We start from the raw sequence: 144,179 nt of genomic DNA on the forward strand, positions 1-144,179 counted from the left end.
GTTGATAGCATCTCTTACTTGTATGAGCACTTAGCATAATTAGATATGTACTTTTAATTTTTTAATGCAAATGTTGTACCAAATCTACCTAATTGAGTTGGAGGCAAAATTAGGTAACAGCTACTAAGGAATTTTTTGATTGCAGAAGGTTGTTTAAGGAGCCTAATTCTACTTTTATTGTGCTTGTCCCTAAGTCTCTGGGGGCTAATTATTTTAATAAGTTTAGACCGATCAGCCTTCGTAACTCTATCAATTAAATCTTTTTTAAAATGTTGTCTTTAAAATTGCAACTTGTCCTTCCAAGGATTATTTCTCCTTAGCAAAATGGTTTTGTGTCTGGGAGATGAACTTTGGATTCTATTGCTATTGTTCATGAGAACATCCATTTCCTCGAGTGTAACAAGAAAGCAGGCTTCCTTCTCAATTTAAATCTTATGAAGGTATATGATCAGGTGATTTGGGGTTTCCTTCTTAAAGTTCTTAAAGACTTTTGGTTTGGGGCCATTTGGCAATTTGTCTCTTTTCCTACCTTCTCAGTGATCATTAATGGTTCCCCCTCTAGTTTCTTTGAGAATTCTAGGGGCATTAGATAGGGGAATCTTTTATCCTCTTTTCTCTTTATAATAATGGTTGAATCTTTGAGTCATTACATCCAAAAAGCGAAGGCTAATGGTTTGTTGTCGGGTTTATCTTTGTCCTCTTCCAACTTGGTTTGCTCCCATCAGCAATTTATTAATGATACCCTAATTTGGGAAGATTCTTCAATTAGAGAAGTGAGAACTTCAAAGTTTATTTTGTTTAGGTATGAAGCTACTTTGGGTTGGAAAGTTATCTTTGTGAAGAGATTTGTGCTCTTCTTCAATACTCCTCTTCCTAGACAAAGAAGAATTGCAAATATCTTGGATTGTAAAATTGAGGATCTCCCTGCTATGTATCTAGGTCTCCCTCTTTGTGGGAATGTGGTTCTTAATTCCTTTTGGAATGGATTTATTGATGTTTAGTGTGAAACTTGTTGGATGGAAAGGTACGATTCTCAATCAAGTTGGTAAACTTTAGTTGATAAAGGCTTCCCTTCAAAATATTCCAATTTATGCTATGAGCCTTTTTAAAATCCCCATAAAATGCATGAAAAGGATTGAAAATATTCAAAAACATTTTCTTTGGTTTGGCATGGAAGATAAGAAACACATCTATTTGGCTCCTTAGGGATCATGTTTGTAAGCCCAATAAATGTGGTAGTTTAGGGATGAAAGGACTTAAGGGATTCAATATTTCATTATTAGCCAAGAAATTATTGAGACTCTTCTCTACTGATTTAGATTGGAGTAAGTTTATGTTGAGTAAATATGCCCTTGATTTTCCATTTTTGGAATCTATTTTGGAGTCTCCTTCTCACCCTGTGGGTTTGGTGTTATGGAATAATATGATCAAGGCTAAACTTGTATTTTTTAAAGACATTAGGTGGATTTTGAGGGATGGTGGGGTCATTCAATTTTGGGATGATTGGTCGATTGGGGGCTCCCCTCTTTCTGATGGTCGTTCTTTCTAGCCATATAGGGAGTTATGTTTGGTTCATTTTGGTGACAAGGTGAAAAATTATATCCTTGATGGTAAGTGGAGGGATCTTTATGTTTTGGATTGGGGTCTGAGTGATCTCTAATCTATATTGTGTTTCCAACACATCTCTTCGATGCCTTTGCTAGATCAGGTTGTTTGGGGGCCATCACCCTTTGGTTTGTTTTCTGCTACTTCAGCTTTTTCATTTCTCTTATAACCCACTTTGCCTCTTCCTCTATGGGCTTCAATTTTGAATTCAAAATTAATCCTGAAGATTAACATTTTTTGGCTTCTGGTTCAAAAGAAGATCCTAACTTTGGATAACCTTTGTAAGAAAGGGTTATCTCTCATTAACAGATGCCCTCTCTGTTGTGGGAAATTGGAAAGTGTTTGTCATCTTTTCCTAGATCATTATTTTTCCAACGAATTATGGTCTCTGATCTTGTCAAAATGGAATCTAAATTGAGTTTTTCCTTCCTTTGTTTGGGACATGTGGTCCTTGTGGTCTCCTCCTTTTTCACAATTCAGCATTGGTCTTTCTTTGGTCCCTAATTATGCCTCATGTGACCTTGGGGATCTAGAAGGAGAGAAACAACCACATATTTAGAGATTCTCTTCTTCCTCCTAAGGTGTTTTTTTATAATATTTTCGTAGGGCTATTGAGGAAAATTTCTAGATTGGTGTTATGAAGGTAAATCATTTCTCTCATGTGTGAGTTATTGATTCTAAACAACAAGTTGCTAATAAAATTTGGGGGTTACATTATAATATTTCTTGACCTATGGGAATTGTTAAATTCTACAGCTAATGTCAAATGCTCTACTCCCACTTCGAGATGGATTAAGGTTAACTTTGATGGGGAGACTAAGGGGAATCCTGTGTGACTAGTTGTGGGGGGTGTTGAGAGATTATTATGGCAGGCTCCTTTCGGTGGTGACACTCCCTTTGGGAATCCAGACTAACCACCTTGCCAAAGCCATTGCTACTTTTTATGCCACTAAATTGGCTTATATTCTTGGTTTCTAGAAAGTTTGGATTGAGGGGTGATTGGCTCACCATTATAAATTGTTTGAAGCTCTGATTAAGGACTCCTTAAACCTTATCAAAGACTTTGATAATGTCTTTATTTGTCATATTTTTAGGGAAGGTAATTCTCTCGTGGATTTCTTTGCCAATATTGATGCCTTGTGGAGGGAGGTATATCATTGGAATGGGACAGACACACTTCCCCCTAATATCAAAGATATCATTAAACTTGATCGACCCCATGGTGCATGACTTGACTTTGTGGTTGGCATTTTCCATAGGCCTCTATTTTCTTGGTAGATCGAGGTGTTCTTATGATGACAACTAGATAGACATTTTCCTTATGGCATGCATGTTAATTATTGCCACATAGCTTGCAGTTGATTATGGGTCCCAATTTTGGTTTCTTGGACTTCAAATAGTTATTTACTATAGAGTGGTTTTGGTGACTTGGGTTTGCAACTATGCAGGAGTGGAGTTGGTTATCGGCTAGACATTTCTCTCCTATTTTATGTGTGGGTTCCACCATGGGCAGCGATAGGAATAGGTTGAAACCTATTTCTTATGATGATGCTCATAAGAAAAAGGAAATTTGGTTGATTCTAGTTAGGGGTAGGGTCTCTTATTAATACAAGGTAGAAAGATCTTTAGGGACTAAAAATCTTGTGAGACTACAATGAATATTTTTCTTAAATTCAAAGAGGGGAAAATGTTGGTTAAGAAATTGAATTGTGGATACCAGGTAAAGTCCTTGAAACCCCTCTAGGCAAGAGTGGTTAAAGTCTTGATGTAATACTTTACTTTGGAGGGGTGGTTTACCACTACTTATAGATATCATTTTTCTTTGCTTAATCATTTTAGACATAAGCAATTTGTATCCTTTCCTTTATATCTCTTTTCCTCATTGGAAGCTAGTATTAAAGAGAATTACAAGAATGATTAAAACCCTTATTCTTCATGAGGGTTTGACCCTTCTTATTATGTCCAACAATTCAAAGTCCTCCTATCTTCCCCTAAGAGTAAAGGACGTGATAATCACCCTTTGCATTTAGAGAACATGGCATCTAAGGATGAGACAAATACGTATATAGGGGATGGGGAAGAGAATTCCTCATATGAGGATTGGGGAATTGAGGATAGTGCTTCTTCTTAACAAGGAAAAGGTAGTATGTTTTGGACAAAAAAAGGTAATTTCCCCCTAACGGATGAAAAAGTTAGATTTATCAAAAGGAAGAGTGTTGGTCAAGATTATCCTAGTCAAGCGGATGGAAATTTAGGGGTCGAGGAGGTAACAGACAACCAGAATTTAGGAATGGAGAATGAGGTGGATGTGGGGTAAGGCTCCATGGGATCAGCCTCTTCACCTCCCTCTTCAAATTGAGTTGAGGAGGATAAAACTAGTTGCCCTCCCTTCCCTAAGGACCTGCAAAAAGACTTCTCATTTCTTGGGGGTGATCCAGAGAACCCCTCTAATCTTTTGGGCATTGCCAGAGATTTTGCGTTTGACCAATTCTAAATTTCAAGATGGTTATTCCTAGAAATGAATTAGATGAACATCAATATCCAGTCCCTCAAAAACAAAATGGTTTTGTTGGAGAAGGGTGATGGTCAGTCTGGTTCAGGGGTTGGGGATGGCAATATGATTACAGATGAAAAGAAGACAAGAACGCTTTTCATTCTTGAGAATGTTGCTAAAGATGTAGCTTGGTTGAAATTAGATTATGAAGGAAAGATGGGTGTTTTAGAAGTGAAAATGAAGAGAATTGAAGACAATCTCACAAAACCGGTCCATATGAGCTATCGAGCTATTCATAGAAACACAGAAGGGATTAAAATCCTTGTGAATCAGTACCAGAATATATCGGCTCTGAAATCAGGGGATAACATTGTTATTAATCTTAACTTGGTAGAGAAGAATAAACAGGGTAATGATGAGAGTGGTCCATTGACATGGACCAATGGGAATCTCAAAAAGACCAAGAAGTAGGCTAAGCTTGAATTGCAAGATCAGAGGAACCTATCTCAAAATCTAGAGTAGATGGAAGTTGAAGATGAGGAAGTCTTGAAGAAATTGTGTTAATTGTTTGTTTGTTTTATTTCTTTGACTTGTTGTGTTAGAGTTCTCTCTCTCTTTTTCTTTTTTCTTTTTTGTTGTTGAGTTGTGGGTTGAATGTGTTTTCTAATGGCAACTCTTTGTATCTAGGATTTTTGGGTCCCTTCAAAACTATTTTTTCCTTAATCAAAAATAGTTTCACCAGCTAAATTATTTTTTTTATATTAGTTGATAATTTTCCAAATAATTTTTGGTATTTTTCTGTATCATTCTACAATCCATAAGGTAAAACAAAATTAATTAGTGATGTGTAGAAATTCACCACAAAGACTAGTTTTTTCTCTATAAGTACCTCAATTTACCATGAAAAGTAATGCCAATAAGGTCCTTCACTCACTTCATAACATGATTAGGGTTTCCACCCAATTTAAAATATGGATACAATTTGTTTCTTCTATTAGATTGGGAATTTTTTTAAATAAAGTAGGTTATCACCCAATTTGATAGCTAAAGATAAAATAGTTCTATTTGTCTAGAACCAAAATATAGATAAAATCCCAATATCTTACTTTGATGGTTTGCATAAGATCTTTCCCTTGATGTACAAAAGAATGATTGTCACTAAAAATAAACTATTGGATTATCCATCATGAAATTTTGGAAACATGTTGCAATTTTGTAGTTCAAGATCTTTCTCTTTCTAAAGAATGAAAATTCATCCAAGCATAATAATTTTTAAAGTGTGGAAGGCTATTATGCTATCATAGATTAAAAAAATGCCTCAAACATAAAGAATCTTTAGAACAAGATGAAGCATGTGGATTAACTAAACTTATCTATCCTTGAGTTACACTCTCTCAAATTAGAGAATCTCAAAGAAGCATATGAAGTAGGATAATCAAATACATGCAAGCTACAAATGTAGATGGAAAGGCGACATTTACAAAATTCTCTAAAGAATATCATATCATTATAAAATGAATGTCATAATATATCTCATAGTACCTCTCTAAAAATGAATGGTTGAAATCCACCCTCGTTTATAGCAAATTGGAAACAACTTGTATGAGTGGCATTTGAATGAATAAATAATAAATGATAATAACTAATCCTAATGAATAGAGAAATAATGATATCTAGATAAGTATGAGTTCAAAAGGTTTTAATCCATAAACAAAGATGGTTCGCATTAACATATTCTACTCTATTTCCTAACCACTCCATGATAGATATAAGAAATTCATAAGGTATTCAAGTTGGAGAACATAGTCCTTATTATTTTTTAATTTTTTAAAAGATAAACTTGCAAGTTTTATGGAAGCTATCATCTTTGAGGATAATCACAACATAACTATACACAATGGATTGAGATGGTCAATTAAACACTTGAAGAAATATTTGAGAACAAATATGGTTACATTAAAAAAGAGCATAAGTATGATGGTTTAATGTCAATATTCTAAATAATAATGATCATAAAACATTCACATTAGCCTTTAACTCCATCAAAAACCAAGAAAAGTAGCAAATAACAAAAGCCCATACAAAATCAAAAAGATATAACAATCTAATAAGCACACATGTTTCACCTTGCCTACTAAAATCTTCTTCCCAATTGTCAATCTCAACTACTATGCATGCATTAATAAGTGTGGGATATTCATATTCCTTCTCATAACTATCCATACAAATACATTTGTAGAATAGCCCCATTTCTCATGATGACCCTTATCTTCTAGTATCATTTAGAGGAATGAAATAATGAGTTATATTACAATTGAGTTCTTTTCTATATTAATTTATACAAGCTTTGTTTTAATATATAGACTAGTTTCTCTATATGCTTTTCTCCAAGAATATTTGATAGGAGGAAAATTCCATTAGATAATTTTGATGTCTTCTTCTTTTAATGTTCTTCAACTCCATGTTTTCGTAAATTTGTCTCCTAAATTTCTTCTCTCTAATTGCCATATAGATCTTATAATCGATTTTCAAATTTATCAAGTCACTTTTCAAAACCACGCATTCTTATAGACCATGTATCCCTCATGTCCTTTCTTTCCGCATAAGAAATAATTAATGGTTTGATTGATTTGTGTAAAGAAACCAAACATATTTATATTTTCAAATGTGATGCCTTGTATCCTTATCCATGCAAAAGCACAAATCAACAAGAACCATATTATTACATACTAGAAAGATTTTTTAGAACTATTTTGCATATAATTATTGTTTCATGAATTTGAATAGCTTATCTTCGTCTACTAGAAAAATTGTTGTCATTTGTGCAATCAACCATGCATCACTTCTCATAAAATTGTCACCTCTCAATAGCAATCATCACAATTTTGTCCATTGATTTTTAGAAGAAAATTTCTTGTTTTGAGCTTCATATTTACACTAGAAATTATCCAAGGTCGTAGAAATTTCTCTCTCTACATAGGGGTTTATTTCAATATTTTCAATGTAAAAACAATTTGGAAAACAAACTTTGTGTCTCCAACAAACATCCCCTATTGAATCATATTTGGTAAAAAAGTGTACTTAATTAAAAAACCATTAGTTTACAAATGTTGAAGAAAAAGGAGATAGCTTTTATACAATCTCAAGATTGTAGTGATTTTCCTTGTTGAACCCAAGGTAGGACTAGGTAGGGGCAGGTGGGTAGGGGGGTAATCAATCCAAATCAAAATTAATGCAGTAACTCACAACACTTAATCAATTAAGCAACAACACATCAACACCAAAATTTTGTATGTGGAAAACCCAAACAGGGAGAAAACCACAGTGAGCACCTGCTCACAAAATATATCCACTATGTAAATCAGATTACAATGAAAGAGATCTCTACTTTGGATTTGCTAGCCAAGGCTAGCTTCTCTTAGGGAAAGATAAGAAAATGAATTGCAAACATAATGCTAAGTACAACAGGGCAAGATACAACAAATTGATTTGAAAAGAAGGATCTCTTGATCATGAAGTTGTCCTTGAACTCTGCACCAAGCGACCAACATCAGCACACACAATTCAGACCTCATCTGTCAACACACTATCTCATATTTTTGCCACAGTCTGAAACAACATGCATATCATTCAAACACAACTCTTAATCTTTGTTCTTCACTAAATTTCGCTATCTATTTCCACATCACACACTACGCCATTCTCACAACTCAATCACACAAATTCTTTATATACAAGATAGATCATCAAGGCTTGAACCAAGTCAACCAAAAGAAAAATAAACCTTCCAAACCAAAAACACACGCGTTGATCCACTCCAGGAGAAAGAGAGGACCAAGACACATCTTCCTAAGTCCAATCCATCAATCTGCAAACACCAAAACATTACCCACAGCATAACATGTCCATATAGACAATTCAATGTGTCAAAGCTTATTCTCCAATACAAATTACTCTTATCCGGATCTTCGCACTCTACGGTGCCACCCATAACACATCGAATTAGCTTCCATAAATCACATTTGGGCCAAAAAGTAGGATTAACACAAAATATCACATCCAGCTATGAAATATACCACAACATCTGGAGAACACAAAGATATTTCCAAACCACAAAATTCACATATCCATAATGCCAAAACATAGCCAATGAAGATAACAACACCAAAAGACATCAATAACAATTTCTAGACCTGAACAATTCTGGAACAACAAATAGAATAATTGCAACACCAATACAGAAATCTATCTCTACACCCATAGACTTTTGGATCAACATCTATCTAGAACAACACTTTTGACATCAATGACAACCATAGCAAAACATACTACTCTATTGGAAACTGCTTTCACTTTTTGTCCAAAGTAATTTTCTCTTTCTCTCCCCCTTTGCCATCAAAGACAAAGACCACAACACCATCACACACTTCACTGCTCCCCTGAGAGCAGCCACAACATTAATCCAGGAAAAGAAATAGTCATGAAAGCTCCCCCTGGAAATATGCACCTTCATAATGCACATAGTTAGAAGGAGGGGCAATAACCCCAAGCATCTTCCAAAGAAGTTCAAATGTATCATTTTCCAATGCCTTAGTGAAAATATCTGCAACCTGTTCTTTTGGAGAAATATGTTCCAACTGAACTTCCTTCTCAGCAACCTTCTCCCTTAAGAAGTGATATCTGATTGAAGTATATTTTGTTCTTGAATGTATAACCAATTTTTTTGAAATATTTATTGCACTTGTATTGTCACACATAATAGGAATTGCTTCTTCATATGTTACCTTGATATCTTTAAGTGTCTATCTCATCCACATTATCTGAGTACAACAAGATAGTGCAATGTATTCTACTTCAGCAGTAAATAGAGAAACTGAATCTTATTTCTTATTGAACCAGGAGACCAATATATCTCTTAAAAAGAAGTCACCACCACTAGTGCTCTTCTAGTCATTAACACTTCTAGCCCAATATGGATCACTATAAGCCTTCAACATGAAATCTCCACCCTTTTTGTACCAAAGTCCAAAATTTACAATCCCTTTCAAATATCTGAAAATTATTTTCATAGCCTGCTCATGTATCACCTTTGGATTAGCATGAAACCTAGCCACCAAACAAACAACCTACATGATATTAGGTCTAGACGCAATCAAATACATCAATCCACCAACCATTGATCTATACTTCTTTTGATCAACCTCTAGAGACTCATCATCTTTGCTCAGCTTGCATCCAATAGTCAAAGGAGTTGTAATAGATTTAGAACCATCCAACTCAAATTTCTTCAACATTTATTTCACATATTTGCTTTGTGAGATAAGAATTATATTTTAAGATTGAATAACCTGTAATCAAATAAAGAAAGATAACTCACCAATCATTGACATTTCAAATTCTTTCTACATCTCTTTAGCAAATTCCTTCCATAAGTTATCATTTCCTTTGAATATAATATCATCAACATAAACTATAACATTTAGTAACTTATCTCCGTCAATCTTGAAATAAAGATTACTATCTATTGTATATATCCTAAAATTTTGTCGTAGCAAATACCTATCTAATCTTGCATACCAAGCCCTAGGTGCCTATTTGAGCCCACACAATGCTTTCTTTAGTCTTCACACCATATTTGAATCTTCTGATAGTCTGAACCCATTTCATTCCTCAATGTATACTTCTTTTTCTAGGTCTCCATTCAAAAATGTTGACTTGGCATCCATCTGATAAACTTTAAATTTCTTGTAGGCAAAAGGTGCAAGAAACATATATATAGCTTCCATCCTTGCGATCAGAGCAAAAGTTTTGAAGAAACTCACTGCCTTCCACTTGTGAATATCCTTTAGATACCAGTCTTTCTTTATTTCTTATGATTTGTTCTCGCTCATTTAGTTCGTTTCTGAATACCCATTTAGTTCTTATCACATTCTTGTCCACCGGTCTGGGTACCAGCTCCCAAGTCTTGTTCTTTTGTATCTAGTTTAGTTTTTCTTCCATTGCTTTTACCTAGCTCTCGTCTTTACTTGCTTCCTCATAAGTATTCGGCTTACTCATCAATAGAAACCAGTAGTTGGCTTGTTCTTGTGCTTCTGTAATTTTTCTTCTTGTCTGAACACCTTTTTCCTTATCTCCAATTATCTTATTTTTTGAATGATGCTTCCAGACATACTTAGCAGGAGTTTTTGCAATGTCTTCCTCTTCTTCTTCTTCATTTGTTTCCTTCTCCTTGATCTCTTTCAGATCACTTGTCCTCTCTGTAATTGTTGGAAGAATCTCAACCTCAGTTTCAGTGTTAGGTTCAATCTGATTCCATTCTTTGCATACTTTCACATTTGTCATTTCTACTATTATGTTCATCCTTTTATTGAAACACCGGTAAGCCATACTATTTGTAGCATATCTCAAACAGAACCCTTCATCTACTCTAGTGTCAAACTTCCCAAGGTTACCCTCATCTCTTCTAATATAACATTTGCTTCCAAAAATTTTGAAGTATTTCATAGTAGACAGTCTTCCATTCCACAACTCATAAGGTGTCTTAGTATGATTTACCCTGATCTGCACCCTGCTAAGAAGATATATAGTAGTATGTACTACCTCTTTCCAATACACATTAATCAAGTTAACATCCTTTAACAAAGTATTCTCCATCTCTATAACAGTTCTATTCTTTCTTTCTACAGCACCATTCTGCTGAGGGGTCCTCAAAGCAGAAAAGTGCCTTCTAATCTCATGTATTTCACCAAAATTATCAAACTCCCATGAGGTGAATTCTCCTCCTCTATCTAAGCTTAAGCACCTAATCTTCGCATCTACTTGATTTTCAACCATGGATTTGAAAATTTTGAATCTATCAAAAGCCTCAAATTTATCTTTTAGAAATGTAACCCAAGTCATTCTAAAATAATCATCAACAAGTAACATGAAATACCTCTCTCCATTTAACCCTTTTGTCCTTGTAGGTCCACACAAATCTATATGAATCACTTAGAGTGGTTTCGTAGTGGAATACTTCTTATTCTTGAATCTTCTCTTTATCTGCTTCCCCAATTAACATTCTATACACATTGTATCAGTAGGCTTCGCAAGTTCAGATAAGTATCTAATTGCTTCAAATCTACAAATCTTAATCATATCATCAAAATTGACATGCCCCATCCTTTTGTGCCATAACCAACATTCATTATTCTATGTTAGAAAACATTTTCTTTCTCTTTTATCCTCAATGTAGTATATATTTCCATTTGTTCTAACCCCTTCTTCAAACCTTTTACTAGTCTTTTCTTTTTTGATCCCACATTTGGTACTACTGAACAAAAATTCATACCCTTTTCTACAAATCTAACTAACACTCAACAGACTATGTCTTAATTCTTCAATATAATAAGCATCATCAATTTTATGCTTACCATCAATAGAAACACTTCCAATACCTCGAATAGTTGCACCATCGTCTCCAGCAAACTCCACAGATCCTCCATCATATTTCTTCACATTAATAAACTTGTCTTTATCACTGGTCAAATGATTTGAACATCCAGAATCTATAATCCATGTATTTGGTTATATCTTAGCATGCAATATAGCCTTAATTGTTTTCTCTTCTTCCAATTTCTCTGATGCATTCTTTTTTTCTTCAATTGCCAAAAACAAGGATTTTTCATTTGAGCCATCATAAAGTTCATTTTTAGATAAGTGTTCCTCTATTGAACATAAGCCCTTTTTCTCTCTTATGTTAAAGTTGTGTCTTCTAGGTTTATTTTTCTTCTCATCATCATTCGGTCTTTATAGACCTCTTTGTAAGTGCAATGAGAAGCATAATGTCCAATTCTACCACAAGAAAAACATTTATGAAGTAACTTGTCTTTGTATCTTCTAGTGCCTCACTCCAATCTTCTCACAAAGTTTGTCTCAACTTTATTCATGTTTCTACTACAATTCTGAACTATCATGTCTTGAAACATAAAATGTTGCCTCTTTCTTTTCACTTATCTCTTCTTCCATTTTTTAAATCTCAAAACCTAACAAGGTACGGATAAGTTGATCAATGGTATACTTTCTTAAATTATTGCTTTCCTGTATAGCGCACCTTGTTACTTTGTAGGATTTTGGTAGGCTCAACAAGATCTTTTAAACATCACCTTCTTCCAAATGTCCATCGGCAACTCTAATACCATCATCAAGTTCAGTCACTCTGTATATAGTTCTCAACACCTTCATCTTCAAGCATTCTCAAATATTCATACTTATGCTTTAGATTCATCAACCTAGCCTATTTTGTCTTTGGATCTCCTTCAAATGCCAAACATAGTTTGTTCCATACAACTTTGGCTTATTTTAATCCACTTACTTTTCCAAACATTGAATCACTTAAACAACTGAAAATTATTAGGTCTAGGTTTTGCATTAGTCTCATGTAACTTTATCTCGCTTGGAGTCTGAGGACCACCATATGGAGGTGTATATCCAATTCGGATGATATCCCATATTCCATTTTGTAATGTTTCCAAATATGCTTCTATTCTCTCCTTTGAGTACAGAAAGTTTGTGTCATCGAATACCAGAGCTTTGAAATGCAAGTCCTGCACCATATCGGATCTACCTCAAGCAGTTAAGCTTACTTGAGAGGAACCTTGCTCTCATACCAATTGTTGAACCCAAGGCAGGACTAAGAGGGGGGGAGAATCGGTTCAAATAAAAATTAATGTAATAACTCACAACACTCAATTAATTAAATAGCAACACATAATCAACACATCAACACCAAAATCTTGTACGTGGAAAACCCAAATAGGGAAAAACCATGGAGAGCGCCTGCTCACAAAATATATCCACTATGTAAATCAGATTACAATGAAAGAGCTCATTGCTTCGGACTTGCTAACCAAGGCTAACTTTTCTTGAGGCAAGATACAAAAATGACTTGCAAACCTGATGCCATCTACAATAGGGAAAAATACAACAAAGTGATTTGAAAAGGATCTCCTGATCATGAAATTGTCCTTGAACTTTGCATCAAGCGACTAACATCAACATACACAATTCAAACCTCATCTGTCAACACATTGTCTCATATTTCTACCACAATCTCAAACAACTTGCATATCATTCAAACACAACTTTTCCTCTTTGTTCTTCACTAAATTCATAGTCTATTTCCACATCACACACTCTATCATTCTCACAACTCAATCACACACATTCTTTATAAACAATATAGATCATCAAGGCTTGAACCAAATCAGCCAAAAGCAAAATAAACCTTCTGAACCAAAAACACACACATTGATCCACTCGAAGAGAAAGAGGGGACCAAGACACATTTTCCTAAGTCCAATACATCGATCCACAAACACCAGAACATTACCCATAGCGTAACACGTCCATATAGACAATTCAACGGGCCAAAACATATTCTCCAATGCAAATTAGTCTTATTCGGATCTCCACATGCTACGGTGAGACCCATAACACATAAAATTACATTCCACAAATCATATCCAAACCAAAAAGTAGGATTAACACAGAATATCACATCGGGCTATGAAATATACCACAACATCTAGAGAACACAAAAATATTTTCAGACCACAAAACTCACATATTGATAATGTCAAAACATAGCCAATGAAGATAACAATTTCTAGACTCGAACACTTCTGGAACAACAAATAGAATAACTGCAACACCAATACAACAAGATATCTTGGCGCCATAGACTTTTGGATTAACATCTATCTAGAACAAGTTTGACATCAATGACAACTACAACAACACATACTTCCAACATTCCCACCTTAGCACACTAGTAATTACACAAGTGCCATAAGCAATTATTAAAATGCCATGATTAATCATGAAATAAGAGATGTTTGCGCAAGTATACTAATGGTCACAAAAGTGTAAAAGATGTTCTTACCTTACAAAGAATTGACACTCCCCAAATTTTATGATGCAAACACAAATAAAAACGAAATAATGTCTTTTCAAACTCCTTGAGTTCAGTTCTCATTCAATTCATGAAAGTGCACTCACAACACATATATGAGGAGGGAAGTAATCAATGAATTCAATTCTTTGTAAACAAAGCATAAAAGGTATGAAGGATAAAGGAAGTGTAAATATGTAGTTGTTAAAACACTATTTGTGTCTTGATTAATTTTTCAAAGTTGGAGGAGTGGATTTCATACTACCAAGTTGTTTTTATCCAAAGATACAAGTGTGGGAAGTGTGCCCATAATGAGTTCATTTTTTTGTAATTCAAAGCAAATATGAGAGAAATTGAAGAAAATTAGTCATTGCATACTCCACTTTTGCCATTTATAATTTACCCAAGTTGAGGGATGAGAGGTGGCTATCATTTGATACTACCAAGCCAATGTCCCACATCAAGGTTTTTTAAGGCCATGTTATGTTAGTCTTATTTGAAATGTATTACTAGTGTTTATGTTCTATTTCTAACCCAAAAAAGCACATTGATTCTAGCATAACATACATTTTATTCACTTTCATTTGAAGTTTTATTTCAAGTAGTAGCAATTTTTTTAATTTAGAGTTTAGAGGTAAGGTTACCTAGAATTGCCACTCAATTTTATATACCTATTTATTCAATTTACAATGCATAATTTTGTCCATATGGCTAAATATATGAGTATGGCCTTCACAAGCTATTAGATGCACAACTTCATTATGGTGATCCACCTCTAGAGTTAAAAGGTTACCATTGATAAGCATACTACGATGTTTCAAGATATGCCCAAGGTTTTCCCTTCAATGGAAGAACAAGATCATGTTATAGGACATGTTAGGAACTCAACCACCTAATTAGAGCTAACTATTTTTTATCTATAAAAGAAGCAGATTATAAAATTGTAGGTAACATTAGAAGAAATCACCATTAGGCTAAGTTAGAAAGGCTAATCTTCCTAAAGGTTGTCATTCACCAAAAAGACCATTTTGAGGATGTATCTAGATTATTAGAAGTTAATAAAATGAATCTCAAAAATAAGTTGTGTATTCTTTTTATTAATCACATGTTGATTGAATTGAATTGGATGAAGATATGCTTTCATTAAGTTGGAACTTTGATTAGATTATTATTAAATAAAAATTTAAGATCATGACATCTTTTTCCATTATGAGAAACATTATGCCCTATGTAATACTCCATCTACATTAAGGGGTTAGGGTTCACCTTGGAAAAAATTAGATCATGGCATAATATCTTACTCAAAAAGCATTTGGTATTTTACAAGATTTCTTGGGTATTTTTTGGTATTATCACATATTTATGACAACTAATGATAGGACCCACAAACTTTCTTAGAAAGGATTCATCCATAAGATCAATGGAAGACAATTGTATATTTTCAAATTGAGTGAGGCAATTAGTATTACTATTATTTTGGACAACCAAATTTTATTGAACCCTTTGTGTTGGAATGCCATGCTTGAGGATATGGTAGTAGTTCAATTTAAAAGCAACAAGGCATACCATTAACTCCTAAGTATTTCCAATTATATTGGAAGAATGTTGTCAATTAAATGAATGAAAAGGAAATGACGATACTTGTCTAAGCGCCAATCAAGAAGTGACAACATTATTTGATGGAGAATCACTTTTAATTAAAAATAGATCATATACCTTAATTACTTCTTTGACAATAACACTACAAATGAATAATAATGATGGATTTGTCCTGTGATAGAATAAATGGCATTGATCATATAATATATATGCAAAAGGATAAATATGGTGGTAGTTATAATGCCAAGAATAGAAGATGCCCAACCACCCACTTGCATCATGTCCATTATACTGCAAGACTTGATCAAAGTGGTCGAAGTGGAATGGTGAAGACCAAATTACCCTAAAAAATATCAAAAAACTAGTCCAAAATAAAAACATGAAAACTTGAGAGAAAATACATTCTGATATAAGGAAAAAAAAATTGAGAAAAAATAATAATTTCAAAGAACATTAGACCTTATGCATCTCCATTTATTTTCTTGATATTCCCTAGGACTTGACCACAAAATAAAAAACAAAAATTAAAAGGTTTTGGAACATGTGTCTCAAGTTATTTTAGTTTTCCTAAATATGTGGAAGTTGGCCTTCAGGTCTTAGAGTTACATCAACCATTGACCATACATATTCAATGATGAGAAGTGTATGAATTTCATCACAAGATAACCAAAGTGGACATGAATTTCATAATGGTAGTTGTTCATATGCTGACTATGTATATGCACTTACAATAAGATAAAAGCAAAGAGTTGTGTAAAATGCCCAATAAATCCATGGGAACCAAAATAATTGTCAATTATAGGGTTATGATAAATCACAAAACTTCTAAACATGCAATTTTAGATTATAAAATAATCAACTTGCATATATTTACTCTTTTTATCTTAATCGACTAACAAAAATATGTGGTTATCAAGTTCTCTTTGCCCTACAAAGAACTTCTAAAGCAATGGAAAGGGAACAAGTTGGCACTAAAATTCTAGAAGCCCTATATATTGCTTTGAGAAACATGAATGTGACCAACAAGCTGAAGCTTCCTTCATCATAGGTACACAATACTTCATGTTTCTTATTTGAAGAGGTTGTTGGTAATAAGATTCCAATGTACATTGCAATGTTACAATTTAAAATGGAGGGGAAAGTGATACCAAAGATAGACATTAGGGAATTTTTGGAGCATTGGTGAAGTAATTGCATTATAGAAAAATTACGTAGTATCTTATCAAGTGGGAAAACTTCCCATTGGAGGACGTTACATCGAAATATAAATACTTTCTGCAAGAGCGCCATCATTTAGCAAGCATTGAGGACAATGCTTTGCTAAAGAGTGGTCATGTTACAACAACGATGACTATTCTCCATACAAAATGGCACCTGATCAAGAACACAAATTTGCAAATTGTTTTTCAGCGGATTTTTTGCATCTTCACAGCATTCAGAAGGCAGATTAAGAGGATCGAACCAATAGAAATCGCGTAAAAATCCATTGTGATTTGAAGATTTTGTATTTTTTATCAAGTGCTATTTTGTATGGAAAATTGACAGCTCTTGTTACAACCCCTAGCTCTTTGCCATTTGCATGTTACTAGGTTAAGGAGTAGTTGACTTAACCATCTGGCACCATATGTTAATTTTTAAATTTTATAATTTCTAGGCAGTCCACCCTAAGTTGTGGGATTGCTATAGCGTAATGTCAATTTATATTATCTAATAAAAGGAAGATGTTTCTTAGGATCATTTCGTGTTTTGCTCTTAATTAAGTGCATTGGGAGATCAGCTCCTTTAAGTGTCACTACTTCATTTTAGTGCTTCACCATCAATCGTCTACTTACACCTATTATAGAGCTTAGATCACTTCAAAATTCATATATGAAATTTTGTTGTCATTTCTACTGTATCTTGCTGATATTGTTCAAATTTGTGAAAAGAGAATAAGTACAATATTTAACAGCCATTAGTATTAAAGACAACCAGAAGCATTATTGATACATTTAAATTTTAAATGGGCCGTGGAAATATTATAACACACAAAGTACATATATAAAGTGATTAAACAAGGCAGAAGAGGTCTCATAAATGACGAGTCCTTTACCCATGTGATTCATATACTGGAAACCAGCTTGATCAGCTATTGTGCACAGATTGCAGCCTTTTGAGATGTCAAGTGAGTTTGCATAAAGTTGCCTAGATCATTTTATACAAAAGTACGATAATAAATCAAAATTCATATTCATGTTTTTTGCATTATCAGTGATAAAATGATAATAAGCTTCCACAAAACAGTGATAAATGGTAATACTGTGCACTCAGAGTTTTTAAAGTAACACAGTTTTCTTTCAATGCGTTGATTGTATTATGTTTCAAAATACGCTTTTCATATTAGTATGAATGTTTTCATGATAAAAGATTAACTGCATGTGAAATGGCATCTAAATTGTTGCATCCGATACCACCCAGAGCAATCAACAGTTGTTGATCAACACCCTAAATGCGTAGTTGAACATATCCACACAAGGCATCATAATTATACATGTTTAATGGGTAGAAAATAACCATATTTTCCCATGTGTAGCTAACATGGGAAACCAATCAGTATGGACAATGATTCACCAAAACTCTGAAAGGAAGATGCATCACACTGTTAGCCATTAAATTATTCATCCTATCGTAACTCTAGAATATAGAATGTGTATCCCACATAGCACTTGGGAAACAAACTAACAAATAATATCTGTAGGCTAAGCACATCAAAATTATCCGGACTCCCTATCACCCCCAAATCCAGAGTTTAGAACACCCACTCCGTTCAAGTGTGTTTTGTCTCCCCAGGAATGCACAAACCAAGCGCCATTCTCATGTTTACGGATGACATTAATTGATGCATTGGAAATTATTCCAGGAGTAGATTTTCCTGCTGCAAAATTCAATAACATTCGGATGACACCTCCATGAGTAACAACCACCACTCTTTCACCTGCCATGGAGATTTCCCCATAACCATTGGACCATTAATAGGGAAAAAGAGAATCAATGAAATAAATAATGCTCACAAACTTGCAAATTTCAGTTTAGTTTCAAGCAATAATTAATTTCTGAAAATGAGAAGATTTAACAAGGCTAAATCAGATGTGTCAACAACTCAAGTTTGTGCGCTTTGTGCTAGGCCTTCATGTGGTAGGAAACATAGATTGAACATTAGATAGTCATTTTCATGTGAGATATGACTAGTTTATCTCATAATGTTCACCCATGCCTTGTGGCCCCAGTGGAATTTGACCTCTTGCTCTTGTCCTCACCTAATAAGCAGCTGCATGTCGCTAAACATTTGTCAACTAGCAGTGTTTTGGGCATTTATGCAACAACATCGAGACATAATCGAGATCAAAGACACATGACCAACAGGCTGTTGCGAATGTTTTCTATATAGCCATGTCCAAAGCCAAATCCTTGGTCAACACAATCATTACATTTATAATCTATTTGCCATATATTGGGTGATTTCCAAATCCTATATTCCTTATTTCTATTACCATGCTATCACTAGCCATTTATCAATTTATATTATCAAAGTCAAAGGACCTTGCAATAAGAATATTGCAAATCCTGTTAGAGATGAGCATCCTATTAGTCTTTTGTTCTTTAGTCATTAATGATATTTCAAATCTAGGAATCACTTTGATTTGTTCACACCAACCATGCACTGGGGTAATATTATTCTATTAGGCTTTTATTTGTTCCCTCTTAAATGCCACACCCCCTCTAAAAATATCTAAACTCCACTCCTAAAATCATCTCTTCTCTAGTCACCTGATATCTCAAATCTAGGAATCCACTTGCTGTGTAACAGTCAGGAAATGTTATTCTACTAGGTTTTCATTTAGTCCTTATTTCCGATATCCTCTTCAGAAATATCTATGCTCCACTCCTCACATCCCATCACCACAGCCCTTTCGCACCAACAGCCACTTTCTTGCTGCATATGTGAATTTACTTATTTAATTTTGCCAATGAACAAACTAACCATTGCAAAAAATGCAAATCAATCACAGCTTACAGATGAATGCTCACAAGGACACAAGCTGCAAAGAGAAGTTAGAATGAAGGGTAGTCAAGGTGCTTGTTACCAACAATGGCTTCACACCATAGTCATTTGCTATGTCAGATAATTAATAGATTTCTATTGGATTCATTCTACCAATCTCAGCACCAAAATGATGAATTATGTATGCCACATTTGGGCTGAGTAGATCTATATGTTGAACATTTTGTCATTGATGTCATTGGTTTACTCTGAGCAATAGAGTTTTTGGTTGAGCTGACTAGTTGTCTGTTTGAGGTGCTTGAGGTAGCTGCCTGTCTGCTTCACCTGCTTCTGTGTCAGCTTGAGCTGTGTGTGAGTTTGCTTCACATAGTTGGCTGTCTACTTGTGCTGGCTGCCTGTCTTAGTCAGCTCTTTGCTTGTCTATTGTCATGGTGACACATCATCATATGTTGTTTTTTGGATTCAATTCAAAAGTATCGCTTCTCTTAATAGAGAGACTTTGGCGATAATTAAGTTTATCTCTTTTTTTAAGGATTCGATTTGGAGTTACTATCATTTGTAATCTATGTTGGGCAACACGCTTCGTTGCTGCATGGGATCTCATTATTCCATTTGTCAGAATTTCTCTATGAACCAATTGTCAGAATTTCTCTATGAACCAAATTCTTCATATCTGACCATCTTGAGAGTGTTCAGCATAATGTTTCTCTAAATTTTGGAGAATCATGCCAAAAATAAGAAAGGGCGGCTTGTAGTGGAGCAACTCTTCATTGAAACATCACCAAGTCACATAATTATTTTCTAAGCAGAGATCTTTATGAAGACACGAAAAAACAAATTGAGATGTTATATTGAAAACAATTTTATAAAAATAGGGGGAAATGAGTTCGTGTCACTTCTTTTATAATGGGATACGATTATTTTATTATGTTGTTCTTTTCTTCCTATTTTTGGAGTGCGTGGATACTGTGTCAGGTTACGTGGATAGTTTTCAGAATCATGCTGCAGATGTGTATGGCGTAAATAGTGGAGCAGTTTCAGTTTTTTTTTTTAAGAATTGAAGAGAAGACAACTTTAAAAAGGGAAAGGCATATACAAACAACGTATTGGTGGGTGTCAGAGCTCAATATACAAAAAAAAAAAGGCACGTTTTAGAGACATGTTTTCTATTGACCAATGAATGTGGCTGGAATTTATTTCGGCTGTAAATACTGTAGAGATAGTGTATGGAGATATGACATTTTTTTAAGTGGGATGAAAATCTGATGAAAGTTTTTTATGCATATGAACTTGCTGTGTATTTAAAAATAAATAAAAAATAGGAGTTTGTTGTGCTTGAAGGATGGGGTCGGGTATACTACTCTAGTGTTGTGTGACTTTGTTTAGGTGAAGTTGATTTCCAGTTATGATTCAATCACTGTCATTTTTGAGAGTGCTGCTTGAAAATTCAATAGAGTTACACTTCACTTACTTCAGTGATTTCAAAGTTGGTGTTTTGAAGGGAGTTAGTGCTCTCTTTTGTAAAGGGGTTGGAGCCTCTGCTGTTTACAGTTGCTGCTGTGAGGAGAGTGTTGACGTGTTTTTTATGACAATGCCTAACACAGAATAAAGTTGCCCAATGGTCACTTTACTCTCTCTTGATCAATTGTATGCTAAGATTGCAGTAAGTTCAAGCGATTGACTCCAAGATTCTGATTATGCTACGGACATGACTCAATTGGCAGATGTAATATGTTGGTAATCCAAAGGGACTTACATTTGAATCATTCTTTCACCTCTTTGATGTGGCTGGAACTTCATCATCGGATATAGCAATTTTGTGATGCTTCTGCTTCGAATGAACGGAAATTAAAGGGGAAAAGGGTTAGAAGGATCTAGATCTACTCCTAAGGGCAGTGATATCAATGGATAGTGCTCTAGTGGACAAATTCCAAATAAACCAAGCTTTGCTTCACCAAGTTTAACTACAACTCCGCAAGAACCGATGCAATCTTCTAAGGACGTTGAAGGATTTTCACATTGAGAAAGTGCATTTGAATACCCAACACGACGCAATCCAAACAACTATTCACAATTGAACTTAACACAATTTGGGGATTCAGACTAACTTTACACTACAACTTATAATCAACAAGATGTGAAAAATATGAACCATGGAAATTCATCAAACACCATTACATTCTCCATTGAAATCGAAGCACTACTCTGCTTCTACTCTAAGTGAGGAAGGTGAAACCAAGCGAGCTTTGAAAAATAACTTAAGTGGACACCATCAAAGAACAATGTTTCACTGTTATTATCTCAAAACTTATCGCAACAATTTCATACAAATCTCCCTGCTTTACAAATGAGGGGGTCACCCCTTTATATTGGCTTCAAGCCTTTGCTACATGCAAAACCCTAATTAGGGTTCTCCCCTAAAAGATTCCCCACACATGATGCAACAAGGTGGGAATCAACAATAAATGCCCATTATGCCCATATACAATTAATTGCAACCCATTATAATTGGTATCGAAAATGCATTAAATGCACCATTCTTTACTAAATTTGCTCGATGTGCACTAAATATTCCTCCATGCACAAATCACCCCCTCATGCCATAAATGCACCATCATCTCCACACGCGACGGTTGCGTGCAAAAGGAATCTGTCATAATGCCTTAAATGTGATGGCTGCATGCGAAAGATGCTCCATTAATTCTTCATGCGTTGAGCCTGTTGCCACTTGCCGAGAAACCCTTGGAGAGAGAAAATCCCTGGAGAGAGAAAACTTTATCTAGGAAGAATTTTCTTGATATTTTGAATTTTCCTTCCCTTGGAGAAGATTTTTCATCAATTTTGCACATTTCCTATTTTTTAGGAAAATTTTCAAATTCGGGTTGCAGGGTCCTCCTAGAGAAATTTCTCTCATGAATCCAAATCTATCATCATTTTGAAATTCAGATGACTTTTGATGACTGAAAATAGATTTTTCAAAATTTATCCCGAGGGGAAATTTCTTGTTTAGTTCATCCTTGATTCCCTCCTTGCCTTCGAAATTTTATCTTCAATTCATCCTTGGGTGTGATTTCTTCCTTTCTTGGAATTCTGTCTTGAAGGAAAGAATTTCCAACACTTAGTCAACTTTTCACCTTTCCTGGAATTCTGTCCTAAAGGAAGGAATTTCCATCACTTAGCCAAATTTTCACCTTTCCTGGAATTTTGTCCTGAGGGAAGGAATTTCCAACACTTCGTCAATTTTTCATCTTTCCTATTTTGTAGGAATTTTTTTCCATTTTTAGCTTCGGGATTCAAGTTAGAGAAAACTTCTCTCACTTGGCCAATTTTTCTTCTCATCTTGAAATTTCTTTATTCTTTGGCGAATTTCCATGCCTAGGAGGGGAATTTTGAATTCTTCTTTCAGGGGATTTTTCTTCTCTCAATTTCTTCCTTGCTCTTCAGTTTTCTTTGCCTTGGAAAATTTCTTCAATCTTTGACTTGGGCGTGGAATCCATACTCTGAAGGAAATTTCACCTTTTCATGTTTTTCTTGATACCTTCATTAAGAGCTCTACAACTGTCTTGGGCGCTGATTCCATGTAAGGGAGGAACTTTTTCATTTTCACACTTTTCCATGGCGCCTTGGAATTGGCACCCTTCCTTGACCCTAGATGTTGATTCACCTCTATGGAGGAATTTTGAGTTTTGCTATCTTTCCCTGCCTCCTTGATTTTGGTGCTCTTCTCCTGACTAGGGTGCCATTTTGCCTTACGGAATTTTGGAATTTTCAAATTTTCCACAGTGCCTTGGTTTTGGGGCCCCTTAAGCAAACTGGGCGCTAAATTGCTATGTAGGAGGAATTTTGCTTTTTAAACATTTTACATGGCAACCTCAATTTTGCGCCCTCAACCTGACTTGGGTGCCAAAATGCCATGATGACGGAATTTTCAACATTTTGGATTTTCCATGACACATTGATTTTGGTGCCCAACACCTTGACTTGGGCACCATTTTGTTATGAGCAAGGAATTTTGGAGTTTCACCTTTTCCTTGGCCACCTTAATCCAACGCCTTGACCTGATCTTGGGCGCTAATTTGCCTACATGGAGGAATTTGACCTACTTTTGTCCAAACTTAGTCAATTTTGACCATTTGGGGAGTTGAAGTGATTTCCATGTGCCTAACTTAGAAGATTTTTCTTGTTTTCCACTTTTGGAAGGGGCACCCATACTTAGCCAAATTTTTTTCCATTTAGCCTGCTTTTTTACTTTTTTGGATTTAGGATTGTTCAAGAATGCTCGATCTTAGTGTTTGCCTACGGAGAACCTACTACAAATAGACTTTCCAAAAATAGAAAGTGTTTCACGATGTCAGAGTTAGGGCAAAACAGGACGCATAGACACTAAAAATAGTAAGTTTGATTTTTGGCAAAATTAGACCAATCTAGGAGGCAGTGAAATCCCTAAAAAATAGGAACTTTCTAAAAATAGAAAGTTGCTAAGAATTCGCTCAAATTTCACGTGCAGGATCCTTAGAGGGTCTTGATTCCAATGCAACACTCAATTTTTGCAAAACCCTGAAGGAAAGGCCTCAAATTCAAGTCTGACGGTGAAAACCCTAAAACAAACAAAATAGGCTCCAGACTTGGTCAAATTTGCTCAAACAAGCTACAGATTTGATCAAACTGACCCCCAAACACTTGCAAACTGAGGAGACTGACGAGACTATCGCAAAGAGACCCAACAAACAAAAACCAAAAGACCGAGAGCGCCAAAAAAAGTAGGGGGTCCCTATTTGCAATGGGGCGATGTGTGAAAAAGTCACAACAGAGAGTTGGAGCTCTCTTTTGATTATTGCTTTGTAATCAAGGTTGGTGCCCATCTAAGTTAATGGAAATCTTTTGATGTTGTGGTTTTTTACCCAAAAGGCTTTTCCACGATATATCTGGTGTACTTGTCTTTGCGGTTATTCTTGTTGTGTTTCTATGTGATTTCTTTTTTAAAAAGTAAAATTTCTGCAATACTAATTCACCCCCCCTCTCAGTATTGCTTGTGTGCTTCTCAATCGGTATCAGTGCAGGTGCCTTTTGTTAAAGCTTAAAAGCTTGAGGTTTGATCTTGTTTGCACACTACGATGAATGCTCTGGAAGGTCTTGCAATGAATAGAGCTTCTTTGTTTGATGGCTCAAACTACACCTCTTAGTGTGTCAGAATGCAAGCAAACTTGATGTCACTTGGTTTTGATATCTAGAATTGTGTTGCGACAAGCTATACAGTTCCTCAAAATCCTCCATCCACTGCTGATGAAAAGAAAGCTTTTGAAAGCAACGCAAAGGCTATGAATGTAATACTATGTGGATTGTGCACTGTGATACTGTTGTGAGGTATTCACACATCACCCCATCGCAAATGGGGATCCCCACTTTTTTTCTTTTTTCTTCTGCTTTCTAGGTAGTGTTTGAGTCTTTAGTTATTAACCTTTGCATTAGAGAGGTATAGGCGCTCAAAAGGCTAGGAGTCAGGTGTATAGTCTTGCATGAGTATGAAGTAAGTAAGTTTGCAAAGTCTAGATATCATGAGTTCAATCATGAGTGAAGAAGAATTGCTAATTTGAAGGTCACTTCAAGTGCTCCTCTTAAAGGAACGAACTTCACTTCATGAACACTCTTTGTGTAGCGAATTTCTTGCACTTCTCCCACAGAGCGAAAATTCACTCTAAGATATCATCTTGAGCAAGGTATCATGTATTGAAGTTGAGAAAGTAAGTTAAAGTGAGCAAGGGAGAGTTTAGTTTTGATTTGGAATCCGCTTCATAAGCTCAACCTCAGGAGAGACTTCACCCTCAAGATAAGGAGAGTGAACTTCATGTTTGAAGGATATTGAGCGAACTTCATGAATAAGGAGATTGGAGCGAACTTCACCTTCAAGCCTTCATGAGTGAAGTTGGGAATAAAGGAATGAAGCAAATTTGAGAACACTTACCTTATGATCAAACATTCAAGAGCGAACTTCATGACTTCACAATTTGAAGCGAACTTCATGAACTGGCAAATTGGAGCAAACTTCATGAACTGGCAATTTGGAGTGAACTTCGTGAACTGGCAAATTTGGAGCGAACTTCACCTTCAAGCGTACCTGAACGAAATTGAGACTAGAGGAATGAAGGATGATTAATAGCATTTAGCCTTGAATTGATTCAATTTGAAAACAAATTTCATGAACTCAACATTTAGAGCGACTTCATGAGTTAAGAATTTGGGGCAAACTTCATGTTTGAAAGATTTGGAGCGACTTCATGAGTTGACAATTTGGAGCGAACTTCATGACTTGCACATTTGGAGCAAACTTCATGTTTGGGAAAATGGAGCAAATTTCATACAAGTGTACTTCATGAGTTGAGAAAGACAAGCGAATAAGTAAGGTGAAAGAAGAAAACTTCATATGCACACCCCTTAGAGCGACTTTCATATCTAAGCTTGCATGAACGACTTTCAACATCACAAATTTCCTACGAAGGTGAACTTCATGAGTCAAAGAAATGGAGCGAATTTCATGCAAAGGCGAACTTCATGAGTTGAGAAATTGAAGCGAACTTCATGAACTGGGAAATTGGAGCGAACTTCATGAGTCAAGGAAATGGAGCAAATTTCATACAAAGTGAACTTCATGAGTTTGAAAATTGGAGTGAACTTAATAAGCAAGGTGAAACAAAAGAACTTCATGTGCACACCACTTAGAGTAATCTTCATGCTCAAGCCCACATGAGCGAATATCAACTTCAGGAATCAAGCTACATGAGCGAATTTTAACTTCATGTTTGAGATAAGCAAACTTCATGTAGGGGGCTTCAAGGGCGAATTCCAGCTTTACAAACCAAGGGATACGAATGAACTTCAAGAGTTAAGACATGAGCCAACTTCATGATTTGACCTACATGAGCAAACTTCATGATTTGAAGGATATGAGCAAATTCTACAAATTGAGCTTCAAGAACAAATTTCAAATGAGTGAACTCTACTCCATGTATTCTTAATAGAAGGCGAAGTAGCAAGATTTGGAAGAGCCATTTTGAGTTGAGGGAAAATGAAGGAGAGCAAGTTCAAAAGACAAGGGCAACTTAATGAGCATCAAGGGTGGAGTAAACTTCAAGAGGTCCTCTTTAATAGCGGAAAAAAAAAACTTCAAGCATCCCTTCATGAAGACTAATTCTGTATATGCTCTTATTAAATCTATATGTGAAGTGTATTTGATACTTGCTTGTTTGTTTTGCAGGAGATGAAGAAAGAAATAAGGAGATCACACAAAGAAGCATTCTCTTACACAAAGACGTGATTTACAACATCAACAACATGAAGGAAGTCATCAGAGAAGGAATTCCAAAGGAGAAAGGCAATGAGGACATCAAGAATTCATTCCAAGGCATCATCAATACTTCAAAACTAAGATCTATACCTTGCACTTTCATGATCAAGGCGTTCAAGAGGACAGTTTCAGAAGAGTTAATCAAAGTTAGAAGACAATCATCATCATCGCTGAAGTTGGATAATGTTGCGTATCAAAAAATATTCCTTCATGATGATCTATCAGGTCTACAAATTGCAAGTTGAAGTGGCATCCTAGTCATCATCCCAATCACTATCTTTACCAATCGAATAAGTTCCACATCGCATGTCTAGATGCAACGTACCTGGCCCACCAGTGACGGTACAAACTCTGAGGCACCTACCCTTGTTATCTATTGGTCATTGCCAAAGTGTTGTAATTATTTCATTAGCCAAATTGAGTTTGTTATAACAAACCCTAATTAGGGTTTTCATTGTAAATTCTTCGCCATTGATCTCAAATTGATCTGAGTCATTGAATTGTATCAAGAGCACTATAAAAAGCTCAAGCTCTTCATTTGTAAAGGTTAATAGTGAGTAGAATAGTGAATAGCTAATAGTTAGTAGCAGTAGAAGAATAGAATAGCAATTAGAATAGAAGTTAGAGTAGGAGAAGGCAAAGATTGTTGCCAAACCTTGTTGTAAAGAACAATTGATTTCATTGAAGTTATGGTGAATTTGATTTGTTGCTTTAACAACTTGCATGGTCTTTACTTCTCAAATTTACTTTCACGTTGATTAGATTGAATGGAAGGATTTGTTGAATGCATTTGTGTGGAATCCGTTTAGTCCATACCACTAGCCTCTTGCCGATTGTAAGTGTGCCTTGCGTAGTCAACTAGAGTGATATGAGCTTAAATTCAAATTGTTATGCTTCCATTGTTTATGCATTAACTTGAATGGTGAGCAATGTTTGAGGGTAATGATTTGAGCATCTTTGAAATGTCCTTGGAAGATTGCACTGAGCTTGTGTCAAATTGTTCAGTTTGATGGTGAGACCTCGCTCAGTAAGATTCCATTTGATCATTCATCCATCTTCTTACATTCTAGGCTGTAGAATAGACTTTTTCAACCCTTCACCTTTTGCCATTTTTTTCAAACCCAAGTTAATTTAGGATCAAAAAGCATCACCATATTGCAACATCAAATGATCAAGTTCCAGCAAATCAAGCATTCAGGCATTCAAACGTAAGTCCCCTTCTGATTGCAACATAATCACGTCAACTAACAAAGCTTATCCACACGTAGTGACCCTACATTCATGAACCTAGGAGTCTTCTCAAGTGATCCTTAAGCTAATCTTCAACATTTGAGAGATTTTGTTCAAGAGAGGATAAGATACTTTTGGGTGTTTTAATCTGTGTTCGCATGTGCGTAAAAAAACACATCAACAGATACTACTCGAGCCATGAGGGATTAACTTAAGAATGCCTATGAAGGAGATGAAAAGGTGAAGAAAGCCAAGCTTTAGACTCACAGGATGCAATTTGAAAGTCTGAAAATGAAAGAAGATGAAAATGTTGCAGCCTATTTTCTAAGAGTAGATGAAGAAGTAAATTCTCTTAAGGGTCTTGGTGAGAAGGTTGATGATAGTTTGGTTATTCAAAAAATCTTAGTCTTTAGATTTGATGCCAAGATCTAAGCCATAGAGAAGATGGTTGACCTTGATAAATTGTCCATTGACAAGGTCCATGGTATATTGACCGCACAAGAGATGAGGACAAACAAAGAATTTTCAAATAGAGTGACCACTTTCAAAGCTTCAAAGAAAGGAAAACAAAAGGAGCGAGTTTCAAGTGACACTTCGTTTGATGATTCAGACTCAAAAGAAGCTTTGTTCATGAAAAGTTTGAAGAAGGAATTCAGCAAACAAAAGAAGAAGATGCCTCTTAAATGTTTTAACTGTGGAGAGGCTGGACATTTTGTAGCCAAATGTCCGTATGAGAATAATGAAGACAATAGTTATGAAAATAAGCCTAAGTTTAACAAAAAGAAGTTCAAAGGAAAAGATAAGACATGGAAATCCAAAAAGAGTCTATATTCAAAGGCGGAAAGTGATTCATCTAAAGGAAGTGATGAAAAATCTCAGAGTGATGAAATTTTGTTTATGGCTCTAGAAGAAACTCATGAAGATGTTTTTGATGAAGAAGATGGAGAAGTGGATCTTAAACAAGAATTGTTCAGTGCTCTTAGTGAGATTAAAATTCTTAAGAAGAAAAATCTAAATTTGAAGTTGTTGCTCAAAGAAGAAAGTGAAGAAAAAATCAAGAAAACACAAGCTCTTGATGATGCTAACAAGCTCATAGATGACCTAAAAATCCATATTGAAGAAGCTAAGAAGGTATAAGAAGATCTGAAAAATCAAATTAAGTTGAAGGAAGAAAGCTGCGATAGATTGGAGGCTCAAATTGTCTCTCTCAGGAAGTTAGATAAATCATCAACACTGCTGAACCAAGAAAAGATAAGTCAAAAAAGTTCACTATCTTTGGATGATCTTCTACCATCTAAAAAACAGTCTTCAAATAAATGCGGAGTTAGCCTTGAAGAAGCTCTAAGTCTTCAGAAGAACAACAACAAACTCTTAATGGTGATAGCTCAAAGAAGAATGTCTTTTAAAAATGATTTCAGATTTGTGAATTAGAACTCCTTTGCCCCTTTGAGGAGTTATAATTTTGTTTGTTACAAATGTAAGAATGGCAGGGCAGATTTCTTAAAGAAAGACGTTAAGAACAATGCTAAGAAAACCAAAGTGTGGAGGAAGAAAGAGAAAGAAAAAGAAACAAAGTCTCTAATTGTGCAAACAACTCTTCTTGCACAAAATGTGAGAGATATTTGGTATGTTGATAGTGGCTGCTCCAAACACATGACAAGAGATGAAAGTAAGTTCTTCACTCTCCAGAAATCCAATGGTGGCAAGGTAAGGTTTGGTGGAAATTCATCTACAAGGATGGCTAGAAAAGGTACTCTTATGTTGAATGATGGAAAGACTAAAGTTGAGAATATGTTGTTTGTAGGAGGCTTAAAACACAATTTGCTCAGTGTTAGTCAGTTGTGTGATCCAGGTCATCGTTTAACTTTCCATTCTGATTGTTGCAAAATTAGTAAAGATGGTGTTCATATTGTTGATGCAAGTAGGGCAGCAAACAATTTATATATTCTAGATGATGTTAAGAGTGAAACTTGTTGTTTGAGTTTACTTGATAAATCTTGGTTGTGGCACAAAATATTTGGTCATATAAATTTTGATAATCTTATTCAGATCAGCAAGAAGGGAGTTGTTAAAGACTTGCCTAAACTCACTAAACCATCTGACACTATGTGAAAGGATTGTCAATTGGGCAAACAAACTCGTAGGAATTTCAAATCAAATGAGTACTCAAGCACAATGCCTTTATAGCTGATACACTGATTTGTGTGGACCTACAAGAACAGTGAGCATACAAGGTGAGAGATACTTTGTGCTTTTAATTGATGACTACTCACGTATGACTTGGGTGTTTTTTTTAAAGGAAAAATTAGAAGCATTAGAGAAGTTCAAAGCCTTTATAGCTTTGGTTGAAAATGAGAAAAGTCTAAAAATTAAGTGCCTATGATCAAACAATGGAGGTGATTTTACCTTCAATGATTTTGTGAGCTTTTGTGAAAAATTTGGTATCAAAAAACAATATTCAACTGCTAGGACACCACAACAAAATGGGGTGTTTGAGAGGAAAAACAGATCAGTTCAAGAGATGGCAAGAAGCATGATGAATGAATTGAAAGTGAGTGATTGTTTTTGGAAGGAGGCAGTCCATACAGCTATCTACATTTAGAATAGAGGTTTGCTTAGAGGTAAGCGCAAAAAGTCACCATATGAACTATGGAATGGTCAGACAACATCTATTAAACATTTTAAAATCTTTGGCAGCCCTTGTTATATTAAGAGAGATGAGGATAACTTAGGCAAATATGATCCTAGAGCTGATGAAGGTATTTTTCTAGGATATTTTGAAAAATTAAAGCCTATAGATGATTTAACAAGAGATTGCATAAGATAGTTGAGAGCACTAATGTGAAAATTCATGAGATTGCTGATTCTTTTGAGAAAATGCAAAGTTGTGATAATGATTTATAGAATGGAGAGGCTGAAAGTGCTGATCAGTCAACTTCTACTAATGTGCAAGCTGGGACAGCAAGTAACAATGCTAGAAATACCCCTAAAAACAATCAAAATGAAGGTGCTGGTACACATTTTGAGGGTGGAATAGTAGACAATCGGTTTAGTACAACAGACGCATCAGTTGGTCACACACCTTCACATAATGGAAATAGATCTATAATTAAAACTTCTCTTAAGACTTCATCAAGATTTGTTGAAAAGAACCATCCTATCAATCAAATCTTACAAGAAGACAGACCTAGAGCAACAAGAAGAAAACTAAACTATTATGAAGATGATGGTGTCTCTTTGTTGTCTATGATTGAACCTAAAACTTTTGAGGAAGCAATTGAAGACAAATCTTGGGTAGCAGCTATGAAAGAAGAGTTAGATCAGATCCAAAAGAGTGAATCTTGGGAACTTGTCCCAAGGCCTAAGGACAAGAATGTGATTGCTCTCTTTGATACTGAGTTTCCCTTTTGCATTACCATCCATTTCATTACCCTAACTTAGACAACTCTTATAGGTGAAAGATGGCAGCCCCAAAGACCGGAGGAGTTTCAAGGCAAACCCTAATCAAGGAAGGCTCAAAAGGAGTACTACAGGAGTTGAGGATTGTGTCACTGTGGGCTAACATTGGAGATACCAACCTAGGCAACTTTGACATGAAGAAATTCGAAGGACCTCTCTATAAGAGTAGACCCTCTAGAATATCAAAGAAAATGCTCAAGAATGGGATTGCAAGCAACTAGCTTTGCTCCAGCTATCCAATGCAATGAGTTGATCGTGAAATGTGCCAAGCACTACAATGTTGATACAAGACCAATAGTGCACCTAATGGCGAGGTCCTAGCATACCTATCAAAGGCTGCCATCAGAGAAGCATTCAACATACCTAATCACAACAACATGATATACAAGAATAAAGGAGCACAAATGATTTATGATGACAACTCGGAGAAATGCTTGGGCATCATCAACAAATATTGGATATCAAAAGCTAGATCCCATCCCTCCAAGATACCTAATAAACACCACCAAGTGGACTTCAAGGAAGAGTATGACGACCTAATCACATTGCTCAACTGAATCATGGGGAGTCCTCGGGCATCCCCTTATTATCTATCATGAACCAACTTTGATCCATATGATAACATAAGGGGGATCAATGGAAGTAGGCACAAGCACAAGCCACACCTTGAGGACTACTAGATGAATGCTAGGGATGACTTTGAGGTCAAAAGGAAGCTGTTCTCCAGGCTACCTATTGAGATCATAAGGACTTGTAGAGTGCTTCCTATCCCTGATCAAGTGCAGGATGATAGAAGGCGCCTCCAACATGCCTATGAGCAAGAAAGAGACAAGGACATACAAGTCGATTGGAATGACATGGAGATCATAGAATACAAGTAGATTGGAATGACATGGAGATCATAGAATTAGAAGAGCTAATGAGACTTGTCATCGCAAACACACAGAGGTGGGAAGATGCTCAAACCAACAAATTGAAGAATCAAAATGCAGAATTAACATATGATATGATGGAAGATCCAGATTCATCTGATGAAGAGACAGAGAGCATAAGTGACGATGCAGCCCAAACATCTCAACCTAAGGGTTCCAAGAGGGTAGAAAGACACAAAGAAGGATCAAGACAAAAGAGGCAGAGGACGAGTTCAAGTCATCCTTCCACCAGCACCTCATCCATACAAGAGGTTACAATGAACCAAGTATCCATCAATGCAGTTCAATCACTCAAGAGAGGTAGAGATCAGGGCATGAATGAATCCTTGGAATCTACAATACAACATAATCGAGGTGAAAGAGCACATAAAGAAATGTGACCTCAAACACAGGATCCTCCAGTAGTGCAAGAGCAAGTTGTGGACAACATCGTCGCAGTGGATGAATACATTGAGATCATGGATGAAGATGACAATGAGGAAAGAATCTCTCCACCCTAGGAAGATCAACAATCCAAGGAATTGGAAGTAGAGGAAGAACAATCCACTATCCAGCTTGGCTTAGAGAAAGAGTGACTAGGGAAGTGCTAGTAGCAGAAGAAGACACAATAGATGACTTAGAGAACTTCTTAGAGAGGATTGGTAAGATGCCTGCGAAGAAGAAAGCTACTAAGCTCTCCAAGATCACAAGAGATAATATAGGGTCCCGAACTATACAAACAGCTATTCCAAGAGTGGACAAGCTAGAAAATGAGATCACTACCGATGACTATGATGTAACGACTATTGAGCTAGGTCCTACTACCACTAAAAAAGAGGTGGAAGAGATGAATGATTCAGTGAAGACCTAAACCCAAAAAGTTGCCTCCAAAACACTTAAGACACCAAAAGAACATTATTTTTGTTCATTTCCTTTGCATCCAACAATTTCATTCCTACAGGCTGAGACATATTTTTGCTTGTTGCATCGACGTAAAGAGTTGAAGATCGAAGATTGAAGCTTCATTGGTTGTAAGAGGTAAAAAAAATTCATTTTCTTTTCCTCCATTTTTCTTTTTTTCTATTTTTTTTCCATTCTTTAAAAATTTAATTTTGTTTTGAATGTGTTCATAAAAATTTATTGCCATAGGAACTAGAATGGCAACTAGTTCTACATCCACAAAGATACAAAACATATCCAAACTCTCCTCTATGGAAATACATTAATAGTATACGACCGCTTCCAGGAGGCGGGGGAATTCCTTTAGAAATGCAAGGGATGTGATATACAACATTCTAGTTCATATTTTGGGGTGAAAGGTCATTTGTGTGGAATACTAGGAAGAGGCAACAAAAGTTGCCCTGGAAAAGATGATGTGCCTATATCAAAAGAGACAGTTTTAAAATATATTAGGGAGAAAGAGAAAGCAGATGAGAGAGAAGCACGTAGATTAAATCAGCCCATTTCAACAAATAAAAAATCAAAGGGAATGCAGCCCCCATCTAATGCCAATAATGTGGTAGAAGATCACCCATTTTTTACCACAACTAAACCTGCAAGTGAAGAACCAATTGTACACAAAAGATCAAAGGGACATTTGCAAAGTGCGTTTCAAAATGAGAGTCGAGACATTGCCAACCAAGATGTATATATGCAGATGGGTTGGCTTTCATTATCGTTTGCACCCCATATTGGAAAAAGATGTTGAGAAGTCTTAATGAAGCTCCAAGAGGGTATAAGGGCCCGGGTTATGAGAAGGTACATGGCACCTTGTTGGAAAGAGAGGTCAAGGGGGTTGAAGAGGCATTGAAGCCCATAAGGGATTCATGGATTGAGACAAATGTATCCATTGTTTTAGATAGGTGGAAAGATTCAAAAAAATGTCCCTTGATCAATGTCATAGTGGTGTCCCCTAAAGGGACAATGTTTTTGAAAGTCGTGGATTGTGAGGGACAAGTAAAAGATGGGCAATTTATTGTTGATATTCTCATCTATGCCATTGAGGCAATGGGACCTCGTAACGTTGTTCAAGTCATAACGAGCAACCCAAAGAATTGTAAAGCTATTAATTTGTTGGTTGAAGAAAGATATCACCATATCTTTTGGACACCTTGTGCGGTCCACTCACTCAATCTTATACTACAAAAGATCAGGAATAAAATTGAGTGGATCAAAGAGGTTTTATGCAAAGGCTAAGAACATCTAGATGTTCATCACCAACCACCACATGTCCCAAGGAATTTTTAGATCATTTTCAAATTTGGAGCTATTGAAGGTAAGTGAAGTAATTTAATTTACATAATCTGATTTTTTTATTTTCATAATTTAATTGTAGAGACTCGTTTTGCATCTAACACAATCGTCTTGAGATGACTTGTAAAAGTTAAAGTGGCACTTTGTAATATAGTGATCGGCCAAACTTGGTCTATGTGAGAAGCAAAGCAGCACTAAGAGAAAACAAAAATTAAGCAAAGGATATTAGATGACTCATGGTGGGATCATGTGGAGTATCTTCTTAGTTTCACCGAGCCCATTACGAGCATGATTCGCTATATTGGCATGTAGAGACTCGTTTTGCATCTAACACAATCGTCTTGAGACGACTTGTAAAAGTTAAAGTGGCACTTTGTAATATAGTGATCGGCCAAACTTGGTCTATGTGAGAAGCAAAGCAGCACTAAGAGAAAACAAAAATTAAGCAAAGGATATTAGATGACTCATGGTGGGATCATGTGGAGTATCTTCTTAGTTTCACCGAGCCCATTACGAGCATGATTCGCTATATTGGCATGGATAGGCCTTGCATTGGAGAGGTGTATGATGGCATCAACTCAATGCTTGAGAAGATGAAGTGCATCATAAGTTCAAAAGAGCAAGACCCTAAGAAGACTTTCTTTAAACAATTGCATGCAATTGTTGAAGGAAGCTGGAACACGACGACCACTCCATTACATCTTCTTACCTATACATTGACTCCAAAATACTTTAGCAATCAATATCTTGATATGCCGGGAAGGCTCACACCATATAGAGATTTATAAGTGTCTGAAGGGTACAAGGCAGCAATCCTTAGACTCTTCCCTGAAGATGATGTGCAAGATCTGATTACAAATTAGTTCATAAAAAATTGTGAATGCAAATGGTCTAAGTGTTGACGCTCTTCTTCATAAGCAATGTTCCAGGGAGTTTCCTGACTGGGGGATGGGGGGATGGGGGGACGCAGGGACAGGTTTCAGGGACGATATTGTGACCTAATCACACATCACTCCATTCCAAATGGGGACCCCCTACATTTTTGGTCCACTTGGTCTTTTGGTTGTGATATTTTGGGTCTTTTAGCAGCAATCCCTTTGATCTCCCCAAGTCCCCAAGTGTTTTGAGTAAATTTGACTAAGTTGGGAGCTTGTTTTGTCTATTTCAGGGTTTTTCCCTTCAAACTTAGATTTGAGGTCAGTAGCTTAGGGTTCTGGGAAATTTGAATGTAGCAATGTAGTCAAAACCTTTCAAGGAAGCTACTAGTGAAATTTGAGTGAATTCTGAGCACTTACTATTTTTAGTAAGTTTCACTACATCCCGAATTGGCTTTAATTTTGTCCTTAAGCAAACTTACTATTTTTAGCAGTGTCTATTTTTAGTAAGTGTCACCTTGTCCCGAGTTGCCCTAATTTAATGTTTGGAAGTACGTACTATTTTTAGTAAGTCTATTTTGGCAGGTCTATCTTGAGCAGTGGGAAGGGCATTGATGGCAAACCATTCCTGAAAAACCAAGTTCCAAATCCAGAAAGTTGAAAAAGTAGGCAGTCGATAAAAAAAAAGGGTTAAGTTTGGAATCCTTTCCTAAAGTGGCAAAAAGCGTGGGAATCTATTGTAAGGCAAGAAATTATTCCTTCAATGAGAAATCTTCCTCAATCCAAAAATGGCAACCAAGTCCAAATGATGAACATAAAATGCATTAAGGCAAGGAAGAATTTCCAAACTTATCAAATTCCTCTTCAAGCGCAAAATAGCACTCCAAGGCAAGTAAGGGCATTAAAATCAAGACATGGAGGAAATTTCCTTTTCCATCACCTAATAATGGTGCTCAAGGAGGAAGTAGGGCACCAAAAGCATGAAGAGGAGGAATTTCTTAAATTCCTCAAAATCCTCCTTCCTATGCAAAATGCACTCCAAAGGGGGCGATGTGCGCCAAAATGGGGTCAAGGAGGAAATTTCTCCTCCATCAAAAATTCCTTTCTCCATGTCAAAATGCGCTCCAGGAAGAGACAGGGCACCAAAAGCTAGACAAGGAGGAATTTCCTCCCAATGATAAAATCCTTCTCCAACTAGAAATTGCACCCAAGTCAAGTGGTTGAGCGCCAAAACCAGTGCAAGGAGGAAATTCTCCTCCAAGTCAAATTTCCTTTGCCATGAAGAAAGTGTGCTCAAGATTGTGCAAGGGTGCCAGAATGAGGACATTGAGGAATTTTCTTCCCTAGGCGAAAATCCTCCTCTCTAGTCAAAATGCACCCAAGGTCATAATAGGGCGCTAGAATGGGGTCATGGAGGAAAGGTTCAAACTTCAAAAAATTCCTCCTCTATAAGAAAAATGCACCCAAGGAAGAGAGAGAGTACCAGAATCCATCAACAGAGGAAAGTTTTAAAATTCCAAAATCCTTTCATCAAAACTATGCCCAAGGATAGAGGAAGAACGTGGAAATCATGACATGAAGGAAATTTCCAACCTCAAGGTAGAATTGCGCCCAAGGAGAAGAATCTCAAGGCATGGAAAAAATTCACTAAGTGAGAATTTTCTCTCTCTAGGACTCAAGTTGACAAAATTTCCCAGACATGGAAAAAATGGTCAGTGATCCGGAAAATTTTCCTTCAGGAAGAAATGTGCACAAGAACATAGAAATCTTCCTTCGGGACAAAAATCTCTCTAGAAATATTTTCTCTCTCCTAGAATTCTAGATGTACAGGATTCCTTCAAAAGTGGACAAAACTGATAAAAAAATTCGAAGGAAAATCTTTCAAAAGCACCTGAAATGGAAAAAAGATTGCGTAATAAATGAGTTGGTGACATGCAAAGGGAATATTCCGTACTTATGACACAACTTAAAAATTTATAGAAGTTTCCATTTTTTTACTCAAAATGATGGCGGGGTCCACTTTGCATGGTGAGTTGTCGAAAGAGACATGATGCATGATTGAAGAAAATCAGTGCAACTGCCAATTTAACCCGTCACCAACTTAACAGCTTTGTGGAAGACTTCTATTTAAACGACATTTTGGAATTCATTTCTCACATTGGTTGTTGGAGAAATTGGAAGCTAGAAAGAAGTGGAGAAAAGTCGGAAGCAAAGTTCTATTATTTTCCAGATGTTCTTGTTCTTGGAGGTTTTATTTTATTATAAGTTTGGAATCACAACCTGGAATTCCTTCCTCAACGGATTTATTGAATTCCTTTTTAACAAATCTAATGTTTACTATTTTATTTTGCAGGAATGGCAGAATCCAGTAAGGTTGCCAACACCTCCCGATAGGTGCAAATCAAGAACAAAGAGGATTTCTTCTGGAATCAAAGATTATTTCGAAGTGGAAAAGGGTCGACAACACCAACCTCGGAACTTTCGGGCTGGGAGAATTCAGAAGAAGAGTTTAAAGAACAAATGGACGTCCTCTGTTGGCCATTGCTACAAAGTTTGTCAAGAGTAGAATTGTTGCAGCTGTCGGCTTCCCTGATTATGGAGTGTGCAAAGCATTACAATGCAGAAAGAAGGGAATTACTGGCACCAGACGACAAACTCCTGGCCAACCTTTCAGTTTAAGCAATTGGAGAAACTTTTGGTATTCCAACATAACAATCCATGACATACAAGAGCGAAGAGAGAGCAACGATGATATACGATGCTAGCTTCGAGAAATGTGCAGGAATAATTAACAAGTATGGATGCAAAGGCCAAAGCCACATATTGATGGGAGACCTGGACTCTCATAGCGAGGCAATGGAAGGGTTGTCAGGAGCTCAAGCCAGGGAAGAGGAAATCCCACTGGAAAGATCAGAGCGTAGGAAGGAGAAAAGAATTCCTGGGAATTCACAAGCAAAAAAGAGAAAGGAAGTTCGACAGGAAGAGTCTCAACAGAAGAGGCCAAGGTTAGAAGAAGCAGAATCACTTGCTAGCTCTTCCAGTGTGCACGAAATTGAAATGTTTCCAGAAGGAGTTTCAAGAAACCAACCACAAGAGGAGGATCTTGACATGGCACAAGCACAGGAAATTCTCAGCATTAGTGCCTCCATAGACCTGTTCAATAGAAGAGTCAAAGGCAAGAACTTCCTCCACTTCCAAAACTGCGGAATCAGAATTGTTTCATGGAAACAAATCTTGAAGAATTAGGAACTTTCGAGGAAGTTTCACAGGAACAGGCACAATTGGAAGTTCAGGAACAACCAACAGCCACTCCAGATTGATTGAAGGAAAGAATGAGGAAGGAGCCAGAAGAAGAAGAGATAGATCCTACGCTGGAATTGGAAGAACTTCTAAACAGAATAGACAGGCTAGTGGAGAAGAAGGCAGCTAGGAAATTCTCCAAGATCACAAGGAATGAATCTGGAGCCAGGACATTACACTTAGTTGTGCTTAGAGTTAAAAAAGACAAGAATGAGATTACACCTAATGAATATGAGATCACAAAGGTTGACTTAGGGCGTGTCTCCAAGGCTCAGGTGGTGGAAGATTTTGATGAATCTTCCTTAGCACTAAAGGAGCAAATGAAAAGAATGGAAGAAAAGAATAAGAAGTTAAACAGCAAGAACAAAGCCTTGTACGAATATTTGAGGCGCTTGAGACATCCACTTAGAGAAGAAGATCCATCCTTTGTTCCTTCCTACTCTTCCTAGGAAATCTATTGATGGCATTGAAGAAATAAGGAGAAGGGCTTATTCCTCTAAGGAGCGGATAGAAGATGTCTTCACTTCAACTGGCAAATTCATTGAAGACATGGCTCACTCCCACTGGAGAATTCTAGCTATCCTGAACAGGCTTGAGATTGTGGACAGCTCGTGGGAGGATGCGCATATCTATTAGGACTTAACAATTATGCGCCTTTGATTGATGGGAAGGTTGTTCAGGAAAATGAAATATATGATTTCCCTCGGTGGTTTTGCGCAGTCTATACTGGGATGGAATTATTTGAAAGATTCAGTAAGGAGTCAGCATCATTGATGAAATCAATCAGAAAGGTTCAGGAAGAAATCTTCAATTAAGTTGAAGCCTTGTTACAAGAAGGTTGATTGAGGAAGAGCTGATGGCTGACCATCTAAAGGCTAAGTTGCACGAATTCTTCTTCGTGGAATCCTTCACAAAGGAACATTTGGAAAATGTTTCCTTATTCTCCAGCACAATGCGCGGGCTCAAGAAGCGGCATCAAGATGGGCGATTTTTTTCTCCAAGTGTGAAGAGGACATTTCATTGCTGGAAATCAAACTGGAGACTATGCCAAGTGTCTCCATAGGAGAGCTGGAGGCCATTATAGCTAGGTTCGTCACAGTCGCCATAAATGAACGGAATAATGGTCATCCAATTTTGGACGAGAATCTATTGATTGCATGAGGGCATGATGGCGCATTTATTGCTAGTGGACGTTTTGACTAGGTGGTGGCTGATTTATTGCATGGAAGCTATCATATTCAAGGAAGTAGTGGCTGATTTAATGCATGATGGACGATTTGAGAAGTGATGGGCATTTATTGCATTATGGACACCCTTTTTGGGAGCAGGGAGCAATTAATGTGTAGTGGGTGAGATTCCTCATTAATGGCTCTCCCCACTACTTGGTGTCATATCTGGGAATCTTTGGTCAAACCCTAATTGGGGTTTTGCATGTTATATCTTGGCCATTGATTTGATTGTTATCTGGGCCATCCATTTTCCTCTTGGAGGCCTATAAAAGGGGGTCACCCCTTCATTTGTAAGAGAGGGAAAATTGTATGAGATTGTTGCGATAAGTTTCGGAGATAATAATAGTGATACATTGACTTTTGGTGTTCACTTGTGTTGTTTCAAAACTTGCATGGTTTCATCTTCCCCACTTAGTTTAGATTTGCTTCAAGTATTTAGATGAATGAAATAGATTGCATTGCTTTGTGATGAGATCATATGCTCATACCTTTTGCCGATAGATGATTTCTATCTGCAATGTAAGGTTGGACTGAGCTTTTACATGTGCGTTCTTCACTTAAATTATTGGATGAACATTGTTCTCTGGTGGTATTCATTGATGGTTTAAAATCCTACAAGCACAACCTTTGAAGATTGCACCCTCTTTAAGTGGCGAAGTAAAGTGTGGTCGATCTCGCCTAAGTGATTGTTATCTGTTGAGTTCTTAGATTTAGAATAGCCTTTCTAAAGCCTTTCCTATTTTACTTTCTGCATTATCTTATTGAAAAGTACCAAAAAAAAAAGAGCCATTTATTGACAAATCATTCGCAAAAGTCTCCTCGAAGTTTGAGAATTTGTTAAGTCGTCTTCAATGTGCTAAGTCCCCTTGGATTACCAAGAACATCAACCAAATGAGTCCATATCCATCATAAAGTCGCTAGTACGCAGTTGGAACCTTGGAATCATTGTATGATCTTCCTACAATCTTAGCATGCACATGATTTTGATCAAGAGAGGATAGAACTTTATTCTGTGTTGGTGTGGTCACAAAACACCTGTCAACAGGGACCAAGGGCTTCAATTTGGGGTCGGCGAGGGGACGATGGGGGGACGACAGCGGAGTGGTTGTGGGGCGGTAGTACTAATATAAAAAATAGAGGTGAATTGAAATCTTCAAGGCAAAATCTGCAATATAGTATCTCTCTAAGTGTCCCATGAAAGGCCAACTAGTTTTCATGAAGTTGAAGGTTGCAATGAGTATGTAACGGCATGTGACATATAGCAAGCGACCCAACAATGCCCCCGCTAGAGGTGGCGGAAGTGGTGGTGTTGTGGGGGGATGTTTCTCCCAAGTTCCCGAGTCTTGGAAACGTCCCTCTACAAGACGCGGGCTTTTTTGGGGGGGATGCATCTCCATGGAACACCGGTCATAGGTATAAGAAGGATACTCATAGTTGGTGGTACTTCCATGGCCAATGCTTTCAAAGCTTGCAACCCCTCACAATCAAAATTTCATCACAAGTTTAACAATTAACGAATATTTATTTTTTAGTATTTAAAGTTTTGTTTATGGATTTTTATTTTTTTTAATTGAAAGTCCTATTAATAAAATTATACATGTATTACTTTAATTGTTTACTTTGTCTTCATAGGTTGTCAAATCATTTGCATCACAAAGAAATTGGAACACATATTCTTTCATCCACTTTGCAAAGCGCAGTAGATTGCAATCAAAAAGAGTGGAGAACTTAGTATATATGCATTCCAACATGCATCTCCTTTCACAAAAGCAACATGACTACAAGCAAGGGGAGTCAAAGATGTGGGATATTTTGCCAAAGCATGCTGACTTGGATGCTTCCACTTCTCAGCTTGTTGCATTTGAGGCCTTGAAAAGCAAGAACACTATTAGTGCAAGTGCCAATGAAAGTGGCATTGGCATTGGCATTGGTTTATCTAATGTCATTGATGATGATGATGATGATGATTTAGAGAATCCATTTAATGATTAAAACTTAAAAATAAATTTCCAATTGTTGAAATAATGATATTTGAACTCGAAATTATTATTTTGATATTGCATTATCATGATGCCAATTACAAGTTTATGGTGGTTTTGTTGTTTATATGATGCAATGTGACATTCTAATCTTAATTCATGCTTCTAGGCTGAATATATATATATATATATATATATATATATATATATATATATATATAATTTGTACTTTTTTTTGTACTAACGAAACGAACCCAAAACCCATTTCAAAATTTTGCCAAACTGGCAAACTGGGTTCTCGAACCGGAACCGGCAACTTAGCTAAATTCAAATGGTATAGCTGAAAAAAAGAGATGTACAGCCAGCACAATGGGGTTTGATAGTCCCAAAAATTTGATAATAATGCATAGATAATATTATTCTACAAATCCCAAAGTGATCAAATTGAAGCAACACAAAAATTGGAATAAAATACTAAATGCTCACATCAAAAACTGAAAGTATGGAAAACCAAGAATCTATTGAAGCAGTCTATCAATCCTTAAATGGGACTGCAGTGAATACTAGGACGGTTTTCATCCTTTAAACTTTAAAATTCTTGAGGGTTTTCATCTCGGGAAGAGGAGAAGAATGCACATTCATTCTCGCAAAAATAAATTATTTCAAAAATCGTGTGTAACACTTTTTCAAAATCACTTCTCATATTTATAACCCTTTTGAGGAAATAAAATAATATTTTATTTCTTTTTGACTAAAGTTCCTTAAAATTATAAAATAAATAATTGTCCTTTTATCACTTTTTAAAATCATTAAATATAAGTCATTTTTTAATTTTTACTTTTTGACAACTTAAATATTTAATTATTTAATTAATTCTCCCTCTTTACCATCCTGTTTGTGAACTTAGTATATATGCGCTCGAGAAGGGGAAATGACAACTTAGAATTCATATTTTGTATGAGAGCTAAAATTATTCTAGATGTAGTTTCTCTTATAGTAATTTAAGTATCTTGGAAATCAAGGTTTGAATTATCCAAAAAGGCATATAAAAGTAAAAAAATTACTGAGAATATAATCAAATGTATTATTTAATTTACCTCTATGGTTTTTGCCAATTTCCTCCAAAGCAGATGTTGTACGATCATAGAATTCGTTTAAGCTCTCTCCTCCACCCTGAAATAACAATAAAATGAATAAGATACAAACCAAGGTTAAAATATATATATATATATACTCTCATACATCTTGTTGAAACAGATTATATGGATCCTTGGGATCAACAGAATACCCATATATGTCTTATTTCTAAAATTTCAAATTGCTAGTCGAATGTTGTAGCCTCTGCAAATCCTCATTAAAACAACTACATGCACATCTCCATGTGCTTTGCCAGCACAACAATGTTGCAACAGCGCATGGTGAGTGATGATGTCAGACTGGTTGGATGATATCAGAGAAGTTAGTTATTTTATGAATAGAAATTCAAAATTCAATGCACGACTTCATCAATGAAGAAAATATTGGGGATGACCTAGTTTGACTTAAGTTTTGACAAGTCATTGACGTTAAATGACATTCAGTATGACCACTTAAGACCAATAATAACATCAGGAATGGTGTTACTGTTAATTCAATTCCAAGTTCAGCCCTTGAGTCTGCACTGAAATAGGGGTTTATTTGTAGACCTTTCACTGACAGAACTTCCCATAAACAATAAAATAATCATTAGCAATATCATAATTATATTAGTGTGATGTCATCCATATCTGAATTTAATTTTGTCTATATCTATAACAGCAACTTCCTTTTTAAGAAACAAAGTCATTTCTGATGCTTCCAATTTTTTTTAAAATGCCAAACTCTCCCAAGTTTCACTGTTCACTGGTTTACAAAACCATTTGATTGGATATTCCTCTATTTTCACTCTTTCTTGATCTTCTTCGCAGTTTGTAAGTCTTATGCATCATGAATTTCTTATTCTATTTCTTCATAGTCTAGGTATTGTGAAAGAAAATTTAAACAGATTGGCGATCCTTCCTTACAGTCACATAGAATGTTTGATGAATTTTTACATGTAGCAAAAGTTCTGGCTTGATGCAACTAAGGATACCTTGTTCCCAGTTTCCAAGGATTGAGACATTTGAGGTTGGTAAACTTTTGTTCTTTCTTGAGCTCCTTCAACATCCCTTCGGTACTCATGCATTTCTTGAATGGGAGAATGATTTTTCTCTTCTGGAATTGTTTAGGTCATGTTCCTTGAGTATAGGGTTCCTATCTATACACGAACTAAGAGTAACTATAACCAATTGTCACAGTGATTTACTGTAACCATTTGAACCAGGCTATTACTTATTGATTATTAATTATAACCTTACCGCTCCACAATCCGTCCAAGGCCAATCTTGGACATCAACATTGTTATATTAATAAAGAACACAAAAGAAAACTATTATAGAAGAATGTACATAGTACATACCATGGGTTGCACACAATATAGAATTAGACAACTAAAACTTCGGTAATAAAGGGTCATGTATTGGCATGGTCTGATGGTTAAGTTGTGGTGGTGGTGTTGTTGCCATAAAGGTTCAAACCCCACTGGGGTGCTATTGTTGAATATTTCAATGGGGATGAGGTCCCTGATTTGTGACCTCACCGGTTCAGAGCTCCAAGTCAAAAGCGTTTACCCCTTTTAAAAAACTAAAACATCATGTATATCCAATAGCAATGGTCTATAGGAAGGACAACGAAACATTTGTTTCCCAAATCTATATCATCCTACATATAGGTTTGTTACAAGTGCAGTTGTCGTTGCAACAAAAGATCAACCTGTTAATGGCCAATACAACCACTAGACTTATAGAATCCACAGGAGGCAGCTAAGCGTTGTGCGTTGCACACGCTCCCTGTCACCGACAGGGTCCCCCTTCCTGTTTTTGAGCCTTTCGTCTTTGCCCTGTTGAGTTTCGCGTAGAGTGTCTCGTGTCTTTTCGAGCGAGTCCGCGACTGGTCCGTAAAGTGATGATGTCAAAGAAAAAAGCCGATGAATCCTCCCGGCTAGTCTGGCCCTCGGGCATGAATGCCAAGACTTTGTTCAAAATTTTGAAATCGCCTTGGATAGACGTAAGGTGGTAGAAATTAGCGAAGCCTACCAAGCAAGAGCAATGCATCTAAAGGTCGCACGAGGACCAAAGTCGCTGTGTTTTTCGCATAGGGGCTACGAAGTAGATTGCATAAGGTTTGTCTCCGCGATGTTTGTGGGATTTAAGTAAAGGATGATTTTCGCCTATTGGTGAAGGAGTGAATTTTCTGGCTAACATGCCGAAATTGCGAAACTTGCCCAAATGCCTTAGATTTCCGAAGCCTCCAAGATCCAAATTTGTAGAATCTAGCGAAAACTGGTCTGAGGTCCGAATTTTTACGTAAGTTTTCAAAATTGCCTTATGGGCCAAATTTCGAACCCAGAGGCCAAAAGGGTTAAAATTTCACTAAGTTAAAAGTTGCTAAAAGCCCCCAGAGGTCCGAATTTCAGACCCTGCGGCGAAAATTTCAAAATTCGATGTTTCCCATTTGGTCCGAAAATAATGTAAAATGCTTTTAAATGTTGCAAAAGGTAGCTCCAGGTCCGAAAATCACTTAAAATGCCCAATTTTGGACCCTGGGGCGAAAACTGGAGAATGTGAAATAAGGCGAAAGTTGCAAAAAGCTCCTCCAGGTCCGAAATTTGCTTTGAAACCCCAAATTCGGACCTTAGCTCCAAAATTTCAAAATAATGACAAATCGCAAAAGGTGTTGAGAGCTCCGAAGTTTGCAAAAGGATGGTAAAGGTCCGAAATTCGCCTTAGGCATCCATTTTCGGACCCTAGGGGGTAAATGGGAAAGTGTATCGAGTTTGAAAAAACGCGTTTAGGTCCAAAGTTTCTTTTAAAATTCGCCAAAAATGTTATAAGGTCCGAAAATCACTTAAAGTCCTCACTTTCGGACCCTGGGGCGAAAATGTAAAAAAAAAACATGAAATCTTGCAAAAGGACCCTCTAGGTCTGAAATTCGCCTTTAGTCCTCATTTTCGGACCCTGGGGCGAAATATGAAAAATATGAAAAGCGTAGAAAGTTGCAAAAAGCTCCTCCAGGTCCGAAGTTCGCTTTACAACCCCAAATTCGGACCCTTGCTCTGAAATTTCAAAGTGCATCGATTTTGCATAATACGTCTTTTGGTCCGAAATTCACATTAAATCCTCAAAATCGGACCCTGGAGCCGAAAGTGAAAGGCGATGAAATTAGCGAAAACATCCAATAGCCCCAAGATTTGCAAAATCATTCACTAGGTCCGAAATTTCGATAAATACAAAACGCTGAGAACTCCGAAGTTTCTCTCAAAATCGCGAAATACACTTCAAAACGCCCAAAGCTCCAGCAGGTTAAAATCGCGAACTCCCCAAATCACAGAAGGTGTTAAAGCTCTGAAGTTCGAAGGGGCGAAAGCATGCGAATATAGGCATTTAGGTCCGAAGTTTTGAAAATTCGCGAAGCATGCTAAGTGCTCCGAAAGTCTCCAGTTCGAAAAACCCCAAGACCTCCGAAATTCGCCAAAGGGTTGGAAATCTCCAAGCCCGCAAGAGACGTTATTGACTCCGAAGTTTGCCCTTGGGATTGAATAAAAGCCAAAATTAAATTTCGAAGGGCCTCCGCATTCGCCAAAAGGTCCGAAGTTGAAAGGTGAAATCATTTGAAATTTTAAACTCCTCCACTTCTCCGAAATTGCTGCGCACAGGCCTAGATTTGGAAATTCAAAATTTGTAAAACCCCCTCCATGCTGCTGCATTTCATGCAAAGGAGACCACGTCAGATTTGAAAGGGAGACGGAGCCAATTTCGCGTAAATCGCATTCAAGGTAAAACGCTGCATTAGCTTTTCCAAATCATTCAAATTCAGATTGCCAATTACCCAGGGTAAAAAGAAACCATTTAAAATGATAAATTCTCCTTCGTCCAACAACCGCGAAAAATTTAAATCAAGGAGATAACTGTTGGAATTCGAAACTTTGCAGAATCGTCCATTCGTCTTCACGCGGCAAAGTCGGGCAATCTCTCGCCATCCATGCTCATCAGGTAGGTACGCTTTGTCTCGTATGATCATCTGAAATACTTATAAATCGAATAGACAAATGCGTGAAATTTGATCAAAATGCTTGAATTTTTGAAATCTGCATCTCTTTAGCTTGTAAAACGTTGTTCAAAGTAGTCAAAATTTAGAATTCACTCCTAAGGTTTAACCAGAAATTGCATTTTCAAACTTAGGAGAACTTTTCATGCTTTGTCTCTGTTGAAAATTAATTCAAAATCCAGAAAGCGTTAAGTATAAATTCGCAATCAAAAATCTTCATGAATGCTGTGGTTAAAATTGATCAAACCTTTTTAGCTAGAAATGTCGCTCCATGTCCAATCTAAATTTTAAATTAATCCTGGCATGCTGGAGTATTTTCTATCTAACCCGCCTTACTTCTTTTATATCACCTCGTAATCTGCATCCAGCTGTGCAAGATAAATGCCTAAATCGGCGGTAGAATCATCAAAAACGCCCGCTGCAGCCGAGATATCGCGAGCATCCAGATCAAATATCCCACGCAAGGTAGAAAGGATGAAGTATCAATATCAGAGGGGAGGATTGAGGGAGTCAAAAGTGCAGAGCGTCTGGGACAATGTCGGTGATACCGACCTTGGCCATATTGACATTCAAGACTTCAGGAATCGGGTCTTCTCACCTAACGCATATGGCAAGCCTAGACAGATGGTGGAAAGTGGCATCGCCCAAGCGGCAAGATTTCCTCCAGCAGTACAGAACTATGAGCTAGTGGTAGAGGTTGCCCAGCATTATGAGCCAAAATCTAGACTGGTGCTCCTCGAGAACATGACCTTCGCCAACTTCACTCCCGAGGCCATTGGCGACGCATTTGACATCCCCTTTCCAAACAATCCCACAGCTACAACCATAGATGAAGCACAAGGGGCATATGATATGAATCCGGCCCGATGCAAAGCACTGATCAACGAAGAATGGTAAAAAGAGAAGAGGCTTTCGAGTGCCAAAATTGGGAAGAAGACCCCACGAAGTGATTTTCATAATGAGCATGGGGATATGATCACATTACTCAGCCGAGTCATGGGACTTCCTAAGTCCAACTACTTTGAAGAGTGGATGTTCTATTTTACAGAGCAAGTCTTCGCTGGGAAGTCTAAGTTTGACTGGGCCCAGATCATAAGGGATAACATCCACACTCAACTGATTGAGCTCGAAACGAAGAAGTACTTCACCATGACCTCTTATTTGGTCTATATGTTCGCCAAGAACCAGCCACTGCCAGGATTGATAATGAAAGGTGAAATCAGGAATGGGCCTGGTCAGGTGAAGGTCTATGATTGTTACGCGCAACTGCACTACCAAGATATAGCTCAGAGGGAAAAGAGCAACCAAGCTTATGCAGTTGGCCAGTATGAGCGCGTCAATGACGCCTTCACAATGCACCTGGTCAGGCTAATGCAGGGAGGATTACACATAAGGCTCTCAGAGCAAGCTACTACTCTAGTACAGAGGTATGGAGCTTGGTTCATTCAGTTCCCAAGGTTCTCCTACATCCGAATAGCTGGCTTTGATGGTGCCCCTCTCCGACTTCCACGGTACCCAACTTACAAAGTAATTCTTATGGAGGTTGCAAGGCAATCACGCCCGACCGGCATCTTACTCTGAGAAAGCAAGCAGGCTGGATTCACATTCCCCATGATCATAGGCAACCATGATGTCCACTTGAAGACCCCTACCCTAGCAGAGGAGTACCTTGCAGAGTCGGCCTCTTATGGCCTACAGGACCATTTTCCAAGAAAATATTTCGATCATGATAATCTGGCGAAGAGAGCCTATGGTAGGCGGTACAGAGCAAAGGAATCAGTTGAAGACTATTGGAAGAATTGCTCTGATGACTACGAGGTCAGGAGGCGGGAATATTCTAGACTAAGTGTGCAGCAAATGCGACTCTTTGAATACCGTCGAGTCCCAGATCAGCTCACAGATTCAGGGAATTGCCTCCAGGTCCGGGAATTTGAAGCAGTAAGGCATCTCTTGCCAAGCGTCGATTGGTCCCAGGACCCAATCACTGATTTTGAGGCAGTCATGGCAGCCCCAGCAAGGTACACAGGTCAATGGTTACATCATCAGATTGAAAGGCTAATCCATGAGGGAGTCCAGTTCACTTACCACTTAATGGGCAGCCTCGATTCTCAGTCTTCAGAAGATGAAGGAACGTCTAGTGCACCCCAGGAAGAAACTGAGAAACCAGAGAAAAGAAAGAAGGCTAAGGCTTGCAGAGGGACTTGGACGTCCAAAAGAATAAGAAAGGCAAAGATTCCTATAAAGAGACCAGAGGTCACTTCATCTTCAAAAGACCCCAATTCGTCCGACGATGTAGTAGAATTGGATTGTGTACCTGCTCCGCCTTCCCAGAGCGACATCGATGCATTTGAAGCTAATGATCCTCCTGCGCCCAATGTGCTAGACACTGAACTAAGAGCCCTCGAATTGACCGAACTGGGCAACCAAATAGAGGAAGGAGAGATTCCATCCACCTAGGGGGTCAAAGTGCATGAACCTACTCAACAGAGCCGTCACGAGTTGCTGCTCCACAATACAGCCAAAGATGACTCCACCGTCGAAGGAGAGCAAAGGATAGATGAGACTCATGAGCTCGAAAGAACTGAAGAACGACCATCACATGAAGATGTCAGGCAGTTGTTCAACGAAATAGGGGAGAATTCAGCTGCAAGCAAAGAGCTTCACACCTCTTTCACTCCTCCGGTAGCAGAGCAGCTGCGAATCTATGGTAAGTCAGCTGAGAACGTCAGAGAACAGAATGCAGACTTAACCTTATTATCAGCCCAGATAGTGCCTCAAGAATCGTTGATTGCCAGAGCCCGGCGTAAGGCCGCCGGATATCTTCTCGCGCATGGACCAAGCAAAAGCTAAGGGGAAGAAAAAGCCCAAGGCATATTCCAGATTGACCAAAGACGAGCAAAGGAACCACACTCTCCACATTGCCACCCCGCCTGTAGACAAGCCAGCAGATCAGATTACACTGGCAGATTATAGCATCACAACTGTCCCCATCGGACGAGCCACTAAAGAGCAAGAAAAAGAAGAATTTAAGGATTCAGTGCAGAATATACTCAGGCAGCTCGAAGAGATAACAGCTGAAAAGGACATGTATCGGGCTCATGCTGAGCAAGCCGAGGGATACATCGATCAACTCCTAAGGCCACTACACAATACCTCTGAATCCCATATTCCCCCGACGGCATTGGCGCAAAGGACCACAACAGAATTTGAAGGAGTACGGGACACCGCAAAGGCCGTCAGGGAATGGATACAAGACATCAAGAAAAGGGGAGAGCGAATCCTTAAGGAAGTAAAAGAAATGGCCCTCCATCGAGAGCTCACTCTAGTCAAGTTATTAGAGGTAAAGAGGGAGTCCCTTCACATGCACGAAGTGGCAGCCACTACCCTTCCCCTCGTGAGAGCTCTTTTTTGGACACACGCGCAGATTCCTACATTGTCCGCCATCCTAGATCCTCATAGCATCAGTGTTCTTAAGGAATGGTACTGGACTATCACCATGAAGAATGACACCAAAGAAATTATTGACAAGGAGAGTGACGCATGTGAAGTGATTCTGGTAAACATGCAAGAACTAGGTAAGACCATCCTCCGATCAATGGTTTCGAGATGGATAAACAACTTGTCCGATAATGCAATCCAGCCGGACTAGGAAGAAAGATTGGGAACGGATAGGATTACCTATTCCACTAAGGACTTGAGTTTTGCTAGTCAGTTCCATTCAGACATATTATGCTTTGAGCGTAATCGCTCCAGCTGGAAGGACGGTTTAAAGCACGTGGACCGGTATCTCGAAGGCATGCAATACAAAATTCGCCATCCTCCCATGCCTCCATTCAGTCTGCTCTTCCAGTTATGTATCAGGTTCCAGGAATACGTTCGCGAGGAACGGGCAGCAAGTCGTGATTTATGGCAGGAATACTTGCATGGTGAAGATCAATTTCTAGAAAAGGAGTGAGAGACTAAAATAGAGAAAGTAATTTCTCAAAAGTGCTTTTTTCCCTCTAAATCTTAAAAGTGCACTTTTGCACCAAAAAGTGACATTTGACTTTTGGTCAACAAATGTAAAACTTTATTGATGCACCTGTTGGATTATTTCAAATTGTTGTAATTATCCCTTTTTGGGTAGTTATTGCCCATTTTGGGGTGGTTGTTGATATTTGCATCCCATTTATGGATATGGGCAGCCATGCTTTATGGATGAATCTGGGCCACTTGTTTAGATTAAATCTAGGCCATTCATCCTTTTTGAAGTCTATTTAAGGGACTGGTTTTCCCTCATTTTTGTAAGAAGTTCTTAGATTGTTGCAAAGCTCTGGCGAAATTTTACAGGAATTAATGCAAAAGATTAAGACTGTTTACAAGTTTCCTTGTGAGTGCATGGTCTCCTTCTTCGCTTAATTTAGAAATCTTTCAGTTATGTTTATTTCCTTTACATAGCGTTTTTCAAGCAAGCATCTGATAGAATCCTTGCAGTCCACACCATTAGGGAACGGCTGATTGCCTTTCTTTCTGCATGGTTAATCTGAACCTTTCATGCTTAGTTCGGTTATCAAACACATAATATGAATGTAAAAATTCTAATACTGTACTTGATAACATGAAAATCTTGTTTCTCCTTTGAAGATTGCACTGGATTTATGCAAACATTGTGCTTAAGTAGTTGGTGATGTTTAATCTAGTTTCTTGGAGGTGTCTATCTGCTTGACTGAATTTGCTATCTTAGTTAGAATTTACATTTCATGTCTCTCTCTCTCTCTCTATCCTTCCCTCCTTTTTCCCCTTTTTTTTATCCAAAAAATCTGCAGTCCCACCAAAATAGTATCAACTTAACCGAAATCATTTGATAGAAAGATTATGAAAGTTCCGGGGAACCTATCTATAAATTACCCATTCAACGTAAGTCCCCCTTGTGTTTCCAACATAAACACATCAAACCATTGAGAGATCCCGCAGTCAAGACCTAACAAAAGAAACCTTGAGGTCGTCCCCTTTGATCAAATACAAAAAAAAATAGCATTAGGGACTTCCTTATCTCAAGAGAGGATAGGATAATCAACTGGTCATTCTATTCTGCGTTGGCCATATGGAGTTTGCAGCAATGCGATTTCAGACACGTCAACACTAAGCCATGTCACAAACTCGAGCGTTGCACTACACAGCACAAGGAGACCAAGGGCGCACACCTTGCAACAATCCTCCCCTAGCGCAAGTGAGGGGTTTGAACCTATGACCAAGCTCTAATACCACTTGTTACAAGTGCGGTTGCCGTTGCACCAAAAGATTGACCTATTAATGTCCGATACAACCACTAGACTTATAGAATCCACAGGAGGCGATTAAGTCTTGTCACAAACCCAAGCACTGCGCTACACAGCACAAGGAGACCAAGGGCGCACACCTTGCAACAAGGTTAATCAAACAACAGATGCATTGTTTAGACCACGACTGTCAATGGATTAAATCTACTAACCAAAATATGATAACTACACTACTTGTGTTGACATGTATAAGTAGACAAAATAATTATCAACTAATTTTACATAACAAAATAACATAACAAGCAATTATGATTATTGTGACTATGTCCATCCGCCTTCAAGACAAGTTGGCCTCCCTACCATCACAAAATCTAATAAACAATTCAACAAGTAAGAGGGAAGAGAGGAGCAAGATGCCCTAGTTGTAGAAAAGATGAAATAAACAATGCAACTGCTGCCAAGATGGTACAACTTCAGCATAAAAATGGTGCAGTGGCTTCATGAGATTGCCCAACTTATGAATAAGATGGTACCACTATTGCATGGGACGGTCTGACTGACCCAGACCCTAATGAAATCATTGTACCAACTACCAACTATGGGCCACTTGCCATGCCCCAGCCATGAGACTCCTCACAACCGAAAATTAAATCAGCAATAGATAAAGGAGGTATATCCATACTTTCAGAAAGTTTTCTTATTAAATAAGATTTCACAATTTGCTAATCCATAACTAAGATGTCTTCCAAGAGGGAGACAGAAACGATTAAGTAACAGCATATCAGATCCGATTCTCTTTCATATAATCAGTGGGTTGTCTAAACAAATTCTCTTCATCAGCGATTTGTCTAAGTTAAAGATTGACTTAAGCATTTAACAAAGTCTTAACAAAAAGGCACAGGACAGATGCGAGGAGATGTAGCCTTGGAGAAGGTTGTACATAAGGAAAAGACACGACCCTTCAGTACAATAGAAGAGGTATATAAAGCAGATCCACATTTGCATCAAGGGGATCAAACAGAAGAGGAAGAGAAATTGATCAAGAGGAAGCAAGTAGCTTCAGATTTAATAATAATAATTGGCAGATTCATATATTTACAAGTATTGGGTATGATACATAATGCATAGACCATGATCTTACTGATTTGCTATTTTGTCTTCCATGTAGGAACGGATGTAATTAACATATTATTGTTAATATGTATTTATATATTTCTATCAATGCTATTATGATATTGGACATAATTAATTATATAGTAGATTTCTTAACACTTCATCCGACCAACTATCTCATTATAGAAGGTAGAATATAAGGGATGCAAGTAGCACAAGGTTCCGTTCAAGTAGAACAACCCTGGGTGGGGCCAGCAGGCCAAATGGCAAGTGTCATTCTACGCTCTTGGGCTTGATGGAAAAGAATAAGCTCAAGGCACCTTATATGATGTTCCAGGGGACTCCATAATGAGGATAGTCTGTAGGGGAAGTGTTATTGAATCTTACATGCACATTATGTAATGATGATTAGATCTCTCTTTCGAATATTGCTGGTTATGTGTTTCTTCATCTTTTATAATGATAACTAACCCGGTTGCAAGGTCTAATAATAGATATAAAGAGGCAAGTTGCACTTCCTTAGTATAATTCATACCTCAATTGGTGTTCTAGGACAAAATATAGGAATATTCCAATAGGGGACATTACAATTGGTATTAGAGCCTCCTTCCTGCCATCTTGTGAAAGATAGTTGATGCAACCTAGCCAAAGGGCTCAAAGGGCTTTGGAAAGAGAAAGGAGGAAACTAGTATCCATGAATAACCCTACACCCAACAACACCATGAGCGAACAAATGGGCAACCAATTGAGGATCTTCACTCAAGCCCTCATGGAGAAAAATGAAAGAACAACCCAACTTCTCCTCCAAGCCATCCAAAACATCAATAACAATAATTGTAGGTCCAACCTAAACAATGGGAGGAATACACATTCCAACCATTCTAAAAATAACAACCCAACAAGGGTATCAACCCCTAGACCAACAAGACCCCCATTCCTACCTGGGGAAGAACACATGGTGGAGGAAGAAGCAAACAATCCAACCATTGATAATGTGGAAGAACTTGTGGAAGCATACTCAAGATTAGATCCCGAAGTGAAGAAGGATGTCTCCTTTAGGATTTTTGTGATGTTAAAACGTGAATTGCCCTTAATAAGAGAAGAGGGCAACCCAACAAAGACTTAAAAGAAAGGATTAGTAAAATGATCAATCCAAGAAGTCTACGGCACATTCATGGGTCCAAAAGTTGGACACCTACCTTTCACTTAGCCCCATGATGGAAGAAAATTCACTTACCCCATGATGGAAGAAAATGCCATAAAATTTGTCGTACTCCACTTGAGGAACAGCCCATGATTGGTGGCACCATGACCTTACTACCCAAGGCCACCAACACATAACAACTTATGATGAGTCCACCCAAAAACTTATCCAAAGTTTTGACCAAAAGCACCTCGAATGGTACTTTAGAGAGCTTACACAACAAAGGCAACAAGGAAACGTAGAAGAGTATGTCACTAAATTCCAAAAACTTTCAGTTCTGGTACCAGAAGTATCTCAAAGTAGACTGGCCTACCTATTTGTCGAGGGATTAAAAGAAACTATCTATGGCTTGGTAAGTACCCTTGACCCTATATCACTTGAGGATGCAATCCCAAAAGCACTGAAATTGGACATCAAACCTAAAAAGGACAAATAACATTAAAAGAATCAACCTTCGAACACTCATATCAAACCTTTTTATAAAAAGGATGAAGGGAAAAAAAACTTTTCTACCTTACAAAGAAAAGAAGGTATGCTTGAAAAGGGGATAATGTTTCAAGTGCAAGGAGGGAACAAGGGCACATTTGTAATCAAGAAAAACTTAAAAGACGACCAGAAGACCTAAATTTGTGTTTTAAATGCAAGGAAGAATGGAGATCGAGACACAAATGCTGAAAGGAAAGTCAAGCACATGATATGGAAGCATTGTCCGACAAAGAATGGAAAGAGGAGGAAGAAAATCCTAGCAAAAGAAGATGAGGCGAAGAAGAGGAAGAACATGGAATCCTAGCTACCATCTCATAAGCCTCCAAACACCGCCTATTCCAAATCAAAAGAATTCTAAACGAGCAAAAGTAATCGCCCTTGTGGATAGTGGGGCACCCCACAACTTTATTGTCAAGAATCTAATTGCAAAAATGAAATTTAAACCAAGGACTTTAAGGGTTTTATAGTAGCCCTAGATAATGGATCTATGGCTCAATGTACCAAAATAATTCCTCAATTAGGAATCACCTTGGAAAGCACCCCATAAAAGAGGACTTTTGTGTGATAACTCTAGATGTCGTTGTGATATTGGCTACTCCTTAGGGCACTTCATTATCGACCTCCAAAAATTGGAAATTTGCTTCCAATATAATGGACAAGAAGTCACTTTTTACTTGACAGATCCCTAAGAATAGTCTTATCCAAAAGGATGGAGAGGATCTTTAGACACAGACAAGGAGAGTGGGCCACACAATATATGATTCTCGAGAAATCTTCCTCCCAAGGCAAGGCAACCCACATCGATTTCCAACCCATTTTAAATAAACACAACAAAGTATTTGGGGATATTCCCCTAAGACTACCCCCAAAGAGAGGATTTGAACATACAATAGAATTGGAAGAAAGGGCTAAACCTGTAATCGCTACCCCTTACAAACACCCCCAAAAGTTCAAAGAAGAGATTGAGAAAATCATCAAAGAACTACTTGAGATGGGTCACATTTAACCTAGTTCTAGCCCTTTCACATCCTTTGTGGTGCTAGATTAGAAAAAGGATGGCACTATGAGGATGTGTATAGATTATAGGACCTTAAACAAAAAGACAATAAAAAACTACTACCCCATCCCAAGAATTGATGAATGAATCGATGAACTCCACAAAGCAAAATACTTCTCCAAGATCGATCTACAGTCCGGTTACCATCAAATAAGAATGAGGAAAGAAGATATTCCCTAGACAGCTTTTAAGTGTCATTATGGAAACTTGAATTTTTGGTCCTACCTTTTGGCTTGACCAATGCCCCCACAACATTTCAATCATGCATGAGCCATATATTCAAAAAACAACTAAGGAGGTTCCTACTAATCTTCTTTGACAACATCCTTATTTATAGCAAGACGTGGGAAGAACATCTTAAACATATTAAGGAAGTTCTAAACATTACGGAACAAGAATCGATATATGCCAAAGCATCCAAATGTGAATTTGGGCTAGACGAGATCCTATACCTTGGCCATAAAATCAATGAACAATGAGTGAGCATGGACAAGGAAAAAATAAAAGCCATTAAGGAATGGCCACAACCAAGAACTCGAACATCTAAGGGGCTTTGTGGGTCTATGCAATTACTATCGACGATTTGTCAAGGGATTTTCTAAACTTGCTGCCCCCCTCATAGACTTACCAAAAAGAGAGCCTTTACATGGAATGAAGTGGCTCAACAAGATTTCATGAAAACTAAAGGAGATAATGAGATCGTGCCCCTTTGTAGCCATTCCTAGTTCACATTACCTTTCAAATTAGAGTGTGATGCTTCTAGGGAAGGCATCGAAGCAGTCCTTATGAAAAACAAACATCCAATCGCACTTGAAAGCCACAAGCTCACTGAAGCCAAGAAACACTTCTCCATCTATGATAAAGAAATGTTAGCCGTAATGCACGCAATAACCAATTTTACATAGTATTTGGTTTGTGGAAGGTACAACGCTAAAACTAATCATAATGTTAAGGATGTAGCCTCATTCGGATTGAAACAAGCAATATATATATATATATATATATATATATTTATCATAAATCACATACATATTGAATGAAAGTAACATTAACATAGTGTCGACTGCTTATGGCAGATCAATGACTGTCATCATTGTATTATTTGATGACTATCGAAGTTGAAGTATTATTATTAAGCCCGATAGTATCAAGCACGGTGAATGATTCGGTACATAACTAATGACTAATATATGTTAAAGAGTTATGGTTACGTAGGGTCATGACTCTACGTGGCATAAAGCCACGTAGGAGTCATGCCCCTAAGTAGACATAACACTTCACCGATATACATATACAATAATATCGACGCTTGTTGTGGATGATAATCAATAAACGTGGCAATTACATGATACAGCAAGCAGACGATAATTATCATATTCATCAACTTATTTGACAGAATCAAATATATATATCAGTGGTCAATATATACATATCAGCGATCACGTTGAAAGTCTGTTCTTACTATATAGCATTAGACTATTGTTTTTCTCTAACACTGATCTAAATTCCTTAACATGGTATCAGAGCCAGTTTGGTAGAGAAAAAAATTTTAAAAATAGTGACATTTTTTAATTAAAATTCAGACTTGCATTCAGAATCAAAGGAAGAACAATCATGCTGAACAGTGTTAGAGTGGAGGATAGACTTGAAGGCGCATCCAACTTTGTCTCATGGAAAATTCGAATAATAGCAATTCTTCAAGAACTTGAATTGGATGCATATATAGAAGAAGACACAAAGATGCCCGAAGACGAACCAGAGAAAACAACCTGGAAAAGACACAACAACAAGGCTAAGAAAATAATAATTGATGCTGTTAAAGATCACATTCTTCCAGCCATATCAAAACTAACTACAGCTTATGATATGTTCAAGACCATCCAAAATACATATGAAATAAATAATGCAAGCAGATTGCTTACTTTAAAACAGCAATTAATGTATATCAACATGAACAAAGGAGAAACAATCACATCCTATTTCATGAGGATTTCAGAGTTGAAAGACCAATTGTCAACTATTGGAAATAATGTAGATGATATGGAGCTATCTCTAATAGCACTTAAGGGATTACCATCCAGTTGGGAATCCTTTATTCAAGGCATTAGTGCTTGAACTACACTACCGAAATTCGATCAACTCAAGAACGATTGCACTCAAGAAGAATCTTGACTAATTACAAGAGGGATGGATCCAAACAAAGAGGGAGAAATTCAAGCACTACATGCTAACACAAGCAACAAAGGGAAGAAAAAGAAGTTCAAACGGAAGAGAGGAAATAACAATCAAAATACAAAAACAGAGACTTCTCCAAGATTCAATGCTATAGGTGTGATAAATTTGGACACACTCACAGGTTCTACCCGGAAAGAAAGAAAGCCCAAGCAACCATAGCTGAAGTCAAGGAAGTAGAGAATCCTCTATTCTTCTTAGCCTTATCAAGCGAGCTAAATTCAAACAAAAATATGTGGATAATCGATAGCGAAGCATCACGACACATAACCGGATTTGGAGATCAATTCGAAACCTTTGAAGGGCACTCAACTAAAAAAGTTACAATTGGAGACAATTCTACCTATCCAATGAAAGGAATGGGACCTGCTCAATTCAATTAAGAACAGGAGTTACATTACAATTGAAAGATGTTCTTTTTGTACCGGGTATCAAAAGAAATTTGGTCTCTATTTCAGAGACTAGCTGATCAAGGATATCGCGTCACCTTCCATTAAGATAAAGTTCTACTCTGGCCTAAAAATTCTAACATAAAGAATGCTATTCCTGTAGGATCTAGAGATGGTAGTTTGTATAAACTATGCAATGCTCAAAAACATGCACTAAATCATGAAGTATCAAATTCTAATGAAATTTGGCATAGAAGATTAGGACATCTTTGGTTTAGTGCCCTACCTTCTCTAGGAAAGATCACCACAGGATTACCTAATCTAAAATCTGATCATGTTGGAACTTGTAAAGGATGTGCTCTAGGGAAGAACTCAAAAGGGTCCTTTCCTTCAAGTGAACACAAATCAAAAGTTGTACTAGAACTTGTCCACACTGATTTGTGTGGTCCAATGTCATTACCATCACTAGGGGGATTTTTGTATTACGTGATATTTTTTATGACTACTCTAGGAAAACTTGGATCTATTTCATAAAACTTAAAGAATCAAATAAAGTGTTATTGAAATTCAAAGAATTTAAAGCCTTAGTGGAAAATCAAACTGGGAAGAAAATAAAGCTCTAAGATCAGATAATGGGGGTGAATATATCTCTAAAAATTTTAAAGAATTTTGCATTTCTGTTGGGATTAAGAGGGAGTGTACAGCACCTTATAATCCTCAATAGAATGGAGTCGCAGAAAGGAAAAACAAAACCATCATTGAAGCCGCTAAAGCCATGATGCATGATCAAAATCTACATATCTCATTCTGGGTTGAAGCCTCAAATACAGTTGTGTACATTCAAAACAGATGCCCTCATTCAATCTTAGAGAATATAACACTTGAAGAAGCCTTTATAGGGAATAAACCAGATTTAAGCCATCTAAGAATCTTTGGTTGTCACGTGTATATTCATGTTCCTAAAGAAAAGAGGACCAAACTAGAACCCTCCGGGAAGAAAGGCATATTTGTTGGCTACAAAGAAAACACTAAAGGATACAGAGTCTATATTCCATGACGAAGATCTATTGAAATCAGTATAGATGTCAAATTTGAAGAAGATGTTGCTTATAAACTCTCTCTAAGTGCAGAAGATGATCAAACCATAGAATCAGATGAAAATATTACAATTGAGAATCAGAGTGAGAATAGCATAGAAGATCATGAACCTCAATCATCTAATTTTGAGAATGCTGAAAATCCTAACAAGAAGAAAAGACCACTATGGGCAAGGAAGATGATTGAAGAAAATAATGTGGAACCTAATGAAATCTTCAGAGAGAATAAGAAAACAAGAAGTCAATCATGCTATGTTGCACTCATGACCGAGCTTACAAAATTTGAACCATCAAATGTTGAAGAGGCTTTAACATGTAAAGCTTGGAAAGATGCAATGATTGAGGAATACCAATCTATCTTAAAAAATGATGTCTAGGACATTGTACCTAGACCAAAAGACAAATCAGTTGTCTCTTCAAAATGGTTATTCAAAATCAAATATGCACCAGATGGAGTATTGAAAAACAAAAAGTCAGATTCATTGTCAGGGAGTTTTCTCAAAAGGCTGGAATTGATTACGAAGAGACATTTGCCCCAGTTGCCCGATATACTTCTATAAGAACCATTATTGCCATTGCAGCGTCTAAAGGATGGAAGATACATCAAATGGACGTAAAGACCGCATTTTTGAATGGTGTTATTGAGGAAGAAATATATATAGAACAACCTAAAGGCTTTGCTACACATGATAGAAACCTCTATGTGTGTAAACTGAAAAAAGCTCTCTACGGCCTTAAGCAAGCTCCCAGGGCATGGTATGAAAGGATAGATAGTTATCTCTCCAAGCTAGGATATTCCAAAAATGAAGCAAATCCTAACATATACTTCAAAATATCGGATGGTGACATGTTAATACTTGTTATCTATGTTGATGACTTGTTGCTAACAGGAGAAGATCATCTTATTGCAAAATGCAAACAAGATCTTGTGGCTGAATTTGATATGAAGGATCTAGGTCTTCTGCACTATTTTCTGGGTCTAGAAGTATGGCAAAAAGAGAATTATATTTTCCTAAATCAAGGAAAATACACCACTGATATCTTGACCAAATTTGGTATGATGGATTGTAAACCTCTATCCACTCCAATGGAAACAAATCTTCATAAGCTCAAAAGTGAAGTAGTAGATTCAAAACCTACAGATCCTACATACTATAGACAAATTATTGGATCTCTTATGTACCTGGTAAACACTCGCCCTGATATTTGTTATGCTACTAATGTATTAAGTCATTTCATGTGCGAACCTAAGAAGATTCACCTAATAGTTGCTAAGCATATTCTGAGATACTTGCATGGTACTATTGGACTTGACCTTAAGTATGAAAATGTTGAGATACAACTCCAAAGGTATTCTAATTCCAACCAGGCAGGCAGTTCCATTGATCGTAAAAGTACAACGAGGTGTTGTTTCAGTCTTGGATCAGCTATGATATCCTGGTTTAGCAGGAAACAGTCAGCAGTTGCTCAGAGTTCCACTGAAGCCGAATATATGGCTGTCTCCATGGGAGCTCGTGAAGCAGTGTGGTTAAGGAAATTGCTAGTTGGACTATTTGGGAAGCCCCTGAACCCCACAATGATTCACTGTGATAATCAAAGCTGCATCAAACTTTCTGTAAATCCAGTTTTTCATAATCGATCCAAGCATATAGAAATCCCTTACCATTACATAAGAGATATGGTAGACAGAGATGTTATCAAATTGGCCTACATTAGCACTGAAAAGAAAAGTGTCGACATATTCACCAAACCTCTTGCAAAGTTGAAAGTGGAGTACTTTAGAGGTAAACTTGGTATGACTAAATTATAATTGAAATTTCTGATATTGAATCTCAGTCATATGTAATTTGATATATTCATGAATATTTTGGATGCAATATTGCATTTGTGTGTTATGTCATGAAAGGTGACGATCTTTCATGTGATGTATGTGTAAGATCGCTATTGTAAGGTGACGACCTCAACGATAGCCTGATCTGTTATCAAGATTGACTACATTAAGTTCTTGTCCCGGAATGTGCCGGAAATCTTGATACTGGATTTGTTGTGTTTGAGTTATTGAATTGTTATCATTAAGTGTTATCCCGAAATGTGTCAGAGATTATGATAACAATCATATCACGATTGACTACATTAATTTGCTGTCCCAGAATGTGTCGGATGTCATGATACTAAAATTATTGCTCCTAAGTTTTGATTCATTATCATAACGGACTACACAAATTGTTGTCCCGAGATGTGTTGGAAGTCATGATAACGAAGGTACAAAATGGACAACAATTAATATGTTGAAGAACATAATACTTGTGATAATGACAATCTTACAATTGTTACTAGAATCAAGGTTGTTATCTGATAGACTTCATGTAGTTGTTATCCCAGAGTGTTGGAGATCAGATAATCCATATCTCCCTGAGATATGAAGTATTTCACTAGTAAGCATTACTGAGTGAATGTATATGCTCATACCAAATGAATATATATTTAGAATGTTGTTCCTTAAACATAATTATGAAATTCAATCATCTTTTGCTAAGAGGGAGTGTTAAGGATGTAGCCTCATTCGGATTGAAACAAGCAATATATTATTTATATATATATATCACATACATATTGAATGAAAGTAACATTAACATATTGCCGACTGCTTACGGCAGATCAATGACTGTCATCATTGTATTGTTCAATGACTATCGAAGTTGAAGTATTATTGTTAAGCCCGATAGTATCAAGCACGGTGAATGATTCGGTACATAACTAATGATTAATGACGATGACTAATATATGTTGAAGAGTTATGGTTACGTAGGAGTCAAGCCCCTAAGTAGACATAACCCTTCACCGATATACATGTACAATAATATCGATGCTTGTTGTGGATGATAATCAATAACAGTGGCAATTACATGATACAGCAAGCAGTCGATAATTATCATATTCATCAGTTATTATTTGACAGAATCAAATATATATATCAGTGGTCAATATATACATATCAGTGATCACATTGAAAGTTTGTTCTTACTATATAGCATTAGACTATTGTTTTTCTCTATCACTGATCTAAATTCCTTAACACATAATAGCTTGAGATTCTTTATGAATCAAAAGGATATAAACGATAGGCAGAAAAAATGGATAAGCAAGATACAAGCCTACAGTTTTGATATTGAATACATGAAAGGGACAAACATCGTAGTAGATGCTTTCTCAGGACAATAGTTTTAAGACTCGCCATGGACTCGCAAGTCCATGGGAGCCACGAGTCGACTCGCCAAGGACTCGCAAGGCAAGTCTTGGCGAGTCCATATGAAAGACTCGCAAGTCTTTTGCAAGGACTCGTGCGAGTCCTTTGCTCAAACTCACAAGTCTTTCGTATGGACTCACGTAGCCCAGAAAACACGCCATTTAAGCAATAAAACTCAGTTTTTTTAATTTTTTCCCCTCATTTGGCATTTTTGCTTGGTTATAACAGGTTTGTAGGGTTTGAAAGAGGAGAGGAAAGAAGATAAAATCAGCAATAGAGATCTGGTTAAGGATTTTTCCTATTTTTTTTTTTCATTTGAATTATTTCCATGTTTTGAAAATCCAAAAATCTTGAAAAACAAGGGGATATGCTGCCAAAAAAATTTCTATTTCCTTTCCTAAGTTATTTCCTCATATTGTTTTCTTGTTTTTGAATATTATTTTTCCCAAATGATTCATTGTCATTTTTTTTGTTGATTTTCCATAAAACCCTGCTGATTTTTTATTTTTTCATGTTAAATCAGCAATGGCAAGTTCAACTCCAAGGGCAACCCCAAGGTCAGGAGGACAAAGAGATAAAGCATGGAAATATGGGATTCCAGGAAGCAAAAAGGGTGAGGTCACTTGCACCGAATGTACAAAATGGAATGACGGGTGGAATCAATAGATTAAAATACCACCTTGCATAAATACCTGGATATGGTGTGGAGGTATGCCCCAAATCAACTCCTAAGATTATTAGAGAGATGAAGGCCATTTTGGTTGAGAATGATATGCAAAAGGAAGAAAGGCAAAAAACAAAAGAAGCCATGGCAGCTGCAATGAATCCCACATTGTCCACTTCGGGTCCCATTGGTCACACTCATGGTCGTTAGTCACTTTCATCTTTTGGTGACAATGAGGGTGAGGCTAGTGGCACTCCTGTTAGATCAGACCCTAATTTTTTTGTACCACGCAATGTTACAGGTGCACAACCTTCACTTGAAGGTATAGGATGGAATAGAGAGAAGCATGAACAAGCAAAGATAGCATCTTCAAACTTTTGGTTTTACAATAATCTACCTTTCAATGCAGCAAACAATGTGTATTGGGAAGGTTTGGTCAATGCATTAACAGTTGCGGGTAAGGGGTTTAAGGCCCCAACAGGTCATGACTTCAGTGGGCCATTGCTAGAGAAAGCTATAAAAAATACACAAGTTGTGGTTGATGATCAGAAAAGGTATTGGAAGAGAAAAGGATACAGCATTTTACCTGGTGGATGGACAGATGGACGGAATAGGACTCTTCTCAACTTCTTGGTGGCTTCAAATGGTGCAATGGTATTCCTAAAGTCTATTGATGCCTCAAATGAAATAAAAAATGTAGAGACTTTGTGTAATCTGTTGGATGGGGTGGTTTAGGAAGTTGGAGTTGAGAATGTTGTCCAAATTATCACAGACAACGCAGCTACATATGTATCTGCAGGTAGAATGCTTATGGAGAGGCATCCTACGATTACATGGAGTCCTTGTGCTGCACATTGCTTGGACTTGATGCTAGAGGACATTGGGAAGATTGGATGGGTGAAAAAGGTGGTTGAAGATGCAAGAAGTGTCACCAGATTCATCTACAACCATACTTGGGTGCTTGCTTTGATGAGAAAACACACAAATGGCAAGGACCTTGTGCGACCTAGAGTGACACGATTTGCTAGCCACTTCATCACTTTGCAGAGCATTCTAAGTGCCATTCCTCATCTTAAGCAGATGTTTGTGTCTGACGCTTGGTTGGGGTCTGCATACTCCAAAAGACTTGAAGCAGAGAAGATTGTGAGCATTTTTTTTGATGAAGGGTTCACCAAAAGTGGAGAGGAGTTGACTGCAGTAAGTAACAAACACAAGAATAGAATTAACCTTCGATTTTCTGGATGGCTTGGGTGCAAGAAATTACATCCAAGACAGGAATCGAATTAACCTTCGATTTCCTGAGATGGCTTGGAAACAAGATGGGTTCCAAGAAGGCAAGTTGCACAGCCGCCTATGGACATGTCCCAGTATTGCACTCGTATCCTTTTTATTAAATAGGAATTGAGATTAGTGTTAATTAAGTAATGGAAGTTTAATTGCAAATTAGATTAGTTATATATTTGTTGCATTCTAATAGTTTGTTTTGTAGGTCAATGATCTCTAACTAGTAGGGACATTACAGTGGTATCAGAGCATGATCCTGCCATCCTGTGGGACAAAACTACAACATTGCTCTTTAATATGTGTGTACTTTCCAGATGAATATTTCATTCCTTACAAGAATATGCTTCCTACCTTGTGAATATGTGTGAATACTAAATTCATTCTTCATGTATGTTCCTTACCTAGCTCATGCCATGCGTATATTCATACAAGTTTCGTATGCTTCATGTTCTATGTACTTATGTGCATGCTTCCTTCTTTAATGGCTAGTGGTATGAATGCTTATGAATATGCTTAATACTATGTGCTTTACATGTGTACTTCATACTACATGTGTATTCATTTGAAACTTTCTTGCCCTAAGTAAAATAATTGACAATGTAATTCGAATATTTCTGTAGTGATGGGATTCTTCGCCTTTCTCTAATACTTGCAAAGATAAGGAGTGTGTGGGGGAAAGGCAGAGTAAATTGGTCACATGGCAAAAATGTCCCAAGACAGGTAGCAAACCTAGAGGGAGTCGCATGTAGACTGTGTCATGCGCCCTTGGCCCAGTAAATCTTCCATCTTGTAAAGTTAGCAAAATAGGGAAGAGGAGTCTCATTTACCTATGGGAAGTAAATCATTGTGGTTGTACTTTGGTTGATCTAGAATAGTTCCGAAGATATGAATTGATTGGCAAATGTATGCTTACTCCAAGCATACCCTTCATATGTGTACTTGTGTTTGCCTCACACTTGTTTACTCCATGAGGACATTTCTCATGTATGTTTAATGTCTGCTAGGTTCAATAGAGTGTACAGTTTCATGCTTTACGTGCTTGATGTATTCATTGCCTAATGCCTGACACATGTACTTCGTGCCTTCCGTACATCCATGATTCATGACTTGCAACTATCCAATGAGCGTTTGTTTCATATGCTTTAAAAATATTTGTATGCCTTGAATGAATGCTCATATATTTGTAGGTATGCTTCATGTCCTATATGCTTATGGGTATTCATACGAGTGTTTCATAACTTATGTGTATTCATATGTATGATTATAACGTAAGTATTTTCATGTGTATGACTCAAACCATGTGTATATTCATACCTTGCAATGTATATGCTTAATGTCTTGCTCATATCTATGTGTCGTACACGTATAATGTATACTTCATGTATATTAGGAGATGATTCAATTTGAGAAAAATTGTCAATTGCTTGAGGACAAGCAATTTCGGGAAGGGCGGACTGTCATGTCCCCTCCTTGATCATTATGTAGAGCATAAATAAAACAATAATTATTATTAGTTAATATATTAATTATCGACGAATGATTATTTGAAATTATTAAATATTTATTTATTTATTAAATATTATTATTTGATTAATATTCGTTGATAATAATATTCTGAAATATCCAAATAAAATAAATTAGAATTATATTATAAACATTAACATCATTAAGAATATTAAACAATAAATATTATCAATGTTTATTTATTATTTAATATTTACCTATTAATTAAATTTTTTTATTTGATGCTATTATTAATTAATTATTATTATCAATTAATAAATACTTATTAAAAAAAGTTCATTTGTTAATGAACTCATTAAATGTATGGGCCCAAGGATCCCACGTAACTTTGTTGTTAGAAGGTGGTGACCCTTCCTTGAGTCACCACTTCCCCCTATATTATACTAAAGCACAAGTAATATTAAGAATCAGGAGAGAATCATTCAGCAATTACGTCAGAAATAAGAAAGAAAAAAGAAGACAAAAAAAAAGTCTACTATTATATTGTCTAGGAGTTACGTCAGGTACGAACCTGAGAACATATCACTGATAATATAATATAATTTAATGTTGTTAACACCGTTTAGTACTGCTGATATCATATAGGATGAAGAAATTAATATAACATAATCTTCTTACCATAATATAACATAATGAAGTCAATACAACATAATGCTGGTAACATATTACAATACTGTAGTGCTGATATTTTAAAATATATGTAAGGTATTACATAATGTTGTTAATATAAGTTAAGCCAAGAATACGATCTTACGTTATCTGATAATGCTGCCAACAATTCCCCAAATCAGCAATTAAGCAATTAGTATGAGACGCGTTTCCTCAAGGAAAGATTACTCCAAAGAGACATGACTATTGGGAGGTATAAAAAGAGAATGATGGGAAGAGGAAAAAAACAAGGATATATCATCTACGATCAGATTAGAAAAGAACTGTTATGGAGTTACAGGGAGTAACATTTGTGTTCTCGGTGGTATGCATGGGATGTGCTTAATATGTATGCTTAATATATGAAGCCCGATAACATTCTTATGCAGAATTTAATAGTAATATAAATTTAGATAATAATAATAATAATAATAATAATAATAATAATAATAATAATATAATTATAATTATGATAATGTTTTATAAGTTCTGCATCTGTAGTAATATAATGATAATATCTGAGAATAAACAATGCATATAAATATATATATAAACTATATGTATATTAATAATAAATATTAGTATATAAATCAGATGGAATGTTTAAGATTATATCAGGAAGAAGCCTATCTTCTTGTTATCACTGATTGGATTCATGTTAAAGATAGTTATGTCTCCTAATCAGTTTAGTTTATGCCAAAGTACGTCGAGATGGATTAATTATGGTTAAAACAAGCCTAAACTTAGTAGGGGACATTACAAGTGATACGATAGGAAGGGAGACGGGAGGATAGCAAGTGGACTACGGTCTAGGAGCTTCAACAGCAGACTGCAGACTGCAACAGGTAAGTGATGTCTGCGGTTCACAGAGGATATATATGTGTGTGTGGATGTGTGTGCCACACCCACACATATATAGTAATGAATATTTTAATACATGTTAATGAATAGTTCTAGATATATGTTAATGAATATTTGTGAATATACGTTAATATATGTTAATTGTTAGATGTTAATGAACTTTCCTGAGAACATGTTAATGAATATTTTCTGAATATATGTTACCAAATACATGCTAATATAGGAATATGTAAAAGTAGATTATGGAATGAAAATGATAATGAATTGTAGAATGTAATATGAATGATGCGGCTATATGGTGGAGGCTATTGGGAAGAAATTCCCTTAGTCTAATGCAGGGGTTATGATAATCCCTGGTAGGCAGTATATACTGAGTATCTATATGCATATATGTTATGGCTTGGTTGACAAAGTTCATCCAAGAAGAGACGGATCTGGTCGGTCCCCTCTGATGGACTTGGATGGTGAGATGTGTCATCCAAGGCAAGGAATCGATCATATATGATGATCTTCCTTGGCATGGCTTGGGTGTAAAAAATTACATCCAAGACACGAATCGAATTAACCTTCAATCTCCTGGATGGCTTGGGTGTAAGAAATTATATCCAAGACAGGAATCGAATTAACCTTTGATCTCCTAGATGGCTTGGGTCTAAGAAATTACATCCAAGACAGGAATCGAATTAACCTTCGATTTCCTGGATGGCTTGGGTGTAAGAAATTACATCCAAGACAAGAATCGAATTAACCTTCGATTTCCTGGTATGGCTTGGAACCAAGATGGGTTCCAAGAAGGCGAGCTGCACAGCCGCCTATGGACATGTCCCACTATTGCACTCATATCCTTTTTATTAAATAGGAATTGAGATTAGTGTTAATTAAGTAATAGAAGTTTGATTGCAAATTAGATTAGCTATATATTTGTTGCATTCTAACAGTCTGTTTTGCAAGTCAATGATCTCTAACTAGTAGGGACATTACAGTTGAGAGACAAGGTTCTTGATGAGTTGGAGGTGAGATTTGACATTTGCAATTGCTTTATCTTTATTTATGAATTCGGAAATGTTCATTATTGAATTTGAGTTTAACACTTTGACTATCTATTTATGAATTTGGAAATGTTTATTGTTCAAGATCTACAAGAGTGCAGAGGGGAGACTCTTCTCATCACAACTAGCAATTGATAGGAGAGGAAAACAAAAACCAGGTAAAAAAATTAGTAACTTAGTTCAATACTGCAAGAAAAAAACTACATACTTGATTGTTACATTTTTTTCTCAATTCTAATATTTCTAAATGTTTTTTGTAGATTTATGGTGGGAGAATTATGGTGCTAGCAAGCCTAATCTTCAAAAGATAGTCGTCTGTGTTTTGTCTCAGCCATGCACTGCTTCTGGGTGTGAACGAAATTGGAGTGTATTTGAGAGCATTCACACAAAGAAGAGAAATAGATTGACACAAAAACGGCTCAATGATCTTGTCTTCGTTCGGTACAACCTTCGCCTTCGAGTTAGACAGGTGGAGGGTGTTTCACATGAGGCCATTGACTTGGATGAAATTGATCCATATGGTGATTGGACCGTGAATAAACAAAATGATGGTGATGATGTCCTCCTTACCAAAGAATAAATTGCAAAAATAGAGAGAGGAGCAGCATAAGAAGCAGAAGGAACAAGATTTGATGAAATGGAGGACGAAGATGAGGACGAGGATGAGGACTTTGACTTTGAAGAAGAATCATCTCACCATTTAGATACCACAACACCCACTACTACTACTTCTAGCTCAAGGCCTCAAAAATTGAGCTATGTTAGGAGAAATACAAAGAGGAAGACGTAGTCTTCTCTTTAGTTTGTTCATTGTTATTTTTCACATTTGGAGTTGGACATATCATTATATGTAATCTTGTAAACATCTATAAACTTATGCTGCTATTATACATTTTAGAGTTATAACTATGAGTATGAATGATGAAATTTCAAATATTGCATGTTTGTAGATCATATGACATGTGTAATGTTTCAATTATGGCTCTTATGTTCTCTAAATGCATTAATTTATTTATGTTTTTTTTGTAAACCTACGGTTTTTTTTTGTCGAGTCTTTCGCGAGTCTTTCACGAGTCCGAGTCCGAGTCCAAATTTTTGGTTTGTCGAGTCTGTGGCGAGTCCGAGTTTTAAAACTTTGCTCATGACAACCTCACTTGAACTCCATGACAAGCACCACAACAGACTGGAAGAATGACATAATTACCGAATATGTCAAGGACCCACAAGCTAATGGTATCCTAGAAAGAAATATACCCAATGAAGAATACAAGGTAGTAGAAGAGCTTATTCTATACAAGAATAGGGTATTCCTTGTGCCAAACTCAAAAATAAAGGACAAGAACATCAAGGAATACGATAACAATCTTTAGCAGCTCACCAGGGGTGCTACAAAACCTATAAGCAAATAAGGGAAAAATACTCTTGGAAGGGCTTCACGAAGGATGTCCTTAAACATGTACAAGAATGTATGACGTCAAAAAAACAAAACCACCTAGCACGTCTCCTACAACCCTTACCCATTCCAAATCAAAAATGGTAAAGTATTTATGGGACTTTGTAACAGGGTTACACAAAGTTCAAGAAGAAAGAATTGTATATATCTAGTAGTGGATCGTCTCGCCAAGTACGCACATTTCGTGGCAATATCTATCGACTACCGAGCTCCACAAATACCCAAGGTCTTCTTCAAGGAAATCTTTAGACTACATGGCCTCTGGAGGAACATTGTCAATGATAGAGATAGTTGGTTCCATAGCCTATTCTGGCAAAAACTCTTCTATATAGCAAGGATTGAACTCACACCCAGTACGAGCTATCATCCCCAACACCCAGTATGAGCTATCATCCCCAAACAGATGGACAAACAGAGATCGTAAACAAGTGGGTGGAGGGATAATTGAGAAGCTATGTCAAAGGACAACAATATGTGTGGATCAAGTGGTTGCACCTTGGTGACTTGTTATAATACCACCAACCACATGTCGATCGAAATGAGCCCCTTTAGAGCCTTGTATGGATATGAGGCGACCTCTTTTGGAAGTTTGATTCTCCAAGAAAGCTGAGTTCCAAGGACCAAGGATCTCATATAGCAAAGTATGGATATCATGAACACACTCAAGGACAATCTACACCACGCCCAAAACCAACAAAAGATCTATGCCAATCGAAACCCTACCGAAAGAACATTTGAAGTTGGAGATTTGGTTGTCTTTTGGCTGCAACCATACAAGTAGTCTTCAATCAAGGTCAGTGGAGCAAAGAAGCTAAAACCCCAATCTTATTAACCATATGAGATCCTGACAAAGATAGGAGAAGTAGCCAACGAATTGGAATTGTCAAAAAATAACAGAATCCACAATGACTTTCACGTATCTCGACTCAAAAGAGTGTTAGCGCAATATGTTGCACCATGTGTGGAACTACCCTCACTTGATGATGAAATTAATTTTGGAACCTGAAACCATCCTCAATATGCAGGAGAAGAGATTAAGGAATAAGACTATTCTCAAATTCTTTGTCAAATGGAAAGGCCTGCCTATAGAAGATGCTAGGTGGGAAGGAGAAGAGATCTTCAATCATCCAAATTTGAAATTTCTTAAGGACAAGTAATCTTGGGAAGGACAGACTATCATGCCCCTACCATGAGATTCCTCACAACCGAAAAACAAATCAGTAATAGATAAAGCAAGTATATCCAGATTCCATACTTTCATAAAATTGTCTTATTAAATAAAATTTCACAATTTTCTAATCCATGAATAAGACGTCTTCCAAGAGGGAGATAGAAACGATTAAGCAACAGCATATCATATCCAATTCTCTTTCATATAATGAATGGGTTTTCTAAACAATTTCTCTTCATCAGCTTCTACGAGGAGAAAATTCTCCTACCTTGATCGAGCTTCAATGAGGTCAAAGGAAGCACATCCTAGGAAGATCGCAGCTTGAAAGGGGCAAAGGATATGAATCCAAGCTAGATCACAACTTTGAGGAGTCAAAGGAAATGCATCCAAGCTAGATCGCAACTTTGACCGAGCAAAGGAAATGACCTTAAGATGCTCAATTTTGCTTACTTGATCACCTTGCCCTAAGCCTCCTTATGATTTTAAAACCTTAGCCTATCCTCCTTCCAAGCATTCACATTCTTTTAAACAACTTGCCTTGACCAAATTTCAGCACTTCATCTCTAATTTTGCAAGCCAATAACGATGATCAAATGAAATAATCATCATGGATCGTTCACTCCAAAGCGTTGAGGATAAAATCAACTCAACCTTTATTCCATCTAAAGGATCACTACTACAAATCTAACCTAAGACCTAGAAACTAAAAGAAAAAGAGGGGGTACCCATTTGTGATGGGGTGATGAGTGAAATGGTCACAACAGACAGTGGCAATACTAAGAATATCCCAAGTATAAGCATGCGTGAAAAGCACAAGGGTGCACCAAATCAACTCAAAAGTGTTTGGAAAACACCTCCAAGCAATCACCAATTAAAAATCCTCACTACCTTGACAAAGAAGAGTGTGCCAACTCTCTTCAATGAGAGCAACCCATGAAATGAAGTGACTGACCTGCAACCAAACAACATGCTCACAACTGAAAATTTGAGCAATTATTTGCCAAGGAACACGCCCAAGAGTATCCATTTGATCAATGCTCCATTCTTTATATGAATCTTTCTCTAATCCACCTTTAGGCAATGGAATCACATGATGGCTGGTAAGAAAAAGAACAACGCCTTCAAGTCTGAAATTTTGATCCTTATGACTCCAAAGTTCACTCCTATGACTACCAATACTCTCTATCAATTCTTGTTGAAAATCCCAAGCATGGATACCCAACCAAGAATAATCTCTTGCACATCAAAGAAATTTGTGACTTCTTTGATAACCTCATGCAACCCATCCGTTAAGGCATCAACAACTAAGGTGCAAGGAGCAATTGCTATCTTCGAAACTAACCCCCAAGAAAGATTAGTATATGATAAAACATCACTCAATCCAAAGGATGGATTGTCAATCATGTGGATGTCATGTTTAGGTCCTTCCTCCAAAGCTACATAAGTAACAAGCTTGAAATCTCGTTCCTTTCCAGCGGTTCTGAAAATTCAAGCAAGCTCATTAACATTGTTTAAAAACTTTTCAAAATTTGAAATGTACAAGTGTCCATGAATCAGTTCATCCCATGAAGAGGATACATCACCAACTACAACTGAAGGTCATTCATTACAAGTTACAACTCATCAACTCAAACAATTCGTGAGAAGTCCCGCTTGTTGGCCCACTCCAAAACTCAAGACCAAACTTCACAAAAGAATGGTGCAACTCAAAGCAAGTACCAACAAAGGAAGAATCTTCAACTGAAGCCATCAAATTGCATACCCAATTTACCTTCCAATTCCTTATGTAGTAAGGAATGATGATGCCTCCTAATGTCATATCATTCCTAATGCAATATTCATATGATTCCTCATTTGCATATTTCATATCTGGCGGTCTCCCAGGAGGGTAACTAATCACCTCAAAAAGCGAACTCAAATCATTAGTAGGCTGAAAACCATACTCCAGCTCAAGTTTTGAATCTTCTCCTAAATCCCATACTTTACTATTTTCACCAAGTGCACAACCAAGAGTTGTTCAATCATCCAACTCAAAAAGTGGATTGTCATATGTAATCTCGTCACCCATCACAAAGAATGGTCTATCAACACCCATTACAAATTGATTCTTACAATCATGTTCATGCAAAAAAGGTGAACTGCTGCTATGATGAATGCTAAAATCAGAAGTTTCATACTTATCAGCAGTGACTCCATAGCTGTCCCAAATCACATGCACCTCTCTATTATGAAGATACTCAACAACGGGATGTAGATCAACAATCTCACAAAGCCTTTGCACAAAGTCAGCTCCTAACAATGATAAACCAGATTTTGTTTCAATATCATTGTTAGATTCATCAATGGCATCCTCCATGCATGCATTGTGCTCATAAATCAAAAAAATCAAAACATCATCACAAAGGGAAATTCATCTTGTATAGGATCTTTGTCATACTTAGGTGCCAACACACCCGGAAATAAAGTGCTCGTTGTCCTCATGATTGGTTGCCTCTGTGAGAGAGACACTCCCAAACTCACTAGCACTAATTTCTTTATAAACACTCATCTCCAAAGGTTGTGTATGATCATCCAACCTTTATCGATCTCAACCATATTCACTAGAAATATCTAAACTCAAACCCAAGGCTACCATTTTGTCTTCCCCTTCATGCACAAATACATCAACAGTAATTGCATGTATGTCCAAAGAGATTTTTTCTAAAACTCTATGACATAGTCTTTATGCATCAAGGCACTATTTCTCATTGTTTCTTGCACTACAAGAATCTTTTTCATTTACTTCTTTTTAAAGATGGATCTTAACCACCCAGAATGCTAATGCAAGTACTTTAAATTTTCCCAACTCTCTCTATAATTTTGGCAACTCTCACTTTTCCTTTGATAAAATTGTTTCAATTCTATCAGTCCTTCTAGTTGTTGCTCTTCAAAAGTCTACATCTTCTTACTGGACACTTTAAAATGGCAGGATATTATGCTCTGATACCACTGCAGTATGCAGCCCTGTTTGTGTTTTTTCTTTTGTGTTTTGGAATGGACTTTGATTGTTTTTTGCAATATTTTCAAATAACAAATATAGTGCAGATACATAGGAAATATTGCAACACCTTTCAAACTCAAAAAATAGATAAAACTCAAAACTACACGATCGAAAATTCCAAATTTTATTTCTAATCTGGAAATAAAAGTTTCTTCAAAACTAACAGCAACATGGGTCATAAATATACATTAAATATCTAAATCCAACGTACCCAAAAAATGCAACCCTTGTCAAGCTTGAGCTGCTCTCAAAATACACTGAAAAATGGCACTCTAAAATGGACATCTACCTTCAATATTGGTTCCAAATGTTATGATGAAGATAGGAAGAAATGTGCAGGTCCAAACATCATCAAACTTCGAGATAACACTCCTCAAAAACCCTAGATGCACAGCAAAGAGTGTACGGCCGGCCAATGCAAGGAAAATCCAACTCACAAACTGCAACTAAATGATATCCCTTCTGAAATCTTAACTGTAAACTGATTTTCTCTATTAATGAATCCTCCATGAAGCTCCAAGGTGTTTCCTAAATGAAAACACCAAGAAATTCTTCAGATAGTGTCTTTCAACTATGTAGAGAATGTTGCCTACAAGGGTTTCCATCCTTACAAACCAAGAAAGCAATCTTCTCCAGAAGGATATACCACTATTCAATATTCAATTCAACATACCAAATGAGCTCTCAATTCCCCTTTTCATAAACCTTTTAGGGAACTTTCCAAAAACTCTCTTTTAAAATCACGTTATTAATTTATTAAACCTTTTAACTCCCAAACGTGATTTAATTTACTTTACAAACATTTCCGGCACTTAATGTCACTTTTAAGTGTCTCACCATTTAAAACTTTTTGTTCTCTTTCCAATGAACTATGACACTCAAGGGCCTAATAAATTATTTTAATTAAAATGGCAACATTAGTGAAAATAATTAAATATAATTCAGTAATACACCCAATTAGCAACAATGGTCAAAATGCATCAAAATTGAAATCTGACAGTGTAGGAGTGATCCTGGTGATGAAAGATGATAAACAGACCCGATTGGGTGACTTACTAAAAATAGATACTCCCTCCAAGAATCTTGGAACGTGATCCAAAAACCGAAAATAACATTTGAAAGCATCATATGAATCCTATAAACCATCTGAGCTCACTAGTAACATCAAATTACCCCTCTAAATAAGCTAACACAAACCCAGAACGCCAACAACAACTGCACCGCTAGGGAACGTAAAAATGGGGGCATTACATCATATTATTCTTGTGATTTGAGGTGGAAGCTTTTCCAACATGGGCAGTCATATTATTTGTATAGTCAAGCCTACTTGGTTATCAACCTTCTCTACCAAGAGACATGAGCTTTCAATTTGACAAGACAAATCCTATCACACCCATCCGTTGATTCATATATATATATCACCCTATTTACTTAGACACACCTATCTGATTACATGTTCTATTGTATATTTACTACGTGGGCCTCATAGAACAGAACACGTTGATCTACCAAAAGCTTGATACTATAATGGAGTATGCTAAGGATAAAGGAGGATTCAATGATACTCATGAAGGCTATTGTCAAACAACCTGTGCAGAATTGCCGACCTTAAATTTAGTCATGTTAAATGATTGACATGATTTTCATTTCATTACTATTTACCAAACTAAGATTCTTAAGTTTAAGGAAAACATTTTCAATCAACAAAGAAAGTAAACAGAACTCAAGAGAACTTAATATTTAATGCTGATATGATAAGGTAGTACCTGTTATACCCAAGAACCGTCCCTACTTTTGGGCTGGAAAATTAATCTCTGAGATCTATTTGCAAATTTTGACAAACATTTAGAAACATTGTATGGTCAATAAGTAGCACAAATGTTGTTCATTCTTATTTCATGTGTGATTTATTTATCATACTTAACATTTATTAGGCATGAAAAAGCACCAAAGAAAAATTCCAGCCACATCCACAGAGGATCAAAGAACTGTTGATGAGTATGTTAATCACTTTATGTTGGACACCTTAAAGAAGTGATTAAGTTATTCTTAGCCTCACTAAAAAGATAAAATTTCAATTTCAAGCTTAATTCAAGGATTTTGAGGAGCAGCATCCATAAAAAGTTAGAACAGTAGCATTATACTGCAAGGTAAATTAGCAGACAAAACAATTTTAAATAATTGTGAAAAAGTAGATGGCTCAAATTTCTTCCTGTTATCAACTAATAATACGTATTCATACATAAAAGGTTGCAGATGCTTGTAATGTCACTTACAGGAATTGTTTGATCCTCCTCATGTGAAGTAAAAGCCTGAAAAGCTGTTGGCTCCAAAACTGGTGCTTCACGCCTAGACAGACCTTGAAGCTTTCCCAAATGTCTCTCTCTCCATGCTGAATTTTTAATTACCTGAGTCCATGAACAAATATCCTACTTAAACATATTTTCCTGATTCTCCATAATATATATTATATGACTGGTAATAAATACATTCAGATAAGTTTGCCTGAAATAAATCACTCTTCGCTCCCCTTTCATAGTTTTCAAATGTCCAAGTACTGCATTTCTTGCATGAATAAAGTAATCCACATTATTTTCCAAGGTATGTATTCCATTGACCCATGAATGTCAAGTACTCAACAAGGCTGTCAACAAAATACAACAGGATAATGTATTTGAAATGCACATCACAAGATTTTCTATAAAATCAGTACTCTTTATACAAGTTTTCCAATAGTTTTATTCTCTCACACACAAAAGGCTTAGAATTCCATGCCAACCATGTGAATTAGGGTTAACCTCCTATCTTCTGATCCATATTAACAAAGTTGAATAATTTTTGTACTGGGTCGTAATTAGAATTATGTCTATAATGATGTACCACTCATAACTTGAGTATTCACTTGAGGACCAACAACCAAATTCTTCAATGACAACCAGAATAAGGACCAATGCCAATGAACCTGTTCTGTCTTAGTATTCATAAGACTGATGTTGAGTTTTACCACAGGTATTGATTCTTTCTTTTATTGCTGCATATCAGTGCCCATCTACATATTGTCCATTAAAAATTGTATGTGTTCATCACTTCAATTATATATATGTTGGTGGTGTCCCTTCACTAAGGGTCACCACTTTTGGCCCAATAATTATATTATGTTATTATATAACATAATTATATTATTATATTATTGTATCGAAATAATATAATATAAGATAATTATATTATATTGTATAATCTCAATAATAATAATAACATTAATATAATTATTATGTCATAATAATTATATTATCACAAATATTATCCCAATATAATAATTATAATGCCTATCAATATAATTATTATATCACAATAATTATCACAACCTTTATGTTATCTATGTCAGCCTATAGGAATCTGATCAACACTTCATCTTCCTCGGACTGGAAGTGATAACCGACGCTGCCAATCTTCAAGACTCCCTCTCAGCTAGGGAGGATACTTCCAGCTGCACAAAACATTATAACATATCACCTCATAGTGATGTTGACCACAATGGCTACATCCATATGTGGAAAGGAAAGATATCACCTGACTGTGATATCAACCATCATGACTCATCCATAGACATCACCTCACATGATATCAACCATTATGGCTTATCCACGGATATCACCTCACGTGACATCCACCATAGATATCTCTTCATGTAATATCCACCATTATGGCTTATCCATAGATATCACTTCACATGATATCCACCATTATGGTATATCTAAAGATATTACTACATGGCATGTCCACGGATTTCACGTCACATGAAATCCACCATGAATATCTCTTTATGTAAAATCCACCATTATGGCTTATCCATGGACATCACGTCTCATGATATCCACCATTATGGCATATCCATAGATATTACTTCTAGAGATATAAACCATTATGACATATCCATAGATATCACATCCCATGATATCCATCATAATGGTATGATCAATCAATATCGTAAGATCATCACCTTACAATAATGATCAGATGTACAAGTGTTCACTATTAAGAGATCGTCACCTCACAATAATGTTCACAGGGGCTCATCAAGCATTGAACCAAAATTGTCATGGAGTCACGCACATGACATCCACCATGAACCATATCAGAGGGTGTAGATAAGAGCTTTCTCCTTAAGTCTCTCAAAGAGAAATGCAATCACAAGAGCTTACACTTTAAAACATCTTTTGAAAATAAGAATACATTAGTGAATAGCATACCTTTCCACCATGTCTCTAACATAGTGATACTTGATCTCCACATGCTTTGACCTTTCATGAAATACCAATATTCCACCGACGTTGGGGACGGGGGGATGGGGGGACGCAGGGACGAGTTTCCGGGACGGGGGGACCAAGGGTCTAAGTTTGGGGATGACGAGGGGACGGCGGCGGGGGGTTGGCAAGGTGGTGGTGCTGATCATAGTTATACATATACATATAGTGCTTGAAAAACTAGTTTTGAAAAGATGTATGACAGTATAATAGTATAAGAATTACATTTCAAATGAAACTATAGGAAATTTGAAATACTAAATCTAAATAGTAAATACCAGGATTTCTTCAATGCTAATTATGTTGTTATATGGAGCCTAATTAGACTCGGAGGTTAAATCTTCCCTACTTCTATCGGCGCGGTTTCCCCCTATATTTTTCGACGGGGGTTTGGGGGCAGCACCCCCAAGTTGGGGTCAAGGGGTCAAGGGGCATCACCCCTTGGTATTAATAAAATTGACTTATTATTTTATAAAGGTGTCGGGTGTTATTTTTCTATTGGCCCACGTCCAATTAGGGTTACCCCTTAACCCCCCCGAAAAGTCAATTTTTTTAATTTTTTAAAAATTTTAATTTTAAACATTGCATATACGTGAGGGCGACGGGAGACGTTTGGGTGTCTCCCCGTCCCTCGAGAGGCATCTCCCCGTCCCTCGAGAGACATCTGCACATCTCTCGAGGGACGGGGAGACACCCAGATGTCTCCCAAGGAGACGTAGAGACGTCTATGCGCCGTCTCCAATGGCGCTTGGGTGGTGGTGGCGGGACAACGGGGGACGTCGAGTCCCCGTCTCCAAGACGCGGCCAAAAAGGGGGGGGGACGCATCCCCGTGGAACACTGTGAAATACCAGGTTGGAGTCTGCATCAATCTTGGTGTATTCCAAGCTCACCAAGTATTCATTTATCCAAGAATATCATGACGTCCAGCCTACATAAATGGGACTCCATCTAATGAATCATAGTCTTTTGATTGATCACTAGAGAAACCATCTTGACATGGTCCACTCCCTCTGAACCAATATAACCAAGATCCTCGGATATCAATAGAAGCACATCCTCTTAATTGTTCCCTCTGTTACAGAAGCATCCCCTGCTCACATGGTCCCAATCATGGAAGATATCTTGCTTTAGGAGACTCTACTATCATAAGATCAAGTGATGTCCACCATTGATCTACCGTCATAAGATCACGCCCTAGGCAAGAATATGATCATCTTGGGATTTAGAACAAAATCCCCTTTCAGTATGCTCCCTCTCACTGAGAGAGTCGTCTTGTCTCAATCTTAATAATTATGAGCAACAAAGAAATAGATCTCTCAATAAGACATCCAGGCACATCTACAATTGTCCTTGATATCATAGTTGCCACTGCCACGGCCACTGACCTTGACTGTGTCCACACTTCAAGATTTCAGGTTCTTCAGAGTCATAATCATTTTTACAAATTACATTATCGCTTTCAATGTAAAGAGGGTGAGATGAAAGTGTTTCACAGAAAGATGCTGAAAATTTAAACTCATCTGAATTGCTTTCAAAGACAACGCTAGACTTTTTGCTTTGAAATTCATGGCTTTTGAAGACATCGGTTTCCAATTCTAACCTTCCACAGACGATGCACTTGTTATCACAAAAGCCTGCACCCTTGCTAAGCTATCAACTCCACAACCTTGTGAAACATGGAAACAACCCCGAAGTGTGGGAGCTTGCGCAAGGGAGTTGAATCTCCGGAGAAGGCCGGCTTCTTTCTCAATCCAGGTGCAAGTGTTGAACCAACTCAACACTTCAAACTAACTCCTAAGCCTATCCTAACAATTTGCAGAGGTAAAGGGAAGAGAGAATGCTTGAAATAAAGGGGGGTGATGCACCAAGAAAAGATTATTTCTCTCCCTACCAAAATGACACAAAGAATTAACTGAAACACCCAGAAGATGCACAAAATTCAGTTGCATGAGTGACTCCAATGCATGTATGGAGTTTAGAATTCGATAAGTGTCAAGAGGGGAGAAGGATTCCAACAAGTCACACTCAAAAAACAAGTTAACATAGCATATATGGAGAGAAAAGCCACAAGACGCACCTATAATGAAGGTAATAAAACATACACAGCATACATAGGTTGAAAGAAGGCAAGAATGGTGATTTTTCAATTAATTATAAGGCCAATGGCCAAACTTACAGTTGCATAAATGCAAGATAAATACAAGATAAGTGGGAGAGCATGGAATAGCTCAAGCCAACAAGGAGAGAACCCCTTACAATGAGGCTTAACAGCCTTTATATAGAAAAATGGGTTACAATGGTGGTCATGACCCCTGCATGTCAGTCTGGAAGTGCAGGGAAGTGCATGCACTTGGCTTGTACATGCAAGCAACCTAGCCATACCCACAAAAGCCAACCCTGAGAAGGATGGATTGACTGACCTTCCAAAGTCAGAGTATGCAGTCATGACACAAGTCACCAAGCATGGCCCCGTACCTCCCTTGATGGAAATCCTACCAAAAACATTAAATGCACCCATGTGGCTCCACAACAGAAAGTGCATAAGTCACCAAAACTGTCGGAGCATTTAAAGCCTTGAGTGTCGATCACACCATCCGAAAGTGTTTCCAGTCGGAAAGAAGTTTGGAAGACTTCGGAGACCTGACTCCCAAAGTGAGGAAGACAATGGAAGGAGCAAGGAACTTCGGAACCTCGAGGTTCCGGAGTTCCAGGATAGAGAGAGGAAGAGAAGGAAAGGAACTTCGGAACCTTGGGGTTTCGGAGTTCCGGGGAATTGCTCAAAGGAGCTTCGAAACCTCGGGGTTCTGGAGTTCCGGGCAAGGATAGAAGAAAGGCTATGGAGAAGAAGGGAACTTTGGAACCTCAGGGTTCCGGAGTTCCGGGCAAAGGAGAAGCTTAAGAGAAGAAGCGAAGGAAAGGAAGGCTAGGAACTTCGGAACCTCGGGGTTTCGGAGTTCTGAAGAGGGAAGAAGAAAAGGGACAAGGAACTTCGGAACCTCGGGGTTCCGGAGTTCCAAGGGAAAAGAGAGAAAGGAGAGGAGGGGCTAAGCTAGGGAAAGAACTTTGGAACCTCGAGGTTTCGGAGAAACTGGAGAAAAGCCAAGGGAAGGAAGGGAACTTCGGAACCTCGGGGTTCCGGAATTCCGGAGAAGGAAAGAAAGCGGCTAAGGCAAAAAACTTTGGAACCTCGAGGTTCTGGAGTTTCGGAAAAGGACGAAGGAAAGAGACAAGGGCAAAGAAAACAGAACCTCGGAACCTCGAGGCTCCAGAGTTTCGGGGAAGAAGAAAAGGCCAAGGGGGGAAGCTCCTCCGGACAAGGCAACACTTCACACTTCATGATTCTTCTCTCCCTGATCAACTGGGGCCATGTTGGTCCATCGAACATATCTCTGATCGGTTCTCAATGATGGACCAAGGGTGTCATAAAATGACAACAGTCCTCGTCATTGCAAATCAATTCAACACTTTCATTGGCACTAAATTCAACAGTTTCTTCACTTGGTCCATAATGACTGTAACATTAGTCAAATATGATTCTTTGTCACTCATCGTCTCCTTGTCGCTACCCCCACCAAATCTGGGTTGCGCCTCATTGACGGTAATATTTTTACCGTCTAACTCTTTGTTGTTCATAGCCTTTATCTGTGTTTTTATTCTTTATTTTAATCGGTGCTCATCTGCTTATTAATAAACTTTTCATTGCTTTCCTTAACATCTTTGACTACTTAATTAAGTCAACCCTTCTCATATGTCTACGTGTATGAGAATGATGTGAATATCATAACTACTGCAAAATGATATTCCCACAATGATAATGTTGTTGTCTTCGAATACAAGTTCTTATTAACAAATATGTCACTTGTTTATTAACACCATTCACTTTGATTGATCAATAACCTTTGTAGACTGTTGTTAACATATTTATTAATTGGTAATTACGTTTTTTTTTACCACCGTTAATAGTCAATCGATTTGGACCCTTTTATCATTGGTTCCTCGAAACACAGAGTTGCTGACCCCAACATATATTGTCGCGCATATGGCCAGCATGTTCATGTGTCACTACATATTGATGTTTTCTCTATTTCTCATTCTAATTACCATCAATTGCCATAGCATGAATATAACCATTGCTTTATATAGACTGTAATCTATGTTGAAATAATAGCTAGTTCAGATCAAATATAAGTATTACTTGTATTGGGCTGGACCCAAACGCATTATGTAACTTGTAACCATTAAGAATGTTGATATGTGTATGTAACTTGCAAATATGAAAATTGGGCCTGACCCATAATGTAACTTGTGGGTGACTAATTGGCCTATTGGCCTTAGTCACATTAAATGTACAAAATTAAATATAAGTTGTAATTTGGTCTGGCCCTATAATGGGCGATGTAACTTGTGGATAGGGCTAACCCTATATTCAACATTGTAACTTGTAAATGCAATGGGGCTGACCCTATATTGGGCACCAAGTTTAGGTCATCATATTATTATTAATTGATTATCCTTGTGAGCCGACCTAGGATGAATTAGGTGGCTAAGATCACATATATATACAAGGTTCATTCATTCATCATTACACACAATGGAAGACATTGAATTACATCCTTGATCAGTAGCGAAATTATCCAGTCAGCGAATATAACTACAAGGACAGAAAATTGCATCATAAAGATCAGCGAGCATATCCCTATGGCAGCGAATTCATCTTCAAGAACAGCGAACTAATTCTGGAGTAGCAATTATCATTCATGGTCAGCGAATTGACTCCTTGATCAGCGAATGGTCCTATGATCAGCAGCAGCAAATCATCTTCAGTCAAGTATATTGCAAATAAGTTCATCATACTGTTGTGTATATGCTGATGTTCATATTGCTTCAAGTGTTGAAGTAAACTTGTAAAGTCGCATATTAATTATTGCCTAAAATAAACTGAGATTAATTGTTGGGTTTTTCACCTCCAAGAGGGAGGTTTTCCCAGGGTACTCTTGTGTTTTGTGTGTTCATTGTGTTATTTCTGATTATTGCTATCAATCTGATCTAAAATTAACAATCTATTCTTCTTAAAAATTGTTGATCCTTATATCATCGCTATTCTTTATATTTAGGGTATATTCAAGGCATATGTTTGTTTGTTTTAATAAGATCAATGCAATTGCTTAACATTGCCTTCTTATAAGATGATCTCTGCATTATATATTTTGTCTCTCAATTTGCCAAACATATACATGATCTAGGTCCTTTGTAACTTCCAGCTAGGTTTCCTTTTGCATCAAGATAATTATTATTTGACAGTCCACCAATCATGTTCAGACCCTGTCTAATAGATGCACTTCCCAATTCAAAGACTTCACTAAGAAATGGCTTTCTATCATCCAATGGCATTTCAAAATTAGTATTACCAAACCCTTGAATTCGTTTGTTGACATACTCTGAAGCAGTTGCTTCTCCTCCGCAGCAAATATGGCTGCTACCACTTCATGGGCAGTATCACGGACAACCTTATTCAATGCATCACCTCTAAGAGCATCTGTAATGAAACATCTGACATATAACTCCTGATGTCGTTGCCTTTCTCTTCGGAATTCTACTCCAGCCTTTGCTACTGAATATTTGATAAGCATCAAAGCCTTTTGCTTGACTCGAGGGTTTTTGTGATCGAGGTGTTTAAGAACATAATCGAACATCTCCTGGACAATTGCAAATGGACTAGAGCAAAGCGTCTCACAAATCTCATCCATCTTATAAATCAGCGTAATTTTATCGTCATTTGTCGTGGCATTGACGATCATGCACAACCTCCAATACGCTTCCACAGTACTCCTACTCGACTCCATGCCTAATCCCCTCAATTCCTTATCTCCCATTAAACCCCACAATAAACGTAACAAGGAAATTATCCAATTAGCTGACAAAATTTTGGGTTCAATTCACTCTATCTATGACACTCCTCCAACCATGACTTCACATTATTGAAGTGTCAATATAGTGGAATGCGTTGTTTCCCCGTTTCAGGCTTTCATCTTGTCTTTGCCTGTTGAACACATATCCGTATAAATCTAGGGCCTCCACTCCCTGGAACATCCCTACTGCTTTTCCTTACAATAAAGTTAAATACTCTTTCTTAGCCTTTCCCAGTTTTTGTAGCCGCTCTGATACCATGTTGAGTTTTACCATAGGTATTGATTCTTTCTTTTATTGTTGCATATCGGTGCCCATCTACATATGGTCCATTAAAAATTGTATGTGTTCATCACTTCAATTATATATATGTTGGTGGTGTCCCTTCACTAAGGGTCACCACTTTTGGCCCAATAATTATATTATGTTATTATATAACATAATTATATTATTATATTATTGTATCATAATAATATAATATAAGATAATTATATTATATTATATGATATTATATAATCTCAATAATAATAATAATAATAATAATATAATTATTATGTCATATTATCACAAATATTATCCCAATATAATAATTATAATGCCTATCAATATAATTATTATATCACAATAATTATCACAACCTTTATGTTATCTATGTCAGGCTGTAGGAATCTGATCAACACTTCATATTCCTCAGACTGGAAGTGATAACCGACGCTGCCAATGTTCAACAACTGAGTATGGAAAAGAATGCCTCAATGACAATATTTTTGACTTGGAAATTTAACATGACAAGATTTCTATTTATAAGAATAGCTCTTAGGTGAATAGTCCCATGTGGCTGAAATTTGCCACATAAGACCTGATTTCTCTAAAATATTGATGTTTTTAAAAGACTGGAATTGGGACCACTTCTTTTCATACTTTGTCACCTTTCCCCTTTTTTGAATCAATCTAGGACAACATATCAGCTTCCCTGCACTATTCGACTTGCATTCCCCAAGCCTCTCTATATTAAGCATGGCCCTTGCTCTATCATTCCTTTAGTTTCATATTGAGCATAAGGATTTTTAAAAAGCACAAATCCATTAAAAGGAAAATAATGCTTTAGAACCCAAAATCTCATAGAAAAATATGCACTGAGGCAATTTCTCTATTGGAAAAAAGAATCTGCATTGATGATGCCAAAAGTACAAAATGTAAACGTCTACCACAAGAGAGCCAAGATAGGAAAAATCGTCAACTATATAATCAAGTAGATCATTGTGCAATTAATAAGAACATGAATGGTATATTGCCAAAGATGTTGAGTGGTCATTGTGCAAATGATATGGTCATGGGTGCTCTATTACCAAAGATATTTTCCTATGATGAAAAATCTATTAACTCCCACATAAACTTTAGAATACCTTTATGTATTCCCATGTCTCCCAACTTCTAATAAATTTGGATTTAATGAGTTTCTTATGGATACCTAATCATTTATTGCTTCAAACAATCAACAACCTCCTTATTCTATTTCTTTTCTTTCTCTGGCTATAGCTCAACAAAGGAATGTTTCATATCTATGAAAATAACACTTTTGTTGTAAAGAACCTCAGAAAATAACACTTTTGTTGTAGAGAACCTTCTTTGTCACTAGATCCCAGATCTTGTATCCTTTTACACCAACACAATAGTCGATAAAGATGCACTTAATAGCCTTGTTCTCCAAACTAGATCTTTTTTCACTTGAAACATGAGCATAAGCTTTGCAACCAAATACTTTGAGATGTCTCATCAAAGGCTTCTTTCCTGACCACAACTCCATAGGTGTCTTGTCAACGAGTGCTAATGTAGGAGATATGTTAGCCAGATAGCAAACAATGGCTACGACTCTAGCCCAAAACTTTTGTTCGAGGCCAACACAACTAAGCACACTCCCAACCCTCTCCATCAATGTCTTGTTTATCCTCTTTGCAACTCCATTCTATTGAAGGATATATGAGGTTGTCTTACGCCTCTTGATCCCATGGTCCTTACAGAACCTGTCAAAATCTCTCAAGCAAAACTCAACACCATTGTCAGTCCTCAAACACTTAATCTTTCTACAAGTCTAATTCTCAACAATAGCCTTAAACTCCTTAAACCAACTAAAGACTTCAGAGTTACTTATGAGAAAACAACAAATGTCCTACTGTAGTCATCAATAAATGATACGAAATACACATTTTGAAATTGAAGGAACATTAACAGGACCAAAACATTAAAATGTATCAAGTCCAACTACACAGAAGATTTGTGAGAACCAAAGTAAAACTGAACACGGTTTTGTTTACCATGTATACAGTGTTTGTAGAAATCGAACTCAAGATTACAATCACCAAGCCCCTCTAGGAGGCATTTATTTTTCAAGGTTTTGAGACCCTTATCACCAATGTGACAATCTTTGGTGCCAAGACGTTGTCTTCTCCACCAAAAGTTTCATCTCCAAAGCATTGGCACCCTTAGGTATCCAAAAAGCACAACCATCAAATGTAGAAGCAATAGACCTCTTCATTGCTCAATCTAAAAATAAGGGTGAAGAATCCAGTGTCCTCTTCTTCAACTCCACAGAAGTACTATTGAACTATATTGTGCATGCATCCAACTTATACAATGTGCTAATCCAAACATACTTAACAAGCACCATAGAACCTCTAGTCATCTTGCATCCTCCTTGCGATAAAACAACCTGCACACCCACATCACTCAATTTACTTACAAAGAGTAGATTCATACCAAACCTGGATGCATAACACCATCAATCCCCTTGACTCTGCCATGAAGGATCTAATCATGACTCTTCCATGGCCAGCAACCTTCAGATGAGAGTCATCACCAAGATACACCTTCCTACCATCATAGTCTTCATAATTTGTAAACCAACCCCGATGTGAGCTCATGTGAAAAGATTCACCAAAATCTATCAACCACACATCTTATAATACATGTGGTGCCAAGGTTGTGACAAAGGCTTCACTGTTATCATGAGAAGATTTGTTTGAACCTGGATTGGAGTTTCTCTTCTTTCTTTTCTCACATTTTTTTTTGGAAGTGACTGATTTTGCCATAGTTCCAACACTTTGCCTTGGATTTTCCAAGAAAACTTAGATCTCCCACAGGATTTCGATCTGCCTCTTTCATCTTTCTTGTCGTTCTTGCCTTTCTCTTTCAATCTCCCACAAACCGCAAGAGCTTCCTTATACAACTCAAAAGTCTTCCTTTGCATCTCTTCAGAAAGTAATGATGCTACCACCTCATCCATCTTAAACTTGGTATTTGTACTCCTAATAGCAATAACAAGGTGGCCCCATGAATCCGACAAAGAATACAACAGAAGCATGCAACAATCCTCCTCAATTTCATCACCAAAAGAACCCAACTGAGCAACTATCATGTTGAATGCATTGAGATGATCAACAATGGAACCTCTATCTTTCATCTTCAGAGAATACATCTTTCTCGAGAAAATCTTGTTTCCAAGGGATTTAACCTGATATACATCTCCAAGCTTCCTCCAAAGATCTTTTGCAATCTTCTCTTCATGGACATTCAATAAGACAAAATCTACCAAACAGAGCCTTATGAGGCCCTTAGATTTTCGATCCATCGTATCCCAAACATCATATGGTGTAGATTGAGGTTTAGTTACAAATATTGCAGCTCATAGATCTTGACCTACGAGCATATCCTCCATCTTCAACTTCCAAAGTTTGAAATTGTTGCCATTAAAATTCTCCATATCAACTTTTTTGGATGTGCCTACCATCTTCTTCCTACAAAAAGACTTTGAAAATACTTTGCAAAACCTCCCACTCAAATTGAGATCAGTATAAAAAACCCACTACCCAACAACGGAACCAAAACTAGCCAAGCTGTAATACCAATTGAAAGGAAGAAAAGGTACGAAAAACACTTCCTAACACTAACCTAGTGGGGGAGATAGTGCAAGTTTTCTTTATAATCTTTAACTATTACAAATATAGAAACACATTTAGAAAGAGATAAACAGCATACAAATAGATAAACACAAGATATATGTGGGGAAAACCCTTTCGGGAAAAAAAACCCCACACTTCAAAAGCACAATACTTTGAATTTCCAATAAACTAATCAGTTACAATACAATATTAGCACTAAGCTTCTTCAACAGGAGTATACAACCAACAACCCAAAATCTGGATTAATTCCGGCAACATATCACTTCACCTGCAAAACATAACATGCATAATGCTCTCCAAGACCACCTTATGTAGAGAAATAAACAGAGGAAGCTTCTAGATGAAAACAAAAGACAAGGTTGTACAAAACACTTGGCACACTTTCTCAACCACCTATAAACATGCAAATGACACGTACATGATCAAATGCCATATTAAGGTATGACAAATGCACTTACACCTCTTACAGTTGTCATAAAAATAATCATGACTTAGAGAACTTACATCTGTAAGAGAATCCATAATAATCGACAATTAATAACACATCCTCTTACTATCTATCATTACTCAACTTGGACGCCCACCTTCTCCATGCAAAGATGTCTCCTGCCACCTATCCATTCTATCATAAAAACTATAATAGGTTGTCATATGTAAATGTATTATAATAATTGTAATGGATATTGTCATAAATCGGTCGGAACATTACACTTGTCACCTACATATACTTAATGCAAGATCCTCATAGTGGGATGCCTACCGCCACATGTGCAGGATATGTGTCATACAGCCACCACCAAGTAAGATGCCACCAAGCCTATGGGTCCCACTAGATGACTAGACATTTGAAGGCAATCAATTAAAAAATATAATGAATAAATATATATTATAATAAACAATGTGAAGATTGCAATGGTTGAGACACCTTATTCCAACATTTATACCCTCATTTCGACAAGTTTTTCATAAAAAATTGCAAGTTATTAAAAAGTTTTTGATGAGTTTAAAAACAAAATCACCACAAGTTTTGCAAAACATCATCAAGTTTTTAGTCTAGTAACTTGCCATGGCTTTTGACTCACGGGTTTTGCAAGTACTCTACGAGTTTTTCAATTACATGAAAACATCAACAAGTTTCTGCTAGCGTGATCTACATGAAGCTGCTAGAAAATTCTTTTATATTTGTTATATGTTCCTAATGGCCATAATATCATTATGGTATGCTTCAAGGCTTCCTATACCTAATAATGGATGCCCTCTTTATGACACTTTACCCTTTTATTGAAACCCCCTTATGAAGCAGTTAATCCTGATATGGTTATGAATGCTAATATTTATGACCTTCTATAAAACAATCATATAACTCACATATTTAATTAACTATAAGAATAGAATATACTTCACAAACATAAAGCTGTAGTTTACACTTAGTTTTTTGGTTGCTTGGATTGTCAGTTTGACTTGCCTATATGATCGCATAAGAACCACCCCCACTCCAGCTATACTGGATTAACACTTAACAGCACATATTGAGATATCTGTTGGAAAAATTAGATAGACAATAATAACTAGATTCAACCATGAAATATTAACAATAAATAGAGGTCTATCCAATGTCTCTGTTCACAAAACATTAAATATCCTAATCAAAATGGAATGGATTCACAAAGTAATATATAACTATGCACATCATAAAAAACGTTTCATTGGTATAATAAATGGAATCTTGCAATTAATCCAAATAGAAAACAGATGGCAGATCATTTTTACACTACTAAAATGCAGATCATTTTTACACTACTACAATGTTTTAGGAAATTAAATTCTCTCAATTTTAAAAATTATATTATGCAAAATCACGAAGTAGAAAACAATATTACTGTAAACCATGTCCTCATTTTATATGATACCTGTAAACTACATTTCTCAGCTATGGTTGTTGCAGTGTCCAATGCACGTTTCAAATCAGAGGAATGAAGTGCTGAGATCTTTGGTTCTTTGGCTAATCTCTCAGCAACCTGTAACAGATATGCAAAACACAATTACAGACTCAATTGCTCAATCCTAGACAATGCCTTATAAATATTAGATTTCTCTTTTATAACATATTTGTTTAATCATTTTGATGCAGAGAGAAAGCTTACTGCTTTTGCCTGTCTCCATCCAAGCTCATCCAATTCTGACTCTAACTGCCCCTAAAAAAGAAAATTCACTTCTTAAATTAGTTTATGGGGAAAAAATAGAATGGAAAGAAATATGTATTGCCCTGAGATTCATGCAAGTTAAAACAAAATGAAAATCAACCTGCATAAGAAAATCAGTTGTGGTAGAAAAATAAAAAGATGCACAAGTAGCCATAGCAACTCATTCAGAGGAATGAATCACGATGACAATCTTGGTGGCTGACGTTCCAACCAGCTATGGAATACTCTTAAGTTAAATTTTTAAACTCGGCTTGACTGGTCTTCTGCAATGATTCCAGTCAAGGGAAAGAAGATACGTTTAGAACCAGCCTTAAAGTCTCAAATTTCAATTCACATTTGAAAATCCACACAATTCAAGAACACATTTTCTTTATGAAGATACAGATCAAGGAATCTATACGATAACATCTGCAAATAAAGTTAAAAATACAGACACTATATGTTCTAAGGAGAAGAAAAGGGTAAAAAGCAAAGTTACCCCGAGTTTCTGGGACGGGGACGGCAGGGGACGGCGGGACGCGTTTCCGGGACGGCAAATTTTTTTGCCAAATTTGGGGACAGCGGGGGACGGCAAAGGGGACGGCTATATAAAATATAGGAAAAATTTAAAATATATAGGAAAATTTCAAAATTCTAAATGTTCATATGAAAACATGGATAAGGCATGCATACATACATTATATTCATATGAAAACAATAAAACATGGATATAGCATGTGTATGATAAAACATGGATAAAACATTGTCAATATGCATATCATAATAGATATTAAAGAAATAACATACAAAATGTCAAAACAAAGAGGTTAAATTTTCCCTACTTCTATCGATGCAGTTTCCCCCCATATTTTTCAACAGGGGTTTGGGGGCAGCGCCCCCAAGGTGAGGTCAAGGGGCATCGCCCCTTGCGGGGTCAAGGGGCAGCACTGGGTGTGATTTTTCTATTGACTCGCCAAGTTTGGTGATTTTTGGGCGATTTTCTAATCTCTGTGTCAAAATGCCCAAAGGCTACACTGCTGCCATATAGTTTCATTGTCAAAATTATGAATTAAATTAATAAATTTAAAATTTAATTAATGTTATATTTTAATTTTTTTATTTTTAATAACAATTTGAATTAATAAGGGGCATATAAGAAAAAAAAAATTTAAAAATGAAAATACAACTTTTTTTATTTTTTTTAATATTTTTTAATGGCCTTAGATATGGGGGACGCCTAGCCGTCCCTGGGACGGATTGGGGACGTCCCAGCCGTCCCCACACGTCCCCGGGACGTACGGACGTCCCCCAGAGCTAGGACAGGCGTCCCCCCGTTTCGAGGACATCCCCTCAAAATGCAGGACAATTTGGGGACGGGGGGAAACGTCCCCTAGCCGTCCCCAAGTCCCCGAAACGTCCCCGGGACGGAGACAGGGGTTTTCAGGTCGGGGACGCATCCCCGGGTAACTCTGGTAAAAAGACAAGGCATTTGAACCCTGCAATTCCATGGAAGTTGCCCAGAATATCGTTTATGAGCTGGGATCTTGCTGATTTCTCCGGAAACAAGTTAAAATCCATTTCATATTGCCTCCAACTAAAATGCACAAATAATACAGCAGAATACAAAATATTGCCAATCAGCTTGAACAATGCAAAGGCCAAGGAGATCAAAATGCTCTAAATAGAAGGATGTAATGTCCCCACTTTGAAATGGAGTTTAATAATAACAAATAATAATAGTAAAATTTCAATATTAGAGATTAAATTAAAATATAAAAGAATGTAATTAAATATAATTAATTAAAATTTAATTAAGTTAATGAATGGTCAAAAGACATGGAAGGAAAAGTTGTGTCTCCCTCAACAATGAGATATAAAAAGGAGAAGAGAGCCTCATTTGAGAGGGTGATAATTGGGAAATGAGGAGTGCACATCTGATTTAAATAAGAAGTGCAGACCTGACTATGAAAAGTTATGTCCCTTTCAAAGGGCAGAAATAATGACGAGTTGCACTCTTTCAAAAAGATGCTAATGGTGAAAGGGTGTGTCCCTTGCCAAAGGGCATGCATGACGAAGAGTTGTGACCTCTCCCTCACATTGAGAGATATAAAGGAAAGGAATCAAAGCATAACATCACCATGGATTGGATCAGATCAGAACTGTTACTAAGTTACAGGCAGTAGCATCTTGGTTCTTGGTGTCATTCTTAATTTCATATATATTCATAATACATAGAGGAAATTATAAAGTCTGCCAGCAAGAAATATACATAGAAATTGCCAGGAAGGAAAAGAGAGGAGGGAATAAACATGGAGTATTGATCTAAGTCTGCCAGTAAGGTAAGAAAGGAGTAGGGGAAGAATCTTCAGGTCTGCCAGAGTAGGAAAATAGGAGCAGGCAGCAACAGGTCTGTAGAAGACCAATTTTTCTTAGAATATTAAAATATAGCAGTCAACAAATTATAATTATATTAAATCTTATTGATATGTCATTAAATGGTAACTGTTGTGTATAGTGTTAATCAAATAGAAGGCATTAATATGATATTAATTTGAGAGACAAATTAGATAAATAATATTAAAATAATAATAGTGTCAGACAGGACGTATAAATATATATCTACACATTAATTCTAGAATACATAATACAATTAAAATCAAGTTGCACAAAATATTTTAATGCTGTAACTCCATATGGTGCGAATAATATAAGGAATAATAAATTCAGTATAATGGAATAATGGCAATAAATGGCTAATACTGATACAAAGAAACTAACAGAAAATATTGATGATAACACAATACAAAGCACTAATGTAATATAATGGAATGTGACAATTATATCAGATATAATGGATTATCATAATGTGATGAATTGAATAAATACAATAAATGATTCATTGTAAATGAGGGACTCTCTTAAGTACACCACTCCATAGTGGATGCCTAACACCTGCCACATGGAGCCAAGAGGAGTGAAGCATCTGCTCTTGGGCTTAAGAGAGAAGGTGGTTGTGATGAGGGGGAACGGCGATAGAACACCTTGCTCGGTACGCCACTCCATGATGGGTGCCTAACACCTGCCATATGGAGCCAAGGGGGATATGGTATTCTGCCCTTGGGCCTAGGAGGGATGGGTTCTTGGACACCCTATCCAACTAATGGACTAAAGGAATTGATTAGTAACTGACTTTATATAATAATCTGATTTCATCTAAGAAATATGATAATCTGATCATATTCAACAAATATGATTCTAACAGTCATTAATATAGCAGTTTTGATATCATTTAATATAATTCATATTTCAGTTTAAGTATTATTTAATATATGTTCTCTAATTTTGTTGTAGGAAAACAATATACAAAGGTACACCTATAAAACCCAATTACTTATTTATAGATTTGGCCAAATATGGATTAAATTAAAGTGTAACTAATTAGGGACATTACAAAGGAGATGTTGAACTGAATGTCAAACATATCAAAGAGCAGTTCCAAGTCAAAGAGGATCTCCTACACTACTACATAAATCAGGTTTGGGATTCTATTAAATTATTTGATGCTTTTTCTATTAACTAATCCCAAGAGATTTGAAATGTAGGGCAGATGTTTTGGCCATATTGGCATCTTTGATCACCCCTCATGCAAAGTTCAAACAAGATGTTTTCCCATTGAAATGGTGTATCAGCCATCAGTACCAAGTAATGTAGAAAATTGGTGATGATGATCGGCAGATTATTGATTTTCTTGAAAAAATGGATACTTTCAGCTCTCTGTATTTAGAAGGTGTTTCTTTTGCCTACAGAGAATCATCAACAGAACTTGCCAATGGAATGGAAACAATTTCCATTTTTTTACAAAATACCAAGTCATGATCCTTGTGTGCAAGCTATTTGGTCAGAAGGACTCTACTTGTAAGAACCCTTACTGATTTTTCACCAACTTTTTTCACTTCCTCTCAATATGCATTTTGTCAAATAGTTTTGCATACTTCTGGCTTAACAAGGATTTCAATTGCAGAGTTATATCCTACAGGTTGTAATGGTTTTGATACAATGAAAAACAATTAAAATATTGTAATGTCCCCATTGTGAAATAGGATAAAATAATAAATAATAATAGAAATAAATTAATAAAAAATATAATATTATATAATTAAAATGTAATTAAATTAATGAAAGGTCAAAAGGCATGAAATGAAGAGTTGTGACTCCCTCAAACATGAGATATAAGAGAGAGAAGAGATCATTTGAAAAGGGATAAGGAGGGAAGAAATGAATGAAGCATGGGAATCAAGGAAGAATCAATGGAAAAAGAAAGGAATGGGAAGTAGATAAGGTTGTGTCTCTTTCAAAGGGCAAGAATTATGAAGTGTTGTACTATTTCAAAGGGTGCTAATTGTGAAAGGTTGTCTCTTGCCAAGGGGCAGGCATGATGAAGAGATGTGACCTCTCCCTCACATGGGAAGATATAAAGGGAAGAAGGTTCATTTGAGGGAGAGATGGAAGGGAGATCAACTTGGAGAATAATATATTATTCTCAACAGCAGCAATGAAAAGTGGTGACTTAATGGTTATGGAAGGTGGTCCCTCAATTCCTATGAAAGGTGGTCACTTTTCCACCAATAAAGTATAAAGGAGAGATCATTAAAGGAAGGGCATGAAGAAAAATGGAATAAAATATAAGGCATTAAAAGAAGATTTAGGAGCAGACCTAAATCATCGAATGAGATCAGATTCAGCATCTATAAGAAACCAAGTATACAGCAGTTTGATTCTATACAATGGTTTTGGTATGAGTTCCATATACATAGCAATATGAATACTATTTATATCTGCACACTGCTGGTTAATGATGCATTTCTGTTTATGACTGTCTAATATAGCATAAAGAATATTATTTCCATCTGTTCATTGCTGATTCATATTGTGTTGTTGCTTATGACTGTTTAATATATAGATATATAGGATACGTGACATAATATGGGATGTTCTATATATATTCTGTTTTGCAATTATGGTAGGCGTAATGAGGGATTACAAGGAGGGGAACCGCGAAGGGGAACTCTTCTAGGTATGCCATCTCATCGTGGTGACCGAATGGTCCCATGAGGCCAAGGAGGTACAAGGGGTACTACCTTTGGGCTTAGAAGGGATGGACTTCCGGGGCACCCTATTGTGAATACTCCTCATCCCTCTATCATAGCGAATTAATATACCAAGAAGTCCAATCATAGGGAGCGGTAAATGGATGGCAAGATGAAGGGGAGCGGTTATAGGACACCCCACTAGGTACATGTTGTGACGTTTTCACACATCGCCCCATTGCAAATGGGGACCCCCTTGTTTTTTTCTTTAGGGTAGTGTTTTGGCGTCTTAGGACTTTGTCTCCGATCTCTAGCCTCTGCAAATGAGTCAGGTTTTTCAAAATTTGGAGGAGTCATCAAAATCAATAAAGAGAAGGAATGGTCAAAAGAGTGTTTTCATGCTAAGGATGTGCTCAAACAGGTTGAAGGAGTAAAATCACAATTTCTCGGGACCAATTCTGACAACTTCACATTTTTAGGAAATTTGCTTTTTTGTTTTTTGCTAAATTTAGAAAGTTTTGTTTTGGGCATTTTGGGGCCAATCCGAGAACCTGCTTTTTCAATCTGCTTTTTTTTCTAAAAAAAAGAAAGTTGCTTTTTGCTTTTTCCGAAATCACGGATGGTTTCAGAATCAAGAAAAGAATAGAGTCAAGAAGGTTCATCCAGAACAAACCAGATATGAAGTTGCTTTCGAATCTAGAGGATCTTTTCCAAAAGGCTAATTGAAGATCCTGAAAAAATGGCTAATTGAAGATCATGAAAAATGGTTGTCTGGAACTTGGATCGAGAAGTTCTTTGTTCAAATCACAAAGAATGTCTATCCATGGAGGAGTTTCTTGTTTCATGGTGAAGTCTGCCCTAGGGAAGCATAAAGTTCTTGTGCCAACACCAAGTCCGCCCTCCCTATAGCCGAGTTTCCAAAGCAACTTCAAGTTCGCCATGGCATGAGGGTGTAATATTCCAATGCTTCGCGAAGTTATCCACTGCTTGATCCCTTTTCTCCTCAAGGTGTAGCAACTGTGAAAGACGTGTCTGAACCACATCTTCACCATCCAAATATTCTTGCAGGAACTGTAGAGTTGGAATTCTCAGCTGGATGGGGAACACTGGATCCTGTTCGTAAACTAGATTTTCCCAAGGAGTTCTTCATCTGTGTCATGTCTGCCCAAAGAGCAAACCTCAATTGTTTATGCCAATCCTTGGGATTCTTATCCAACAACTTCTTGATAGCACTCAACAAATTCTTATTTGTCGACTTAGCCAGCCCATTACCCTGGGGATAATAGTTAGAAGAGAATTTCAATGCGATCCCATACTCGAAGGCCCAATTAGAAAACTTCAATGATGAGAATGTAGGGCCATTGTCGCACACCAAGGCATGTGGACATCCAAATCTTGTAATAATGTTCTCCTCGAGAAATTTGATCACGACATCAGTGGTGCACAGTTTTAGGGCTTGGGCTTAGGACCACCTCATGCAATAATATGTAGCAGTAAGGAAGTATTTATGCTGAGCTGAAGAAGATGGATTGATTGCTCCAATAAAGTCCAATCCCCATTGAGCAAACGGCCTTACTTCAACAACTAGTTGAAGTGGCATAGTAGGATTCTTTTCTCGAACAGCGGCCACCTGACACGTGTGACATCCTTTCCCATGTTCGTATGCATCTTTAAACAATGTGGGCCAATAACATCCTACTCTGGCAATCTGATGTGTTGTAGCCAAACCGCCTCCGTGACTGGTCCCAAATCTACCATGAAAATGCTCCATAATTTGTTTGGCTTCTTCTTTTCCTACACATCTTAAGTATATCCCCTCATGATTTTTCTTGTATAGCATAGCTCCTTGTAACATGTATCTCTGGCTCTTCATCCTTAACACCCTCTTCTGGCCAGGATTCAAATGCGAAGGGCATCTGTGGTTCAGTGAATAGTAAACAACATCATCATACCATTCTCCAGGAGATACTTCCTCAAGAACATAAGTCTGTTGCACTAGTCTGGGTCCTGTTGTGGCAATTATTTGTGCTAATACTTGACCTCGGACTATCTTCATCGGTTGTATTTCAATGTCATATTCTTGGATTGTGGCGACCCACTTGCCTCTTCTTTCGCTTAATTCATTTTGCATCAATAAAGTCTTCACAGCCGCAACAGGAACAATGGCGAACACCTTGCTTCTAAATAAATAATGTCTGAATTTCTTGATACCTTTGACCAATGCATAGGCCTATTTCTCCATGTTTGGGTACCTCAGCTCTGCATCCTTTAACGGAGCACTCATGAAAGCAATTGGATGTTCATCTTTCTCCTCAATTCTCTGAGTGAGAACCGTTGCGCAAGTATCAAAGGAGTACAAATAGAAAGACTTGGTATAATCAGGGCTGACAAGGATTGGAGCATTAACAATTGCTTGCTTTATTTCTTCAAATGCTTGCTTCGTTGGAGCCGTCCATTCTATCTTTGCTCCTTTCTTCAACATGTCATTCCATGGCTTCACGATCTCAGTGAATCCAATAATAAACTTCCTGACGAAGTTAATCTTACCAAAGAATGATTTCAATTCTCTCTGACTGGCAGGCAGGCCAATCCTTGAAATAGCCTCAATGCGCTTTGGATCAATAGAAATTCCTTTCTCAGAAATAACGTGTCCAAGAAGCTTCTCCTTAGTTACGCCAAACATGCATTTCTTGGGATTCAAAGATATCTCGTACCTTCTGCAGCGTTGGAAGATTTTCCTCAGATCATCAATATGATCTTCCCTTCTTTTGGAAAACACTGTGAGATCATCCATATAAATTATTATGCATTTTCCTACTAAATCACGAAACGCAATGTCCATCACCCTCTGGAAGGTGGCTCCTGCATTGATCAAGCCAAATGGCATTCTCCTGTAGGCGAAGGTGCCCCACTTGGTGGTAAAAGTTGTCTTCAATCTGTCTTCTTCCTCCACCAGAACTTGGTTATATCCAGAGTATCCGTCCAAGAACGACATCATTTGAGAGCCATTAACAATTTGCAACACCTCATCCAAAGATGGCAGAGGGTAATTATCCTTCTCAGAAGCCCTATTCAAATTCCGGAAGTCTATACACAACCTTATTTCTCTGTTTTTCTTTCTTACCAAAACCAGATTGGCAACCCACGTCGAGTGCCTGACTAGAAATATTATCCTTGCTGAGAGTAGTTTCTTTACTTCTTGATAAATCAGTGGCTCTAGCAATGGATTCACGGGCCTTTGTCTCTGTCGAAAAGGCTTGCTTCCTAGCTTCAGTGGAATTGTGTGTGTGAAAAGAGAGGTATCTGTTATCACAAAAGCTTGCACCCTTGCTAAGATATCAACTCAAGAACCTTGTGAAACATGGAAACAACCCCAAAGTGTGGGACCTTGCGCAAGGGGTTGAATCCTTGAAGAAGGTCTGCTTCCTTCTTCAATTAGGTGCAGGTGTTGAACCAACTCAACACTTTAAAACTAATTCCTAAGCCTACCTAAACAACTTGCAGAGGTAAAGGGAAGAGAGAATGCAGGAAATAGAAGGAGGTGATGCACCAAGAAGAGATTGTTCCTCTCCCCACCGAGATAACACAAAGAATTAACTGAAACACCCAGGGGATGCACAAAATTCAGTTGCATGAGTGACTCCAATGCATGTATGGAGGTTAGAATTCGCTAAGTGTCAAGAGAGGAGAAGGATTCCCACAAGTCACACTCAGAAAACAAGTTAACACAGCATATATGGAGAGAAAGCCACAAGACATACACCTATAATGAAGGTAAGAAAACATACACAGCATACAAAGGTTGAAAAAAGGCAAGAATGGTGATTTTCAATTAATTATAAGGCCAATGGCCAAACTTACAATTGCATAAATGCAAGATAAATACAAGAGAAGTGGGAGATCATCGAATAGCTCAAGCCAGCAGGGAGAGAACCCTTTACAATGAGGCTTAACAGCCTTTATATAGAAAAAATGGTTACAAGGGTGATCATGACCCCTGCATGTCAGTCTGGAAGTGCAAGGAAGTGCATGCACTTGACTTGTATATGCAAGCAACCTAGCCATACCCACAAGGGGGAATTCTGAGAAGGTGGATTGACTAACCTTCCAAAGTCAGACATGACATAAGTCACCAAGCATGGCCCCGTACCTCCCTTGATGGAAATCCTGCCAAAAACATTTAATGCACCCTTGTGGCTCCACAAAAGAAAGTGCACAAGTCACCAAAATTGTCGGAGCATTAAAAGCCTTGAGTGTCAATCACGCCATCCGGAAGTGTCGCCAGTCGGAAGGAAGTCCAGAGACTTCGGAAGCTCGAACTCCCGAAGTGAGGAAGACAATGGAAGGAGCAAGGAACTTTGGAACTTCGGGGTTCCAGAGTTTCGGAGAACTTCAAAAGGCTAAGCAAAGAACTTCGGAACCTCGGGATTCCGAAGTTCTGGGATAGAGAGAGGAAGAGAAGAAAAGGAACTTTGGAACCTCGAGGTTTCGAAGTTCCAAAGGAACTAGAGAGAGAAGGCAAAAGGGGAAAGAACTTTGGAAACTCGAGGTTCCGAAGTTCCGAAGAAAAAGAAGGAAGAAGGGCTAGGAGGGAACTTTGGGGTTCCGGAGTTCCGGGGAACTGCACAAAGGAACTTCGAAACCTCGGGGTTACGAAGTTAAGGAGTTTCGGAGAGGGAAGAAAAAAGGACAAGGAACTTCGAAACCTCGGGGTTCCAGAGTTCCAGAGGAGGGAGAAAAGCTAAGGAGAGGAGGGGCTAAGCTAGGTAAGGAACTTGGAACTTCGGAACCTCAAGGTTCCGGAGTTTCGGAGAGACTAGAGAAAAGCTAAGAGAAGGAAGGGAACTTCAAAACCTCGGGGTTCTGGAGCAGGAAAGAAAGTGGCTAAGGCAAAAAACTTCGGAACCTCGGGGTTCTGGAGCAGGAAAGAAAGCGGCCAAGGCAAAAAACTTCGGAACCTCGGGGTTCCGGAGTTCCCAGGGAAGAGAAAAGAGGGCCTAGGAACTTCCGACAAGGCAACACAATTATTTTTCCTGAGTTGCATCCGTCACAATTATTTGTATTATCAGTGTTGGGTGGTTACAAGTGTAAGGCAATTACAATAACCGAGCATTCTAGTCTATTGCAGCATTTATCTCTGATCCACAGTCAACGAGAAGTCATTTCTTTCCGATTTCCTAATATTTTGATCTAATCTGAGTACTTGCAGCAGTTTGTTCATGACCAACACTTTGTATCAGCAATTATTCCTCTCATTTGGTATTTATTATGCATATGAACTAACCTTGTAATGCTTCAGATGGTCATACCATTGAAAAGCTAATATTTCTATGCATTTAATTGTAGACACTGGATGGTAGAACTTCCAATGGTTTAATCTTTGCTTATTGCTGATGTAATTACCCCACCAAATAAGTGATTATTTATATTAAGCTTTCCCATTGAATAAGTTGAAATGCCTTTTATTTGCCCGCAGAATAAGTGGATGTTTGTAATCACACTTTGCTGAACAAGTGGTTGTGTGCTTTCTTTTCATGTACTGCATATGCACTCCACTGAATAAGTCATATTGGCTGGCTTGCTACCTAGTGGTTTCCATTTCAGTTGCAGCATTCAGTTTGATTGTACAGTCTTCAATACCATATGCTCTCACCTTGCCCATCTCGAGAACTAGGTGATTGTATCTCAATTCTCATTTTAGTTGTAAAGTTTTCAAAAAGAAATTTAGGGATGTTTATTACAACTTATGACAACAATTTGAACGTTGTATGCCACACTTAATTTTAACCTGCAAGTCACACAATTCAAACTCAACACAGAACATGTACAACACCACATTACACCAAGCAACGATCCCACACATCTTCTAGAGTGATTTCGTGAGACACCACTTGTCAGCGCAACGCATGACCAAAATCCTAACCATCAAAAGAGCCTCGTACATGGAAGACCAGTCAATGCAACATTTATAAGAACTTTTGGCTTCATGATCGTGTAGATTATAAAAGTACATCTGTAACATAACAGATAGAGAGAGAAGAGATTTAATAGCTAAGCATTGTAAATAATAGTCAAACACCTCCACGAGAGTGTACCATGTACAAAACATGCAGATTAATAAAATGGCCTGTTACAGTTATTATCTTCCTTGCTTTGCTTTATTTCTATATTGCTTTTGTACACTCAGAACATATCTAGGTCCTCGCCTACAGCATTGTCCCCCATACTATGTGGAATCCAGATTGCCATGGCTCTGGTTTTATGCAGTGCTCATACACTAACTCTGCTCCTTATCCTATAGCACCGCCACATCTTATTGACTTTATCATTGGTATCAATTGCCCAAGAAATATTCTAGATACCATTGAGGACCTCATTTACACTGCCAAATCAACTGAACATTTAAAATCAAAACACCTGATCATCATTGAAGTGTGGTGACTTAAAAATAGTTTTTCTACAAACATGATAGTTTTAAATGTTTCATTACAATTTTGAAAGTGTCCATTCAGGGAAGAAAACTTCACATTCTGATTTTGGCTAGTATTTTTCTTTGCACCAATTACAGGATATATGTAATATTGACCTTGAATGTTGTATATTTAAGAAAATAACTTAAGTTCAAGGCTTGACATAACGTAAATTTGAATTATTAAGGTGATGACTGGTAGTTTTAGTCCGAGGCATTGATGCTAAATGTAAAGAAGTAAGACCATAGCCAGGCATGGAATGTCTATGAGGCCACCGTGTGTCAAAGACATGGGTAAGGAGCCCAATTAAGGCTAAAATAGGACATGTGGAATCAGCAGATGCAAAAGATGATGGTACAAGTATCAAAAGGCAGTATCCCCTCATTGCTTTTTTATCTTTGCGCAAGGGAGCTTTGGTGGCATTATGGCTTCTGCCTACAAATAACCATTATAACTGGACTTCATCAAAAATTTATACTGGGGTGGCCTATGAGCAGTGTCATCCGTTACTGAATAAATGTACTTTCAAATTTCAAATGACTATTTGCCCATATTGTAAGCTAATTATTCTTTATATTTAGGTTCTCAACCCAAACCTTGGTACATTTTAGAGCATTTATTTGTCCCATTTGACTTAACAGAAATTGCATGTGGCCAGATTTTATTTCTGATGTTAAACAGATGAAAACTATAGAAATCAAACTTATTTTTTCCACATAGATCCCCTCATCTAAATACAATAGGTGCCAATCTTTAAGACCAGATCAATGAACTGTAAAGACAGCACAATAACATTGTCTTGACTGCCAATTACATATTAAAATTAACTGACAAGTATTCAATCCAAATAAGAAACAATGTAAACGCTTATGATTGTAAATTGGCTGCCCGATGATGTAGTCTGTTCTCACTTCACACCATTAAAGAATAATGATGCTACCTAGGAAGCCATTAATTAAGAACAGGGAAGCAGATGTAGATTGAAATTACTGATTTCTCGTTTCAAAGAACCAGTCAAGAACGGTCTGTTTTTTGCTAAACTCCTTTTAGAGGAAAACATAGGATGTATATACATTTTATAAGTGCTATTTTCTGCCAGTATTTTGCAGCAGCAAGCAAACATAGCAATAACATTCTGACTCCTGTTCTTGTCCTTTTACTTTAATTGCACAACTGATTTTAGAAGAAAACAGAGGATATCGATAAATTTTATATGTGTTAGTTTCTACCAGTATTTTGCAGCAGTAATTAAAAATAGAAACAACCTTCTAACTCCTGTTCTTTTTTTTTTTTACTTCATTTTAATTGTAGAACCTAAATTACACACTTTCAACTTGGATGGTCAATGCAATTGAGTAAATAAACTTTGCTCCATAGCCATTTTGCCATTCCAGTCTCATGGACAGTTGAATTTGGAGCTTGGCCATTTCAGTACATCTATTTTAGATTTATTACAGACTGACTCCACGTAAAAATGCGTTGATATGTCAGCAGCATCAAGGGATAGATGGATTGAGCTTCCATGCATGCACCTACAAAGCATCATGAAGCTGTGTATGAGGGCTTCAATGCTATTATTTCTTTCATTGTTGGGATCGGAGTCTCATGTTTAATCTGAGCACCTTTTAGCAAAAAAAAGGATTTTAAAATTCAATTGGTCAATTCATGTCCTGTAAATATGTCACTAGCCAATTACAAAACAAGAATTTTGAAAGATGGTTGAGTGGGTAAATCAATTAATTAGATATAGAAAAAAAACAATGTGTAAATGCGAGCATTTCCTCACATCAAATATATTTATATATTATTCTTAATTATCTTTGTTAAGTAATCGAGATGGCAAATTTTTGAACTGTTTTGGTGCAGAGAAGGAAAGTTAAAAATACACGATAATATAGTCACTTATTGCAAATTAGTTACAGAAATTAAAACAAGTTCACCTGAAGTATCCCACCAAAATTCCATGTTGTCTCTCCATGGCGCACTAGAATGACTTCTGTGGTTTGAGATTCCTCCATCATCGATGCATTTTCATCAGGACAATTACAATCCATTTTAGTTTCCCTCTGCAAATTCAGCCAGAATTATCACTTCAAGAAAGAATAGTAGAACTAGAAAACATATACAAATATGACAACTAGCAGCACAACAATCCATTGTCTTTCATACTTGCATGCTAAGCTAAAACAAAAGCCATGTAAGAAGTTAAAGAATGGACTTCAATGATTGTAAACTAATCAAAACTCAAACTACTTAAGTGAACAGACACTCAACCTCCCACTGCTTGTAATTAAAAAGATAAGAAGCTAATGTTGGATCGGATTATCTTAATACTTGAAAAATGACATTGAGTGAAGAACACTTTTCAACAAGGAAAGAAAAATGCAAAGAAATATTTAAAAGGTTTAAGTTTACAAATATACTATCAACTTAGTAAGATATGACATGGATAAATTACTTGCTGCAACAACTTTCCTTCTTGTAGATCAATTGGTAGTTTGTGGATTGGAGTGCATGTTTTTATCTTGGCCTCTTCGTGCTCAAAAAGCAATGCTTTTTCCACCTTAACTTCATCAATCTGTCACTCTATTTATTACTATTCTTTAGAGTTCTTGGACTCATGCTCATGAATCTCCCTCTTAGCAACTTCTTTTCATTTTGATTCTAACCTTCTCTCTTTCTTCACCAACTCTCTTCTTCTTCCTCTTCTTGGGCTCCTGTTCATCTTTAATTCATAGAACTCATCAAAGGATAAATCACTATGAATTGCTTGATTCAAAGCATTATACTCTTCATGATACCTTGCCATTTCATCTTTTGGGCTAAGTGGTTATTGTTGCTCCTCCTCAATTAGACCTTCTTCCTTTTGCAAAAATTTGGCCTGGTATGTCTTTGTGGAAAGGTTGATCAAGACCCTGTCATTGGTTGAATTGCTCCCTTCTTCCATATTTCCGATAGATGATTCATTTCCCTCAAGATCCAAACTATTTCAGCCATGGACTCTCTCATGGAGGACTGAAAGTTTGCCTCTTTACCCCGATTACTCATGATTCCTGGAGATTGATTTCCTCATTTCTATCACCCATGGCTTCTTCTTTTTCTTTTCCCTTCGCCGGTACCCAATTTCCTAGTCACTTTTTTGCATGAAGGTACATCACACACAACCCCACAGGCTGACAGGAAAGATGGCTCTGATACCACTGCTATGTCCTCTTCTCTAGGAACTAGGATTTCTGGTTAACCAGCAATTATACTGAGAAAAAATAGAGAATTTCCAGATATATGATCTGTTGTTAATTTTAGTATACTGATTCCTCAATATCCCTAGGGTTCATGAATTTGACCAAACCAGATTTAGTTCAGTATTCATAAATAGTCATCAGACCTCAGACAAACAATTCAAAACCAGGCTGTACAGTTGTATGAATATTATTATCCAAACTGAAGTTTATTTCACAAAATGATATATAGCAAAGATTAAATTCAGTGAACTGCTTGTTCAAATGATTGAAATAACCTTGAGGTCTGGATCAAATAGTAGGTTTACAGCAACGACCCATATGAGAGACTTTTATGACTGTGTGTGAGGGCGATCAACTTGGACGTGTTGACATCTTTACATGAATAGATCAGTAGTCCTCAGGCATGAAACTCCCAGGTGTTTGCTGCCCTGAAAAAATAGAGAATTTCTAGATGTATGATCTGTCGTTAATTTTAGTATACTGATTCCTCAATATCCCTGGGGTTAATGAATTTGACCAAACCAGATTTAGTTCAGTATTCACAAATAATCATCAGACCTCAGACAAACAATTCAAAACCAGGCTGCATAGCAAAGATTAAATACAGTGAACTGCTTGTTCAAATGATTGAAATAACCTTGAGGTCTGGATCAAATAGGAGGTTTACAGCAACGACCCATATGGGAGACTTTTATGACTCTGTATGAGGGCGATCAACTTGGATGTGTTGACGTCTTTACATGGATAGATCAGTAGTCCTCAGGCATGAAACCCTCATGTGTTGTTGCCCATTTGTCCACCTCTATGACTCCCTATGCAGCAGAAGTTTCAGAAGAAGCCACACCTATGGTTGTGTTCAAGTACCAGCTCCAAAGGTTCATAATTGTCCTAATACTTTCTGAACTAAAATCCTAAGTCCATTGTCCAGAACCGGTTCAGGTTAAATGGCATGTAATGTAGACCTCCCGGACTGCTGTATTTGCCCAAAATAATAGAATATTCCCACACTCCTTGACAACTAGCTGCAGATTCTTGCCTGGTGAATTATTCCTGCTGATGGGGTCTGCAATTTTGGGTCAGTTTGCTGCCCTGAAAAAATAGAGAATTTCTAGATATATGATCTGTTGTTGATTTTTATATACTGATTCCTCAATATCCCTAGGGTTAATGAATTTGACCAACCCAGATTTAGCTCTGCATTCACAAATAATCATCAGACCTCAGACAAACAATTCAACACCAGGCTGCACAGTTGTATGAATATTATTATCCGGATTCCAAACTGAAGTTTATTTCACAAAACGATATATAGCAAAGATTAAATACAGTGAACTGCTTATTGAAATGATTGAAATAACCTTGAGGTCTGGATCAAATAGGAGGCTTACAGAAACGACCCATATGGTAGACTTATATGACTGTGTATAAGGGCAATCAACTTGGATGTGTTGACGGCTTTACATGATTAGATCGGTAGACCTCAGGCATGAAACCCTCAGGTGTTGTTGCCAATTCGTCCACCTCCATGACTCTCTATGCAGCAGAAGTTTCAGAAGAAACCACACCTATGGTTGTGTTCAAGTACATTATTGTCCTAATGTTCAAGAACCAGCTCCTAAGGTTCATTATTGTCCTAATACTTTCTGAATTAAAATCCTAAGTCCATTGTCCAGAATCGGTTCAGGTTAGATGGCATGTGTAGACCTCCTGTACTGCTGTATTTGCCCAAGATGATAGGATATTCCCACACTCCTTGACAACTAGCTGCATATTCTTGCCTGGTGGATTATTCCTGCTGATGGGACCTGCAATTTTGGGTCAGTTTGCCGGCCTGAACAATCTGGTGTTGATTCAGCCTGTAAACTGATACCTAGAGGCTGTTATGAGTGCCCGGCAGGTGCCCTAATGAGCTGCGAACATATTGACATGCCAAAAACCCTTCAGCTCTGCAATGGCACCAACCTGACATCATATTCTTTGATTAAGTTGAAATTCTGATTAAATAAACAGTAGAAAGAGGGGAAAGTTAGTAGAGTCCAGATCACAGCTTGTGTCCTGACCTAGATGAGCGGCTAGGGTTTGCCTCCCAGCTTGCACCACTTGAGAAAACTATCAAAAACATACCAAACCTCCAGATGTGGTGCCCAGCATATAGCAACAGCATAAATACCTATTGGGTTAAGAGCGCTAGGGCCAAACACTGGTGCCAAATTGAAATTCAAATTTTTAACTTTTATTTTATTTATATTTATTTTTATTTTTTAAATATTTATTATGGTGTTAAAAAGCACCTTTTATTTCACTGCTGGCCGACCTAGCCAGGAAGGGACATGACATAATTAGAGAACTTATCAATTGCTCATATGATTTTTTTGTGTAAAAATATAAAGCTTAAGCAACCATACTGTTCGATTTTACCAGCAAATGACTGAAGACCAGGTCCTGTTCATCATCAAAATTGTGTGTTGGTGTTCAACTACAGATTGACCTATGTCTAACACAAATAACAAATAGCTAACAAATATCTCGGAAAAGCTAGAGACTATCTAAAAAACAGATTCAGCATGTGACATGATGTTCAACACATGGTAATGATCATGTTATATAGTTTCTATACACTTAATGGTCTCATTTTATCCCTGTCGAGGCATATCGAATATGGAAAGCGCAACAGACATTCCACATGCACTGGACTTGTGGAAAGGTGGAGCAATCCACATGACAATGATCTAGACTTAAGGCCTTCCAGGCATGCTTTTTGTATTAATTCAGACAACACCTGGAGGAAACTGACTACAAGTTCCATTCGAATTTGCAAGATACAAACCACTTAGGCGTGGTTTCTAAGCCGTAAGCAATGATGAATGAATCAATCCCAAAAATTAAAGGATCCAAGCTGGGTAGTAAAAGTTGCGCAGAAGTAGAAATAAAATCAAAAGAAAGGAGAAAGTACAATGTCCATCGAAGAAGCCATGGTCTAGTGGCAAAGGTGGGGTGACTGCTAAAATGAGGATCCGCATTATAGCCCTGGTTCGCCTGCATTTCATTCTATTGTGGCCACCGTAATGCAGGACACAACCAGTTCCATGCGAATTTGGGAGAACACATTTCCTTAAAAGTGGCTTGTAATCTTAAAGACTCGTGTAAGTTTAATGGTGCACTCATGGGAAATAAAAAATCGCGGGTGAGTCTTATAATTCACAATGGAGTTAAAAAGAGAGAACTCCCAAAGCTAGATGAAATTGCGATTTCGGATTTTCACATTAATTTCAATCGAGCCAGAAACTACGGAATGAATTTGAGGGTGACGCTTTGTTTATTTACAAATCTTAAGCATACCATCCCAACTTACCCCACATGAGATTAAAGGGGTCCTTAAATTTCCAAGCTAAAAGGTCCATAGCATTCATCACAAACAGAACCGTCTTCACTAAATTCAATTCCAAAGACTGGAAGCATTAACCCTGGAAATTGCAATAAGAAAAGTAATCCTCTGTGACAAAATTGTTCTTCACGATTTTATTTCATCATAACCCATGTATAATTCTTCTGCAATTTGTTTAATTCTTTGATGTAGTAGGAAGTCTTCTAAGCCTAGGAATGCATTAAACTCTGAGAGAGGAATGCAGGAGCAGATTTAGCTTACCGATTATAGAAATGGTGATGACCAGGAGTCTACGTTTATTGCACCCGATTCACTGCTATGCAATGCACACAGCAATGAAATGAAGTCCCAGCGGAAATCATGTGCTATTTGATTTCCCACTTCATTACACAATTTGATTGATTTTTTAACTCTCATTCGAATTGCAACATGTTACTTTGCTCCACAAGTTTCGAAAATTTATAAGAACAAAGGTCTTGATTACAAATATTCTTTTGCAATATGCTTAAGAAAGGATATTGCAATGTATTTTCAATTAGGTGAAGTATCTTTGGTGGGGGATTTTAATGCTAGGACAGTAAGTAAACAAGTCAGCAACATTTTATGTTGTAAGGAATCTCATTTGACTTACACAAGAAAGTATTCATGAATGAGTCAGGATTTCAAAAGACAAGAGTTGGAATGCTTTGGAGGAGGAGTTGCTTACTTTATGTGAGTCTTTTAATATAGCCATCTTCAATGGTTTGGCTACATGGGTGAGGTCTAGCAATTTTACTTGTAATGCCTATGATGATGCAAGTGTAGTTTATTATGTCATATGCTCACATGTTTTGTGTGAGAAAATAGAGGAAGTCTTGATTTGTGAACAACTTTGGGATTTAAATTTTGATCATAAATCAATTTATTTAAGTTTCTCTTGGACCGAAAAGAAACAACTTGGGAGGAAATCCATGTGTATTCCGTAATCTCCTTCAAAGGGCAAAATTTTGTTAACTCGAAAAAATTGTAATACCTTCCAAATAGCACTTGAAAGGTTTTTTATGAAGGAGAGAATTCATATCCATGGGCTTCATAGTCCTAAGCTTATAAATATGATCCATAGGGCACTTGCGAAATGTAAAAGAGCCAAAAATAGAAAAGCTAAAACAAATTCTTTTCCGGTCAATGCTTGGTTTGATGAAAAATACAAAAAGGAAAGGAGAACTTTGAAAGAGACGAATAATAAACAAATTAATCTCAAAGTTTACAAGCAGATTTTAAGAAAGAAAAATGTTGAATTCATGGTCATAAGTGATAACTTAATGATGAACGAATAGTACCAAACCGGTACTGAGAGGGGGGGTGAATCAGTACAGGCAAAAACTCAACCTTAAACCGGTTTGTCAACTAACACTTATGCACTGACAGACAAACAGCAGCACCGGTCCTTCAACAGAGTTCAACCGGCAGAACCCAGTGTAACTAAGACGAGCAAAGACCGGTTGACACTTATCTTCTCATATAATCTAACTCTTCATTCCCATTTCACTCTAATGCATGAACAGGCAATCTACCATCAAAGATGTACATATTACAGCAAGATCAACATGCATCACCACTTAATCAGAAAACAATCATAACATCACACATGACACGCTTATTTTTCACGTGGAAACCCAACTGGGAAAAACCACGGTGGGGATGAATACCCACAAGCTTGTTTTTGAACTCTTTGGAAGTCCGCTCTGTTAGGAGACTTGTCCGGTTAAAGACAGATACAATAGGTTATGTTAGGAACCGATCCTATTAGGGATCACCTGGTTAAGGGATGGCTACAATACCCGGTTAAGGGTTAAACCCTGTTAAGGGTACCTTGTTAGAGGATTTCAAGAGCTCAATAGCTAAAGGATATCAATGACTCAATAGCTTCGAGTTACCTTGTTAGAGGATTTTCAACAAGCCAGTTAAGGCTACCCTGTTAGGGGATTTAACAACTGTTGAAGTAGTTAAAGATCAACAGGTATATCAATGACCTGATAATAGCACTCAATGCCAATGCAGATCCGCTTAAGCTCCTCTTCACCTTCTGCACTTACACTCTACAGATATGACTTCTCTCCTCTGGTCTAGCAAGAATCATGTATCTCTTCTCTTAGATACACACAAACAACTTTTGCCAACAAAACTCTAAAAGAATCACAACATCGACCTTATAGAAAACAGTTAGGTCGGAAGCATAAACCCTAAACCCTAAACCTAATAGGTTAAGCAATTCAAACGGTTCAATCCTAACCGTTGATCATACTGTATTGAATGCAACAGTCTTGATCCAATCTCAAGACATTCTCCATCGTTCGTTTTCCACCGATTTCATGGCAGTTGATAACCCATCACACGTTATCACCGTTTATAGACTTCGCACATTCCCGAGCTAGATAGGAACACTCTTCTTTATGCAAGATCCGTCATGCGCACAAGGCTTACGTGGCAACACTATCTGTTCTTCGTTATCATGCTAACTTCATCACATAAAGATCACCGATTGAGTCACACAGGCTTAAGATACTCCAATCGGAAATCTTGAAGTGGAAACTACCTACCAACCGATAGTCATCCAATGCTTCCATGTGTCGGTTCCCACCTTGAACAAATATACCGCTTTACTTTGGCATATATACCGGTTCTCACATATGTCGGTTCTCTCTTCATATCACATATTGACATCAATGACAACATACAATATCATTATGTCCTCATACCGGTTCATATAATGCCAACAATAAGGAGGGAAGAGTTAATCTTCCTTGGGAAAAAGAACCCCAAGCTACTTTGGAAGGAACTTTAGTCGAGAAAGTTGCAAACTAAAAACACTATTACAGCATCTCAATGGCTCGATTATGCAAAGTAGCTTTATGAGCAGGATTATCAAGTTGCCTGCCCCCCCCTTTTGGTCAATACTACCACTAAGTTTTTCACCATTCATGAGATCAAGATGGGTATTAAGAAGTTGGTTTCTGGTAAAGCAAAAGTCTTAGTTGAACTTCAAGCAAACTTCAGGCAAAGTATCTAAAGTGGGGCATGAAAATTCCTGCACCTCGCATCACAAAAATTTTCAATAACATCATTTAATAAGGGCTCCCTATTGATTGGACAACTAGCTTAGCAATACATCTTTTCAAGAATGGGGATGTCAATAATCTATCCAATTATAGAACCATTATGATAAATCCTTTTTTTGCAAAGCTATTTGGCAGTGTGATAGAAAATAGAATCAGCGAGTGGACGAAAGAAAGTGATAAACGTGCTAAAGGGCAAGCGGGTTTTAGACCTAAGCATTTCACAGTTGATCATGGTTTTACTCTAAGGCGCGTCATTGAAAAAGTTTGGGAGCAAAAATCGGAAGTTTTTTGTTGCTTTATGGATTTCAGAAAGGTTTTTGACACAGTCCCTAGAGCCAAGCTTTGGGAAAGAATGGAGGAAATTGAGGCTCATATACATCTTAAAGCAGCTATCCATAGGATGTATGAGGAGGTTAAAGTCAAAATAAGAACTTCGGCTGACATCTCCGAAATTTTTAGGAGTGATATCAGGGTCAAGCAAGGGTGCCCTTTGTCTCCTACAATCTTTGGTTTATACATTGACAAATTTGAAAAATGGTTAAACCTACAAGAAGGTGATGTTGTTCATTTGAGGGAGTTGTTATAAGGCTCCTTTTGTATGTGGATGACCTTATTTTGATTGCTAGGTCTGCTCTTGGATTACAAGAGCACTTACTCTCTCTTGAGAAGTTTTGTAGAACAGTGAGGATGCAAGTCAACATTAGCAAGACGAAAGTGATGGTTTTCTCCAACAAAAGAAAGAATAACCAATACAAGTTCACTTTCGAAGGCAATGTTCTTGAAGAAGTGGTAGATTACGAGTAGCTATGTATTGACTTCAACAAAAATCTAACTTGGGAAGATTGTAGAAAGAAGAGAATGTTGGGAGGTTGGAAAGCATTTTATGCTTTTCAAAATAGGTGTAGAGAGGTAGAATTATGGGATTAGAAAACTACCCAAACTCTATTTAGGCTTTTCGTGCTTTTGATTGTACTTTATGGTTGCAAAGAGTAGGCCAACAACACCTCTGACCTACAGTGGAAACAAATTGAGCAAATTCAAAAAAACGCTTGATTTCAAACAAGTTCAAACTCAAAAGTGCAGTCCCCTATGATATCATGTTGAGTGAGATGGGGGCTACACCTATAGAAGCAATTGCTTTGGTGAGACACATAAGTTATTTGAAAAGAATTGGGCAAATGGAAGAGGGTCAATGGCCTAAGGTCATCTTCAATGACACATTATGCATACGAAAGAAGTCTTGGATGCGATAAAATAGCAAATGGTTAAGAAAATGGGATATATATTTGAACACGTGTCCCACGAATAATAAGGAGATCAAGGCTTATGTTATGGATAAATTCCACAAGTGTACTTGGATTAAAGAGATAGGGAGAAAAAATAAATACTATATTGAAGAGTTTAATCCTCCTTGTAACCATCATCAAAAAGAGTACATAGGGGCCAATATATCGTGGAAAGCCAAAATCCTCATTGCTTAATTAAGAACTAATTCTCATCAACTCCGTTGTGAAACCAGACATTGGAAAAGACCAAAAGAAGCTTGGGAGGAAAGAGTGTGCATTTTTTGCACTACAGGTAAAGTTGAAACTAAAAAACACTTCATTCTTGAGTGTGGTGCTTTCAAGGCCAACAGGGATAGCTATGAAAACATTCTGGCAGCCAACTCTTGGGATAATTTATTCAGCAAGGGGTGTGTGGAGAAGTTAGGGGCACTCATCATTACACTACACAAGAAAAGAGTCGAAATGTAGAAGTTGGTTTGTGAAGGGGTTTGTCCCATAGGCTATATTTAGCCTCGTCGACATTAAAATAATTTCTTCTTCTTTATAATTAGCATGTGTACAAGAGAAGATGTGATGGTTAGGCTTGTACAAAATCTATGTAATTATGTTATATACTAGCAATCGCACCTTGGTGTACCCATGGGTACCCTAGGAAACTTGAAGTGAACTATATATAGATAATTAAATTAAATTGTATTTGTGTGGCTTTTTGTGCATAAATTAAATTAGAAGTAAGCAATAATAGATTATTATAGTGCATTGGAAAAAAATTCCTTGTAGAAGTTGAATTGTAAAAACAAAAAAAAGATAATCAACAATAATATATTTTTTTTAGATGCATAATTATTGGTTGAAATTCAAGAATGAATATCTTATAGATTAAATAATAGAAAAGAATGTAAAGGTGCAATCGTGTAAATAATCTATAAGTACATTAAATATAGACGAAATAAATTGAGAAACAAACCTAGAGTTATTGTAACTTTTTTTTATCTTTTTAAGAGTTGTAATAGATAATGCTATCAAGATCTCCACTCTTTTTTTCAATGAGCAATATATAAGCTTCGTTGAATGTGTGCATATTTTTGAAATGTGAAGGCAAGGTGTATGCAAAGCCCTAAAAATTCATGCACTCTTAAATAGTTGTGAATTTCAAGCCTTGCCGATCAATTCTACGACCGTCAAATTTAACTAGGTATCTGCAGAAATTAATATGTGTGTGTGTGTGTGTTTACGTCAAAATAAACATGCACCTGCAATTTACTGGAAAAATTTTATAAAAAAAATGGCTAGGTGCTCTCTTTTTGTAAAGGCAATTTTTTTATAAAAAAAAAGAATATTTTTGGGGGGAGGGATTTCTCACCCCCTAACTCTTGTACCATTCTTTATTGCATTCTTAATGGATAGGGACAACGATACTGATCAATACCACAGGGTACCAATCGGTACTCCAAACCCTACTGGTGGACGGGGTACCACCAATGGTGTCCCTACCACAGTGCACCAATACCAACCTGTGAAAACAAAAAGCCTACCTAAATAAATTAAACCACCCCCAAAATTATTAAACACAATTTTTTATATTTGTTTACTTAAATCTACCATTTATTAAATAAAATTGCCACAATTGCTTTTTATTAATCTAATTTGCAAAGGGAGGCAAGTCTGGCCTATCAATCGCCCCTAAATTTTTATTTAAAAGGAAAAAAAAACGTTGGAAAATCAATAAAATTGGATTGGAGAAAATTTAAAATCCACAAATTTATTGCTCTTATAGCCAAATAAGTTGTTTTTATTCAATGGAGCATAACACTCACTCGGGGAACCTGTTTTTTGACTTCTTACACTCGTCGGAAAGCTAGTTCCAAACACTATGCTATGGTATAGGTTTGGCTCCATGATTTTGTTGTTTTGGCATGTTTTTATAGCCTAGAAGCCAAGTATTCTCTATTACATAGTTTTGGTCATAACTTTTGAATATAAAATCAATTTTTTGATTTCGAATAGGCATTGGAGAACATGTTCAGTCTATACATTGTGATGTTATTTTACTAGCTTGATGGGTATGGAGAGTTGTTTACTTATCTAATCACTTGTAGGTTCCTAATATTTGTGGTGTGAGTGTGTGCATCCAAACGAGTCAAGAGGTGAAACCTTGAGGGAGTGCATTTTTTTATGAGATATTTATGATACTACAATTGATTATCAAATTTGGTGTACTCCTTGGTACAAGTTTACAAGTGTTTTTTTAGATTTGCAGTTTGATGGTGATAAGTGTACAAGTTGTTCTCAGTTTGAGGACATGGTTAGACATGGTTTGAGACTAGATGTCTTATGTGGGTGATAGTTGAGTGCACGTACAATGTTGGTGATGATTATGGTGTCATGATTATCCAAGTATACCTTTTGCATTGACACGACATAGTCATGTTTATGCTGATTTGGTTTGATGTTAGGAGGTTGTTGATTATCTCCAAGATGCTTATTTGGTTCCTTGACTATGGTACTTGGTTGTGGACATGTTTGGAAGATTAGATTGGGTGTTGATTTGGTGTTTGAGTCATGTGGTATACATGATTATTCTCTTTGATATCTTAGTTTGTAGGTTACTAATGTGATGATGAGTTTGCATATTTTAGTGATTGGATCTACGAGTTATGTGATTTGTAGGATACGCGACCTATTGATTCCAGTGGGATGACTTGGTTGTGGACTGTCTATAACCATCGGGTTTCATTCATTGTGGTGCATACTTATTAGTTGGCCTTGTTGTGGTTATTAGTTCATTGATATGTTTATTTGAGATGAGAGGATGGATTATATTTATAGTATTTGGATAGTTTGTGGTGGGAATTGTAGCATGTGGTTGATCACGATATCATGATAGCTTGGTTATTCATTGGTTACACTTTTCAGTGTGAGCTTTTGACAGTGATGTTTTGGTGGTGTATGATTGATTCCTGATTGGTGGTTTGTTGGGAGTTGTATGTATCTTCTTGGCTTTGCAGATCATGGTTACACTTGATGTTATTGATTTTTCACATGTATGTGTAGACTTCAATGATCTTCATTTAGGAGATGGTTGTCACGATGCCATGTGTGACTCAATATCACAGTTTATTGGGATTTGTTAGCAGTGATGTGGATTCACCATTAGATGGTGGATGATATTCTTAGTGTGTAGATGTTTGGAGGAGTCCTTAGATCTTGTTGTTGTGGAAGGTTCTTTCACATTTTCAACTACACTAGTAGGAGATGTTGATCTTCATGATATTTGAGGATGAAGACATCTTGGAGCCATAGAGGACTCTTGGAGTCTTTGGTTGAGGTGTGGTTTAATTTTTCATTTGACAGTTATCATGGTTGCTATTATGTTGTCATGTTTATCTTCATGATTCAGTTATTGGAGCTTGGACATTGATCTTGGGTGGTTCTCTTCATTTTGAGTACATGATCATTTTCTTGATTACTTCATGATGGTGTTATGCTGCATTTTGGAGTTTGGCATGGATTGATTGGTTACAAGTTCTCATGGATACATAGAGACTTAGGTGATGTTGGAATTCTCTTTTGATTAGATATAGGAGTTGAGACAATTGGTTGTATTAGCAAGAAGTTTGAGGAGCATTCACCTGGCATGGACTTGAGAGGAGAGTGTTCTTGGATGAGTCGTGGTGACTTGAATATCTTGTTGAGCATTCTCATTCCCCACTCTTGGTCTACTCAAGGGTTTTATTACTTGAGAGGTATTTCCCATTGTTCCTTTCAAGTGCTTTATGTTAATGCTTATCGTTCATAGATATGGATCTTAAGCTATGGAGATGTTTAGTTTTGGATGGTTCATTTTGAGATATGCATAACTCGGTTATTTCCTTATGCATATGTTGATGTTATGATATTGTTTTGAGGATGTTAGCAGATGGTTTAGTGGGTTGATTACCTTCATTGTGAATGGTTGCTTGTGAGTTTGATCTTCTTAATTATGGGAGTCTTACATCCATGTTGGCATTACATGGTCCATATGTTTGATTGATCTAAGAGATTGAACGGGGTTTTGGGTGTTGTTATATATTTTCATTTGGGGTATTTTGGAGGAGATCGTACTTGACACAACATTGCTTTTTTGAGGTGTTGGTAGAAGGACAAGTTATGGTTTACAATTTGTCTCTTTTCATTCTATGTTTCCCCTCATGTTTGGGAGGATGGTGACATTATGGGAGAGTATGCAACTATCTGGGTTGCATGTGTGGATCATTATGATTGTTCCTGGTGCTACATGTTTTGATTTACTTATCACGCCTTGATATGAGCAATTATTGATAGACTTGATATTCTTGGAGCTTTATTTCATATTTGGTGTTACTCATGCAGTGGGAGTTCTTGTATATGTATGTACTTCACTAATAGGTTTTGATACAAGGATCATGATAGTGATTTATGGGTTAATATAATATTAGCATGAGTTTAGTAATGTTACTTATACCTAGGAGGTATTAATGGTTGGATTTATTGGCATGTGTTGTGCATGCCATTTATGATCATGTGGGTTTTTACCTTATGATAGTAGCTTGAATCCTTTGTTATAACATTGGATTTTATGCTTATGTTCTTGGAACAGTGCAACTTCCCCTTGGCTTGTTCCTTTTCTTGCATAGGTGACATGTTGGAGGATGAGAGGAGTTCTTTCTTTTGATGGTGGGCACTTGATTTTATTACAACTATCTTGATGGAGTGTGAGAGCATGGTGGAGATTCATGTGGTTATATGTATGGATATGATGATGTATTTCATTCATTGATACTTATGCAATGTATAAAACAAGTAGGAGAATGTTGGAAAATAAGTTGGTGTACACCTTGCATAATAATGTTTATAATTGTAATATTTTATTTACTATGTGATGTTGCACATGGACATGTAACATGTAGATATTCCTTTGGGATATTCCTAGGCCCATTGTGATGTTGTATTGTAACTTGGTAATATTATATTGTAATTATTTGATTTTGGGGAAAGATATTTGAAAAGAGAAAACTTAGTACCCGATAAAAAAATGTGAGGTCAAGGGTTAGTTGTGAGCACGTGGATTTACTTTACCACTAGTTGTATTTGTGTGAGCTCGAGTCTATAAAATCAAGCATATGTTTAGTGTTTGAGGTTGATCGGTGGTTTGGGCTATCATTGTATTGAGTACTTTGGAGCACTGTGTTTGTGGATCATGGCATGGGATGTGTGGATTCATGCTTGGACACATGGGAATGCATTGGAGGGCTTAATGGTTAAAGGATATTCATTGTAACCCCGTAAGTGCTTTGTATTTATTTATCGATGATCAATATGAAAGAGTATGGATTCTTTTAAGGCTGGATTTTTCCCCCGTGAGGGTTTTCCTAGGGTATCTAATGTGTTATTTTGTGCCTTGTCTATTTGATCTTTGTATTATGGCGACTCCCTAACCTTGTATGCATTCTTTTCTCTCATGGGTTATGTAGGAAACAAATTATTTGAATGTGGGTATAAAGCATTATTTCTTAACAATATATATAAATATATATAAATATATATATATATATATATATATATATATATATATATATATATAGAGAGAGAGAGAGAGAGAGAGAGAGAGAGAGAGAGAGAGAGAGAGAGAGAGAGAGAGAGAGAGAGAGAATTTGTGGTACTTGTAGAGAGAGGGAGATGATAAATAGAGTGCGGAGTATAGGGTGAGAAATAGAGAGGTAGAGAGATAGGTCTAGAGCCTAGGGGAGAGGGAGAGTGATAGGTATAGAGCTTTGGTAGCTTTGGTGAGACAAAGAGAGTGAGACAGAGAGAGAATGATTATAGGAGCCTTCTAATTACTAAAATTTGACTATCTAAAAAGATAAAATTTAGAAATTAGGGGAAGAGAGGAGAGAGTGAGATAGAGAGAGGTAGAGAGAGAGGATGGCAGGGGGGGAGTGATAGGGAGAGACATAGGTCTAGACATCAAGGGAGACAAATAGTGATAGAATGTTGATAGGAGCTTGCTGAGTAGTAAAATTTGACTATCTAAAAATTTATAAGATCCTCTAAAACCTAAACTATGCAAATGTTATAACTCCTAGAGATTTGAAACCACTCTTAAACATCTTGCCAATATATACATGAAATATAGCTTAAATTATAAGAAAGGAAAAATAAAAATCATAATGTGACTTATACTTCAATGTTATATTTTATGTATATAATTTGATCAAGAGAATGAGTAAGATTTAGGCAAAGATGGTAATTAAAATAAAAAAATCCTCATTCAAAATGCAAGCACGCATTATAATGTGCTCACATTATGCCTCGAATCAGACTAAAAAGTGGAGTGTGTTGCAAGGTTGATCAAAATGAGCTATTAATGAGTTGTAATTGATGTCAACATGTTTTAGTTGTCATAAATGGCGAACTGATATAATTGATGTTGAGTTCTTTGTGCAATTGTCCTGAGAGATATACTCTGCATATCTTCTATATTATACTTCTATTCATGTAGTTTGGATATGTTGTTAAGAAGTATTTAGAGATGTTATATTCTAGATTTGGTACTCTGAATTGTTGTGCTTAGGAAGTTGTGTTTACCAGTATGTTTGACAATGTTTTCGTATGAAATGCATGCTTTGCATTTCTCCATGTTATGGTTTTATGTGTTGCACTTTTGGAGGTAAGTTGATAATGTCCTTAGCTTCAATCCATTCAGTTGGCACATGTTCTTGGGCTTTGGAAGCATGGTTTCAAATTTTGATGGTGTTTCCTCTAGGTTTGGTTGACCTCGAGTGTCTACACTTCATATTAGTGCTCTGATGATTATAGATTGTTGTATAATGTGTTTGATATTTATTTTGGTCTCAATTAAGATGTGTTGTGGTCCACTTTACATTCTTTTCCACCGTGGGAATGTTTAGTGCTGACCTAATTTGATTTGTGTTTGGTTAAGATACTTAGTTGACCTTGGGAGATTTTGTATATGTGACAATGATATAAATAGAGGTGTGTGAAGAGAGAATGGATGTGTCTGATATGAAAGAAAGTGAGATGCGATGAAGGTGTGTGAAAGAGGATCTATCTCCTTGATTTTTTGATGATTGGTGTTTGAGTTGGTAAAAAGTGTTGAGTTGTGTGGACTTTCATGTGTTAGCTATCAGAAGCAGTGAGCCGAAGGTATCTACAGATCTTATAGTTGCAGAGGTGCATCAGTGGTGGATTTTTTCTCTTTTATTCTTGATTATTTTGGTAGTAAGCCTTTCTTTCTTTCTTTCAAGCAGTGATCCCTTTGGTAGTGAGCCTCTAGCAATGAGACTTTCTTTGTAAAATTCATCTTAACCAATGTCACCCTAACAAGTGTTTATATATTAAAAATTACATTCTTTTTGGTTTTTTCCCTGCTAGGGTTTCCCATGTTAAATCTAGTGTTTCATTATGTATGGTTTGTTTTGGTTTTCATGCTCATATCTTTCTATGGATTAAGTATTAATGTTAAGTAGTTGCTGATTTGATTTAAGATTTATTTATACAACTGATTTAGCCCCCCCTCTTAGTTGTCTTGTGCATTAGAACATTCAACAATTGGTATCAGAGCCTTGGTTCCTTGGAGAAGAGCTTAACTGCTTGAGGAGATCTTGATGGTGAACAAATTGAGAATCCCTATGTTTGATGGATCTAACTATGCTTTCTGGAAATTAAAGATGCAAGGTTACCTTATTTCTCTTGGCTATGAAGTATGAAAGTTTGTTACACAAAAGTACACCAATCCACAAACTAGGATGAACACTCTAGATGAGATTAAGGAATTTAAAGGCAATGAAAAGGAAAGGTTTGCTATCTTTAGTGCTCTTTCTAAGACTGAATTAACAAAAGTTGTATCTTTAGAATTTTCTTATGAGGTTTTGGATAAATTAGAAAAGACTTATGAAGGAGATGATATTGTTAAACAAGATAAGTTGCAGAATGCTAAAACTAAATATGAATGCTTGTGGATGGATGAAGAAGACTATAACTAGCTACCCACATAAGATAGATGATTTTGTAAATGATATCAGAGGTCTTGGAGGTAACTTGTCGGAAGATGAATTTGTGAAAAAGGTACTCAGAACTATTACTAAACCTTATAGCTCTAAGGTTCCAACAATAGAAGAATCATAGAATCAGATTAATCACACTAAAGAATAATTGTATGGCTCTTTACTTGTTTTTGAGATGAGAGAATTTGGTACTACTAGTGCAAGAACAAAAACTGCATTCAAGGCTACTAAATCAACAAACGATGACGAATTTGATGAAGAGAATTTTCATGAGATTGAGGCGAAATTTGTGAGAAGGATGAAGAAAGGAACCAAAAAGTACAAAGGTAAATTGTCCTTTAAATGTTTGAGCTATGGAAAGATAGGTCATTATGCTTCTAGATGTCTTGACAGAATTTCAAATCAAAAGAATAAGGAATTCAAAGGAAAGTTCAATAAGAAGGCTTATTATGTTAAAGAAGATGCAAATATTTTTTATGATAAATCTGATCATGAAGAAGACAATGAATGTTTGTTCTTGGGTGTAAAGGAAGAATCTTTCTCTATTTGCCTTGGTAAAATTGTGAAAGAAAAATCTCTGGAAGATGTTGATAAAAATGAAAGGTACTATTATATCTACTTTTCATGCTAGAAGATATAAAGATGAATGGATTATTGATAGTGCATGTTCAAATCATATGGCTAGTGACAAGAGTAAGTTTTTGAAGCTTGAAAATTTTGATGGAGGTGTTGTTATATTTGGAGATGATCAGATAGCTAGGATAGTTGGAATTGGTTCAATCAATTTTGATGGCATACATAATACTAATGATGTTTTTTATGTTAAAATCTTAAATCATAACTTTTTGAGTGTTGGTAAAATGTGTGCAAATGGATATAATCTTATTTTTCAAGATGATGGGTGTAAGACCAGAAAATTTTTTGGAACTGTGATTGCAATAGGAAAGAGGGTAGATGAAAATGCTTATTAGTTGAGGACTACTGGCGGATATTGCCTAATGGCTCAGATTAATGGGAGTTGATTATGACATTGAAGGATGTTTCTCATTAATATTGATAATATGGTAAGGATTAGTTCAATTCAAGCTGTGAGAGATTTGTCGAAGATTGCAAAGCTTGCTAATGCTATTTGCAAAGAATGTCAAGTTGGAAAACAAACAAGGAGAACTTTCAAGATCAAGGAACAATCTTCTACTGGACATGTGGAATTAGTGCATACTAATATTTGTGGTCCAACCAAAACTACAAGTCAACAAGGTGATAGGTATTTCATTCTCTTAATTGATGATCACTCTAGAATGACTTGGGTTACTTTCTTAAGATAAAAATGTGTAGTTGTAGAAAAGTCTAAGAAATTCAAGGTCATGGTTGAAAATGAGATAGATAGAAGAGTCAAATGCTTGAGTTCTAATAGAGGTGGAGAGTTTACTTCTGATGAATTCAATACTGGTGCAGGGCACACATCACTCCAAGAAAGCAATTTTGGTCTTTTTCTAAGTTTTGTGTTGTCTTTAAAGTTGTAATAATGGACCAACCATTTGAGACTTAGTGGAGCCATGGTTTATTTGTCCAAGCTTTGATATGTTTCGGGATGCTATTAAGTCTAGGAAGTTGTAATGTTGATGTTGATCACAAGTGTAGTGCTCTAAATCAGAGTCACCATGTAATAGGGGTCTAATGTATTGTTTTAAGGTCTTTTAGGATGCTTAGAGGGCCTTTGGGAGCCTGGGAATGCACTAGAGTGCAAAGTTGCATCCAAAGTGACAAAAATGTAAAAGTTATTGAGCAACATTTTGCAAAAGTTACATTTTTGGATGTTGGCGTTGAAAAGTTGGTTCAACCAACTAAATCATGGGCATATAAGCCAAAAACAACTTCATTGTACGGGTTAGAGGATCTGGAATGTAAAAGCAAGTTTTTGTTGCAAGAAGAAATCTTGTCTTTTCACCGTTTTGACAGTTTTTCCTTTGTTTCATTGCATAGTACGGTCCAGTACGAACTTGTCAGAGGAATCTCATTGCAAGGCATGAGAGTTTGTTGAATGTTCTTTCCAACAAGATAGATTGGCAAGTTTGATTGTGTTTAGTTGTAGAGATCTAATCCATACTCTGTGACTAGGTGCAAAACCCTTGCAAAGTAGGGTTTAAGGGGAAAATGACTCTAACCTGAGCATCCATTAATGTCACCAGTTGAAATCAAGTAGAATTATAGGTTAGGGTCTGTACATATGTCTAGAGTAGGTGTTTTGGTTTTTGCAAGCCTTTGTAGAGGAGCTACAATGAAACCCTAGGCTCACTGCTAGGAGTTAGTGAGTTAGGACAACATAAGATGTGCAAATTCTGAGCACATGTGGATTGGTAGAAGAGAAATAGACCCATGGTTGGAAATCCCTGTGAATGCCCTTAAATAATCCTCAATTTATTTGAGCAAATGTTTTGATTGGTGAAGGTTTTAAAGAACAAGTTTGTAAGTCACCTGGCTAGGCCAAAACCCTTGAGATTAGGACATATTTGGTTCCCATATGTGTATGGCGAACCCAGATACAAATTTGTAATATTGTTTGTAACCCTGAAAAGGGTATCCAAATCTATAATTTATTTGTGGCCTTATTTGGGAAGTTTTGAAACTAATTCCTTAAAACCACCAAGGGAGGGCTAATTGTATTAGGCCTATTTGAGCCCGGTGGAGACAAAGAGAGGTTAGGAAAGATTGGCGATGGGTGTAAAGGTGCTCAAACCTCTAAAAGACTTCAAAGACACTAAGAAAATGCATTTTGAACCCATTGAATGAGTTGGTGTGTTGTGATCCTTGCAGAAGTTGTTGGAGCCTTAGAAGTGGTGTGAAGAGATTGAGGTGGCAACCTCAATAGGAAGAGTTGATTGAAAGAGATCAGTGGCTATACCTTGGAGGCAAGCCAAAGTGGATCAGACCTTGGATGTCTAGATAGAAAAACCCCAACCAAGTACCATTGGATGGGCTTGACGAGTTAGAGGGTTGAGTAAGACAAGAAACCAAGAAGGTGAATAGGATTAGCTCCAAGACTCTCTGCATCAAATAATTTTGTGAGAATCATGGGATAAGAAGGCATATGTTTGCTCCTAGAACACCACAACAAAATGATGTAGTGGAAAGGATGGATAGAACAATTCAAGAGGTTGTTAGAACAATGATGAATGAAGCAAGTCTACCAAAAAATCTACTGGAAGGAAGAAATACATACTGCCATATACACACTTAACATAGTGCAAATTAGAAGAAATCATGGGAAGACATGAACTTTGGTATGGAAGGGCTGCATCAGTGAAATATTTTAGAGTATTTGGAAGTAAATGTTATATTAGAAGAGATGAAGAAAATTGGGGAAAGTTTGACACAAGAGATGATGAAGGTATATTCCTTGGTTACTCTACTAAGAGCAAAGTCTACATGTGTTATAACAAGAGACTATGAAGAATTATTGAAAGAACAAATGTGAAGGTTGATGAAGATGCTTCAAAGAATATAGTTGTAGAGATGGGATATGAATCTGATGAGTCTACCAGTAAACCAAAAGAAGAAAAGGCTAAAGAAGCAAAAGTACATGATGGTAAGGAAGATGCTCCAAAAATTTCTCTTGACTCTGAAGTATGTGCAAAAGAATCATTCAAAGAAACAAATTATTGGAGACAAGAACAGAGTTTTTATCACAAGAAGTAAAGTTGTTGAAGAACAAGTGAACTTGTGCTTAATTTCAGAGACAACTAAAAACAATAAAGGATTGTTGCAGTGATCAGCATTGGATGAAAGCTATGAACGAAGAATTGGAACAAATTAAGAAGAACCAAACTTGGGAACTTGTTCCAAGACTAGCTGAGAAAAATCTGATAGGAACTAAATGGGTATTTTGGAACAAACTAGATGAAGATACTCATGTAGTGAGAAATAAGGAAAGACTTAAATGCAAAGGCTATTCACATGTAGAAGGTATAGATTATGAGGAGACTGATGCTCCTATAGCAAGAATGGAAGCTATCAGAATGTCTCTGGCTTTTGCAGCACACATGGATTTCAAGATCTATCAAATGGATGTGAAGTCTGCATTCCTAAATGAGTAACTAAAAGAGGAAGTGTATATATAACAACTGGAAGGATTCAATCTATTAGATACTCTAGATATGGTTTGAAATTTGAAGAAGGTGTTGTATGGATTGAAGCAAGATCTTAGAGCTTCATATGCAAGACTTGACAGATATTTGCTAAAGCAAGGATTTCAAAAAGGTAGTACTAATAGTAATCTCTATTTTAAGGTTGTAGAAAATGATATCTTAATTGCAATTGTTTATGTGGATGATGTAATCTTTTGAGGAAATGATGGTATGTGCAAGAAGTTTGCTAATGAGATGCAAGAAGAGTTTGAAATGTCTATGATTGGGGAGATGAATTTCTTTCTTGGTTTACAAGTTAGTGAGAAGGATGATGACATACTTATTTCACAATGTAAGTATGTTAAAGAATGTTGAAGAAGTTCGGGATGGAAAATGCTAAACCTGTATGTACTCTTATGGCTACGGGTTGTAAGTTGAACAAAGATTTTGAATCATCGAAGACTGATCAGAGCATATATAGATCAATGATTGGAGGATTATTGTACCTAACTGCTACTAGACCAAATATCATGCATGTCCTTTATCTTGTGGATAGATTCCAACAATATCCTAGAGAGACACATGTTTTTGTTGAGAAAAGAATTTTTAGATACTTAAAAGGAACAAATGATTATGGTCTATGATATCCCATAAGATATAATTTCACTCTTATTGCCTATACCGATACAGGTTGGCTGGTTGTGTAGATGACAGGAAAAGTACGAGTGGAGGTGCATTTTTCCTTGCACCCCGGTTGGTTTCTTGGTCAAGTAAGAAACAAGATTCGGTATCTCTATCTACTACTGAAGCTAAATATATTTATGGTACTACTTATTGTACTCAGGTGTTATGGATGAAACAAAAGTTGAAGGATATTGGAATATTATTTGATGAACCTATTCCTATCTTTTGTGACGATGCCGATGCAATAAATATTTCTAAGAATCTAGTAGTGCATTCAAGAATGAAATAAATTTTAATTTGGTACCACTTCTTGAGGGAGAAAGTGTTGGAGAATGAAGTGAAGCTTGATTATGTGCCTACAAAGGAATAGATTGTTGATATCTTTACTAAAGAACTTGCTAGAAATGCTTTTGAATATCTCTGGGAGAAATTTGGGGTTATTGCCCCTCTTTTTTTGAACTAAATGTATATAGAGGTGCATTAGTCCAATGAACTTCATGAATATTATCATTCTGGACTAATGATTTTGGGGCTACCTCTTAGGGCGAGCAAGGTGTAGTTGTAAGTCTTTTCTAAGAGTTTAATAGAATGAGATAACATTCTTTATGCTTAGGCCTTTATTCTTGATGGTAAAGGGGGAGAGAATGAGAAGCTTGGAGGGTAAGCAAAATGGGGGAGAGACAACATATTTGAAAATTTTGGTATGAGAGCTATTGATATTGTTGTTGTTGTTGTTGTTGATGTGTTTGCATCAATGAAAAAGGGGGAGAATTTTGTAAGGTTGATCACAATGAGCTATTAATGAGTTTTCATTGATGTAGACATGCTTTGGTTGTCATTAGTGACTGATTGATATAATTGATGTTGAGTTCTTTGTGTAGTTGTGCTAAGAGATTTGCTTTGCATATCTTCTATATTATACATCTATTCATGTAGTTTGGATATGTTGTTAAGAAGTATTTAGAGATGTTATATTCTAGATTTGGTGCTTCAGATTGTTGTGCTTAGGAAGTTGCATTTATCAGTATGTTCGACAATGTTTTCTGTATGAAATGTGTGCTCCACATTTCTTTGCGTTATAGTTTTTGGTATTGTTGTGTTTGAGTTAAGTTGATAATGTCCCTATCTTCATTCTATTTAGTTGGAATGCGTTCTTGGGATTCAGAAGCATGGTTTAAATTTTAATGGTGTTTACTCTAGGTTTGGCTAACCTCGGGTGTTTACACTTCATATTAGTGCTCCAATGATTGTGGATTGTTGTATAACGTGTTTGATGTTTATTTTGGTCTGAATTAAGATGTGTCGTGGTCCTCTTTACATTCTTTTCTACCGTGGGAATGTTTAGTGCCAACCTAATTTGATTTGTGTTACGTTAAGATGCTTAGCTGACCTTGGGAGATTTTGTATATGTGAGGATGATATAAAGAGAGATGTTTGAAGATAGAACAGATATGTGTGATATGAAAGAAAGTGAGATGCAATGAAGGTGCATGAAAGAGGATCTATCTCCCTTATTGTTTGATGACTAGTGTTTGAATTGGTGAAAAGTGTTGATTTATGTGAACTTTCATGTGTTAGCTATCAAAAGCAGTGAGTTGAAGATATCTACAGATCTTATGGTTGCAGAGGTGCATAAGTGGTGGATTCTTTCTCTTTTATTCTTCTTCATTTTAGCAAGGAGAATTTCTTTATTTCTTTCAGGAAATGAGCCTTTCTTTGTAAAAATCACCTTAATTGGTGTCACCCTAATAGGTGTTCATATATCAAGAATTTCATTCTTTGTGGTTTTTCCCCTAACAAGGTTTTCCATATAAAATTTGATGTTTCATTGTGTATGGTGTGTTCTGGTTTTCATGCTCATATCTTTCGATGGATTAAGTAATAAAGTTAAGCTGTTGCGTATCTAATTTAAGGAATAGATTTAAGATTTATTTATACAACTGATTCACCACCCCCCCCCCCCCCCCCCCCCGCCCTCTCAGTTGTCTTGTGTGTTAGAAAATTCAATAGAGTGCCCAATTTTTGGTCCCCCATATTGGTGAACATTCCCCTTGTGATAATCTTGAATTCATGCAACCCTATATGGTTTTGGATGTTTCATCCTTTTCAATTTCAACTTCCTTACCATCTTCTTAGGAACCAAATTTTCTATACTGCTACTATCAATGATAACTTTGCAACACTTACCTCCTAACTTGCATACCAATCTAAAAAAAATTCCTTGATCTGAGATCCTGAATTGTCTCTTTTTGCAACAAAGATCTCCTCATGACTAGTGATTTTCCCATCTTGGGTTTTCCTACAAATTGTGGAAATCCAATAGGTTCTTTCACATATGTTTATCTTCAACTTTTCTCCCCTCTTTTACTAGCACTCCCTTGGTGACATTCAAATGCTCAATGTCTTCCACATTTAAAATAGGTTCCTCTTAATAGATTCTTGTCAAATCTCTAATCACTCCTTTGATATCTGTCATTGTGGTAGGTATTGCTACTTGCTCTATTATTGTAGTAGAAATTTATTTCAGTCCTCCAATGGAAATTATCGTGCTTCTCTCATATTTATAATGTGTATTTCCATCATCTTTTTTCTCTGCATATAGTCTTCTTTCACCGCATTATGGTATACCCCTTTGGAATCTTCATCCTCTTCCTTTTTACCTCTATTCAAATCCTTTATTTAACTTTTAATGTAAATTAATAGGCTTCTTCAGCAGTTTTCATTCTTACAGAACTCAATTCTTCTTGGATGTTTTTCAAAGGTCATTTATGTATCATACCACTTTCTCCTTACTGGATTCACTATATTGACTCCTAATTATCATCTTATGGAATTCTTTAGTATTACCCTTCACTATCTTCTCCTTTTTCCTTAGGTTCTACAATCTCTTTAACATTTATGAATCATAGTCAATAGGTATGAAATGATTCTTCAACTTTGTAAACATCCTATCCTACTTTATGATTCTTTATTTTCCTCTCCTATTTATGTCCAACTAAACTTCTGTCCACCAAATACTAGCATGTCCCTTCAACCTGAATTTTGCAAATCTGACCCTTTCCAGACCTGAAGTCAATTTCCTCATACTCAAAATATTCTTCCATATCAATTATCTATTTAATCATTCCTCAAGATTGTAAGTACCAACATAATTAGAAATTTTAATTATAGGTCTCTTACATATTTGGAGAAATAGCCCCCAACATCTTGACATAGTATGACTCTACTTCTTATAAGGTTTCCTTATTTAGATTTGGAGCTCCTAGTTCATCATTAGCAATATTACTCTCATGTCTAGGTTTTAGACCTCTTTTCCTATCTTCTTTTACAATAGCCAACCAAATTTTCATTATTCTCATCATATTAAGCATATTTTTTTGTTCTTCCAACAACATTGGCTATTCCAAGCATCCTTGTTATAGTGGCATCTTTCCTTCAAATATCTAGTGCAACTACCTCAAGTTCACTATCCAACTACAAGATTACAACTACTGCATAATCGATTCTTTACTGAAAAATACTCAAGTAGATTGCCTCAAGTCAATGATCTATTCACCCTAAGATCACCTGGAATGCCTTTGATCTTAAATGATTCAAAACTAACTCTGACACAATTTGATGTAGTCATGGATGGAGGGTCTTGAGAGAGGACTATCCAATCTTGTATTTGAGAGTAAACATAGCAAAAATATCATAAAACATTCCCATTGGCATGTTATATGGATATTACAAATTGGCTCACACGTTGCCATAAGCTTATTACAAGCTTACATGCAACATGACAACAAGACTCAAATCTCAACTATAAAATTTTCTTAGTTTCTAACCATTAAGTAAATCTTAAGGAATAAAACCCGGATGCTTAAATATGATCCAAGCCTTAAGAATGATCCGTATAACACCCGATGTACCACGAAACATATCGATTGACGTAAATTCGATAATGAAGTTTCAAGAGTTGATGATTTTTTTGTGATTCCAATTGAATATCTCCCTAGTCTCATTTCTCCTTATAATATGTTGAGTTTTTTGTCATAAGGTATGAAAAGGCTCTGCAAACTTCACTTGATAGGCTCTATGTTGTCTGCTCCACGCTGTGAACTTTTGATGATGATAACTTCTAGTAATTTTTTCTAAAGTTGATGTAATGTAGATATGTTATGCATGAGAGCTACTAGACTTTGGTTCCTTGTGAGACAAATTGAGATTTTGTAGTGAAAGGTGGTGAGGTGTTGGGATACTTCTATCTCATAAGAAAAGTAATAGCTAATTTAGCATCTAATGAAAGTGAAATAATATCATAAAATAAAATTGCACTAAAAAAAACCATCATTAAGATGCTCTAATTATCCATTAAACTCAAGAATAAAATTTAAAAATATCTTATTATAGTATTAACTAATTGTATCATTTATATTTGGAAAGGAATTTCAACTATTTTGATTTTTGCTATCATCTTACTAATAGTATTAAAATAAAAAGTAAAAATGATATTATTAATTAAAATGACATATTAGAGTAAGATTTCAAACAATATTATCTAATCGATTGATTTACATAGAACTTTAAGAACAATGAAGACTAATTTAACCAACACTTAATGAAATAATCACTTAAAGAAAAAATTATTAATGTTATCATTAAAATTAATCATTTTAAGCAACAATTAATTACTATCTACTTGTGTTAAATTAAAAGCTATTTAATTTCATTTGAAGATTGTATGAAATTACGTATTTCTAAATGTAATTACATAATGAATAAAAAGAAAGTAGCAATGAGGGGTGAATAGCAATTATTTGATACAATTATTAAAATTTAAAAATTAATTAAATCATTTAAAAAAAATTGATCTATACTACTATAGTATATAAAGTATCATGTAAATTTGAACAAGTTATTTGATAAATAAATTTGGTTGAAGAAATGGTAAAATATCCTTCCACTTAGTGTCTTCCTTTGTTTTGTTTGGTTATAAAGTGGTGAAATTGTAATAAATTGATTAAATTTTAATAATTTTCAAAAATTTAGTTTACTCTTTCATTCCTTATTTTATCCCTCCAAATTGAGTATGAATTTATAGCCCATTTAAAATATAAAATTTCAACTATATTATATAGTAAAACCTTTCTTTGAATTTAATAATAATTATCCATCATTTTATTGTAGTCAAAATTGAGTTTCAATGCACATTGTCCTTTTATTATCCTATCGTTAAATCTAAGAGCTTTATTTGTTAGTTTTCTATATGGGTGCACTATCCATGTATTTGATTACATAGTTTGAATATTACACACAATAGCCACATGTATCAGTCTGTAAATACATTAAATATAAAATATATTTATTTATAGTTAATTTTGTCTCTCACATATACATACACATACACATATAAGATTTTTATTTAATTTAACATAGTTTTTGAAATTAATCCTTCAACTCCACAACTCTCAAAGATCATTGGCAATCAAACACTTTGTCACAGAGAAATAATTAGGATATAGAGGTCAAATTGATTTAAAAAGGTGAATAGTATTGATTATACAAACATCCTAAATAGATAACAATGATAAACTGAATCCTTATCAAGAAAAAAAATACAAAAAAGACAACCCTTGAAAAACCCTCGTATAGGATAGAAGGAGATCATGACATGTGTCCCCATCCTATGAATAGAGACAAAATAATAACATGACCTAAGTAAGCTTAAGAAATAGAGTACTAAATTACTCTAACACCCCCCTCTAAAGTGTAACTTAGAGAGTAGCTAAAACCTTTAAATGTGAATACATAAAATGCTAGAGATCGATCCCAACAATTAAGGATTGACGAGGTACCCATGTACAAATGAAAAAGATCTCTCACAACTAGAGAAAAGGAGAAAATTTTATGAAAAAAACTCCTATCCAAAAGAGAGATGCAAAATGAAGGACTAATAATCCTTCAAAAAAAAGTCCCCAAAAGGATAGGAACATCTAGTCCCATGGTCATCTCATTTAAAAAGGATGGATGCATTTGGATATGCGTTGATCTTCGTACACTAAATGATGTCGAGTATGTATTAGTTAAGATCACTGAAGCACAAAGAACTTGCAGACAATTGTTGAATGATAACTACCATAGTGCTAAAATGAAAAATCTCCTTTGAAAATAAGATGATTAGGTCGAAGAAGATAACAATATACATGAGTAACCCCAATGACACTAATCAAACAATGATCAAAAGCAAAAAAGGAAAGCAATTTGACAGTCGAAGATATAGTTGCCAAAAGAAACACAACCACAAATTAGTTCTTATAACCACTCAAAGACAAAATAATAATAATATATGGTTAGTTAAAGCATATTATTGAAACATAAAATAGGCATTGTACATAATACAAGAGCATCTGGATCCACAAGAAATCCTGTATCAACCAAAAAAATATTTCTTGAGTTCAATTTTCAGTTTCAATTCAGTTTTGTTGTGCTTTGATTTATGTTTCGTCGATTGTTGCTAGTTGCTTTAAGAGAATTTCTAAACTCAAATAGGTCTAATCAAGGGCATCAACTTGTAAAAGATCTTAATAGATACGTATAGTTAAAATTTGGTGAATAATGGATGAAAATTGGATAAGTTATGAGCATGTGGAGTTGAACTAAAATCAGACTTACAAAACTTAGGTGTTGAACTGAACATGTTTTTCAATTGGTTCCAACTCATTTTTTCACATTTGCAAGAATTTAATGACAACCTAGATTTTTGAGTAAACTCAATTGATCTAATTTCTTAAGTTCAATTAAACAATTTAAACGAATAGTTTCAATGATGTTGTCAACGTGCAACATCAATCAAGATGAGGGTCACTTGACAAATGATGACATAAGCATGCCATAATGATGAAGTTAGCATTATATAGTTTGGAGAAAAATGCAATTGAATCAAATGAGTGCACTATTCAAGATGTTTAGTTCAATAAGAAAAGGAACTTTAGCAAAAAGGATAATGTTGATGTAATGATGATATCAACAAGGTATGGAATGTGAGGTATTTCCAGCGAACCTAAATATTTAACAAGTTATAACAATCCTATTCAAATGGATACTAGACTTCCACAAGATGACAAAATGATGTTGTTAGCAATCTACAGAGAACAAGATTTTCCAAGTGAAATAGATTTGTACAAAATGCAAGATTTTGTAAGCAAAATAGACATGTGAAGTTGTCAACCTAAACTAGATAATTGTGGACTCTCATCAACCATTTTGATGTGCAATGTTTTATGTTCAAAGTGAATTTTCTTATTGGTATGTTGATTCAATTCTTCTAACTATGAGATTTTGAAATAGTTTAACTTCCTTGAACCTTGAAACATAAGAGGGAATTTGTTGTAATCTTCACAAAGATATGAGGAAAGGATTGAAGTTGGGAAAATTCTTGAAAGTTCCCATTTGTAAAAGAAAAAATTTCTCAATAGTGATGACTCAAACCCATGATGTAACAAAGAGGAACACCATGAGGAAAAGGTCAACTTTGTATTGTATTGAGAATGATGTTTGTTTTGTAATAAAATCCCTATTGTAGGAAACTATACTTATTTTGATCAAGAGAATAAAGTATGATTTAGAGTTTGGGCTGTGAGTGGATTTAGGATACATAATCAGGTAATTTGATAAGACCCCATGATCTTAATTGCATCAAGTGTTATTGGATCAAAGGTAGTTTATTGTGGTCATGTCAAGAGAAGGATTTTACAAACTGGATATCAAAGCCAAGTTCATTGGAAAAAGGAAGGGAAAGTTGTAAGATTATAAAGAAGTTTAAAGGAAAAGAAGTTCTGGAAGTTATTGGAGATGGCTACTTGTTGGACAAAGATAGATGATTTATAAGATAGAAGAGATGAATTTTTTGTTGGTTTAATAGATGAAAAATGAACTTGACAAGAAAGATGAAGATATTGTTAAAGAGATGGTGGTATAGCCTTAAAAACTGGAAGGTATCTCAACAAACTCTAGGAGATGGTAGAAGAGGATATTTGTAATTGAGAAGAGTTGGATGCTCTAAGTGATTTGTTTCAAGTATGACAAGAGACCTATAGCTACATAGTGTAGAGAAAGAGGCAGCATAAGCCAAGGAAAATGTATGTTTAAGAAGTTCATTGAAAGTTGTAAGAAATTAGTTACACTTGTAGTCCTATAACTACATGACATTAATACTCTATAGGTTGGAGAGATTGTAACAAGTAAAATCTTGTGATTGAAAGGGGACACGTGAGTCTCTAGAGAATTTGCAAAAGAGTGCATAGCAATATGGATGTCTTCAAGGAGGACAAGAAAGATCATGAAGAGACTAGTGAAAATCTTAGTTATGGAAAAGTGAGAAATGAGGTATACAGAAAGTGTTTTAGAAGAATTGAAAAGATTTAAATCAAGATAAGATGCATTACAAATTGAATAGAGTAGAGAAAATGTTGTAGCCAAATGAGAATATGATAGAAAATGTTATGACCAGGGCATGGTAAGAGATGCTAATGGGGATAAAAAAGTAGATAATTGTTATCTACAAGAATGAGAAGACTGGAGTGAAATGATGATATGGGGGAGCTTAATGAAAAATAAATCCTTTTGGAAGATGATAAAGAAAAGATGATGGAAATAAGAGAAAAATAAATGAGTTAAGATTGAAACCCATATTTTATCTAATATTAATTTGTTTGTAGGAATAAAAAAGAAATGAGAGCAAGAGAAAAAGAAATCATCTTGCAAGTGGATAGTAGAAAAGGAAGAAATAAATAATATTGTATACAAGTGATGAAAGAAGAAATCCTTATGAAGAAGGATAACAAGAAAGATGTGGAATGGAGAATAGAAATGATGAATCAAAGAATTAGCAAAGTACGAGAAATGGGAAGAGTGAAGGAATAGTTTATAAATGTTGAACCTACAATGATTATGAAAGCAAAGGGAATAGTTGACAATTTTGGTTTTTTATAATAATATGCATAATGATCTATTTGTAGGAAATTGAGCAAATGAAGCAGATGAAGGAAAAGAAAAGGTGATCTTTTAGAAGCCCTTGTTTGATAAAGAAATTGGTGAAGATGGAGAGGATTCCTTAGCAAGAGATGAAATTTGAAAATTAAATAAGTTACTAGATGAAAATTCATCAAGGGAACTTGATGATGGAGCAGAGTGTCATGTATATGTCACTAAAGAAGAGATACTCATACAAGATATTCAAAAAGAAGAAAACAACAAGATTACAATAGAAGCATGCATTTTTAAGGCATGAATGTGGTAGAGATTGTAGTTGCAATTGGGTTTAGGTTGAGAATGAAGGTGCAGGAGCAAAAATAGCATGTCTTTTAAGGGACTTAAATGGATGGAATAATGAAGTACATAGGATGGAGGGATGAGAAAATGAAGATGTGTACAAGCAAAAGACAAAAATTACAGAGGTAGAACTTAATTTGTTTGAGGTAAGTATGTAGATTTTTATACAAGACATGGATGAAAAAGGTATTATATTTGAGGGGAACAATGAATATATGAATAGGGATGTACACATGGTGCATAAAGAAAAGCTATAATTATGCAACATGTAGAAAAGCAATATGGAAAGAAATAACCAAAAGAAATTGTGGAGAGCAAGATGATGGAAGATAAAAAAATCAAGATTTTTTTAATTGGTATAATTTTATTTATGTTCATTTGTATACGTGAGTCATTTAAAGATTATTCATGGGAGTAATTCATTTGAGTGTAAGGAAAATAAGATGTGAGAAAGGAATGGAGTTAAGGAGGCATGGTTGCAATAATTAAATCTAAAGTGTTTGCAGATGTAGAAGTGTAAAGAAGAGAAAATAGGCGAGGAGAGGGGGATAGAATTTTTTTATTTTTATAATATTTGTAATGTTGATGTGTATGCAAGTGAGTAGTTTTATAATTGTTATGTATTTTTTGGTTACTATGAAGTGGAAATGGTTAGTGCTAGTGAAGAAGAAATTCAAAGAACATAGATGGGAAAAAGAAAATTCACAAAGTGAATAATGTTGATATATGAATGTAGAAGTGGATGTGAAGGAGGAGCTTAAGATGAGATTGTTTGATGAAAAATATATTTGTTGTAATAAATTTTACACAAGTAAAAAGAAGAAGGATGTCGTAGAAAAATGATGGGGAATGATGTTAAGAGGAGAAACTTAGTGGAGGTGGACTAATAACAATGGGTGTAACCCCACAAAAGACAAGACAGGAGGAAAATATTTTGGAGGTTGGATTATAGTGAACCTATGTTCACAAAAGTAAAAGGTGACCAAATTTGTTGGAGAATGATGATGATTTTACCAACCAAATGTTGAAAAAAGAGAAAGAAGAAAATATTTCATTCATCATTAGAAGCATTGGAGTATACTCAACATTTTCACATTTTGGAGGGATGATTTAATCACTCAACTCCATTTTGTGAGCTTATGCTCACAAACTTCTTACCAAGATTGTTTGATTTATGATAATTTGAGTCAACAAACAATTATGTATTAACCAAAAGAATTTCAAGTTTTGTTTTTAGTCTCAATTCAATTTTGTTGTGCTTCGACTCTTATTCTATTGGTTGTAGGTAGTTGCTTCAAGAAAAAAATTAGACTCAAATGGGTCAAATTAAAGGCATCACCTTAAAGAAGATCTTAATGGGTACCTACACTTCAAATTTCATGAAGAATGGATGAAAATTGATTAAGTTATGAGCATGCAAAGTTTTGGTCTATAATCAAACCTGAGAAACTATGTCGTTGAATCAAACATTTTTTCAATTGGTTCCCAGTTATTTTCTTGCAACTAGTTCTAAATTATTGTTTGCATTTGTGGGAATTTCATGACCAACTAGATTTCTGGGAAAACATTAATTGAACCAACTTCTTAATTTCAATTAATCAATTCATATGAACAATTCTAATGATGATGTCAACATAATGTAAGCATGAAATTGTTGAATAGTGACATAATGAGAACATTAGCATTGTACAGTTTGAGAACAAATATAACTAAATCAAATGAGTGCACTATTCAAAAGGTTTTGTTCAATAAGAAAAGGAACTTCCATAAAAGGACAATGATAATATCAACATGGTACGAAATGTGGATTTTTTCAAATGAACCTAATTATTTACCAAGTTATAACAATCTTATTCATATTGATGCCAAACTTCCACAAGATGATGTATGATGATGTAAACAATGTATTGAATTTTTTTTTCAAGTGAATCAATATCAATTGCAAGATTTTTCTTGTGAGCAAGACATACAAAGGTTTTTACATGAATTAGATAATTGTGAACTCTCACCAGCCATTTGGATATGTAATGTTTTTTGCTCAAAGTGGATTTTTTTCTTTGCACATTAATTCAATTCTTGTAATTTCTAGATTTTGAAACAATTTAATGTCCTTAGAGCTCAAAATATAAAAAGGAAGTTGTAATCTTGAGTGTTGGGATCAAAGGATTGATGCGAGTTGAATTCATGAAGGTACCCAAGTAAAAACAAATCAATAGTGAAGGCTCAAATCCATACCATCCAACACTATCCAAGGAACAAAACCTGACTATTCCATTCATAAAGTGTGTATTATAAATCCAATTTAGTTTCATTTATAGAATATACAATGAAGAGATAAGGATGATTACTCCCTCTCCAAGAACCATAAATCACCAAGATGTTTTATTTGCTAGTTCAGTTTTTATATTATTATTAGTTCATACTTATACATCCATTGGATTCAATTTTTCTATTAGCTTAACCAACCATATCACATAATTAAAAAATTTCTATGAAATTTCTATTGTCTATATTTACTTTTTATTTTACATAATTATATAAATATCATTTTTCTTCTTTTTATTGGTCTATGTTGCAAACACTAAATGTAAAATTCAATTTTCTCTTTATATGCCGAAGGCATCTCTTATTTGAAATGGACTACCTGCATGTACAAATCAATGAATAAAAATGAAAGCAAGATTATGCAAGAGATATTCGCCATTCGTTCATTCCTACGTACCTTCTTGTAGTCATAAATGACCATATACATGTTGCATCATCATTTTTTTCACGAGTTCAACACCTGTCCGCTACTCACATTGATCTCAATCAAAACTCTATTTAAAAGAAAGTTACAGAGGGAAACCTGGTCAAAAATATTCGGCGGGTCTCCAAACCATACTTGCTAATTACTGATAGCTTGATTCTGTATGACATTAATCAAATTAAGAATCATGATTATTGTTGGCAACAAAAATGAAGGAAAACTGAGAGAGGGGGGGTGAATCAGTTTTCACCGGATTATCAAACTTAACCTCAAATGCAAATCTGATAAACTTCAGTAACAACAAAGATAAACAAATTGATAGCACAACACACAACACCAAGATTTTGACATGGAAAACATGGTTAAGGGAAACCCACGGTGGGAACCTACCCACAATAAGATGATACTCGACAATAGTATGGGTAAATATTACAATGGGGAATGCACCTGCATTTAGGCTCACTGCTCAAGATAAGATGACCCACAAGGCTACAACCCTCAGGGAAGTCTCACTGACTAACAATAATATTCAAAATACAATTCGGATTACATGAACTGAAAGAATAGCATCTCCAAATGCCTGATGACAGTTCTGGTTAAGCACATTTGTCTGCTCTACAACTCTCTAATCTCTGCTCAATCACTTCACAAAAAGATGAACATGTTTATTCGCACATACACAACTCTTTGATAATGTAGACACAACCGCCATACTAAAATTACATGAATATCAAACCTATATATACCGATCATCAACCTTGGCAACAAGGTCGACTAAACCCTCATCTCACAATTACAAAATTACATCACACGATACAAAGATTGATTGCCATGTCAATATAACAATATACATGATATAACAAGGACCTAAACCAAATCTCCAAACACGGAATACCACCGAAAATTGTGCCAAGGTCAACCGTAACACGCTACACCACCAAGAATATCGCATAACATGAAGAATATCACCAGATCAACAAAATCACCAAGAACGCACACAAAAATCAATGTAGACCACCCAAAAAAATAGAACACAATTCGGAAACGCTAGCAAGCACGTTAGAATCATATGTAACAACTGCACCAACACCACTTATCAAATCTTCATTGATCAACATCTGAAACTCAAGAATACTCAAACAACAACTACTAGCATGAAGAAAGATAACTTGTGGAGCACCAAATCATGAACCATATGAAATGAAGATACACAAGAGCATCCCAAACAATCTCCCAAAATCTCAATACCAAACTCTGCAAATCACTAATAAAAAAACCAAACTGCAAACTGGATCATACGATATGATCAATTAAGCTTCTGGATCACCAAAACCAATACAAGAAGATATAATGATACAAGAAATACTCCATATACCGAACCATGATCCCAATAAACTAATTTGCAACCACCAGAGAAATAAATCACAAGAATATGTTGACATCAATGGCAACAACATATCCTAGCATCAACAATGTCCAAGAATTACATTTTGATATATTATCTGCCAAAGTCTTTTACGGTATGCATGGCTTTGATCACCCTTCTTCCTCTCTAGTTCGTTGTTATCTCTATTTCATTTTTTTCCTTCTACTCCTCAAGACAATATAATATCGTACAAGGATGTTTATATTCAAGGGATCCGTCTTCATCGAGTTGCTATGAATCACCAACTTCTTCCATTTTTTCCATTTTTTACCGTTTACTTGATGTTTTGGTTTCCACTCCTACAAACTCTGTCCTTTTGCCCTCACTAATATTGTTGATAGCACAACACAGTTGTACTCTTTTATATAGTATCAATAGTCATAACATAACCATATTGTAAAACATGGATTTTTACTAAGAATAAACAAATTTTATGTTGGAACAACTGTGACAATGGTCATGGTAAAACCCTAAATAATTGGTTGTGTAGGAATTGGTAAAGAAACTAAAGACAATGGTGACCTGAGGGTTGAGATAACATTGTTGTTATTAGTGAAGGGGTATAAATTAATTTCGAAAGCAATAAACAATGAAAAAGAAATAAATGAAGTAGTTAGGAATGGTAGTGGTAGAGTAGATACAATGCTACTAATTCTAATAGATTTGAAATTCTATTAAACTTGCAAAGTCTAATGAAACCTTAGGAAATATATAAATATGTGGTACCATTTGAATTGGACCGTAATGTCGGATTCAATTGAACGAGTGAAAAAGAGGTTGGGGAAATAATTTTCATAGTTTGGAAATCATCTTTCTTTTATTTTTACCTAATGGTATCCCCATGTCCCAACCTCACGCTCAACAACCCGTATCTTCTATTATTATAAAATTTAATAATGTAATCTCTATAAAATTGAGGCTATAGGCTCCTCTTCATCGCTAAGACAAATATTGAGGATCTTGATAAATCTTTGATTTCTTTCTTACACTTTACCTTGGACACTACCTTGACTTCTTGCTCAAAACCTTCTATGATATTAGATAGGTCATCATAACTAAGCAAGTTTATTATATAAGGGCCATTGTTTATCGGGTTTAATAACTTTTATCAAGATAAAGTTACTCCCAAAGAGATTAGGATTTTTTTCAAATTGATGGTTGATGCTTGTGCTAAAGCACCTAAAAGGTCTTATAGCTTGTTTAGTTCTCACTAATTTCAAGTTATCCGTAAATTCTTGATCAATTAACATGAATTTATTCAATCAGTCATTCTCTTTAGTCCCTTCAAACATCATGTGTACAACATATACTTTTGACTTTAACAACTAAGTTCAATCTATCACCCATCTATCTAGATCATATTATACATTTCAACACCTTAAACCTATATGGTGATGTTTTCCTAGCAATTATGTGAATATTACCAAAATGAAATTCATCTCCTACCAAATGGGTTTGAGGGGATGTATACAACAAATAAATCAAGATTTTCCTTAATTAACCTTCCACACCTCTTCGGCACACCCATTGCACACCATAAGTGCAATTGCTAGTTTTATTACATATTTCAATTCATTTAACTCATTATATCATCAAATATCAAATCATATTAAATTAAAAATTTGTATGTACTTACGATCTATCGTGCCATGTTTGCCCTTTGTCGCCAACTAAAAACATAGCTTTGCCTTATTCGCATAGACAAAATTCTTTGAGCTCATTTATTATCTGGAATAACTTTTTATTGTTTAGAATAAAAAGCCATTTTTGGTGGGGAACATACGTGGGTGTATTATTTCTAGGTAATAGAATTTGGCTCTAAAAACGCAGACCACTTTTATTTCGCTTTGTCCCAAACCTAGGTATTTTTAGCCCTTTTTTGGCCTACTCTATTTAAGTCTTTCAAATTCTAGATTTTGTACACTTGCAACTATTGGTTTGAGGAAAGGGAAAGTTAATTACGGATAAATTTAACCAACTATACATTTTCTCTAACTGCTTAGAAAGCCTATTGGTTGTTGGTTGTTTATTTCTTTTGATTTCATTAGTTTTGATATGTATCAAAAAAATATTTTAATTTATTCTATAGATTGCATTCATTGAAGTGCTTTAATCAATTAGTTTGCACCAATCAAAAGTGATTATTATTTTTTCTTTAAAAAGAAATTTGGATTTTCTAAAGTTGAGATTTATATTTTTAAATTTAAGATATTATAAAAAATTATTTATCTACATTATGATTGGTTTAAAAAATTTGGTGTAATAGGAGCAAATTTTTAGGAATAATAGATTTTTTAGGTTTTTTTGGATTTCTTTCTATTTTAAAAACTAAAATGTCTATTTTAAATATTTTTTTCATTTTTATTTATTTATAATATTGTAAATAAAATATTTTTTTATAAATAGACATAAATTTTATTAATTTTTTTATTTGAAAATATAGATAATAAAATCAATTATAAGAACTTGATTTAGTTTAAATTAAATTAGATACAAATATTTATATTAAAAATAAATAAACATAATTATTATATGTATTCTTATATATATATATATATATATATATATTTGAAATCATTTTATTTTTTAATAATTTTATAAAATTATAAATATTTTAATCATTTTAATATATACAAAATAATTTAATAACTTTTAATCATAAGTTTAAATATTTTTCATTAAGTTATTCAAAAAAGTTTATTTTCACTTTTATAATTATTGTTTGTTATTTTATTGAAATCAATTATAATTAATATTACATAAATATAAAAATAATATAATATTACATTACAATTTGATAATTAAATTTGAGATTAATTTGAGATTAATTTTATTATTACAATTATAATTATATAATTTTTTAAAATTAAATTAGGATTATACTTTTAAGAAAAATATATTTTTTCATTATAAAATGTGTATTATATTATAATCATTATGCCAAAGTCATTCCCTATATGAAGTGAACCACTTGCTTATTAATATCAATGGTTCAAAATTAAGGAGGTAGTCTTGCATTCTTCTCCTCAATTTTGAACCATTGATTTCAATAAGCAGGTGGTTCAATTCATATAGGAATGCCTTCGCCATAAAAATATGCATTTAAATATTATTTATTAGAAAAAAAAAAAATGCATAAAAGAAATCTATATCTTATTATTATCTACTTTTAGTCAAAATATGTCTTAATGTTATTTATTCTTTTATAAGAATATTCTATCTTTTTTTAAGTTTCTAAAAAAAAAAGAAAAAATATTGAAAAACAAAGAATTTGCTTTATTTAACTCTAATTTTTCATCTTCTTTTCTTTTTCCTTTTTCGGTAAGTTTAAAATATTTTAATTATTTGTCTTTTTATAATAATTAAAAAATAATTATAATTAATTTAATCTATAGTTATTTGTCTGATTAAAATTTTAATTATGATAAAAAAATTATATTTTAAATTAAAATCTTTCTTTTATTACTTTTTTCTTTTGATAAGAGTATCTTTTAATATTATCTTCTTTTGTTAGATATTCTATTTTTATTATCTATTCTAATTCTTCCACTTCTTCTTTTAAGGATTAATTATTTTATTAAGTTAAATTTGTCGAACCTAGGGTTTGACATGGACCATCTGGCTGTACTCGGTGTTGGGGTTCTCTCTCCTGCGTGTGAAGGAGGTAGTAAGGCCTCCTCCACGGTGGTAAATATTCTCTTTCATTTGCCTTTGTGACCCATTCTGTA

The 144,179-nt window shown here is 36.1% G+C and overlaps 2 protein-coding genes across 10 annotated transcripts; one reads left to right on the plus strand and one right to left on the minus strand.

Annotated features, from left to right (window-relative positions):
• Nucleotides 1-17,834: 17,834 nt before the first annotated feature.
• On the minus strand, nucleotides 17,835-108,544 carry LOC131039134 (phosphoglycerate mutase-like protein 4). 9 transcript variants are annotated; one of them, XM_057971800.2, is made up of 8 exons: nucleotides 108,403-108,503; nucleotides 105,559-108,304; nucleotides 105,041-105,166; nucleotides 91,505-91,555; nucleotides 91,271-91,378; nucleotides 77,466-77,597; nucleotides 43,347-43,422; nucleotides 17,835-18,603 (listed from the first exon to the last, which is right to left on the minus strand). In XM_057971800.2, the coding sequence occupies exons 3-8, from the start codon at nucleotides 105,152-105,154 to the stop codon at nucleotides 18,383-18,385; spliced, it is 702 nt and encodes a 233-aa protein (XP_057827783.1). In that variant the 5' UTR covers nucleotides 105,155-105,166; nucleotides 105,559-108,304; nucleotides 108,403-108,503; the 3' UTR covers nucleotides 17,835-18,382. The 9 variants fall into 9 exon arrangements, with proteins under 9 accessions (XP_057827783.1, XP_057827785.1, XP_057827784.1 ...); XM_057971802.2 differs by having other exon boundaries at nucleotides 105,559-107,536; nucleotides 107,701-108,482; XM_057971801.2 differs by having other exon boundaries at nucleotides 105,559-106,770; nucleotides 106,980-108,482.
• A 17,125-nt stretch (nucleotides 108,545-125,669) lies between these two features.
• Nucleotides 125,670-126,250, plus strand: LOC131858896 (uncharacterized mitochondrial protein AtMg00820-like). The gene is made up of 2 exons (XM_059212370.1): nucleotides 125,670-125,780; nucleotides 125,891-126,250. Exons 1-2 carry the CDS (start codon nucleotides 125,670-125,672, stop codon nucleotides 126,248-126,250), a joined length of 471 nt encoding a protein of 156 aa, XP_059068353.1.
• The last annotated feature ends 17,929 nt before the right edge of the window (nucleotides 126,251-144,179 follow it).

The sequence above is a fragment of the Cryptomeria japonica genome, chromosome 10 (assembly GCF_030272615.1).
Source record: "Cryptomeria japonica chromosome 10, Sugi_1.0, whole genome shotgun sequence".
Lineage (NCBI taxonomy): Eukaryota > Viridiplantae > Streptophyta > Pinopsida > Cupressales > Cupressaceae > Cryptomeria > Cryptomeria japonica.

Coding starts and splice junctions, on each gene's coding strand:
- LOC131858896 (XM_059212370.1), top strand. CDS start 125,670: ATGGGATATGAATCTGATGAGTCTACCAGTAAACCAAAAGAAGAAAAG. Junction 125,781..125,890: donor AAATTTCTCTTGACTCTGAA/GTATGTGCAAAA, acceptor GCTTAATTTCAG/AGACAACTAAAAACAATAAA.
- LOC131039134 (XM_057971796.2), bottom strand. CDS start 105,154: ATGGATTGTAATTGTCCTGATGAAAATGCATCGATGATGGAGGAATCT. Junction 91,556..105,040: donor ATTTTGGTGGGATACTTCAG/GTGAACTTGTTT, acceptor TTTCTTTTTTAG/GGGCAGTTAGAGTCAGAATT. Junction 43,423..77,465: donor AGGAGGATCAAACAATTCCT/GTAAGTGACATT, acceptor TTGTTATTTCAG/GGTGGAGGAGAGAGCTTAAA.